The following is a 123,515-nucleotide window of genomic DNA, read 5'->3' as shown; positions in this document are numbered from 1 at the left end:
TACCAGTCAGTTATCCACACAGGCCTTATAGGATCAATAGTTGGCTCCTATAGTGAAGCAGTCAATGAGTCGTCATGTCCGATTTCATACTCTGCTGCTCCTCTCTGGGTGTAATTAAGTTCTCATGTACTTTACACATTATTTTATCCCCTTTACAAGAAATCTATCACAGTGGATTAGTGTGCTTGCCAACTTCACAGTCCAATTTTAAAAAACCTTTAAATGCCTCTGTGTTATAAATACACTTCTAACTTTTATCTGAGGCCAGTCATATTACAACTTCACACCCATGATATGAAATGTTTAGTAATTGTTATATTGTTCTTTAGCTTTACAGAACAAGATAAACTATCGTCAAGAATCTGAATATTTTTTATTAGTAGAGAAAAGCAAACTGCTCCCCAAAGATTCAACCCACCAGCTCAGTGCAAGATTATTTCCACCCGTCTGTCAATTTAATCCTAAACTGAACTTTTCCACTCTGACCTGAAATCTGTCATTCTGCACAGCAGAGAAGGATTGATTGAAACCAGTCTAGTACAAACACATTAGGGGTATGGAGGGTCACACTGGGGCAACATATTGGGAAAATCACAGTGCTGTTTCCCCCTTTTTTCCCCATCCAATCACTGTAATCAATTTTCATTTGTACTTCCGCCCTGGGACGTCCTCTGGCTTATTGCCTATCAACACAATTCATTGTTTCAAAAATAATAAAATTTTGGTAGAACTTTGTGCCTGAAATCTTTTATTTCAACACAGCATGTGAGTTGGACTGTTAATGGCAATTAATTATTACAATTTTAGGCAGTCATAAAAGATTCTGGACAAATATATTCCACTCAGTGTTTTGCTTTTCGTTACTTGACTTGGATGTTTGACCTTCACTGTGTAGAGGTTGGTATTAAAAGGCTGAAGGGAAAGTTTCTTACCTGGAATCTGAGTTTAACACATGTACCCACAAGCGTGATTTTGTGACACCACAACTAGTTTTGCATACAGTATATAATTGTGTCAGTACTCATTTTCATCCATATAAAATAAAGATTTTTTAGAATAGAACACTTGAACACAACTGATTAAGAAAAAGAAGTAAGGATAGAATAAATGCATACATACAAAATAAAAGAGAGAAAAATCTAAATCTAAGGAGCATAACTCAGATAAGATGGGAAACATATTTGTATAGTCATAGATTCAATATTTTTCAATGAAGGAAATAAAAAATAAATGCTGATAAGAATTTGAAATTAGATTATTGAATTTATTTTGTGGCAAAACCATATCAAATTATTTTTATGTCACGTTGGCACAAATCCAGTATTGCTGGTCTAAAAGAATACAATTATATTTTGTACAATTGTTCATTTTGCTTTATGAACTGCAACTTTTAATGAAGTGCAAGACCCCAAGCTGGTGCTGTATCTGTTTGTTTTTTTTTAGGACCTTTGGACATAACTAAACCAAATGAAGAAACCTACAGTGTTATTGTCAGTATTTTACAGCATGTTCCCCATTAACTCTTTAATATGATCATATGAATAATACATTATATAAATAAACACTACAGCAATAGCAGCAGATGTTTAATTCAATACACAAAAAGTGAAACCTTGCAGATGTTGAGGTTTCAGCAGTACCGTCTAATAACATCAGATGTTTTGACGGCTGTACTACATAAGGCAACATACCATTTCCCAATGTTTTACAGTCAAGGCAAACAAGCTCATGATAATTGAATATTGATGCCCTCAGTTATATTGATGAGCCAAGTTTAGAAACCATGGAACTTTCCATACTGTAAAATAACAAAAGGAACAGTCGCTTTCATGGAGTCCCCATCAAACAGCGGACTGCTGCACACAGTTTTATCTGTTATTGAAAATGAATTGGACAACCATTGGAAATGTACTCTTAACTCTGTATATATTCACCAGACAAAATCATTACTCTCATCCTGCTTCTGCAGAAGTTCAGATTTAAACAAAAAACATGAATTTCATAAAAAAAAAAACATCAAATTTTATTTAAAATACTTTAAACACTGATCTGTGAAAATGCAATAAAAACAAGTATATACAGTCTCTGTTTGGTCTTTGGTCATAGCTTACCTCTAATCTTAGATAAATTAAGTATTATTATATTATTTTCTACAATAAGATCTGTTTATGAATTACAGCCAAACAAACAGTGATATTACAGAGGTTTCATTTATAGACTTATTGAATAGAAAATGTACTGTTACTAAACCATAACCTACATCTAACATTCAAACTTTCCCTTCAGTATTCAGTAGGGGTATTGTATGATATCAACCACTATTTATTTTTACTAACAAATTAAAGTAGACTGTGTTTCCAAAAGATGGATGTTTGCAAAGTTTTGTTTTTCCAAGATTAATAAAACAATAAGTAGATTGAATCAACAGTTTTACAACATGTAATCAGTCACGTCCTATCAACAGGATGTGACTGAAACAATAATGGGGCATTAAGCCAAGGCCTGATGGTAAACCAGCTCTGTTGCTTACACAAGGAAGGGAAAACACCAACATTTTGGACATTCATCCCTTTTTTTCCTGAGAAGAGAAAACTCTGTAAGGGATTTCGCCGCCATTTTAAGGCACATTTCATGAATACTGAAAGTCCCTTTGAGTCCATAATAGCATAAAAATATTCAATCAAACAGTCAGCGCATTATTTTCTGTTGACAATGACATAAAATAGGACCAGTGTCTTCATTGATTTCCTGATACTCATGAAAAGTACAAAAAGATATAAAAACCTTATAAAACAAAACAGTCAAACACAGAATCATATCTGGGATAAGAGACATATAAGTTACAGTCAGTGTAAAGAAAATTAGTTTGATTCAGTTCAGTAAATTATTAATGGTTTTCCTCAACATTGTCTAAAAGTGAAAATGTGCCTTTTGCAATGCTACACATAAACAGCAGGAGGCGCGCTTCCACTTCAACTCACAAATTCAGCCCTAAATAGAAGAAGTAAAATAAAAACCTACATTCACAATGTTCCCAAAACTAAAAATTTGCTCTGAAACACATCAGTAAAAGTACAGCTTCCTGAGTGACATTAAGGCTTCTGGTGTTGACTTTTAAAAAGGTTGGTGAGTGCAGCTTTATTCCCTATGATACTGGGGTGAGGAAGATGTTGAAGAGCACAGCAAACAGCACAAACACTATATAGGCCACTATACACAACCAGAAACGTGGGTCTTTGAGTAGCTTCTTGTTGTAAGCGCTGAAGAAGACGTAACCGACGGTCATCCCGGCCGCAATTCCTCCAAAATGAGCCACAAAGGACACCTTTAGAGGAGAGAAGGTGAAGTCAGGTTTGGGGCTTAGCCTGTAGGCCTAATTACACATGTAAAACTGAGCACAGACCCTCAACTACTGTCATCCGACCTCACTGAAATGCTTTGAACAACAGCCAAAAAACTTGCAGGTCCAGTTTAACAGCCAAAAGAAGGGGGATAACATGGCGGGGGAGGGGATAAGGAGGTTTTTTAGAGTGTGTAGTAATCAGTTGGAAAGACAAACAAGCTTTGGTGAACGGAGGAAGATAATGTACGCTTTCAGTTTTATTTTTACTTGAAATTGAAACTACTGAGTCAAAGTACAAGGGCCGTAGCTCAAAAAAAAGATATAGCTCAATGTGGATTACTGATTCAAAAAAAGAAGCGGGTTGTATGGAAAGTGTATTGGTTTTCTTTGTCCATAAGTATGTGCCCTTACATGCAGGTATGTATGCGCATGAATAATCAAGTCCCAGCAAGAGCTGCTGATCTTGTCTGTAGTCACAAGCAAATTAAATCCATCACCAAACACTGTCCGCTTGGGGGAAGGTTAGCTGGATTAGCAGGATCCCTCCTTAGTCCCTTTATTTATCTGAAAAGGTTTAGCAAGACTAGCTTTGTTTGTTATTTTAAGTCATCTACTGTACAGGGGGAAGGAAAATCATACGTTCAAACCAGCCTCGTTGATGACAAATCTTCTGTAGAAGGCAAATCCAAAATCTGTGCCAACTGGAGAAAGAAATTAGTGTTAAATGTTAATATTTTAAAAGTATTAGCAGACAGAAAAATAACAAAATAGGTTCAAAAAACACACACATACCAAATATCACTATGGCGAGGATACGAAACACTCCAAGGAGAGGAATCATCTCTCGGAAATTCTGTGAATTGAAACAGCAACTGTAAAGAACAATCAACTAATACTTTAAAGTACAAGTGCAAGAAAATAATGAAATGGTACTCTCCTTGTGGTGCTGAAACTGCCAAAAAAGCGTTTTTCTTTCTAGGTATCATGGACAAGAGGCTCACGCTCGTGACAGCGCAGGTTGTAAACATTAATGACATCCACCTGAACAGCAAGGTTAAGTAGCTCACCTAGCACCACTAAGACAGCTAATGTTCAGCAGCTACGGTTGGTCGGTGTTGTTCGGTAGAAAGAAAATAGTTCCTACATGAAACTTCTCACAATAAGGTCTGTGGAGTTTATATAAGAGTAATTATTGCTGAGTTTCAAATCTTTTTTTTTTTTTTTTTTTGGCGCTTTGAACACCACAAGCCGAGTGCCTTCTGGTTCCATTATATTGGAGAGACGGCAGACATCTGTGTGGCTGATATCTCCAAAACTGACACCAAAACAAGATGGATAAATAGCACTACGGCTTTTGATTTTGAGGTGTACTGTTTACCTTTAAAATGTATGTAAACTTACCACCACTGCGTTCATAAAATAGCCTCCTATTAGGGCATAAACACCCCCAGAAGCTCCCACCAAGGCACTGAGAGGATCAAAGATGGAGCTGCACAAAGAGCCTGAGGGGAAACAGAAATGATCAGTTTTGCTATTAGTGGCAGCCCAGACGAGTTAACGTTAGATGCATGTAGAGTTTTGACAGGTGCTTTTGTAATGACAGAGCCTGTAACTGTGCCACATTAACTGTTTCTGGGGATGCTCACCTGCCAGGACGCCTGCCATGTAAACCATTCCCACCTCGAATCCTTTGTGGACCAGCTCCAGCGGGATGCCCAGCAGTAGCTGCACCACCAGGTTGCCCACAATGTGCTGCACACTAGGAAGGCAGAGGTGGGGAATGAGCAAAATAACAGAAACACCTTTAACCCTGCAGTAAATACCAGGTGTTGAATCAATTTGATGGGTAATATGAAAACAATGCAGGGACTTTTAAAGGGTAAGACCTGTGTTTTTCTATCATATGTATTATAAACAAATGCCATGATAAGACGACAACTACCAATAAATCAACACTTACCTACCCTTTCTGTGGCATGTAGCCCCAAATAGATATTTTTGTTAATAATAATGTTTGTTGTTGTTGTTGTTAAGGACTATTTTCAGCTACGAATTAAAACACATGGTGCACTAGTGAGTCCTGGCAGCAGGACGGTGTTTATGGCACTGACTCAAGATAAACTACAGTGAACGTGTTCATTGTAATAAAGGAACAAGGTGCAGCTAATTTGTGTTTTTAATAGTTTTTGGATATCTGGCTGCTCAGAACAATCAATTAATTGTTAGTTTTTGGTCTTTTTATGGGATTTATTGACAGACAGTAAGGAAAATACAGAATCACCAGCCTTATCCTTTAAGCAAATATCCTGTTGGGTGTCTTTCAGTTAGTGTTGGCGAGTGACTGTGACCACTGTTCCTCTTTACTAATCTAGTTTTCCTATGTGCTTCTGCGTAGTCATGATTTTTGGGACAGTTTGCTTGCCACACCATGTGACTTTGCAGTGTTTTGACAGATGTGCCAGCTATTCAAGCAACTCTTCCCAAGCAAAGAGTACCCAGCTTCATATGACTCACCTTTGTAACTGTGACTGCGGTGCATCCGTTAAAAAAACAGTAACACGGCAAAGGGGGAAGTTTCAAAATCATGACGACATATGCCAAACAAAGGAATGCTGTAATAAGCAAACCAGTGCAGCCTCGAAAATAACCACAGAACTGAATCAACAACTCTGACAGCCTCAAAAAAAACACAGAAGATTATGAGCTTCTGTAGGAATTGGTCCACTGACTCAAGCTTCCATCATGCAATTAAGGCATCTCAAAAAGCTCTGTCAATGCTTACCCGGCATGGACAAACATGTAGGAGATAAAGCGCCATGCTTCCTGCCTGCGCTCAGGCTTGTATGTGAGAGGACTGTTCCAGATGCCTTCATCCAGGGTCACCCACTGCTTCTGAGGCTTCCACACAGCGTAGTAGATAAACACTGCCAACTGATGAAGAGAAATTACACATAAAAGTTAGTTAAGAGGTTTAAAAATGTCAAATAATTTCCATCCACAAAACTGCCTGCCTTTAAGTTAGGAGCCGCAGGGATGGGGGTAGATAGATAGATATTCCTTTATTTGTCCCACAGTGGGGAAATTCTAAACTAAACAAGGAACAGCTGAGAAAATAAAGAATGGACGAATGATTTAGAAATACAGATGTGGAAGTATGCTTAACCAACCCCAGAAAATCCCCCAGTGTGATCGTGCGTTGCAGCTCAGATGTCTGAATGCCTGTATCTGTGGGAATATAAAGCAAGGCCACGCTGAGTAAGAACACTACGGCTCAGTCGATCTTCTCTGGGTAAATAAAGTGTCTCCTCTCGCCAATAACAAAGTATTGACAGACATTCAAATGCAGTGACGTTGGACATCTGTGAGCTACAAAGAGTGAGCTGTTCAACCCAGAGTATGAATAGGCAGTGTGCAAAACACTCAGTGATAAGAGAGTAAAGCAGCAGCCTTCAACTGGGTCTGACAGCAACATGGGGTCAACTGGCAAACTGACAGCAATTATGTACAGATTTAAAATTTTTACAATGTTTTAAGCCTAAATGTATCTAAAAATATAATATATATAATATAATATATTTGACATTTATAAGCATTTAATACATGGTTTCTAACACAATGTAATCTAGTTGTAAGCAGCTATAAGGTCCTTTGTGACTTTACAATAACGTTATTTATTCTCTGTTTATATACCATAGGGATGATTTACTGTTGTAGACAAATACATAAATAACGGTAATACTTAATATTAAAGGCACACATAATCTCCATCAACTAGTTGCTTATTAGCGTGCATAGTAGTGGCATACTGGTGCTTTATTTCATTATAAAGCACTTATTAATGCCTTATTCTGCATGACCATATTCTATATATACTACTAGGCCATTAACTAAGAGTTTTCCCTCAATGACCCCCTAATTACTGTGTATTAATAGTAAATAAGGAAGATGTTGTACATGAATTATGATATTTGCTCAGTATGTGCCTCATAAGGTAGTAGTATCTCAAGAAAATCCATTCTCCTGTAATAACGCTTACAAAAATACAAAGGTCTAATGGCAGCGAACAATCTGTAACTGGCCAACCATGTCCAACACAAAGAAGGCACATTAAAAATGCAGTTATCAACAGAAACTGACCATCTGCCAACAAGTATCTGTGTATTCTGGACTGAAACCAAGCTTCCTACAGTTTGTTTAACATACAGGCAATCGCACATTCCTGGTGGCATTAAGTTAAAGTCATAATAAAGGGCGTAATAAATAACATAGCCATGGTTTTAGGGGATCCCCCTACTTGCTTTTTCAACAAATTGCCCAGTTTCTCCAGACATTCCTCCAGATGTATTCACCTGAATCTAAAAGTCAAAGACCCGGTGGCTTTCTGTTTACACATTCAGGAAATGCATCTCTGAATCCCAGCTGTAAGGATCAACTGTACCCCGCTCTAACCAAAAGCTACTGCTCATGAAAACTACTGCTTTCATTGAAACTGTGCCTACTGCCTGCTAGCGAGGACTGCACTTAATGAATCAGGACATTCAGAGGAGGCGGTGCAGATGCCAAAAGAGACAGAAAAACAGAAACTAACGCTCACGGCTGCACAAGAGCTTCACAGTTTAAAAGCGTGCACTCATTTTCAAATACGGAAGCTATAAACAGACAAATTAGACCATTATTTCCCTTTAAGCCATGGTATAACTTTAATATCTGCTCTACTAAATACAGCTAATCTATAAAGTAATTAACAATGCGGCAGGATATTAGCTAAATGTAGGCTGCGTGTATTAATTAGATCCAATACTGATCATTGTGTGCTCATACAACATGTGTGTGCTGTGTACATTCAGGGCAGAGCTACCTCTGCCATACTGATGAGGATGATGAAGATGGGAGGTGGGCAGCAGTTGGCCCGTTCAAGGTACTTGCTGCGGTCGTGCTCTGGAAGCATCCATGTGGAGACAGACTGCTGGAACTTCTCACAACATCCCATCTTCCTGTCACCATCAGGCTGGTCCTCTTCGCCCCTGAACCGCCTCCCATCTCGGTCCACAGGAAACGGCTCCTGCTGCTCGAGGTCGATGTCATCCATCACTGCTTCGGTCCTACACAGCAGATTACATATTAATAATAGTAATAGTAATAGCTCTGGTGTATTTGGTCATTGTGGACATTGTTGCATGTTGTGGAAATATTGGATTTTAATAGGATTTTTGCATTAATGTAATAAAATACTTTGATTTTCATCCCTGTTTGGTTATTTTATCCATTAACAGTTGCATCATAGAGAGAGGTATTTCCAATATTTTGTCAACCCATTACTATCAATATTATAAACTTCCCTCTCAGTGTGATACAACACAGTTGAACAGAACAAGAATGTCTGCCCTACAAAGAGACAGAACTGGCAACTAGGATGAAAACTAACAATTATTTTCATTATCAATTCATCCTTAAGTCTATAAAATATCAGAAAATAGTGATAAATGTCAGTTATAATACCCAAAGGTTCACCTAAATGTCTAGTTTTGTCCGACCAACAGTCTAAAACTCAAAGATATTCCGTTTACTATCATGTATGACAAAGAAGCTCATCAAATTCTCACAGCAAACAGCTAAAGTGTAAACATTATTATTCATTCAGTTATAAAAAATAGTTGCGGGTTTTCTGTTGATCCAACAATTGTTCAAATACAGCCACACATCCACCTGTATTTTTAGAAACGTGCATAATTGTTTACAATTGTCAGAGCCTGCAGTACTACAGTGCTCTAGTGATTTAACTTTACCCTTGGAAATTATACTTAATATCACCTATATATCTAAAAATGTACTGATTTAAAACCAACTAGCTGACAAGGAATGACTCCTAACATTGAATTTGCACTCTTAAATAGAAGTGTTTAAGTCTAAATACCCTCTTTTAGTGAGCTCTTGCCAACAAAAAATGCACAAAAAGTAGAAGTTTTATACAAAACTACATTATACATGAATAGTATTACTTCCACTTTTAAGACTTTAGCTGAGATCTGACTGTTTTAATGTTTCCCTCACTGGATATAACCTGACAGAGAACACAGTTACAGTACAATGAAGGAGCCTCTTACAGTCTGAAGTTGCACTGAGATACAGTCGCCTGTTAATTAGGGTTTCCTGTTTACTGGGCGTTGCTGATGACAAATACCCTGATTTTCACTGACCCCTAGAATATTCAAATAAACTCTAGCTTGGTCTCCTCTCCATTGTAAAGTTACCTAATATCTGTTTCAGAGTTTAATGAATTCAGCCTTTGGCCTACTCACCTAAACCTTCAACAGGAAGAGTGCAGATGGCTCCCAGCGGTCCCGAAAGCATAAATATTGACCCGACTAATTCAAACAGTTCAGTGTCCGCGCAAGAAGAGTGCACAAGCTCACACACTTTACTAGACTACAACATGAAATACTGTACAAATAACGCTTTCAGCATCATTCTTCCATATTTCCAGACAACCCCGGAGGAGTCCCGTCTTCAACCCGACCGTCTCTGCGAAGTCGGAAGAAACAAAAAAAAAACAAAAAAAGAGAGCACTTAGAGATAATTATAGCCCTTTCATTGCTTTTTCCTGCGAGAAACTTCCTTCCTACGCCCCAAACAAATCACTCACGTCCCCCCTTTCTTCCACACAACTGTGGCAGTTCTACAGAAGAGCAGGAGAATAACGACGTCCGCAGCCCGCCGCACGAGAGCAACCTACCTGTTAGCCCGTGCCACACCTGGGACGAGTGACGTCACCGAGACAGTAGAGCCTATCAAAGGCTTCAGCTTCACACACACACATACACAAACAGAGCCCGGGGAAAAAACCCGCAATTAAAGCGACCATCTTGGATCCACGGTGTCATGTATTCAGAACGATTATAGCCTACAGTGTTTAATTCGGTAAAGTGCACCGAGGATAAAGTCCCACTTTAATGTGGGTGTTGCGTTACCTCACTTATACCACCAGGAGGCACCAGAGTCCACAAGTAGCAACAATGGGATGACTTTAAGTGTTTAGGAGGATGAAATACTGTGCATTTATTTGCAATATTCATCATAGATCATGCGTTTATCATTACACAGAATGGTTTAATCAAAATCATATTGCACTAATAAATTAGAAGATAGTTCTCTCACATGGCCCATAATATGTAGGCTAATTTATACTCACTATTAATTAATTTACTTTTCTTAGAATTATAAAATGTTAAAGAATTACAAAAAAAGTGCCACTGCAGTCTTCCAAAAGACAAAAAGGGGATTACTTCAAATATGTTTAATCAAAATTTCCAAAACCCCCAAAATATTAAAATTATGACTGAAAACAAGGAGAAATGGTGTTAATACTCCACACTGGAGAAGCAAGGTTTTGTGTTTTTGCCTGAATTCAAATAATTTAAACATGATCAAAATAGTATTTTCCAAATAATTTATTGCAACTTTTAAGCCAACAAAGTCCTTTAGGGGATCAGGGTTATTTAACCATCTTAAAATTTAAATATCTGTAATCTGAAATTGTGCCTATCACAACTGGACAAACTTAATGTGCTGATCATGTGATTCAAAGGCTCCAGAGCCACCACTTACACACTGACCTTGTAGTGAGATTTGTAAACGACCCACATTGCTAAAAATGCAAGAACAAACATCACAGACAGATTTTAATCACAGAACTTTTATTTTTTTCAAAAGGGAGAAAAATCCACATTCTCAGGTAAAGAGTTGTGAGGGGGAGAGGGGAGGGGAGGGGAGGAGGGAGGGCAAGAAAAGTGGGACAATGTGAGAAGCAGGAGCCTTTAAATACAGCTGCTGGAAGGTTATACAGGATGATCACATGAGCCAATAAGCTTTCTACAGCGCCGGCAAGAGATTTGACACAGATCTGCTTAAGTCAGGATTTCCAGAAAGTGTATATCAACAAGAAAAAGGGCAAAAAGAAAAAGAAAAAAAAAAGAAGAGTGGGTTTCATACATAGTTTGTCTTTTAGATTCTTCTAACTTTTGGCCAGCAGCAATAGTTTCGAAGTAAGAAATCAACTTTTCGATTAAAAAGAAGATAAACCATGGCACCCAAACAGTTTTGAGATTGGAGGGGGGAGGGAGGGGGGTTGGTAAATAAAATCCAAATCAAGTGGAAAGGGGAAGTAGAAGAGCAGCCATCTTGTGAGAGGAAGCTGGGAATCTCATCGATGTGAGTTCAGGAGACATCTGAAACACATATTCATTCACACTGTTAGAGGATCTGCCTTTTTAACTCTTAAAATATATATGATTAAACAAGAAATGTACACTTTGACACAGAATGTTTGTCTTTCTAAAAGAAAATGGTGGTTTGAGATACTTACAACTAGCAGGCCGGGCTCCGTATCTTCGCATGATCTGGTCTTGTGTGAATTTCACAAAAGATTCATATTGTTCTGGAGAGAGAGAAAGAGATGGTGGTGAGGGTGAGTGCTGTAGATTAGGACCAAGACTACGTCCACACTGTGTCACCTACTTTTTAAAACAGTTTTCATGTGGCATTGACGTGCATCCATGATACAGGACTTTTCGGGGATATTTCAGCCCACAAAGACATTCCTGCTAAATGTGTTCTTTGTCCTCTTTTCATTTGGCAAAATGCAAAAACAGTGCATTACAGTCAACATCTGGTGAGGCTGCTGGGTCTTACATATTAAAACTTTGTTCTCCTGCTCTCTGATCACTTAAGGCTGATTTATAGTTGTACTTTGGCTCTACGTCAACACTGTAACCTACGCCAAATATGAGCATTTATACTTGTGCAACGGTGTGTCTGTGTTGCTCTGTAAAAAAAAAAAAAAAACACTCCCAAAACACCATTTGGTGGTGGAGTTTCTGTGCCACTGTGTTAAGTTTCGACTGACACAGAAACTCTTTCGTATCTCTCCTCAATCTGTATTGTGTTTTCCTTGCTTCTTTTTCTTCCCCCCCATGCTGCCTGTGAAACGGAAGGATGAGGAAATACGTCAACAGACAATAGCATGTCATGCAGCGAGGCAGCGCCCCATGTGTGCCTGAGTGAACACGTGTGTTTGTGTTTGAAGAGGGCTTCTCAAACAGCATTAAGTTATCTAGGTTTTGCACCAGTTGCTTCCCATTGTCTCACACACACACACACGCACGCACGCACGCACACACACACGTGTTGTGGTCTGCGACGTCAGGTTACATTTCTAGGGAGGCATAAATTTGACACTGAAGTGTAAGATCAGGCTTTACACTGTGTTTAAATACGGCCAAACTCTAAATCTACAGTTTTCTGTTTCACAGTGAACACTCCCAAGCTGCTGTGCTGATCAAACCTGTATTTTACGACTGGGACGTCTGACAAAATCAACATAAATACAGCTTAATGACTGCAGCTGTACAGCGTGATTGGCTATATTGACATTCACAATAAGTCATCACAGAAAAAGAAAAAATTAAAGCCGATTTTATCATTTAGACTCTTGTAAACAAAAATGCCAGGTTAGTGGGTATTGTGGGCGAAAACAAAAAGAAAAGTACTAGACGAGAATACACTTTTGCCTCATCTTCTAAAAAAAATTGTATAATCTTTATGGCACTTGTTTCCTGTCCATTTACAGTCTTGGCATCCAGAAGCATATATAAATGCTGAGGGAAGAATGGATGCCAGCACTGCAGAAGTTATCAGTTATGGTATGAAAACATACACGTAAGGGAGAGAACAGGATGTTTCTCATTACACAGAGACAATTTCACTGTACTTCACTGCCAAAATGTTAAAAAAAAAAAAAAATCTGCTGTCCAGATGAATTGTGAGCACTGATATTAAAGCCCTGGGGTTTAGTGATGTATTTATATTCAAAGAGTCGTGTTTATTACCTGCGAGTTTTGTGTTAAGGATTTGTTCGTACTCCTCCCGGATCTTCTCCTCGTGGTCTTTAAGAAGTCGCTCGCACAGGAAGCTCACCTGCTTCAGCGTAAACGAGGGCTGATCCTTCCTTGAGGCACCTGAGCAACACAAAATCAGATCAGCTATGAAAAAAAAAGGCTGAGTCACTCACATCTGTGGTTGCAGTGATAAGTCACAGAGACAGAAATGTCCTCTCTCCAAAAATAGGTGCTCGTCCAGGTGCAAACTTACAGCTTTGCTTTTTTGCCGTCCCTCACCTCTGTGATCTTACATGGTCATGCAGCACTAATGTGGGCCATTTCTCTGAGTCTCCCCCAATGTCCCTGTCTCGGTGCAACTGGAGCCAGCTTTAGCTAGGTGTCTCTTTACCCAGTGGTCTTCGAGGTCCGCTATGAGTCATTTAGACTAAAATGTTTGTAAATCACCAACGAGGATGGCAGGGCATGAAGGTTTAATGGCCGTCTCAGAGACACAGAGAGGCCGGGTCAGTAACAGTGCAGTCAGTGTGATCTATGAGACCATCCTGCAGAGTGAGAGGGGGGAAAAACACTGGAGCCTGAAGGCCTGGGGCTTGGATTACATCTCGCACCCTAACTTCCAATTGTGCCTAACACATCAAACTGCACCACTATTGCTGCAGCACAAGTATGTTTCTAAGGAGGAGCAGAAGCAATAAAGGTCCCAATGATGAACAGTAATGTATGCACACATGTAAAACAAAAGATGAACTAAAACAAACAGTAAATCCACCACAATCTATGCACATTTCAGGTGCCAGCGCAGTAAGTAAACAATGATGTTTTTCCAGTATAAAACTATAAAGATATGCCTGTATGGACTGCCATTTTGAAAAGGAAAAGAAACTCTTGCTCTCTAACGATGAATCTGTGTCAACCACCAAGAATTCACATGAAATGTGGATTTATTATCTGGTTTACAGAGAAAAGACTATCATCCCTTTATTTTTAAGTTCTTTCACTTTTAAGTGATTCCACTTTTTGCACTCCATGCGAGTTTGGTTCGTTATCCCTTTAGATACGATGAAGCATTTAAACACCGTTTATTATGAGTTCCCTCTGAAACACATGTATTACATGTATCAGAAAATGATTTTCAGGAATTTCAAGAGGGTACAACTGAACTCGGATGAGAAAGGCATCTCCATTACAGAAGTGGGTTGGATTTGGCACAAACAACTACAAATCTTTCACACACTCACATCTGGAATCACAATCCCTCTGCCCATGTGATTGTTTTGATGAGCAGCAGTAGCCTGCCTCTTGAGACTTGTGTTGGTCATGCAGGTCCAGCCAAGGGTCTTTTGGCAGGCCTTGCAGAATGAATGACCTTATCATTCGTAACTGATGTTGGCGTGACTGCACAGACCTAAACATGGCTTACAAAAGATGTGATTCTGTTTTTGATGTCTGAGTTGGCTGTCACTTCAATGTTGTAGGACTTGCTAACCAGAACAAAACAAAGCAGACATGTTATTTGATCACCTGTATAGCAAAAGTACAATACCGTCCTACGGCTCTCAGAATAACCCAAACTGATCTAAACACGTCTAAATGCACTGAATAGAGAGAGGGGCAGTCAGACCTAAACAAATCAACCGCTGCCCTTATAGAACATGTTTTAACATGTGGTTCGATTGGGGGAAATCATGTTATACCCACATTAGAGCTGTGCATGACCAGAAGACATGGCCTTTGGAGTAAAAGCCATAAACAGTTTATTGTGTGTGCACGGCAAACAGTCAATTCTCCTACCTGGTGGGGAGCTGGGAGCGTTGAGGGAGGAACTGGGGCTGGGGGCATCACTGGAGCTACAGGCCTCGGTCTGGTTGAAGGCCCCTTCCAGCTGCCGCCGCCTCTGGATCCGGCTGTACTCCTGACGGAGGTTCTGGAAGATCTGCTCTGTAGGGAGAAAACAGAAACAAGGACAAAAACTGTGAAATCCAGGACAGAGAACACCCAAAAATGGCGATTCTCACACAGTGACGGGATGTGAAGATGCAACTCTGACGATGGTTGCATTCTACAGGACACATTTTTTAACCGTTTGGCCTGTGAGGGGCGTTCCCAAATGCATCCTCGACTTTCTTTCAATAACCTGAATTCTAATGACATCCAAGCAACATTTTTAAGACACTGCTGAAAAGTACAATGACAATAAAGAGCTATCTGGCAACAGTGTTCAGAACCTTTGCTTGTTATACTACAAAACCTTAAACTGGTTACAGAAAAAAAAAATTACAGGTTTTCAAAAGTATAATGGAAATCTATTCTCCCAGAATATTGCTGTATATTCAATGACTTGAACAGTGATTCATTATAGGAATGAAACAACCAGTTTATCATTACATTAGTCTTTGAAGTGTGTTCTTTCAGTACTACATACATAAAATATTGAATGTATTCCAGCATGAACAGGTACTATTACAGGATGGTGTAATCATCCAGTGTTCTTAAGAAACCACAGCTATGCTCTGTTCCATTTCCCACCGGACATGGGTTCCCAAAAATACATTAATCGACAGGAAGTAGAGGTGTGAAAGAAAGACTGACATTAGTCTACCAGCCATTTCATATTTGAACAGCATTTGCCTGGCACTACAGCTGTGCCGAACACACTCACAGCTGACTTAAGACACACTTTCTGATCCTGTGACTATCACTTTCACTTCTCTTCGAAAGTTTTAATGACGTCTAAACACGCTGAAGTTAAGGCTGTAACATAAAATCAGTTTTCTTTTACTAGGCTGTAACAAAATAAACCCTCTCATTCTTCTGAGAGCCTGTTAACTGGGTGAACAGATGTTTGGGGTTTTCGTGGATGTACAGTGTAAACTGACCCGTGACATACTATACTATACTATACTATATAAAATAGGCCATTACTTCTCTCACTATATGCTTAACCTGATTAACCGTGCCTCTGGCCTAACCGACAGGTGTTAAGTACAGCTAGTTGCCAGCTACGTATTGTATAGGTACTGCCTGGATAAAATCCTGCCAATTCATATGATAATCACCCATTCCCGTTTTCCTGAAAGGCCAAAAAGTATATGTGCTTAAGAAGATTATCTGCAGTTACATGAAGGGTGTACAAAAAACGTTGTTAATCTTTCTAATCTTGTTAATCTAACAGTTTTTGGTAGGTCATTGTTCATCCGGGGACGTAACTGAGAACGCTTTCTTCTTTTGTAAATAAGGGCAGAAATCAAACCAGAAATTGGCACCAACACACGCATGTAAAATGCAACAATTACACAACACTGTTAACCAATATCAGGTCACAGTATAGTGGGGGCAGTGAATGAGGTTCTCAGAAGATTTGGCTCTGTGCAACACAACAACAATCACCTGTTTTGGTGTCATATTGCCTGTGATAACACATTAAAATTCCAATTTCACTGTAAGTGTACAGTTGGCTCAACACTGACTTCTTATCAACCGTCCTTGATAGATGGAAAAACTGCTAGTTGTAACCCCACATTTTAAACTTAATTTTTAAATAAACATTTAAAATCACAAGTATGGACCTAAAAAGTCAAAACAGGTGCTGTAAATACACATGCATAAAACTAGTCCTGCAAAGTGGTTGTCGCCTTATCACTTCAAATGTTTCCTCCTTAGGATCAACCCTACGCTTCCCTGCTCTCCAGTGTCAAAACAGCTTAAACACAGTGAGCACACGCACATATCCAATTATAAGGTTAAAGTTCAAAAAAGGAGAAAAAAAACAAAGAGAAAAACACCATGGCCTCAACCAGAGTGGATAACCAAGTGTTGAGGAGGGACTTTATCTTGCTCGACTCATTCAGGTCTCTACACGTGTTGCACTTCTATCAGGGGAACCGTGCTTCATTTATCTTGGGTGGGGAAGAAGCAGGGGGCCATGTGGCCACCTCAGCCTGCTCATCGGTAAGCTTGTTCAGATGGTGAGGACACCAGGATCTTCTCTACAGAGCCATTTCAAGAAAGCACGTTACATGTGGTCATGCATTTTTGAACTGGTGCCTTCGTGGATACCCCTCCTCTTGCTATATGTGGCCTCAAGTATTAAGTACCTTAATCTGACAGGCTCTGTTTGTTTAGCTGCCACTGGGCTTTTCATTCTTAATAAAGCCTTTTCACTGCAGAAGAAACATCATTCCTACCCCACAAACAGGTTGTGACTAGCACTAAAACAACTATTAGATTGACAGAAAAGTGATCGACAAAGTAATTTATCAAGAACAAATGCAGAATACTCACAGATTCCAGTCTAAAGTCTGTATTTGCCCTTTTTTGCATGAAATAGCTGGGAAATATCTAGGTTTTTGAATGTAGGTCTGGCAAAGCAGACAATGTGAAGATGTAACCTTTAGCTCTGGGAAATTGTGATGGGTCATTTTCACTGTATTTTGATGTTATGTAGACTAAACAAGAGGTAGAAATAGTTTTTACAAGTTGGGAGACAGTTTAGTCTCAACAGTTTAGTTACAATTAGGTTATATTAGGACAGAAAAAAACTCACCATGCAATCATAAGAGCATAAGGAGTGGAGCTAAAAAAATTATTAATTTGAAGTTACTTAGATACAGAAAAGCAGGACTCATTTTAATCTTAGTAGGTCTATGTCAATTGCTTCAAGACTTTTGGATATTAGACACAGAATTCCCCGTGTGTGCAGGAGACAGAGGCAGTGTGTCTCTTTACTTTCATTTTGCATCTCGTTTTGTTATTCTTTGAAGGGTGGGGTGCAGGGTTACAGATCTCACCACCTCCGCTTACCAATTTCCTGGGGGAAACCCTGTATTAGAGATGGCAGCTCAACATGATTGTTGTTTAAACAGACTGTATGAGCAACAGAGAGCAAAATGCTGGCTCCAGAGATAACTAAAAACTAAACTAACTTTTTTTTTTTCTTTTTTACTATACTTCTGTGTAATCTGGTCATTTAAACTAGAGTTGTAGACTTTGGTCTCTGACTACAATGGATTAACCTCTGATTAAAGCGGTTTGAATGTGCATCTTCTGAATGCAGTTACGCCACTTTTCATTAAAACTAAATGCAGTCAATCCGAAACTCTGAAGGTAGTGGAAAATGTTGGACGTTCATTGTTGGTGGTCGATTACTATTCTTAGGTACAAAAGGACAAGGGAAAATCCTCTCCTGCTGTCTGTCACTTCCAGCCCTGCCAACTACTAGTAGCTCAACTGTGGGCGTTGCTTGGCAACAATGACCCTGCCACAACCAGGCCAAGCAATCAATCACAGAGACTTCCGGGAGCCAGGGGAACACAGCGGAGAAAGCCTCGGCTAAAAGGCTTAGGCACAGGCCAAATAGTGAATACGAAAGGGAGATCGGCCGGCTAGATTGGACATAGTGGTGGAGAGAAAACAAAGCTGACTCATTTCATTTCACCCTCCACCACTAAAGGATTGTGGGGGGAGGTGGGTTTTGAATGTCCCAACTGCCAGGAAGTAGCTTGTGATGTATTATGGGTCAGTTCAAGTTGCCCTTCTGCAGTAAAGTGACCAGTATTAGTCTGAGAATAGCAGAAATGGGAAATGGCAACTAAACACTATTAGATGACTATAAAGTAGCTGGTTAGTGAAGAATTAATCATTTCCGGGTGCGTTGGATTTTGTTTAATCAAATCTGGTGGGACACTGTTGCTGTGTGATCCAGCAGCCAATAGTCGTTGTCCTTCCCAAGACATGACGTTGAAATACACAGAAAGTTAACTAGCTGGGCAAATATGAGATAAGCAAGACTGGTTGACCAGTGGAGATTTGGCGACAGTACTATAGTAGCTATTCCTATATCCCCTATATTTTGCATAAATGTGATGAAATGCCTCGATTGATCAGGTATTCAATTCCCTAGATAAGTTCTTGAATTCTTAAGGACTAATATCACCATTTCTAGGGCTGCACACATTGAAGAATATAGAGTTCAATTTGAAAATAAACACACTGGCAACAGATCTGTAGTCAGTATCAAGAGAGGAAAAGTTGGATAGATTCATACTTAGTGATTGCTAAATTAAATTCCGTGTACAATGAAGGAAGATTTCTTTGTATTGCTCATTTCTAATTAGTGGTATGGGATCCATTGTTGCCCTTTCACCAAGAGCTTCCTGAACACACAACATGCAAAGTCTGGCCCATGATACTTCAACAATCCTGAAGCCCGACTCTGGTTTTAGGTCTGAACTATGACCTGCACACTTTTCTGCCCATGCTGCGAACTTGACAAAAGTCAGCCAACGCAGAATTTTAGGTAACGTCATGTGCCAGGAAAACACCAGACTGATCTGTACTGACTGGGAATTTTACCAAAGTGCAAGCCCAGACTGGCAGCACAAGAATGAGACTGAGGAGAACAGGGAGGGTGACCCTTCCCACATTGTGAAATAATTATCCAAAAGATACCATGACAGTGTGAGTTCTCTGTGTCTCGCCTGCACACACAGCCTTGCTCACCACAAGCAAACCTGACTAGCTGGAAAGCATGTGTGGGTACAGACAGGTGGGAGGGATGACAGCTGACCTTTCGCTAAATACAAAACTGCTTTCACTTGGCAAACCACAGCAGAAAGGCAGGCTTGCGGCACCAGTCCCATGAGGGGCCTCTTTCTGGGTGAAGGTGAGTATAATACCTTGTATGTGGACCTCATGTCTGCAGCAGACAAATCTACATTACTTCACCCGTGCAGCTGCTGTGTTGTAATTCAGCAAGGCAGACAGACTCTGAAAGAACCCACAAGGGGGACTGTTGGATTCTCAACATGAAGTTCAGCCTAGATAAGCAATGCCAAACCAGACAACCTGGGGAAAAAAAACAGATACTAAATGATTTATTTTGTGTACTAACAAACATAGCTGCACTATGAATACCACTCTGTAACAGTAAGCAAGTCAGATTGCAAAATGGTGTGAGCAATAACAGAGGCTAGAAAATGTGTCTTCACCTCCAGGCATCTGCAACTGCAAGGAAGTGTCTGCATCTTCGTAGAAACAAAACACTTCTAAAATCATTATAAATCTTTTGGTTAACCAGAATGAGAGTTACACAGTTAACCAGAAATAAATAAATTTCACTGGAAGCCAGCTGTGACGACGTCCCCACCGACACCTACATTTTTGGGTGTGCTAGTGGTCTCTGCTACTATGAGCTATGTAGCGCATGTTTTCTTACTGTGCAAAAAACAGGAACAACGAGGACCATGAGTCGTCCTGTGTCTTAATAAATGACGCAGCAGGCGTATATTGTGCAAATTGGAAGTATGTGGGCTTCATTATACATACATACGCTTTTATTTTTCAGTTAACACAGGTTATTCACCTCCTCTGCAGGTAAATCTTCCATGGAGAGAGAACCTACTGAAACATACTAAGGGAAGATGCTGCATTACGGTCATACAGCAATAACATATCATTTGCCCCAGCTTTGGTTGATTATGTTATGAAAAGAAGAACAATCTATGACATTAAAAAAAACGAGATCCAAGTCTCCTTTAATGGAGGAGACGGTTCAACACACAGCTAATATAGTAGATTTCTGACCTGGAATTAAAATACACCTTTTCCATGTGAATTGTACATCAATGACTATGCATAGGTATTCAAATCAAATATTAAAGTTAAGTATTCTTTAACATAGGTAGTGCACATGCGTCAACAGTGCATGCTGCCAGTTACAGTTGCTCCCGTCGTCGTCTTCTCACTACTCATTTCATTTCTGTCAGTCACATACTGTGGCTGACATTACGTTGTATATATTAGCATATATTGTATATATTTCATAACTATTACAATAAAAATATATATTTCCATTTTTAACTTATATGTATATACAACTATATATAAACACACACACACACACACACATATATTTCTATTGTATATATATTGTGTTAGATTGTAATATAATTATTATTTCTTTCATGGCAAAAAGTAATAACAAATTTCCGGTAAAAAAAATATTTTTGTTTTTAAATAATTTAACATACACATTGTCAACCAACTCTATTTTACATTGATGAGAGCTGCTTCTTCTTACTTTGTACTTCTTTTCACAGTATTTAAATGTGTTTTACTTACTGAATAAACCTTGCAGTGACACCAATGTATTACCAATTGCATTATTTATATATACATACATACATACATACATACATACATCACACACACACACAGGAAAAAACTTTTCATATTGACGCATATCGGATACATGCAGACACTACCAAAATGTCTGCGATAGGCCGATATCATTGGCCAAGCTCTGCTATGAAGGAAGGCTCACTCCCCAATTATAAACACATCTTCCCAAGCAGTTCCTTGCCAATAAAAACTGGTTACGAGGAATGCATGAGTGCATTTCTGATTTCTTCTCCACTGTTGGATGTGTAGTGGCAAGATGGAAGGCCGATACAGTCCAATACTGCTGGGCAGATAATGGCAACTAGGAGTTAACAGCATGGCTTAGCACAGGTAGTACAGCTTTCTCCATCTTGTAATCCTCTCACATTTCACAGCAATGAAGTGATCAAATAAATTCAAGGACGTCCAGCAATTTTTTAATTAGAATTCAAAAAGCGTAAGGATTAGGGCCTCTCTGCTATCATGCTGCCCAATCTCAGTGACTGGCACATACAATAAGCCTCGCTGGATCGCAGTGGAGACATCTAGGTAATTATCTTGTGGCTACTTGGGCGCCCCACACCCGTCCAACGCTCAACACGGAGCTTTCCAAGTCAATGGGAGAGTACAGACAGAAAGGAAATACACAATGCCCTCAAGGCCTGAAGAGGAAAAAGAAATGGTTGCGGTGCATAATGGTAACCCCCACCTCAATGCAAGACAATTGTGGCACTAAAGCCAAGGAACATTGCCCAGGCAGCTTCTAATTAACAGCCTGCAATGAGTTGCCTGCTGCTGGGATGCCATTTGTCTTCTCAGGGGAGCCAACAGACAAGACTATCACCCAGGTGTTAAATAAAGTAGGATCTTTTGTTTAATCCCATCAGTTTTTAATGTTTAATTAAACATATTAACATATGTAACAGCCGTGGTATACCATACTATAGCTGCAGGTTGTACAGACAGACAGTCTTGATAAGGGCAGCCACACAGCAACATTCAATGCTCTCAAAGCTAGAAATAGTGATTGATTAGCTCGCTATGCAAAGAACTTTGAATCCAATACCTCCATGAGCAAATCACCACCGGTCTATGTAACCTAACTCAAGCATAAGTAACAATACAATGAGCTGGCAAGATGCCACCGATGAATACCTATAGTTAAAAACAGCCGTGTTCTGCTTCTGTGCGCCTGCTGATCTATTTCGATTAGTATAAAACAAAAATGATCTGTATCGGTAGCTTAGCGACGACGTCTCCCCTTCCTGGCGTTAGCTTGTGCTAGGCTAAGTTAAACGTTTAGCCTCCAACCCCCATTCTGATTCTCTCAACTAGCTAGCTATCCCTTCCACTCCACCCAAACCCCCTCCCCCATGACACCCACCCTGAAACGCAGGGGAGAGAGAAAAACCGTCAAATCTGGCTTTAATTTCATACCTGGGGTGAGCCTGTGTTCGCCTCCTATGGCCGGAGGAGACATCGAATGCGTTGGGCTGTCGACTGGGGGACGGAGGTTGCATCTTTGCGGGGACGGAGTGCCAGGAGTCCCCGGTAGTGGATTGCACCTTCTCCGCTTGGGAGACTGGGGACTGAGGAGGGCCTCAAACTCCATCGACCGCTTTAACGTTGCTCCACAAGCCATGTTAAGCTAAACACAAAGGCGAAAACAAGTTGGAGGAAAACGACCCGCTTTTTTTAAAAAAAATAAAAAATAAAAAATAAGAAAAATAACGGTGTGTAACGCTCGTGGTTTTGTACGTTTAACGTTGCTCGAATTATCTGAGGCTTTCTTCCTCTCCACAACAACGGGTCTTCTTCACTGAGTGCTGAAGCCAACTGCCGACCCTGCCTGCTGAATTTTTTAAAACGTCACAATGGCGGATCCTACCATCGGAGGAAAGAGTGGGGGGGGTTCTCAATCCTTTACGATATATTGTTTTATACACATGACCGATTTGACTTGTAATTGTGGCCAGGGCTTTTTTTTTTTTGTGTAGTATTGAATAAATATCGGAATAACTCGTGATTTTGTTGTATGTTTTGTTGTTTTACGCCACCGTGTACCGCCGCTCAACCCTGGTGTTGTTGTTGATTGCTTTCCGTTGAACTCAAATTGAAGGGTTCACGAGACGTCTGGTGGTGGTGATCAGGTAAATCAAGCAGATTAAAAATGAACTCTGGAGTGATGTTACACTTAAATCTCGTACAGTAGAAAGCAGATTTATAGTTTTTACTTACCGTCTGTCAACAGCTAACGGGTTTCATACTGTATTTTCGCATTTTCTCTACAGGTAAATAAAAAAGTAATTACCAGATAAGCAGGCTATGTACCATCTTGCAATAGGCAATATCTCTGCCTGTCTGCACGGTGATAATAAACTGGAATAGAGTCTCGATCACACTAGTGTGACTGAAAATATGAATGTTTTTGTAAGCACTGCATGAACACATCTGTATACTAAAGCAGAGATACTTTACCTTCTGATCTTATCTTAGGATAGTTTGTTTTTATCAGCTATATGCATCAGTAACCAGCCACACACTCACTACTGTATGTTGTTTTGAAAATAGTAATGTCCATTAATGAATCGCCCATCAATTTATATTTGCTTCAGTCTCTACCAGGAGATGTTCATCTGGTTGTGGCAGTTTAATATGTGCAATTAAATGACCTCTGTAAATCCCTGATTTAAAGAAAATTCTTGGACCAAAACATTCTTTTTACTGGAATCCTGCCTTGTTAATGCGTAGCCTAATAATATTGTTCTTATTTGACTGTAGGCACATTAAAACAAAACAACATTGTATGCAGTCATTACTGTTAACAGATGGACCTGTGGAAAGAACAAAACATGCAGCCGGTTTTTATTGTAACTTGTGGTTTTTACTGTTGGGAAGTATTCAGCAATAATAGTTAAAGTGGCATTTTTCTCCTCATAAAAAAGTGATAAAAGCGATATGAGCAATCATTTTCTTGATTTTCCACTGGGTAGTTCCATTAGATAGGACATAAATGCACATTTTCCTCCTCACTGCATTCTTTAGCTGTTTCTGGTTATCTGATGTAGCATTTTGAAGAATAAAATACACTCATTTCCAATTTTATGATCATTCTGGAGGCTGTAGTTTGAGTCGCTGTTGAATTATACTGAGACGGGTTTCTAATATTTAGCCTACCCTTATTCATATAAACTGGGTAGGCCTATACAAAATAACACAAATGCCACCTCACAGTATAATTAAAATCGTTTAAACAAACATATAAACATTAGAACTTTTATGAAGGCAGAATTTATTGTAGGACTGTTTTATAAGACCCACTAATAAACTTACTCCTAGACAATTCTTATTTTCTGGCAGGGCAGACTCCCAGCAACCTCACTAAAAAAACATCCACCCAGAAGATTGATACAGAGATAAAGACTCATTGCAAACACCACCACCCAGTGCTGACTTGGTTTCTAACAATGACATAGCTTTACTTATGGAATTTGCTAAATACCAAAATAAAGACTCAAACTGGAGTATGGTCAAGTATTATTTTTTAATCAGTTGATATAGCAGTTTACACATGTTCTGTCTGGTATCCAATGGCACCTGTGAGTTTAAGTGCATGTCAATGTCTGTCAATATGTTCTTCACTGCAGCTGCCAGTTGTGACCATTGCAGAGAGTGTTCTAGCGTCCATGCTCGTTCTCTTCCTGGCGTGTGTCCCATTTACCTCGGCACACTGCTTGGGATTCATGTGGTGAACATTGTGTGAAATCCTCCCGTGCTAGGGGCCTTTGTGGAGTCCTGGCATTCATGTGCAGATAGGAAGGGCAACCCACAGGGTCCTCTTTTCCTGCACGCCGAGGGACAATCCTCAAACATAAACAAGGACACGAACAATAAATACACTTTTCTACTGTGTGGTGAACCCAGAAGTTAAGTCAGCACTTCAGTTCACAGGACACATGTAAAAGGAGAGAGAGAGAGAGAGAGAGAGAGAGAGAGAGAGAGAGTCACGGGGGGTGGAGAGGTTAAAGGTTATGGGTTGGATCGTCACATACACTAAAATGTTTGCCAAAGCCTATTTAGCATTGTTTCTACTGAAATCTGTTACTAGTGTCTTTCTTCCACTCATCACCAAAATGTAAAAACACTCCTAGCTGTAGATAGCAATATTTTGAAATCCTACCATACTTATATGATCAAATTAATAGCTCATGGTGACAAAATATTTGCCAAGGTTAATGGTTTCTTCTTACAAGCTGTCTTTTCCGTGTATCTTGTAACTGCAAGTAAAACTAAATTTGTAGCACGTTTCCCACATTATATACATTTCTGATCTTAGTTATCACCAGTTATTTTAGTTATGTTTAATAGTCTTTACTACAGCAGCCTTTACCACAGTAAATTCTATCAAAAAGACAAGTTTGAGTATGATGAATGAATGATAGATGAATCCTGCTCACAGATATTTTAGATATTAATCTGAATCTACAGTGAAGTTGTGAGTAATGTCTGTTTTTACACCCCAAGCACGCTGCCATAAACACAGACACTTCTCTATCTACAGCTACTCCTTAACTCATTTTCTGATTGTTCACCACTTCTGAGATCGAGTTAAGTCGGGTGGTTCTGTTCCTGGACTCTTCTGCAGAGGGTAACCCTGGTGGTACGCATTCTGCTGCTCTTTTACACTTCCCAACCTCACACAGCTTCTGTAGCAGCTGCAGTAGAGCGACTCTTAACTCTCGACAGCGCAGTGCATACAGCAGTGGGTTGACGGCAGAGTTGACCAGGCAGAGGGTGCTGCAAAAGGCGAAGGCTCTCTGTTGGGTGTGGGTAAGGATCACAGAGACATCAGCTAACATGAAGGAGAGTGCAGGAAGCCAGCAGCCCACAAGAATGAGTAGGATCAGACCAAAGGTACGTGCTAGCCTGATATCCATCCTCATGCGGGCCTGGCCTGTACCTGCTGCTCCCTGGAGGTTGGTCATGGAGGACTCATGGCGGTGGGCCTTCCACAGGATGAGAACGTAAGCCCCCAGAATGAGAGCCAGAAGCACAAGGATGAAGCTGGTCCAGCAGGCCAGATAACCCTGGTTGATGTAGGGAAAGAGGCGTGAACAGGGTGGAGTAAGCTCTGTGTGACACCTCCAGCCCATCAGAGGCAAGAAAGAGATGAAGATTGTGGCACTCCAGAGGATCAGCAGGCTCAGCAGGGCTCGCCGGCGGGTCAGCACTGTCTTATAGCTGGGGGCCTTTTGAATGCAGAGGTAGCGGTCCAAAGCAGTCAGCAGTAAACTCCCCACTGAGCTACTGAAGGCCATGGTGACACCACCTAATTTAAAGAGGTAGGCCGTGGGGCCATCACTGTGGTGAAAGAGGTGAAAGTCCAGGAAGCTGGTGGTGAAGAAGCAGCTGGCAAAGATATCAGCCAGAGCAAGGCTGGCAATGAACAGATATGAAGGCCGTCGCCGCAGGGTGGCTGTGGCAGCGATCACTCCCAACACAAGAGCGTTTTCCAGCAGTGTAATGGGACCTGCCAGGAAACAGATGGAGCCGATGGCTGTCCTTTCTGCCTTCATAAGGACCATGTAGCATTCCAGATTTTCACAAGAACTGTTAACTGTAAGATAAATACAGATATCAGGACACATTTTAGTGGGAAAGTGTGCTGAAACTACAACTGCAATTGTAAATGCATCCTTAAGTATTAGCATGAACTGCATTATCTTCATCAACCTCAAAATCTAAAGAAGTATATTTAAGGCTGCATACCTATTGGGGACGAGGCGTTCTCTTTGGCTTCTGTGGGTCCTAAAGAAGTGGGAACCTCCATTTCAACTGTTACAGTATGGGCCAGTGCTAAAATGTAATGAGCAAATAAGGTAAGTCATTTAAATGTTTGTTGTTTTATTAAGACAAATAAACATATCAGCAGCCAAAACACAGCAAAAATTGTTATTGGAATTCATCAGAATTTTATTTTGTTATAAGTGATTACAAGATTACTGTAATTAATGTGTAAGACAAGAGAACGAATACAACAAGATCAAAACCTCTAGAGGAAAAATAATACAAGAAAAAAAAACAATTATTATTCTTTAATTATGTGATTGATGACAAACATTCACCTCTTTTTTTTTTACAGTAAGTGGATGAGACAGGCAACAAATAAACTAGAAAATGACTTTTTCTCTCTTTGTCAATATTGAACTTAGTGCTAAAAAAGAACATTAACATGTGTGAGTCACGGCAGAAAGTCATTTAGAGGTCAGGGCAAACAGACAATGATCATTACAGTATCTGCTGATGCTGATATTGAAGAGATTGTTGCAAGGAGCCCGCTAGATCATGGTTTAAAGCAAGCCATAAACCAATTTTCTTTGAAAAGAAGAAAGAAAGAGCTTCATATCTGTCCGTGCTATGTAGAAACACTTAATGTGACCATGATCTTTTCGGTGTGATTCCTAAAATCCTCGGATCTTATCACTTTCAGCTGCATATATAAAACATTTATAACTATTATGACTTGAACATGATCAACATATATAATCCTTTATTGTATAATGATGAATACATTTCCTTGATTTCTTGATCCAGAGTGACAGCGGAGTGTCCAGTGAAACTCTATACCTCTCTCTTTTTCATTTTTATGATGTGAGCTTGTCCAGAGGATTAATATTTAATTCATTTTTCCACAGTGATTTTACTGTAAGTGCATTCAGTTACCTGCTGGGATGAACATAACAGCAGACTGGTGTTGCTGGTCTATTATCATATTTAACAGGATGAAGACTGCCCCCTTTTGGAATTAGAGGGGAATGTACTGTAACAAAACAGTAAATCAGTGGGTGAAGGTCACCACAGAGATGAACAACCTCCTGTAGAGTACATCACTTGTATTCAATCAATAGATTAAACTAAGTGTTGAAAGCTGATGTGAATGGATTTGATTAATGTAAACAATGCTGTAATAAACGAGAGCGACCACCTAGAATTTCTCACAATCGACTGGCTTAAATATTTTTGGGAGGCAACAATATGACAAATAAAATAATTCACACTAACTTTAAAGGAAAACTTGTTCATGACACCTGGGAAACACTGAGACAATTACATTTTAAAAAACATTAAAACAAATGAAAGAAAATAGGAGGCTTATATGACTCCTATATAGGATATCCTCAGGAGTAGACTTCACCCAGTCACTATGCCCTTTATTCCATTTTTATCCCTTTATTCTGTCTCCAGTGACCATTATTTTTCTTCAGAAATTTGGTACACCTTATGAAAGCATAGGAAATATATTTGGGCAGAAGTGATGGAAGTAAATTACTTTCCAGAAAGCCCCTTATTGACTTGAGGGACAATATTTCTCAATTGAACTGTGGGCCATATGGGTGCATGCACTGTGGATATTACACACCCTCAGGCTTGTCTTTCCTCCCTTGTGGTGAAAGATCTTGATTGGCTGAGTGCTGTGTTTTGACTATTAAGGATTCTTCAAAATGATTGCCTCTTCAATAAAGCAGCAGCATATAATAAAAAAACATACAGGCATCCAATCGAGTCTCACCACTGGTGACCTGCACGTTGAAATATGATGTGTCAATAACTCATTGAGTCACTGTTGCACGCCGCCACAATCTTACAAAATGTCACAAGTAGAAGCCAAAAACCGAAACATTTTAGGGCGAAAGTATACTGCACAAATACACAAACTGCTGAAGATTAATTCCTTATAACTTCAAAAAATATATGTACATCACATTTTCACAGAGCTTTCTTCACAAAGCAAGTTTAAATCCAATTTAGGAATTTATTACTATCTTCATTTGAACTTTTAACGGAATAACCTTTTAAGAGCTTACCCTTTTGTTGTTTCTGGTACCTGGTGGTTTCCTGTTTTCGATTTTATATTGCCTCTCAGCAGCAGAGCAGCTGCAGCATGGTCTCACAGACCTACAGACCTGACTGGTGGCAGACTGCGATTGTGAGGGGAGAAGATAAAGAAGCTGTGGCTGTGATGACATGAAGGCGGGGGGGAGGGACAGGGAAAGAGAGAGACACACACACACACACACACACACACACACACACACACACACAGAAAAAGATAGAAGGATGAGCCCAAATGATGTTCTTTTGAAGTATTACAAGTACATCTGGAGTCTTTAATGAAACTGAGAATAAAGTAATAGCAGAAGAGCCCATTTTTCTGTTTGATTATATATACTAGAGATTAAAGGGACTAGATGAAATGTTTCCATATGTATGCATTATATACATATACATATAATAGAGATCACACACATCTGGGTGTCCTTCTCAAGCGATGCCGTTCCAGCAGTCAGGATGGACTCATGGGAGGAGAGCACTTAAGCAAGGTGTTGGGTGCTAGGTGTGAAAAACATGTCGATAAAAAAAGGAGGAAAAACACACAGTGCAGCATTTACTTGAAAAATATAAATAAAGTGACTTTGTCATGGTTACATTATGCTTGGCTGTGAACCCATTACTCCCACTGAGAGTGTTTTTCCCCCCCAGTGCATTAATGACCTCCTAAGTGTACCTTGAGTAAAGATTACTTTGCCAAACTACTTTGCAAGGTCAAGATTAAACTTTCAAATTAACAACCTCCTTTTACCCAGCCAGGATAGCAGAAGACATCTTGCCATTGAATTATTCCTTTTTGTCCAGCTCTTTTGCTAATTACTTTCCACTCATCTTCATTTGAAAGACGGTATCTGGGATCACACATGCACGCTCTCACCCCTTCCTCGTAGGAATCACATGGTTTATGTTTTTTATAACATATTGCTTGAAGGATGACAAGAATAGCTTAATTGCTTGCCCTCTGTGGATTGGAAGGACTGGCAAGATGATAAAATAGGAGATTTTAATTATGTCTGCTTTGTTAATTTAAAGATACAAGTGTGCACATTATAAAAGACAATTGAATATGATTGTTTTGTTCTTGGTGTATAATAAAGAGTTCCTTTGAAAAAAATTGACTTAGTTGTTTGATTTTGTTTTACCTTTTATACCTTTCTATCAAACTGTTTAGCCCTGTTTTGTGCTCATTCATTTCAAATGGGGCTTATTAGGGTTTATTATTGAACATGTTTTCACTGGATCCACAGTATGTACTGAAGTGTCTCTATTGCAAATTCACACAGATTTTTTATCTTTTCTTTTACACTACTGACCAATAGCCATTGAAGTCAAGGTAAGTGGGTGGGTCAGGGTGTAATACTGCTTGCAGCACAGCAGGGGGCAATGCCAAGCAACCATGAACTAGTGGGCATGAGTCATGAGTCATGAGTGACTGGCAGTGAACATAATTAACATGGCTATGTGTTAAAAGGTTGTTCAGCCTTTTAATCTTTATTATCCTTCAAAGATACAAAATTGAACGCACCGAGCCGTTCCCTCATCAATTAAAGCCGTTTAATTTAGCTAATGTCCCTCTGGTGAAAATAAAAAAAAGTACATTAGTAGTTCAATAACAACTGAATCAGGTCATGAAATCACATTCCTGAGGCATTCTGAAAATGAATTAGCATCCTATTTTAGCCTCCCACTTTAGAGAAAAGTATGCTAAATAAAACAGTAACTGGGACTAACAAATATATTCAATAACAAGAAAACAGGTCAGAAAGTTTTGTGAAAAGTTGACGTTCAGACACCATTCAATAAAGTGACTTATGATTTGAAAAAGCTCTTGTAATAAGATGGTGATATCAGGTACACTGGTCGTGTCCTCTCCTCCTCTGACCTGAAAGATCCAGCAGACCAGAAGGCAGGAAATGTGATTATGAGCAGACAGCACAGCTCCAATAAGATTTCTTCTCAGTCACTGTCTGACCAGGTGCAGCACAGCAGAACAGGCCACAGGACAGAATAAAGCTGGAAATGTTCAATTATCAGCTGAATTACATCATCCTGTTACACAATCCCCTTTTTAGAAATCACCTTGGACACAAACATTAGGGCTCGCCTTGCGGTTTCAGATGGTTTCAGGCTGAATCCATTAATCAAATTTCCTCTCCTCATTTCCAGATTGCCAGACGTTCAGGCAGCAGTATCAGATCACTGATGTGAAAAACACAAGAAAAAATGAACACATCAAACAAAAATCCAATTACTTCATGCTAAATGCTTTAATAATGATTAATTATTTACAGGCTTGGGAAGTAATGGATTACATGTTACAGAGTTACCTAATCAGGACACAAAAAGGTTACTGTAATCCATTACAAATACAGTAAACAGAAAAAATATGAAATCAGATTAGTTACATTTAGTAGAAATGGGGATTATTATTATCAGGATTGCAGTTTTAAAATACATCACACAGTACAGAGTGAGTTCTGCCTTCCAGCTGTGCAAATGATCCCTAGACTACTGCCTGAATTTGCTTAATCTAAAGCTTTTCTTTAAAACTACACTAAGCAGAGAACACATTTTTTATGCTGAAAATCTTTCTATTTTATTTTAAGGTTACATTGATCGTATACACACAGAATAGACGCCATCTACTTTCTTTTCACTTGACTTTATCAGCACATTTGGTATTGAGGTAATCCAAAATTAGTATCAGATAGTAATCAAGTTAAATTACTTGGATTAGGTTACTGACATTACACACTTTTAACTAACTAATTAGTAATTTTTGAAGTAACCCTCTTAACACTGATTATTTACTTTGGTTCTTGGAATTATGTGGTTCAACTGTAAAATAAAAGGCTTAAATTATATATAAGGCAATCAAAGGGGGAATTTAAAACTACAAAAAACGTATTTATTATAAAATTTAAAACATTTCTTACATGTTCCTTATTGTTTTTGCATTTGCTATTTACAATACTCAAGACACACAAGTACAAGACTTGATCTTCTGTTCAGCATTCACCAATTAAATGTTAAAGTGGTATAAAGGACTTGTGTTGACTTGTAGTTGTACTCAGTGCCATAGGATTTGAAGAAATTCTAAGGTCATGAATCGAAGTCCCCAGTAATTACTAAATTATTTAACATTTTTTGATTATTACATCTTAATGGTCTCATTAAAATAACTGTCTCAGGGCATATTTCCACTGTAATTAGAACATGATAGTTCCTTCCAGAAAATGTCCTAGGAAATTGCACATACACGTCTGAATGTAGACATATTCTAAAATCTAAGATACCGGATACAACTGAACCAGAAATACCAAAGGCTTGACCTCAGTGTCGTCAGTGGTAGCTAGGGCCCTGCTTGTACTGATATCCAATGAGGAACAACATCAAGTTTTATTCTAGCCCTGTATTGTCTTCCATCACAGATTTGAAAAACACAGGAAGTGCATTGGACAGTTCTGTGCTGTTTTTGCTTAGAAAGACATCTGAAGGTCCGAACATCGGCACCTGAAAAACAATGTAGAGTCAATGACCCAACAACCTTATCAGTGCGCTGTGGGTCTTCAAAAATCTTGAAATATTGTGTTAAATGAGAGATTTTATGTGAAAACATGTATTCATAATACTCACAACTGTATTGTTTATATTGATTTGTCCATTTATTTATTCTTTGCCATGGGCTCATAAGTATATGGAATAAAGGGGTAGGTGGGTACTGACACTGGGTCTGTATTTGTGTTGCTAGGCCACATTGTCTTTTATTATCACTATATAGCTAAAACAGAGATGTGTGGACATGTGTGTGTCTTTGACTAGATTGTACACAGTGTATTTAATTACAGAGCGTGTGTCCCTTGAGTGCATTCGGGCTCCTTTGTGTTATGTCACAGTGCCCCCACCAACCTACGGGAAAAAAAACAAAAAGGGAAGACTGTGTGTTGTACGTGCTTATGGCTGTTATAAAAGATCTCTGATATGCGCTCAACATGTTGCTGAGTGTTGTGAAACTGTTTCTGCTTCTGTTCTTTCCCACTTCACTTTGTGTAGGGGGCGTTGCCTTTCAGTCTATTCAAATTCATGTGAAACCTAATTGATCGTTTACCTTCCGCCATTTGCACCCACTAACTACTGTAAAAGGCCTGTGAGCCAGAGAGAATTAGACTTGTTTGTTTGCAGCCTTTCCAGTATAGTCACCATACATTCACTGTGTCCAGACATGTTTATACTGCAAGCCTTTTGTGACCCGTCAAATATGGAGATTTGTTCACCTCCTGTGATCTGTACGACCTACAGAAGCCTCTCAGTGACCTACTTCCATACATAGACTCTTGATCGGCACCACCCCCTTCAAAGGTTGCTTTGCTTTTGGGGAGTGTCTTTCTACGGCCTTCAGCTGTGAGCGCTGGCTGACGCAGACTGTGTTACGCAACGTTTTTTAAAAACCCAGACACTTTAAACAAGGTGAAAATGACACTGATCGCGGACTTAGATATGAGTTAATCTATCACGCTAGTTGTTTTATATTCTTTAGACTTAGACCTGCAGACTCCCATAAAGCCAGCTGTAAGAGCACAGCAGGCTATCACACATGACCTTATAAAGACATGGGGGGGAAGTACAAAATGCATTTTTCAAAAGCAAATACTAAGTAGGCCTAAGTGCTGTAAGGTAGAAAACCCTGAGAACTAAAAAAATAACACAATACCTGAGTCTAACACAGGATACATGAAAGCTAAAAGCTGGGTGGCAAATGATAGAAGAGGGCAACAGAGGCCAAGTTCTAAGTGTTAAACAATGATTTTAAACCAGATTCAGCCACTGAATACAAAATTATTCAGCAGTAACACAACAGAAAATGATCAAAATACTCTTAACTTTAACTTTAAAAAGTAGTGTAAACAAGCCACATATGCCCTGTAATTTACATGTTATACTAATCTGTTTTTAGTATCCCCACACACCTCAACTCTCTGTGATACTGGAGTCCATTGTAAACCATTTGGTTCTAGGTTAAATCAACAAAACATCAGGGGGAAAGAAGATTCACACCTAAATAACCCCCAATAACATGTGCAGCTGTTGCAGATTAATGACAGTATTAGTTTATATGACACTATATAACTTGAACAGTAGTGTATTAACTCTGAATTGGGCTTTTGTAGCCTATCAAAGCTCACACTGACTGTATGAGTATGGCACCAAATGAGCCTATTGTAGCGTATACCCTGTGCAGTCAAACCTCACTCTCCCTTTCCTGTTTTCATTTCACTACCCAATAAGAGGGGCTGTTTCAATAAAATGGTCAATGTCTTGTTTTTAGCAGGACAGATAAGCTCGGGGGAGAGATATGTGTGTGTGTGTGTGTGTGGGGGGGGGGGATGGGCAGCTCACAGACAGAAGCTGTTGTGTTTCATTACAGCCTGTTGCAGCTGTTTCAACTCAGCACAACAGGTTTAACCACTAAACCGGAACCGTGGAACAACAAATCCGTTTTCTCAAAGCAGAAAATAAAATTACGTATGCCAGTAAATCTAAACTGGGTAGGCCTGGGTGTTTACCTTTTTTGAACTAGGGAGCGACATTACATAACACAAAACTACATCTAATGCCCCCCCCTCAATAAAAAGACGTCGAATGCGACCTTGTAGTTACTTCCTGTGTCGTTCAGCGTGAACTTTTTTTTTTTTTTTTTAATGCTAGGAAGTGGTTTGGCTTTCTGTTATTTTCTCACTTCTCTCAGGAAATACCCCGAGCTCCTCCAACAAAGGGGAAGGAGAGAGGAGGGTCGGTGATTGACGTCACCGGTCTGGCAACAGACGTGAACGCGTCTGGCCCGTCTCGTCGCTGATTGGTCGCTCGGTTTGTACTCGATACGTGATTGGTCGGATCTCGGTAAGAGGGAGCTACATATCTCTGCTGTAGATTCCATTTTGTTGCAATTCAGACGGAGTCGGGAGAGAGAGAGAGAAGTGGCGTCTATACGGCCACTTTTAACACCACATAAACTTCGAAAGTGACGGACTTGTCGGGGAATATAGCTTTGCTGTGCTTCCTACATAGTCCGCCGAGGGATTTCACTAAATTTTTTTTTTCTTTCTAACGAAGGGCTTCATCAACCAAGCCTGAAGAAGTCGGTAAGCAGAAGCCGTTTTGTGCCTCGTCGCCATATTGAGCTCATCGTTTCTTTGTTTTGGTTTTGTGCCAATGTAGTGTAGACCCCGAGACTACAAACGCGTTATTTACTCAACTATTAGTTCAGGGTTGTATTAATCAATACACCGCGATTTAGGTGTGTAATACAAACTTTTACTACGTTTTTTTGGTACACCGATAATCGTCAACACAAACAGCCACTAAGGACAAAGCGGACTGCACTGAAGCTAAGCTGGAGGCTCACAAACAAAGTGGAATAATAAACATGGCGCAGTTTTCTTATGTAATATTTTGTTGTGATCGACAGTAATGTGCATGTAATATTTTTTTTATCACTAAATGATGAGTAGTTGTCGTTTTTTGTCTGGTATTGATTTTTGTTTTGCAGTGCTAGATGTAATGACGCACTCTAATATACGTCCCCCCTCCTCCCCCTTCCTGGAAGAAAACAGTGCAGGCGGAATAACACATCTTGTATAATGTATAATGCCATCATAACACGTCCATTTGGCACTTGACTGAATTTTGTTTTCCCCTATTTAAGGTACTCGACTTCTTGGAGCATCGTGTGCCGAGGTGAGTTGATGTTCAGCTCGGCTCCACGTCAAAACAACGCTCATTGGCACATGAAAACCTTAGACCTTGCTGGACAAAAAAGTGCAGTGAGAAGTAGACTGAGAACTACTTCGAGGACCTGGGGCCCGATTGGAGGCGAAAGATTGAAGAGAGAGCTCTGCTTCGTCGACTTTCTAACAACAAAGAGGTGAGCTGGAGCTGTTTTGCTCTCGACAGTGTGTGGGGGAGGGGTGACGCGGGCCTGACTGTCTGGTGTTTCTGCACGTAGCCCCCGGGTGGTTGTTTTCATTGAGCGGTGGCGCGGTGGATGGATTAGATACTGTTTTACAATAAATAATAATAATTAAAACCCCGGAATTTCACAATATTAACAGGATTTTGGTGCAGCACTAAACATATATTCTATATCATGTAGGTGACACCTAGTGCTGAAGCATAATGGGAGGCGGAGAGAGGTACAACATTCCAGTTTCCCACCCGGAGCGCCCGTTCCCCAAGAAGAACCACCAACTTGGTCGGGCTAAGCAGAGAAGCCGTGATCAGAACGGGGCAGCAGCATCTGCAGGAGGGGTAGGGGGTCTTCACCATCATGGCCACCGCAGAAGCGAGAAAGGCGCAGCCTACCACAGGTCTCCAGAGGCACGGCAGGCCGTGTCTGCAGACAAGAATGCTTCTGTCCGTTTTGCCACCAACTATGATCAGAACTGGGAGGGTGCTGTGTCTCACCTCAATACGCTCCTGGCCACCCAGGGAAGTCCGAGCTACGCAGGGCCGAAGTTCAGCGAGCCACCCTCACCCAGCGTGTTGCCCAAACCCCCCAGCCACTGGGTGTCCTTCCCAATGGGCTCCTGTGACAACAGGGAGATGATGGCCTTCCAGCTCAAGAGCCTCCTAAAGGTGCAGGCCTGAGAGGGATACCCACATATGATCGAAAAAAAAAGCCAATGAACTGGGATTCTCTTGAGGGCACCCACCCACCAGGAACACCTCAGTGCTGTAATACTTTTAGATGTTTTTAGATTGACCCATTAGTGTGAAGTGTGAGGCACTTGCAGCAGTGTTTGCTGCGAATGTTTATTTTAACACACTTTTTTAAAACAAACAAATATTTCAAGATATTACAGCCCCTGAGCCTTGCTGGTCGGTGATGCTTTTAGTGGAGTCAGTTTCTATGACTATTGACAAACTGGATATCTTTTGTACTTGTTTTGTTCTTTTTAATGTTGGCTGTCAAAGCAGATTGAGTGCCTTTTTCCCTACCAAACAAGGGTTATAGTATAGGTCAGGTAAATTCCCAACACCTTTACGGTCCATTTCTGTTGGACACAATATTTCATTTACATAAGTTTAATGATGATTCTTTAGACTCTTCCTCTAAAGGTTCAGGTGCTAAAGCAAACTCACATTTGTAGCATTTTTTGACTAGGGCCCACTGTATTTTCTTATATGTATCTCTGTCCTTGTTTGGTATAGAAAATGGACACTCAACTGCAATTCTGCAGGGAAAAGGCTATCTTACTGGAGGTAATAAGCTGTAGTGAGTAAGTACAGGTCAAAAGTATAACCTCAAATTGAAGGGTAATAAGAGACCATGGCACACAGGCCTTGGACTGTCAACTCCTGTACCTTTTTTATTGCGCTGTGCGCACATGCACTATAGGAGTTGATTTTGTCCGGGGCCCACAACACTCTATCATAGCATTATTTTGTACAAGTCCTTTTTTGTTGTGGTTGAAAGATGTATGAAGTGCTGCGTGTAACCAAAGCAATGTTTTTTGCTGTATTCTTTTCCCTCCTTTTTTTTTTTCTATTTTGGACTTCTGTGTGGTCGGCAATGTTGCCATTGCCACTTTAACCTTGCCAGCCCGAGTGGTGAACAGGTTTGAGTCCCTTGGTCACTTCTAACTGTTCATCTGTTCCAATCAGTACTGTTATTGCTCCTCAGTCTCAGCCTATTCAGGACAGTGCAGCAGCCTAACATGCGGAAGAGGGCCCGGCTTATAAGTGGGACTGTTTGAGTTTCACTTTCTAAGTCTTGTGACATGGTCCTGTTAGCTGCTTGCATTTGTAAGCAAGGTATGGCAGAGCTGAGGAAAGTTTCTGAAGTGAAGTGGCCCAAGGGACTCTGAATGAGGCAGGAGGCCGGTGTTTATGTTTACAAAACAGGTCTTAATGGTTGACCATCCCATAATCAACAGACACTCTTTGCCTTTTGCCTCTGCTTCTTGTTTACCCTCTTGCACTGCAATCAGTTTTTAATAAGTTACAGGCCAGGATGCTATAGACATGATGGAGGCGTAATTGACTATCTCCCTATGGATTCTCTATTTTTGTGATTTCAATCCTCTATTGAGGCGCTCTTTGCTTTCCCTTTGCAGAATTGGAGCTGTTTATGGCCAGCCTAAAGATGACAAAACAAAGTATGAGAGCTTGTTAGTGTGTTCAAGAGCCATGTAAATAATGAAATGTATAAAGTACTTGTAGCATATGTACATTTGCAGGCCAAGTTTGATGCCTGTCTGACAAAAGTATTTTTAGTAATAACACTGAATGTATAAGACATGCTAAGGACATGTCTTGACTTCAATGTCTTGACTTCAATACTGAAGAATATTTTTGTTAAAAAAAAATTAAATCTGCCGATAGCATTTGCCAGTACCCCTGCACTGTTATCTTTCCAGAGATCTTGCACATGTTTTTTATTGTTTTGTATTATGCAGTGTAGGGTGAAAGACGCGAAATGCAAATTAAGCAAAACAGTAACTAATCAATTTGATCCCAGAGGAGACTTTCTTATGTATGGATTTGAGTTCCGAATGTGCTTACAGTATGCGTAAGCGTGATGCTTTTAATCTTGAGTTGACCTGTTTGTGCCTAAGTTGAAACCCATGCTGAAACTGACTAGTTTCATTAGGTGGCAATGCCACAAACTGACCAAATGTTTTAATCAGAACCACCTTCACTTCTCAGCTGTTCTTCCGCCAGCTGACAACTGAACTTGGTCCAATGCTGTATAACTATTACCTTCTATTGGTTGTTCATGTAAACATTTTCTTTCTTGCCCTGATTGAGTCGTGCATGGTAAAGTCTCCTTGTTCTAAATTTAAAACATGTAATGAATTGGCTGTTAATTTGTCCCACTGATAAAAAATGTCACCGAATATGAAAAGATCGAAATGCCCTGTTTTTAAGATTAGTATCAATTGGTGTTCAAAAAAAGAGCATATGTAAAAGAATGCACTGTTTAATTGATGACAAAATTTTGCCAAAAAAAGAAATAAATCCCTTCCCCTCCCCCCTATTTTTGTCTGTGCCTGAGTATCTTCGAATTGGTGTTTACACTTGATTTATTGTTGTATAGCTCAAGAACAGATCTGTTCTTGGCCAAAGTAACTTGTGCCATGAAATTGTAGTCAGTACAGCTCAGGTGTTCAAAAAAGAAGAATGGAGAGAATTTATTCATTTATTGATAAAGAAGTAAAACCATAAAACTAGGGTAGCAGTATGAAGGAACACTTAAAATATTCAACTGACTGTTCAGTGACTGAACGAAGGACATTAATATGAATGCAGCTCATCTCAAACATATTTTCACATGAAATTCTGGACAAAGTATTAGGTGGCAATGGCATTTCATGTCCACAGTAATTAACAGCTACTATAATAGACAGTTTGCCTGCTGTATAATTACAAATGCCACAAACCTGGCATTGACACTAACATACTTGATAAACACTGGTACGTCAGGGCCTGAAGTTATACTTTTTATTCATGTTTACATAATACACAAACAATGGAACCAAATAGAGAGGCATTTCAACAACGGTATGAACGGATGTGAATATTGCTAACGCAAAGTACAAAAATATTGGCAACGCCAAACCGTATCATTTTCCACCTACCGACATTACAAGTACAAAATATTTGCCCAAACTCATCCAGAATCTACTGTGCTTTCATCAATCACTTCAAAAAAAAAAAAAAACTTTTCACGATGCTAAAAAAATATGAGCTCCTGCTGCTCTCTTTCCTTTGGCAACAGACTCCTCCATTACATAATGATAAACAAATGCAAACGAGCATAACACTCCAGTTATAGTTGAAAGCTAAACAAAAACATCAAAGACAGATTATCAGGGCTTGCGAGGTCAGTGGCCTCCAGACTTGCGTCCAGCCCAGGACCTGGAGCGAGAGCGTGACCGGGACATGGATCTAGAGTAGGAGCGGGATGGAGAACGTCCCACAGACTGTTTCTGGGAGCTGGAGGTTGGGTGGAAGTCTTCAGCCGGGCTGTGGGACCTGGATTGGCTCTTTTTACCTTTGGGCCTGGCTCTGGAGGCTGAAGGGGAGTGAGATGCAGAACGGCTACGTGAGCCTGGTTCATGGTGTGTTCTCTGGTGCTCACGGGGAGGACCTCTGTACCTGGTGGAACCATTACTACTTATTAATGAGAAAATGTGTGCTTTGTATAGTTTAAGAATAGTACAATAGCCCTTGTTTACTGCAAGATGACAAATAAGCATACTTTTCATTTTCGTGGCTTCTGCTCCGTCTATGTCGACTGTAGGACCGAGAGCTGTAGAGGAAAATAAAAACAAACTAGTTTTTCAGGATGTAACTTTCAAGATGAGGTGCCACACATTTAATCCAGGTAAGAGAACAATGAGTTATTGTAATTAAGCAGTGTGTGGTTTCTTGCTGCTGCTTCTTTTTTTCCTTTTTTTTTTTTTAAAGAGACAGGACTGGTTTATAGCAGTTCCACTGAGGCAGAAAGTAAACAATAAAATAAGGATTAAATCCTCAGTCTTCTTTGATTTTGATGATCTTCTTTCTTAGTAATAGTGTGTTTGGGAATGAATAAAAAGAGGAACCTAAAAAATACCCAGATTAACCTAGATATTAGCTTAAGTCACAGTTGGGTCTGTTAAAACGTCTTAGGCTGGGGTACTGCAAATATAAGATATTGGAGTCAATATGATAACCATATACCAAAATTATACATTTCCATCTCTCTTAGTTTGGAGAACATACTGTATGTTGTGTTTTTCATTTAAAGCAATATGCCAAAGTGCTCAATGCACCAACAAAAACTTTGCATAAATTAAATAAAAAAGATCAGAAAAGTTCCTGATCAAGATCCGACTTGTATATTTATAGTCTGATCAGATATTTCACAAAATCGGACCAAGCATTCGACTCAGTATTAAGTATTTCAGTTAGATACCCAGCCCTAATTACTACACACATTGTAGGACAGGATTGTCACTGAGTGCTGATTAGATTATAAAACTTAGTTTGTTTTTTCTCCATAGGTTTTGAAGTCCCCCCCCCCCCCAAGTACAAATAAAGTTTGCCAAGAACTCACTCTCTGGGGCTCTCCGACCTCCGAGGACGGCGCTCATAGGAGGGGCTTCGGGACCTGTGTCGATCGTAGCTACGGCTCCGGGACCGTCTTCGGCGGCTGTCCCTATCCCGATCCCGGTCATCATCGTAGCGGGAGAAACTTCGGGGGGAGTGGCGCTCCTTGGTTTTCATCTGGTTAGGAGCTTGATGGACAAATTCACATCAGGACATTAGGTAATTACACACTCAATATTTCCAAACAATACTGAATGCGGCTTTACAAAAGGTAAATGCTGCTTAGATAGGAATGCTAATCGTTCTTACTCTTTCTGTCTCCTTGGGCAAACTGGATCTCGATCTGACGCCCACAAACCCATTTGCGGTCCAGGTTGTGAAGAGCGTCCTCTGCATCCCGTACATCTTCAAACGTGCTGTATTGTTAAGGCCTTTTTATTTTGAAATTTGGAAAGTTGGGACAGAGAAGGCTGCACACATGCACAACAATTACAAAAAAAGGCTGCAACACAGGTTGACAGCTGCAGTTTATGAAACACAGCTACTGGAGTTAGATCAGTGTGGTGAAAAATCAACTAGTTCAGGTAATGACTTAAAAGTGAAAATTAATGAAATTTTATTGTCTTCAGTCTGAAATTAAACATAAAACTGAACCAATAGACCCATTTGTGATTTCAAATTGTGAGGACAAGACAAATATTGATGATCAGATTCAGTAGGATACAAAAAGTTTGGCTTGTTACCTTTAACATGCTTGACCTTTGACCTTCAGCTTGATCTTTATTGTCTTGGCAGAAGAACTTGAGGTTTCCTGCTTGTCTTTGCCCAATAAACACTTTTCCTCCCTTTTGGTAGACAAATGGAAGCCTTGGTGCTCTCTTTTCTCCTCTTTGTATCTTCATGCTTTTGCTCTCTCTTTATTTTCCCAATTCCACTACTGCATGTTGCCTGGGTGTCTTTGGCTTGAATCTACTCTACAACCGCCTTTCAACTTTCTTTGGTGTGGAGTCTCCAGAACTGTATCTTTACCATTCTAAGGCAACAACAGAAGAAATATTGGTTAGGAATATGGTTAAATCTGTGTACAATATACTAGATAACATACAATTCTTAGAAAATAAAATTACATAAAAAAAAACATTCCCATGCAATGGGATAAACACTTGTGACATGAAAAGGTCAGGTGTTGCGGAACCCACTGCAACCAAAAAGTCAGACTTTTACAATCCCTCTGTGAAAACACCATTTTCAAATCAAAACTAAAAGAATAAAGGATATTGAATGTAAGCAAATCCTCTTGTCCGCCGTGTATAGAAGTCAAGTGGAATGTAGACATCTACAATAGGCCCATAACGACCAAACTCACGTCGTAAATCCTCTGGCCTAAAGTGTCATGAAATAAGCACATTTAATCTGCTGGCTACCATATGAATTTAGCTGGAGCCCAGTGTGCAACGTACACACAAGAGCTGGAGCCAGCCAAAACATATGACAATACTTATTTGAAGACAAATCCAATTACTGTTCCACTTCAAAAGGAAGTTTCCTCATTTAAAAAAGGTGCAACTGTACAAATGAAAACCCCGCCAGCCAACTTCACACATCCATAGCAGCTATAAATAAACAGAAATGGCATGCATTATCTATTAACAGAGGGAGTGAAGTCACAGGGGTTAGTAACCTGAAAATGTATTAGTGACATTTCAAAAATAGCACCACTGATGGAAAGAAAAAAAAAATGTAACAGAACTTCTCTCAGTAAATATGTTAACAACTTTGAGATCAGCACCAGACATTGGTGAAACTTTACAGTACAACCAGAATTATGTACATTGTTGGAATTAATTTCTTCAGGAGTAAAACTTTGAGTTATTCACATGCATTTTCATTCAGTGCCTTGACCACAAAGTTCAGTTTGCATCCACTGTATTGGGGTGGAAGTACGAGTTTCACATTCAGATATCTCAAAACCTTGGCACATAAATCCCCAAACTAGCTACATGGCTCGATAACTTCTGGGGTAATGGCGAGAGTATGTCTTGTGATAAACTGGCTAAAGGTTAAAAACAGCGTATAGTATCGGTTTCATTAATAACACAGCATGTCCTTTTTGAGAGGTCTATGCAACTCAAGGTAAAATGTAGAATCAAGGTTTCGATCGTGATGTCACATTCTGCGGGCTATTGTCAAGGCAACAGAACGTTTCTTAGAATATAGAATGAAACTGTAACAACTATGGGCTGTGGTTGCCTGGCAATTCCACACTACATTCCAAATCTAATAGTTAACTAACGTTACGTTCTTCCTGTAAAGATCGATGATTCAGTGCAATTCAAAAGATAACAGCATTGTGTAAATTGTATGTAGCATTTTGCCTCCTCAATAAAACGTTTCCAACATTTAACGTTACCATCCCTATTTCGTGCTAAGCTAACTGCTCTGTATAATAATGTGTTAATGTAACTAAGTAAACTGCCCTAACGGCTCCTAGTGCACCTCGTGTAGCTAAACGTATAATATTTATGTTAGCTTAAGCTGGTAGCCTGGAGGGGGGGTAACGTTAGCATTAGCATTAACTTAAGCTACAACAACACAGTCGTTCGGGCTCCTGTTTGCTAACCTACGCGTTAGCAAACCTCAAGCAGGGAAATTAGTTTAACGGCAGCTGTTAGGTTAAATTAATTACCAACACGGCTTTTTTTTTTCTGCCTCTCTGCTTCACTCGTCATCTATTGTGATAACATGTGTGCTAACTGATTAGCATTACGTTAGCTTAACCACGCTTCCAAACACGCCAGCGGGGTTAAAAATGACAACATACCTGGACTCGTCGGCGATGTTTCTAACGAAGAGAGATGTGTTAGGCGGCCTCAGGTACCTCGCCATTTTTTTAACGACGCCTTGCGACAATTTGGCGGCCACGAATTTGTGTTTTTTTATCGCTATTTTTTTTACAAACCCCGATGCTTTACCGCAGCTGACAGGAACTACGTGGTCAAAGTGTTCTCTCCGCACTGCGCATGCTCACAGCTGTACAGCCACGAAGGCACACATATACCGTCTATGGCACACACGCACCTTACCTAACCTTATCCACTTATTCTATTATTTCACTTCACATAATAATAATAATAATAATAATAATAATAATAATAATAATAATAACTAATACTACTAATAATACAACTACTAATAATAAGGATGTTGAGTAGGCTTTTACAAAGAGACCCATGCATGGGTATTTGCTCAAAAATAATGATGCAAACCACACTTATTAACCAACTTTTTTTTTATTTATTTAAATAGACATTGGTTTCTTTCACTGCCGAGGTTACATCTTTTTGCTCTTCCTGATGAGAGTTGTTGCGCCCATGCTCAAAGTCTGAAAAGGGATAAGGGAAAAAGAAGCGTAATTAATTTGTGGCCTGGAGATAAATGACACTATTTAAGATTATTACACACACATTTGAAGTGAGTACATTTAAATTGTATCTGGTCTTAGATAACTGGTGTGTGTAAGAAAGAGTGAGTTCTGGTAGGATGTACTGTACCTCAACCATCTCTCCTCCCTTGAGCTCTTGGATGTGGCAAAACTTGCCGGTTTTGCAGACCAGTTTGCCACCCTCCAGGTTGACGACGCACTGGGGGTCAGAGGAGGAGACAATACGTATCACAAAACAAAGCATGGACCCAAAAAGAAACTGAACAGAACACCAACATGCACATCTCCATCAACCCTGCAACAGATAATAGTGTAATAATAGTTCATTACACAGTATATTTCAGACTTTCTTGAAAAAAATAACACATATTTCTGCTTTAAGCGTATTCATACTTTATTAAATCAGGTAACACACCATCTAAAATCTTTCTATACTGTCTTACTGTAAATTACAGTTACAAACCTTGATCTTCTTGCCGTCCATGGTGGTGATTTCAGCCTCCTTGCCAACGGTAAAGGAGTTGGTCACAGTCTTTCCAGGGGTCTTGGAGGTGACAACAAAGTCATTGCCATTCTGTTTGATCTCAGTAATTGGCTTGATGTCCTTGGCCATCTTAATGACATCTGCTGGAAGTTCTGGTAAGCAAAGCACGTGTTTTTGTTAATTCCTGCAATTTACGAGTAAGGACTTTATGGACTGTAACGCTATGTGGTTATAATAAACATTACAACACATCAAAATAGCCACTTTATCTTCAGCTACCAAAGATAATATATTTATTTATATTCTGCCAACCCCTGCAGCTCTACCAGAGCCCCCGGTTTGTTTTTCTCACCCATTGCCCTGAGGAACTCCTCGTAGTTCTCCTGGGCGTAGACCTGCCATGTTCCGTTGAAGTCCATGTTTTCTAGAAGATCTGGATTCTCCTTTACCAAAGTGGGCTGGAGGCTGTGACAGCTGTGTGAAGCTCAACACAATGTAGAGGATGTGACTGTAGTCTTGCACCTTTTTATACAGTAAAGCAAAAAGGGGATCCCAATGCTATGTGTAATGAGTAACAAACCCCTCTGAAGTAATCACTGCTGTTTGAACAACCTGGAGTTCACTTACTCCTGTTTGGTCAAACCTCAGCTTCCACCAAAGATCCATTTAAATTTATTTTTGTTACATGCGTTCAAGAGCTTCATTGATAAGAAATATGTATAGATTTTTATATGTGCAACAATAAACAGGCAGTATATGAACAAAGAATAAATCATGTCCTTCAGTTACTGTAAAGTTCACAGGGCTCACTCGAAGTTGAGTTTGAGGATAATACTCTATTATAAATTATTTATTTAATACACTTGCATTCATTAAATATTAGCCATATTTATGTTTTTTATTAAAGAACTCATTTATTGAACATTAGATCTTAACTGAACTTACTGGACGTCTACGACCTTTCCACAGTGTGCCATTGAACCTCCTAACATGAATCTGCCTGTCGACTGGGGCCCAGCAGTAAGGTTAATGACACTACGGACTGTTGGTTTTTAAAGTGCAAGACATAATCTCTGCTTGCAAAATCATCCACAAAGAAATCTGCAGTCCACATTGTCTTGAATAGTTGATCATAAACCGTAATAAAAGTTTACTGACTATGAATATTAAGAGGAAATATAATATTTGTGAGCGCTCATAAAAACAATGCACTAGTGAAAATCACTTGAAATTGCTTTATTCACGACACACCAACACACAACTCATTCAGCTCTACAGCCTAATACGTGAGGGTTTTGGAGGTTTTGTTGTGACAGTTGCTTAGTGACCATTATTAAATACGGGTAAATGATAAAATATAATGTAACAGTAGCACAAATAGGGCAGAGTGAAAGTCAGCAAACTGGCTCCCTAATGTAAGTTATAATAAAGCAATAGCTAAGCTTACTAATAATAAACGCTTCTTTGCTTCCAGCTAATGCTAACATCCTAATGTTTGCTCATGATAGCTACCATAAGCAACTGGTCACTGTTAGTAGCTAATGACAGCTAACTTTATCTAATGACAGCTGTCATAAGTTGCATAACAAAAGTGTATTGAATTGAGCAATGGTGCATTTTACTGCTTATTAAGTCAGCTTTTCATTCATTCATAGTCTTACAGTAAAGAAACAATCTTTATGACTGACTAACGGGGAGTATGATAATTTTATTCCCTGCACTGTCTAGTATTTAAATTATACAGAGAGTTTGCAGACTATAGGGGATTACATTTTTGATTAACCTCAGTAGACATTTTTCTCATGATAAATAAAGTTTCCTCATGCTCAGTAAAGTTTTCTAATACATGAACAATCCACTATCTATCTCTCTATCTCTCTATCTTCTGACTCAGTTTGCAGTCTTAACCCATCTCCACCGCGTTTGCTGGAGGCTTCTCCCCACGCTTGTAAACGCTCACTGTCACATCAACTGTTTCAGAGCCGTACTGGTTGCGCACAAAGATGCTGTACTTTCCAGAATCTTCCATGTTGACATTGTTGATGGTGATGGTGCTGCACTTCGGTTCCTTAGTGATGGTGAACTGGTTCTGGCTCACAATCTCCCTGTCGTTCCTGAGCCAGAAGATCTCCGGGGCCGGTTCGCCGTCGATGAAGCATGTCAGACACAAAGACTGAAGAGAGGATGAGGAGTCAAAACATATCAAATAATTATAAATGAATGAATAAGAAACGATCAAATCTTGCACAGAACACCAATATGATTCTTGCAGACTTGCCTGACATAGGAAAATGACGATAATATCACAACATAGTATAATTGCGTATGAATGTGGGTCTAAGTAGCCTTAAATGCTTTCCTGACAATGTCATACCTTGCTCTCCATGATGGCTACCACATCGGGAAGACCCTTTGTCACTTTGGCCCGATCTGAAACAAAACAAGAGCAATAACTCCCAGATGACATTCACTGTAGGACCCTTTAATCTTTGCTGAGGACAGAAAAGACCTGTGACTCACGTTTCTCAGCAATGGCCACTTGCCTGAGGGATGAAAACAAAGGGTCAAATCAATATGACACTGCACAGTGTCAAACAACAATAATCTGTGCTGAGATCTTCTCAGGGAATAGTTGTTACCTTTGACTGTTCAGTGTTTTCTGTTAGTGTTACAGCAAGCCATGCTCTTAGCTACTGTAAAAGCCAGACATGTTTAATCTTTCATCACTTAAAAATAATGTCTTTTAATGGTGCACATTTGCTAATATGTTGCTAAATTCACAGCACTTACTTCAATCTCTGGTACTCCAGCAAGGCATCAGCAAAGGCTGTTGAAAACAACAATAAATGACATAAAAATGAAATCTTATCATATCCGCTCTGAAATATTCTCTCAATCTTAAATTTAGTTTCAGACCATTTCAATTCAAACATGTAATTTCGACCCACCTTGTCCAGACAGGTCAAGATGCCGTTTGTGTGTCTCTTTGCCGTCAAACATCTCCAAGGTGTATTTGCCTTTATCGTTCTCTGTTGGGTTAAAGATTTCAATCCAGACTTTCTGCATACTGTTGTCAGGCTTTGTCCTAGCCTCCTGGTCAATCCTCTTCTCCCTAAACGGAGGGGGGCATTAGACAGACACACACAAAGACCAGATACTTGCATGCATGTTAAGGACGTACCAGTGCTTTTTTGCCCTAGACGAAAGCACTGTCTCAGCTCTAGAGCTGCTCCTTTGGTCACTAGAGTTAGGCTGCCCACTGCTCTAAATACCAAGTCATGTGTACAAAATGTAGTTGGGAAAGAAAGTGCGGTTACAGTTCAGACAGGAATCATTTAAAACTATCCAGGACCAAGAACATTTGTTACCACACTGGTTAGATTTTCTTCAGTTCTTTTGTAAAGGCTATCCTTAAAGCCCCCAGCAGATGGAGCTAGTAGCCTTACAAAGAAGAAACTGGTTACACCCTTTGTCATGCAATAATTATGTTTCAGTATACATACAGTAGGTCCTTTGAATGATTGTTGTATGTTTATTCATGTCACAGAATCTTATAATTTGATGAAAAGTACGTGCATGTTTCAATATTAAAAAAAAAAAGCAGATTAGAAACAGTTCTTAAACAATTATTCCAGTGGAACAGCTTTCGCTTTCTTTCCTGTCTTTCTCTCTCTCTCTGTTATTTCCTGACTTTCAATGCGGCAAAATAGAAACTATTTTGGTTCCCACCTCAACATACAGCTTTTCCCATTTCCCCCTTAAATAACTTAACGGTTGGAAAAAAACATCTTATTCCACACTCTGACAGTATTTTCTATATTCTGTATCAGCTTGTTCCAAATCTATTTTGAGTTAAATATTCAAACTCAATTTTCCAATGTTTTTGGGGCTTTTCTTGCCTTTAATAGATAGTTACAACTGAAGAGTGACAGGAAAGGGGGGATTCAGAGAGGGGATGACTTGCAGCTAAGGACCACAGGTCAGACTCAAACCCATGGCCACTGCAGCAAGGACTCAGCCCCGGTACATGGGGTGCCGGCTCTACCAGCTGAGCTATCCGTGGGCCCCAATGTCCTATGTTTTTATTTATCTTGTATGTCTTGTTGGTCATATTATACACATTTAGCCAAAATTCTGACTGGTACATTTGGTATCTTTGAAAAGATAAGGCCTTAAATAAAGTAAAGTTAAATAAAAGTTTTGTGGGTCTCACCAATGTTTGGTTGCACAGAATTACACCGATCAGCCATAACAATATGACCACTAATTAGTGGGTGGGATATATGAGGCAGCAAGTGAACATTTTGTCCTCAAAGTTGATGTGTCAGAAGCAGGAAAAATGGGCAGCGTGAGGATTTGTGTGACTTTGACGAGGGCCACATTGTGATGGCTAGATGACTGGGTCAGAGCATCTCCAAAACTGCTGCTCTTGTGGGGTGTTCCTGGTCTGCAGTGGTCAGTACCTATCAAGAGTGGTCCAAGGAAGGAAAAGTGGTGAACCTGGGACAGGATCATGGGTGGCCAAGGCTCGTTGATGTACGTGGGGCCCCTGTGGTTCGATCCAACAGACGAGCTACTGTAGCTCAAACTGCTGGTTTTGATAGAGAGGTGTCAGAACACACAGTGCATCACAGTTTGTTGCGTATGGGGCTGCACACCATTATGACCACCAGGCTGCCCAGGTGATCATCATGGTATCAGTGTATGGTGTATACGGTGTCTTACTTAATCGATTATAAGTAAACCAGGTGTTTCAGTGTCGAGATGTTTCCCCGGCTGCCACATAAGAACATGCAAAATCCAGCTCTTCTGTCACATTTAGATCCTGAACCTTTTAAGTTGTTAGTAGTTGAACTTTAATAATATACCTCTTACCTCCATTGGGTTGTGTGCTTGTGCAGGAGTGAAGCCAGTATGTGTGGCTCTGTCTTATGGTCTGTGACGTGTACATGTGCACCTTACCAGCCAAAGAGACAGCTGCCATACAGTCATACAGCTTTACAGTATTGTATGCATGTTCTTATGCATCTTTAGCTTGACATTTACAGTGTTGCTCTTTTGTGGCTTGCAGTAAACACTGTGATCACACTGCTACATGATACTGAAGCCGAAATAAACTTTAAGCTATTTTTAATTTGCTTTCCTGTTCGTGTCTTTCTGCACATTATGGTTTTCAACAATGTTATTTGGGACTTACATAAATTTGGCGTTTTTACAGAATTTCAGTTTAGTTTGAAACACTTCCTCCTTGGCAGTAGCTGCATATAGGGTGTTAGGTCAGAGAGGTGCTCTGCATGCAGACTCACTTAAAGTGCCAGCTGGTCTTCAGGTAGTTTATGTAGTATTTGAGTGAGCAGTAGAGCTTGAAACCTTCAGCAGTGCACTGAATCTTCAGTGGGCTGGCTGACATTGCTGCAGAGAGAGAAGACAGAGCTCCTGAATATTTGCATTATTTCCTCGGTCATTTAAAACACCATATTTCTTATCTGCAGAGCTCAACGCATTAATATTCTGAAACAACAACACACCAAAATTAATTAACATGGCTTTCAGTTGTATTATCCTCCCCCCAACACAGCACATCTGTTGTAAAAAACAAGTCATTGGCACATTTCACAAAGGTTGTTCTCTAAAGAAGAGCTTCCAACTGTGAATAACTCACCACACTGTTTACTCAGCTGCTGGAGAAGCTTGTCATACTCTGTAAATAAAAAGAACAATTAAGCTTTCAGACAGTGTTTTGTATTGCTTTTGGAACTCAATAAATATTAAACGCAAGATTAGAGGTAGGTAGCTGAATGCTGAGGACGCATAATGAGATAAGAAGGCAAAAAATAAAAGACATTAATCGCCCCTCTTCCATTATGAATGGAACATTTGTGGTGACTGAAATGTGCACAGGAACAAAAAGGGGATTATTTTTTGTGGATACTTCTGGTGACAAGGTCACATCTCACCGTCATCCAGTAACTCTAAGGTGCTGACATCCTCTCCTCTCCCGTCTGACACCACAGCTCTGTATGAACCTGCCTCTTTCTTCGTAACCTGAGGGAAAAATATCCAGCGTATTAAAATTAAACATATTCATAACTTCTGAAATGAAATATTGAGTATATTGTAATAATAGATAAAAAAGACTGCCCATAAACATCAACTCTCTTTCAGTTTGTTTCTTTAAATAAGCTCTTTACTCCCCTCGCCAAGTCTAGTAGTCTGAAAACAGAGCAGAATCATTTTGGATACCTGTGAGATGGTGAGCGTGCTGGTCCCTGATGACTGGTCATACTCAACTTGGGTAACTGCCACACCTTCCTTAAACCACTTGAGAGACGTGTCCTTGTTTATATTTGTCACCTGTGTATGGAGAAATATACCATACCTGAAACAAAAGTGTCTAGCCCCTAAAAATGGATTAGTTAAAAATATATATATGTAATACATGCAACCTATCGTACCAATTAAAAAAGTCAGAATGACTGTAATCACTGGTTTAACATAATGTGTTACATAAATAATTTAAGTGGAATTATTTGCTTTCTTGTCAAGAGTAAGATGAAACGATAGATACTACTCTTAAGTCTGTCCACTCAATATGAAGTTGGGGCGAGCTGTCGGTTAGCTTAGCTTAGCATAAAGACTGAAAACAGGGGGAAACAACTCTGTCAAAGTTCACTAAATCTAAAAAGTCACCCAAAATGTTGAACCATGCTTTTAATAAGCATTAATAAAAGTAGAACATCATCTTGGCTCTGAATGACGTGTGACCTTAGCAACAAATTTGCAATTTTGCACGAGTAAAATAAATTACTTCCTAATGATGAAAGATGAAACATTTCTGGGCTCTCAATATGATGCTAGGGTAGTTATGGTATTCCAATTAGCAAATGTATTCTATAAAATGTAAAAATGTACCTTGCACTTAATGATCAGTTCGCAATCCTCATTTACACTCCAAGACAAGAAGTCCTGGAAATAGGGTCCTTGGAAAACAGAACACATCATTATCCATCTGTACTGAACAATAGAGACAGTGATTATCAAGCAACAATTCATTCAGAGCAACCAATCAAACACTAATGCATCATAATATGGCAATTTGTGGCAGCTATAGTGAGTTATGGCTGTGTGGTAAACCACAGAACTGACAGTGACAGCTGGCTGAAATAAGAGTGATGAGACTATTCAGAAACATGTGTCCCACTTGGTTTAATATCTTTTTGCATCATGGTTTTCTGCATGTAATAGACAAAACGTGTTACATGGACACTGACTGTGGATAGTGAACGTGGCGTGAGAGAGTCTATTTGCACAAGCGGGCACTGGCCCCTAAACACACAGAAGAGCTGTATAGCTTCTCCTTATCACCTCAGAGCTCAGGTGATAAAAACATGGAGTTCAGTAGCACAGGAAGCTACTCTCCTTTCTTTACGTAACTCTTTGGAGGTTCGGACAAGACAAAGCAGCAGTGTGACACAAAATGTAATCAAAAAGCTATTGCAACAATTGGATATTACATTTGGAATGAGATGAAAGGGAGTTTGTGTCTTACTAAGCAATGTTGTATCACTCATTGAATTTATAATGCACTGACACAACACAGGTATTGTTTCAGCAGTAGGTTAAACACTCACAGAAAATTTACTGCAATGGGTTAGGGTTAGACTGAGTGCTGTTGAGCCACGCTGGGCCCAGCAGCAAAGGCTCTCATTGTATTAAAGATGCAGTATTACACTGAGTCTCACCAGACTTTCTCTGATGGTCACGTCGGTTTGCATCTGCCAGGGCCAGTGTCTGACGAAACTCTGACAGAGACACAAACAATATCAGACACACAGGTCATATGGAGGGAAGTCATGATGACCTGTTGCTCCCAAAAGGTTCTTATTTTCCAAAATAAAACTGATGAGCCAATCCTAGGATCCTACAGTGAATGTGAGAATGTGGACTTTTAGGTGAAAGACAACAAAACTGGATATTTAATAAAAACCGACTGAGCACAGGTTGTTGATGTGCCATAAGACAACAGAACCCCAAAATGACTGGCTTTATATAGCGAGACAAGAAAAGATAATCCCAAATGAAATTTAAAAAAAAGATTATTTCCTGAAGTCATCGTGGCAACATTTTTATCCCCTGGCTGTTGTTGAAGGAATGAGGCAATTAAGTAGATCAGATATGTTTTGCCATCCATAAATAACTGCACCATGAAGGCAGAAAACTGTTATTTACAGGAAAGACTGTCTTTAATGTGAATGGTAACTGCAATCAGTCACACCTTTACATATTTTTAAACTCCTGCAACTCTACCGCTATAATCAAAAAAGGCTAATCATTTTACAAATTTTCCAAGGAAAAAAAAAATAAAAGTCAGCAAACTGACTTTTCACATGGATAATTTTAACTCTGGTGAGGAAACTAGTTATTTATTATAGACTAACATATTCTGCTGCTAGTGCTCAATTGCAGGTTGGTTCCTGAAGTGGCTAAAATTCCCAGAAAGAAATAGAGAGGACATGACCTCAGACTCTTATCTCTCTCGCCCTAATTTCAACCTAACACCTTGTTTCAAAGGAAAATACGTCACATTAAGGAAGTAAAGATAACATTTCTTCACCGTGTCAGTGTAAATTGAGCTGGTGTGATGTCACATTAACATTGATACCTGTTCTGTTCTATTGTTCCCTCCACATTTGTGCTTTGACTGTGGCCTGTAACAAAAAGCCGACACGACAACATAGCGGCGAGTGAGTGAGTGACTTACTTTGATCCACAAAGACCAAAGTAAACTGGTTTTTGGCGCGGCCGTCCCGCAGCTGAGCCGTGTACGAGCCCTCGTCCTCCTGAGAGAGCTGATCAAACAGTATCTCCACCAGACCTTTGGCCTTGTCGAAGTTGATCTTACGTTGCTGCAGAGGGGCAAACAAGCATTGCCACACATACAGTACACATCAGCTCATATGCAGACAGATGGTGCTAGAATGTAGACACGGCCACTTGCAATCTACTGTAAAGATGATGTGTGAATATAGGGTGAATCAATGCATGAAAACGTCTGAAATAACATATGCACACTTTAGATGAAATATTCCTTTTTTATGACACATGCACATACACCCACAGAGAGAGACACAAACAAACTGAGACGCACAGAAAACAGCCTTTGAGCTCATTTTCATGGCTTTTATGTTCATCAAGATAAGTGTATGCCCTGCATGTTGATAGGCCTCAGTGGTGGATGTGATTTGTGATGTATGGCAAGCCTAAGGGCCCTAATCAGCCAAATGGCTTTTGAATTTGCAAACCTCAGCTGTGATCATTTAGAAATAACGTGTAATCAGTACTGTTCAGATGGAGCTCCGATATTGAGAAATAATGGAATAAATGAAAATGAAATACAAGCGATGAATGGAGGCAGCTGAATATAAAGCAGTCGCCCGCCTCGCACAAACACAAGCAAACACACAAAATGTATCTGACAGAGTTGTGAAACCACAATAAATATACTGCGTTGTATTTGTTTTTCCCTCTGTGGACACATCACTGCATGGTTCAATAACCTTGACGGCAGAGCTGATTATTTTTAGCCTGGTGTCATAACATATACCAGTGCTGAGGAGGATTGTTCACATTCAGTTTATGCTCCTTGATGATTATACTGTTGCTTTGTTTGAGGTCTTTAAAATGGCTGGTGAAATCACTGTGTCGCTATGTTCCTTCTTGCTGTAGCATTACATTATTTTGTCAATAATAGGGTAAACATTTTTCATGAATTGCCTTTTGTTTTTGTTTGTGCAAATATCTATGGCTTTCACTGAGCTGTTTTATGAAAGTGAATGAACTTGGAGGATTTTTTACTAGACATTTGAACCACATATATTGCAACGGATATCCTAGGAAATACATATTAGGTAAAGGCATGTTTGCTTGAAGAAAAAGTCTTTCCTTCCACCTTTGCCTTTCTTTGCCATCTAACCAAAGCTGACACATGTACCAGATGTGAGCTCCCTCTCTACCTTTCAGCTCAGCTGATCCACCTGTCTCCCAGACTTTGTGAAATTAGCTCAGTTCCCAGACCTTTCTGCTGCCTGGCACACCTGCTCTTCATCTTTGTTGGCAGCCTCAATTTCCTGCCTTCCAGGATGTTTATTAAAACACTAACAGCTGTTTTGCGATTCATAGTGACTTGTCATAAACACAGATGCATGCAAATACACAATAATGTTATGTTAGCCTTGCAGAAGTCTGTTATTTGATGTTATAGATCTCAAAAAGAAAAGTCAATTTTGTAGTGGACATGCATGTCTTGACCAAAACACTGGTTTCCTTATGGATGACAGTAATGTAATTAGTGCTATTTGAAAATGTAATATAGTATATAGTCTCTTACACACTATATAGCAGTGGTTACCAAGCTGGGCAACAAGATAAGATAACTCGGTGGGGTCACGAGATGACTAAATGGACTTTTATAGAATATTATTGTATATGTTTCTTTTTCTCTAATTTTTGCTACTTTCGCCTCTTCAAACCTCCAAAAATAAGAACACTACTGGATAGTTTGACCTCCAACATCCTCAAATATTCTTCAAATCTAGAATCTAGGACAAATCTATGGAAAATTCATTACCAAGTGTGAACCTATCATGACGTCACCCATTGATTTGGATCACCCAAAATTTGATCATTTTGAAGCCTCGAGTCTGGCATTATGTCAGAGTTTCATGTGTTGAGCTGGAGAGACTCACTGAAAATGACTTGTCAATCAAAAGGTAGCTAAGCAATACATCATACACTGCTTTATTATCTATTTTATTCTGAACTGGACCATAATTTACAAAATGAACATCATGCTGTATGATAAAAACGACTTGAAACTACTGGTGGAAACTAGGAAAGGAGGAGGAAACTATTTACTAAACTAATAAATCAAGTGAGAAGTAGGGTTGTTTCTGCATAAGGCTCAATACTATTGGACCCCCTGCTGGCCATTAGAAGGAATGCAGGTTTAAGAAACTTCCCTTCACCTGCCTGTCGGTGGATATTTTTATCCAAAATATCAAAATATATCAGAATGATGTGGTTTTTTTTTTTTTTTAGCAACAGTGGGAATCAAATCCTCTAACCCTCCCAGGGCTTTTGGCATGCTTGTACTTTCTGAGCTGCAGTATCCTGCGCAGTGGTTCTTACCGGTGTGCTGGAGATTTCTCGGTCATTGAAGATGAGACGGAGTTCAGCAGAGTTACTCAAACTCTCTGTCTGAAGCCAAAGACGTATGGCACCTTTCTCAGAAACCTCCACCTGCCAGCCTGACTTCAGAGCTATCACTGCCAAAAAACACAGAGCATTTCAAGGGTATGTTGAATTAGATTAGACAATCATTTAATCAATGTAGAATACCAGATGAGTGTTTAAATTAACAATGATTTGTAAAAAATGTAATAGACTATAGACTACTGACCAGTACCAGAGTCTTATACCAATAATTCAGGATGAGCTATTCTTTTTTGTGTGATTTCACTAAATTTGAGCTGAGCACCTTTTTTCCAGCACAGATCAATGGCCTCGGTACGTACGTGGATTTCGGACTTGCCAGCTGAGTTCTTTGAGTCGTTCAAGGTCTGCAAAGAATTAAAACAGCACTTAATTAAACTTGTAATACCCACATATTGTCAAAGCACCGGTGAGTAGAACAATAGCTTCCATGGCTCTGTTTTTAAGCTGAAAGTTGATTGAGAGCATATGCTTAGTTGGACGAGTGACCTTGTAGAAGTGATTGTGAGGAGCATCATTATTTGCTTGAGAGAAGAGCTTGATGACCCTTAAAATTAAAAGTCCTGCTGTTCCTGCTGCTGTCAGCTTATTCAGTAACAACTGAGCTGAACTGTGTTTTTGTCATTGCGCCTGAGGTGAAGTTGTGACAATTTCCTAATCTTTTACTCTATTTTCAGTTTACCTTCAGCAGTGAAGTCGTAGCTGGACGACAGGTTAGGGTTGTCGCTCATCTCCACTGTGTAGAGACCCAGATCCTCCTCGGAGGGGTCTGTGAAGGTGAGGACTGACCTGATGGACAAAGTCAAAGTTTCAAATCAAATGATGAGGGAACAGGCACAGAAGCTTATAGAGAGGGAGAGTGATGCCTGGGCATTTTTCTCCCTCGTTCATGCAGACCCCCACAGATTTGATGGAATTCAAACGAGTAGAGACGCACTGATCATGTTGCACATGAACAACCGTACCCATTGTTCTTGGTTTGTGCCTGAGCTCTCCCGGCGTCAATGGGCTCTGTGTAATTTTTGCTCCAGAGGAACTTGCTGTCATCGCTCATCTCATGAGCCTCGTAGCCCAGAAATATGAAGCCATCATCGTCCACTCCAATCTCGATGTTTTTGGTGCCTGAGGATGAAAGAGTGGGTGAGTACGGCTCATATTTTATTCAGTTTAGTCTGTAATGTGCTGCAGCTGTCATCAGCAAATCCATAGAATTATAAATGAGGATTTTAAAGTTAAAAAATACTACCAGAATTAATTATATTTAGGCAACACATTGTTCACATACTGTATATGTTAATTCATCCAGACTTTCACTTATTTTATCATCATCATTTTGTCATATATCTTTAAATCTATCTATCTAAGTATGTTCCAGTATTGCATCGGTTGGTTGCATTTTCATTAAAACGAACATGTCCTGTATAATTTAAATGCCTTTGTGATTTCACCACTGGATAAACTGATGCTCTCAGTGCTTGGCGGGCATAAAAAGGTCATTTAAAGCTGTGGTACACTTTTACTATATCCTGACGGTAGTACACGAGACTGTGAAATCTGTGAAAACAAATTCAGGTTCCTTTGGCTCCTCCTAGTGCTCCTAATGGCATTTGCAAGCATCCACCGCATCTGAACGAAAACAACCAATCTGAGCCAAGAAAGATATTTAATCAGGATATAGTGAAAGTTTAGGCAAAGTTGACAAAATGTTATTTTTTATAAAAATTACCCACTGCAACTTTAAAGACAGAAGCCTTTGATAGAGCCAGGATTGCTGTTTCCACATTTTTCAGGTCTTTATACTAAGCTAAGCTAACTGTTTCCTGGCTTTGAATTTATCTCTTGACAAAAAAGCAAGCAAGCCTATTTCCCCAAATGCTGAACTATTCCTTTCAAGGGCACTTATATCCTGTTTTAATTGTATATTTAGGATGCTTAAAGAAGATTCCTAATCTTGATAAATAACTACTACACAGACTGGAGTGCGTGGGTGCTTTTCCTATGATTACTTGTTGTATCTTACATTACCTCGAACAAGCCTTGGCAGGGATTTTTTTAATATTACAGTATTCATAGTGTCTGGAGACAGGGTGGCTGACCTGGTTGGGTTTGAGCTGTCACTGGCTCCGTGGGCAGGGAAGCACAACCTACTCCAGCCTCATTGATAGCCGACACACGGAGACGGTAGGTCCGACCTGCCTGAAGACCTGACACCTGGATGTCATAAGAAACACATCAAATATTTACAGATCGTTGTCATAATTTATAATCATTATTTAAACATTTGGAGCCACAGAAAGACAAAGGAATGAAATACTGGAGCACTTAAAGTTTCTGTTGGGTGTGTTTTTAGAATAATGATGGCACTTAGGAGTTATTAAATGCACTTATACTTTATACAATGCAGAGATATCTGGCCTGGTTATATCAGGTTATGCACAAATCCTAATTAATTATTATTAAGAGTGTACTTTACGTCATTATCTTTTTGTTATCTTGAACTGAAGCTTGTAAACACTTCGACTCACCTTATAATGTGTGTCAGATACTGGCTCTTCATTCAAAGCAGTCCAGTCGTCTGATTGGTCACCCTGGCTGATTTCCAGGAAATAGCCAGTGACAGGGCTCCTTCCTACATACAACGGAGCTGCCCACAGCAGCACCAGGGAGCTGTTTCTCACCTCCCTGAACTCCAGGTCATATGGACAACCTGAGGGAGAGGAGTAAGGGCCATGGACACACTGTATATCAGGGTCAATATGTTTGTGCAGAACAGAGAGTGTGTGTTTGTGTTCAAAAATGCCAGAGGCAGAGAAACTGTAATAACAAAAAACTACAGCGACTTTCCTTAATCTACCCCTGCTGACTTCATGCCGGCACGTAGAAGTTCATTTGCTTAATGATTTTCAGTCACTTTTAAATTATTAACGGCATAGAGGAAAGCCCATTTGCCAAGATTAATGAGGTGCGCTTTAAAAGTGGCATTTGCGAGAGAGCCTCTATCCATTCTCAATATTAATGTCACAAGAAGCTGATATGAGTGGGGCCAGAACTGCTGGGCTGTCGACTCAGCCACCACGTACCAAAATTACTTTGTGGGTGAGTCTCTGTGTGTTTGTGTGTGTGTTTCTATAAACATAGATAATGTATGTAATAATAATGCAAGGGTATAATTTTCACTCGGGATGGGAGAGTATGTTAGACAGTTGTTGTTGTTCACTAGCTGTGTCCAGTACTGGATTCCACCTGTCCGGCTACATACAGGCAGTAATTATATGTTGGTGGAGGTTGTCCAGTCTGAAAGGAATACCTGCAGTGGGTTGAAAATGTACCTCTGATAACTCATCTGGTAGAGTGTGCCTCCCATGTACCAAGACTGAGTGCTTGCCGCAGGGGCCCGGGTTCAAAACCCACCCCCAAAAAGAAAAGAAAAAGTACTTCTATCTCTTTGTTTCTAAAAATATTCCATATAATCTATATTTTTATTTACAGTTAGTCTCCTGAAAAGGTGTTTGAATACAACATCTATCAAAGATAAGGAAGGACAGAGTTGTCCTTGTTGTAATGATGACAATAAAATATGATTATATCTATCAAGGAAACCAAATATGATTTAAAGGACCAGTGTGTAGGATTTAGCGGCACCTAGCAGCGTAGTTGCAGATTGCAACCCCTCGTTTTACCCTTCCCTTAAAAGCATTAAGGAGAAACTACAGTGACCACAAAGTGTGCAAAAACTTCTGGGCTACTGTAGAAACATGGCATTTGTACATAGTGGCCTCCGTGGCCCACGGCAACCAGCAGCATCTATAGATTAAAACAGCTCATTCTAAGATAACGAAAATACCAGTTCAGTTTCTGCCAATAGATCCTCCTAAATGTTGCACATTTGAGCTTTAAACTATTATTACTGTATTAATACTACAGCTGGGTTAACTGAGGTTAAGTGAAGATTTCCGCACACTTAGATCCATGTAACATATTGCTTTATTTAGCAACCTTTTAGTCTATCTGACTTTAGTTAAATTGTATGAATTTGGGGAAATTAGTTTTTGTTCACCACCTTTCAGAGCAGTTTCACACACAGTGACAAACTTTGGCTGATACTGGAGTCTTGCTCAAGGACACTTTAACAGCACAGATACTCGCCACCAGCTGGGGCAATATTAAAGGAAAAGTCATACATAACACATAATGAATTCCACCAACTACCTCAAACTCAAGGCTATTACTGTAGCTATTATTCAGACTGTATTATACACTTGACTGTTGACCTCTGTTGTGCACTTTAATGGCATAATATGCAAATAGTCTCTTTTTTATTCTGGTACTTCCTTTTGTCCTGATCTATTGTGTTGCGAGATGACTGTATGCACTTTTAATGGTATCATTAAAAAACATAAAATGGTAGTGCGTAGTAATGGGACCTTTAGTTGATGGATGGTCTTTATCTCACATCCCTTCCCAAGCCTGGGTGAATAAACTTTTTGTTGTGCAAGCCCACACTCTCTAGAAGAAACTGCAGGTCAGGGTGGTAATGGAGGCTCAAATTCTCAATGGTCTGAAAAAAAATTGGATAATTTGGAAGTGATTCATTTCTAAACATTAATCTGAAGAAGGGGGAAAGTTTCTCTGTTCTCGCCTTGACCCGCAGTTTAACACGTGTATGTACGAGCATGATTGATGATTTGTTGAACTAGTTTGGAAGCTAATCGTGGACCAGTATGCAACTTACACAGGTGTGACGTAGAAACACCGACAATTGACTTTTCAGTAGAAAGTGTAGTAGTTGAACTTTTACTATGAAAAATATTAGATTTTTTTTAAGGAGGCAGAAAGGTTCAATGTCATTTTCGAACCAGGACACAGAACTTTTTGCGGAAACATAATGATTAATATTTTAATGCATCTTAAAACATGTCTGGAAGGGACATTTAAATAATCATTCCAGCAGTAAGCAAGATAGTGTGAATGAATTGTTCCACTTCTATTCAAGTTGTGCCGCCCTCCGGTGCGGCTGTCACACATTCTGATGTGCAGAGATATGTTTTCAGTAGTTTCTGAAATAATATTAGGTTCTGAACAAAATCCACTTTCTAAATGAACTGATATGAAAGTGAACTGACATTTTCTCCTCACCTGGCTCTGGCATCGTCCACTTCTCACACAGGAAAGCCTCACTGGCCTCAGAAGGCTTCCCTACGCCAGCCATGTTGGCAGCAAACACACGGAATTGGTAGAAGTGTCCACTGGTCAGGTCGCACACCTATGGAAATATATCAGACATTACTCTCTTTTGGAGGTTGGTAGAGTCTAAAGTATTCAGGAAGAAAACTCAATGTACGATTGAAGAATGTCAACTTTCCATTAAATGGTTTGACAAAACCTGGAGATGTTCTGGTGTACAGCTGATCAAGGATCAGAATGGTTGTTTGATGTTGATGTGTTTAAGTTTTCTAAGCTATCTGGGAATTTTGCAGTAGACAATAAAGGTCTGACTTGAAATGGGTTTTTTATTTTTTTTGTAACATTGTTTAATGCAGCATAAAATCTTAACTCCTTCATATAAAACAAAATGACTGACTGGTTACCCACACTGTCTGTTTTTAAAGAAAACACACATCAGTTGGCACATTGTACAGGAGCAAAAGTTCCCAGGTTGTACAGTCTCCAGACTCAAGCAGGCATTTTACAACGTACTAGCTCTGCTGCTGCTGCCACAGCATTTTTTGCTGAGCTCCCGAGACGCTTTGGCTTTGGGAAGAGAGGGGATTCAGGCTTATTGATCTGTTCATTGATCTTCCTATTCACAGCCACTTAGACTTTAAGGCCCTTATCGCCTCCGTGAACAGTTGTGAACTTCTGCTGCAGCTCTCGGCTCCCTCCCGGCAACTAATTGACACAACCAGAGGGAGCTTATTTCACAGTAATAGCAAACGCTATCTAAAAACCAATTTCCCACCACCTACCACCCCCTTCATTATCTATAGATCCTTCTCTAACCACATTTAGGTAGAACGACAACCTTCTTATCAGATCGATATACAGTCCACCCCAAGAAATGCAAAGGTTGTCTACCAAAATGAGTGGAATAAAGTACAGCTTTCATCCACTAGATGGCAAACAGGCTGCATTTGATTAACTTGAGACATATTTTTCATCCTCCAATGGGCAATCAAACTTTGTCTGGGGTGCAGGGTCCACTTCTTTGTATAGTGTTTTCCTCAGGCAGACATCAGCAGGTTTGGTCATTGGGAGACTGACGCCATGACTTAGTTACCATAAAGTTATTCCAATACCCCATTTATATGTAAGTACAAGTTTGACTTTATTTGAGTATATCCATTTGATGCTTCTTTGTACCTCTGCTCCACCATTGCCGGTACTCACCAGTACTGAGTACGTGACTGTTTTCCACATGAGTACTCTTACTTCTTATTGATTTAATATGGAAAATATTGGACTTTTTACTCTACATTTAGCTATACTGTCACTAACTAGTTACATTGCAGATTAAGATTTTACATTAAATGTATATCTTTTCTTATTTTATATGATAAGATAAAAATCCAATCAATTGTTCAGATTAAAACAGTGCTTCCTTACAAATGATCAGTGTGCAGTTGGAGCCCCTTGTCATGTTTCAGCAGTTTCACCAAAGAGACATTTCTTATCTTAAACCATCTAAACTTTTTAGTATTTACTTACTTTTACTTTTTTACTTACTTTTGATACTTAAAGTAAATTTGGATGGCTGCTAATGCTCTTGTATTTCAATGTTTTCATTTCAATTTGTAATGTAGTATTTTGACAGTGTTTTATTGGTGCTTTTACTTCAGTAAACGATCTCTATACATCTAGACGATTTGTGGTGAAATTTAAAAAAGGTTCTGTTGTTGTTCTGAATGTTGTTATGAAGCAGGATCTTGTGTCTTTCTCACAGCTAAAGTTGTGGAAGCTTTCATGGCAAAGTCTTTTTCTGCACCGCTTCAACCTGGAAAATAAAATGGGCCCTGGGCACAAAAATCACAGCACAATCAATATTCCAATTACTGCAATTTGCATCCAGGATGCCAGCGATCTAATTTGAATAACAGCATAAAACAGCTTGTGTGGGAAGTGGAGATTGCACTTTTTGATGTGAGGTTGTTGAAATTGCTCATTTACCCCAAAAGGGGGAGCTGCATGTTCTCATCAGAGTGTTCCTTCAGGGGGAAGGGGTCTACAGTCCTCAAGACTCTGCACTTCGCAACATGTAGGGCTAATCCTGATCCAGTCATGTCTTTCTAATTAGCTTTGTCTTTGTTTTTTCTCTCCAGGAGCTAAAAACAAGCACTCTCACATAACACATTTGCACAATGTCTAATTACAGAGCACCTGTAATCTCTCTGAGACAGGTTAAAGATTTAACTTTACTCCAGGTCTCCATGGACACTGCTTGTTGCCTAGTGACACAGCTAATGTGGATGAGGGAGCTTTAGCCAATATTGCCATTATTTTGAGGCAACTGCTAAATGGAGAGATCATTTATATTGGTATAATTACATTTAAAGTAAGTTCTTATTGCTTTACCTGGGTCCAGACCTTTGAATCCAACCACTTCACCAAGTTCTGTCTGATATCAGGCAACTTATTGGTAGTAGTGATTAGAAATCTCTTTGTTGTGCTTACTGCAGGGATTTTTTTTATTGATTCTTTTCTCCTTGTTGTCAAGTTGAAAAATAAATTCTTTGTTCTCATGCTGTGTCAGTGAAGAGAAAAGACACGTTGTACATTATGGATACTGCAAGTTCACATGCACATAAAACCTCTTTCTGCATTGCTTCATGCATATGATGTGAAAGGAAAACAGGCTACACTTAGAAACAAGTCTAAGAGTCTGCAGCACACCAAGGCACAGCGGTGCTTTGAGCTAACAATGACAATGCTCAATCTCAACATTTTAATATTTAGCAACGTGCTAACTGGTGCTAATTAGCACATAAGTACAGCTGAGGATGATGGGAAGATCATCCTCAAGTTTTTTTGGTCAAACTAAAATGAAACTTTTGAGCTGATGGTGGCACTAGAGGACAAGCTATTAGATTGTCAAATTCATTAGGATTCATCAGGAAAGTTTGCAGAAAACTTTATGGCGATCACTCCAGCAACAAAGTGGTGGACGGACTGACAGACTGACACTGCCGTCTACCCTCGGGCATCACTGACCTTAAACTGCCTCTCTTTGGCAGGCTTGATGTTGACCTCTCTCCACGTTTTCATGCCCTTTTCCTTCTGGTCCAGGTAGTATCCCCGTACAGGGTCTCCCCCGTCACGAGCCGGGGCCCTCCATCCCAGCACCATTTCTGATCCAGTGCACAGCAGCAGGGCGATGGCAGAGGGAGCAGAAGGAACATCTGGAACAAGCAGAAGGAACGATAGGAACGAGGTGATGGGGAGAGAATCTCAGCAGGCACCCATTCTTGCTAAATAGACCGAGAAATGACAATAACTCCCCGGCCGACTACAATTCCTGTCTAGAGTTGAAAATTCATGACTCTAGGCCTATGTTAAGCATTCCTAAATGAGACTGAAAGAAATATTCAACTTATATTCTATTTCATAAAACTGTGTTCCTCACAAAGAACTGGACTTGAGCCATTTATCCTCAGGTAATGCCTGAGTGGCAGAATAGATGTGAGAGTATTCTGGCAGTGAGTGGCATGCAAAATGAGTCATCATTGTACTGTACTGCAGGCAGCAGAGAGCACATTATCTGAGATTGCAACACAGGAAGTAAGAAGGGTCAGCAGCACTTCAACAGGCACATCTCCACACAGCTACAATGAGAGAAAGCATTCATTTCATGTACAGTCAGTCATTGTTCATAGTCATATGGAGACATGTGGAAGGAGCACCATATGATACCAGTGCCATTGAACAATGTTGTGGTACAGCATTATAAGTCCTTGCCCACATGTACTTTTCCTCTTTGCGCAACTTGACCAAAACATTTTCAATTTAATGCTTTTGTGTTACCTGAAAGGCTGTAAACATGTGGAGGACACACTATGACAAAGGTTTCCATAATGTGAATGCTGAAAGTATTTTATAAGCCTTACACATTTTTTCACCTTTGAAGAAAACACATGCCTTCTCAGACAGAGCTCCTGAGGCTTTGAAAGAAAACTATAAACAAGAATAAATCTGTTTGGAAAGTACAAAGTATACTTTAAGATCCAGTCAAAACTGAAATTATTTTATCTCACAAGCCAAGAAAAGATATGTTTTGGTTTAAATCGAACCGAACACTTACACAGAAAATGTATCTGAAGTTAAAAACAACATTTATTTCTGTATTCGTCACTCTTGTGTTAGTGTTCAGTAGCTCTATGAATAACAAATCTTCACAAAACGTTTAACAAAAATCCACTGATTGATATATTCAACATTTAAATACTACATTTTAATGAATAAAATTCACCTCTGCAAGAGAAACCATCATTTAGAAAAAGCCTTCGGAAATATCTATAAAGTCATTGATGCTTGAGAAGTATCCTGAAATAAATTTTATGTCCACTATTTTAGGTCCTGGCTCGCAGGTGCACTTACTAATGGCTGATTTGACGAGGATGGGTTGAGACTCATTTGAATAGATGCTATTTCCCGCTCGGCTCACAGACTTCACCCTGAACACATATTCCTTTCGGGTTTTGAGGCCATGGACTGTGAATCTGAGGAGGAGAGATGAAGTTGAGGCATCTTTAGCTCAACTCAAACTCCAACATTACGCAGCAGAAACATGACAACTAAACGTGTTTTACTTTCTGTCCCCATTACCTGGTTTTGGTAAAAGGCTTGTTGTTGACAGTCTTCCAGTCTTGTTTTCCAGTCTCACTGTAGTACAGGTAGTAGCCCAGGATGTCGTCTTTGTCTTTGGGCTCCTGCCACTGGAGCAGCACCGAGGTGTCTGTGTCGCTGATGGCCATGACGGAGGGAGGTGGGGCTGGCACAGCTGATGGGAATCAGATGAAAAGCCATTAGATAAAACTTTTTCTTAAATAATGAAATTATAATTAACTACAAGACAAATTCAATCAACTCTTCCTTTAAATTAGGGAAATTCACATTATCAAAATATGAGCAAACAATCAATAATCTAATATATAATAATGTAAACACTTTAAAAGGAGCCATGCTGTATCATACTTTTGATACTTTCAACACATAAATACAACTATTTTATTAGTAAAAGCTGTATTTTTTTAATGTAATAGATACTAGACAGTACTTTTTCCAACTCTGCTGCTCAGGGAGTTGGGCATCGATCCATCAACATTTTATATTGACACAATGTTGACCTTTTGTACTTAAATAGGCCTCAACTGAGTAATGGGCTATGATATATACATCAAACATAAAATACTGTAGGTAGGTATCACTACACAAATCACTGTTCCTTCTACATTTGAGGCATAATTGTGCAAATCATGATATTACCGCAGTGTGATCTTACAGGATTTAAACAATCCCTGGAAGTACCTAACCTGTGATGATCATCTTTCAGAAACCTTTGTGTGCACAACTACAGCAGGTAGAGTATGATAGCAAAGAAGTGGACCAACAAAATCCAACTGACCTTTACAACAGGCAGAGTAATAAATGTGTGCAGTACAGTAACAGAGCACATTTTTTTCACCTTGCATCTTTCCCAAGGAGATCGGTTCACTCGGCTCGGAGGGGTCACTGACACCGTACTTGTTGATGGAGCGCACTCTGAAGCAGTATTGCTTGCCCTTGACCAGGTCAAACACTGGGAACCTGGGAGAGTTCACCATCATGTCCAGACTGGCCAGCTCCCAGCTGCTCTTCCCTGCCAGGGACTGGTCCAAGTACAGCATTAGAAAATCACAAAGATAATTTCCAAAAGCGCTATTTATCTCAAGGACATGTTCATTATTCGGTATTCTTCAAATATGCTGGAGGATTCAATCTGCACAAGAGTGAAGGACTGCTTAGACTGCCAAATACTCTTTAAAAAGTCCCATAATTCATTCCAATTTTGCACAATCACTTACTCTGTAGTTAAATGGCAATTCTCTACTTTTGGAGCAGACCACTTAGCATACAGGCAAGGACAAAAAAAAGAAGGTAGTTTGGTATAATAGGCAGAGAGACTTACAGGAAGAAATAGAAATAGATTTGAAGATTCGGAAAAAGAAATAAGGACCACCAATGACTCATCGTTTCTCCACTTTTGTCAATTAGTTATTTCAGCTAATGATATTCTGTGTTTACTAACTTTCTCTACTGCATAGTCTGCGTCTACTTGTCTGTTCTTTCCTCTGAGGTGCCAAAACTTACTTCTCTCTAATTCTCTGTTTGAGAAGGAAAACCTAACAATAGAAAGGGGCATGTCAGAGAGATCAGAGATTATAAAGTGCTTGCTAAAGGGCAAAAGGGATATTTGAATGTTCCCTTCATTATATAAGCGGAAGTGAAGCAGCAGACTTTTGTAATTTCAGATGCCTGTGACAGATTTGACAGTTTTATTAACTTATAAAAGTCCAATAAAAATCTACTTCCTGTGGCAGTTTTCTGATTATTGGAGCTAGACGCTGTTGGGTGTCTGGGTGGATATTGGTGAGCTGGGGCCCTTTTATTGTTGTCCAAAACAGGTCAGTTACCTCACTTTATTTTGGCATCCTTTTGAACTTTGAATCTTGTGTTGGGGGGAAAAAAATCTAAAAATGTAAACTGGATTTGAATGCATCATTTGAAACACTGCTACAGAAGGTAAAACTCAAATTAACTTTCGACTAACCTTCAGATCTCAGATCCAGGTACTTTTAAATCACCAGTTAGGTGGGAAAAAAAAGAAGTATGCAAACAAGAAAATCAAACCCTCAAAGAGCAACGTCAAGGTCTGTTTGCTTTTAATGAGTGCACAAATTCCCACTTAAACTGACGCCACAGTGGTATGGTTGTGTGTGTTTTCTCCTCCTCCTGTCTCTTTGATAAGCACTGTGGTCAGGAGCCTGCTGTTAATTTGGCTCACGTTCCAGCACCGGACTGCCTGAACCCAACAAGCGACTGGAGGAACCTTGTGTTGAGTGGCTGTGTAGGTATTACTAATTACAATGAGGGTTTGTGTTGGCATATATTTATACTTCTATGTGTTTTTAGTGTGGAGTAATATATGTGTATGTGGGTGAGGGTGTGTCTCGTTTTCTGTACTAATGAAGACCAAAATCTCCAAAGTTAGGCCATTTCCCTGCTCATTACTTTCTTAAGGGGCAACTAGGGACAAAGAGTTTTTACATTTAGCATATATGGAACAATATTAGCATTAACTTAAAGTTGTGTGTCTGGCAGCCTGACTAACAGCCTAACTAACAAAATTTTGAACTTTTAAGCAGCTAAATGCTCCATTAAGTTCACCTGCTAGTCAATAACTGTGTTTCTGTTTGTTGTTTGGTACACCGCAGTGGGTTTAAAAGAGCTTTTATGCAGAAAAATATCTGCCTGCTGTTGCTCGAAAAATACGCTGATGTGAGCAGTGAGACTGAACAGAACAGTTAATTTGCAGTAAAAGCAAAACAATGAGCGCCAAAGATGCTAAAATGCTTCATTAAGTTGAGGGGGAACTACAGAGTCAGGTAAGATTTATGTTGGCTTGTCAATCTAAGTGAGCTCTTTTCACATTACACATAATTACACACTTAATATAAAAACATTGATTTTTGCAGCTTAAACTAAAAATGATGTATATTTGACATAACTCCTGTCCATTTTTATCATAAATTCTAATTCCCACTCTTCAAGACAGCCATTAGTCTGTGTTTATATTAATGCAGTATGTAGATGGACTTGCACAGACCTAAAACTTGCTCGAGAGGGGTAATCAAACTGTCTGGTTTTGGTCAGAATTTTGCAGTAATGCAGTTGTGAACACTTCTGAACTGTCTCTGAAGGTTCATCTCAATCATTCAGCTAGTATGATGTCTGACAGACCTCAGTCCAAATCGTTGCAAGGGAGCTTTTGAAGAGCAACTGAAAATCAATTTTTGGATAAATGACAAAATGTCTTTGATGGTAAATGGACCTGTACTTGTATAGCGCCTTTCTAGTCTTCCAACCAGAAACACTACGTGCCACATTCACTCAGTGATGGCAAAGTCCATCGAACAGAAACTAACATTCACAGCATTGGGAGCAATTTGGGGTTCAGTATCTTGCTCAAGGATACTTCAACACGTGGCACCAGGGGCTGGGGATCGAACCCTCAACCTTCCGATTTAGGAACGACCCGCTCTGCCTCTGAGCCACAGCTGTTTTGATGAAGACAGGAGAAAAGTTCCCCTTTTTCCAGACATTGCCCTCATCCCTCGATGACTGAGATGTAGAGCTGCAACCCTTAGTCGATTCATCGATTAGTTGTCAACTATTAAATTGATTGGCAACTATTTTGACAATTTTGATAATTGTTTAAATTATTTTTGAGGAAAAAATTTCTGTTTTCAGCTTCTCAAATGAGAATATTTTCAGGTTTCTTTAGTCCTTTATGACAGTAAAATGAATATCTTTAGGCTGTGGACAAAAAAAGACATTTGAGGATGTCACCTTAAGCTTTGGGAAACACTGATCAACAGTTTTCACCATTTTCTGACATTTTATCGACCAAACAACTAATGGATTAATCGAGAAAATGATTGACGGATTAACTTGTAAACTTGTATGGGAAGTTTTGAAAAAATATATTGTTCATGTACAAAAACATCTTCCATGACAACATAGCTCCAGACAGCAGCCAACTCTGAAATGTCATATGTTAGAGCTTCCTTGAATGCAACAGCGTTGCATGCCAGCCCAAAATGAATTACAAGCAAACAATAATAAAAATTTTCACCCCACAAATTGGAATACTTGTGATGGATGACCTATTTCAAGCCAAGTCTCTGGAAGCTGATTTCTTACTGCACAGGCGTGATCTACAATTCTTCCTCTGAGACATCAATCTGAAAACTTACAGTTTGTGTTGGAAAATGGTCAGCAGTAAAGTGATTTGTAGATACATTGCTGAAACCTTGGACGTGGTCCTTTAGGACGACAGAGGTTAGGTTTTGGTAAAGGGGCAAGTGGATAACTGTAGTAGATCCCAAGTGTGACTGTAATATAAACATTTGTGCCTCTGTGTGTGTGTGTGTGTGTGTGTGTGTGTGTGTGTGTGTGTGTGTGTGTGTGTGTGTGTGTGTGTGTGGGAGTACAGACTGACCCGCTCCACGTAGAAGGTGAGCGGCTCCCTGCCTCTGGGTTCAGGCTCAGTCCAGCTCAGCACCACGTAGGTGTCGCTCACCTCGCAGGCGTGGACATTTGTGGGAGGGAAAGGAGCTTTGACCTGACCTGCAGAGCAAAAAGAGGAGGAGGAGGAGGAGGAGGAGGAAGAAAAAGTTAGTTGGGTCAGTGAGAATGAATAAGAGACATTGCTGTTTTTTATTCTGTTGTTGTTAAGATGTTTGCATCAGGAAATTTCATGCTTTGTCTGCTGAATTTGAGTCAAACACACAATGGGTGATGGGTGAGATTTACCTCGATTGCTAATACATATAACATACAGCCAAATGGCTTGAGTCAGCACACTTTCAATGACACTCCAAGTGATTCAAGGACTATGGAAGTGTTCAGAGCTGTGCCTGTCTGTCTCTCTATAAGTCATGTCTCACTGCTTGTATCCCCCCTGAAGAGTCGCAGAGCTGCAGCGTGGATCAGAAAGGAACTAGGATTTCAGTGCAGTGAAATGAGAGATACAGCAAGCCCGTGTGTGGGTGTGGGTGTATAGTGCAGTTTGTAAGTAGTGAAACATTTTTTGATTATTGTAGCTCCGTACTCAAGCACACTGGATTTGAAATGTGGGTCACGTCCATATTGGGTGAGCAGTGTAGGACTCATTTTTAGGACAATACAGCTGGTCAATGATCCTAAACATGCAGCTAAAGAATGAGTTGTTCATGACAAGACAAGTTATGTAAAATGATATGTTCAATTCAACTAATCATGACATGGAACCTGAAAGACCTTAAATAAGAAAACAAAACTCTCCAAAATGACAAAAAAAACTTCTTTGAAACAAGCAAGAAAGAAATTTTGGCAAGCACACTTATTCACTTCTTGCTGAGAGATGAGAAGATCAATGCTACTCTTATGTCCGTACATCAAGTATGGAGTTGGAGCCAGAAGGTGATTAGTGATTAGTTCCAGCATGTAGCTCCCCATAAACCCACAACTTGTCATTTTAAATTGCCTTTTAAGTACTGACTTAACAAGATAAACATGGTATAATGTATTTGCTTTAGAGGTTAAGGCGTTCTTTCACTTCAGATGGAGCCAGGTTAACTGTCTCCCCCTGCTTACAGTCTCTTGCTAAGCTACGCTAATAGCCTCCTGCCTTCTAGCTCCAAACTTAACTCACAGACACAAGAGTGGAATCAGTCTTCTTGTGTAATTCTTGGGTAAAAGCATATTTGCTTGTTAAATATTGATTTATTTGTTTGTTGTTATATTTGTGTTTCCAGTGGCTTTAAGGCAATAAACTAATTAACAAGCATACGGAAGAATGTCTGCTGATGTTTATGAGTCATAGATTTCACTGACAGCACACCATTTGCAACCAAATAATACATTTAATGACATTATTTAAGCTTGTTTTAATTAGCCCTGTAACTGTTGGTTCTCTAAATATGTTATTTACATATATTTCACCTAACTGAGGGACTTTCTACAAAAACAATTCCTTCTCTGTTCTGTTCTCTTCTGATATTGACCACAAATTAAAGCTGAAAGTTGGAATTTTAAAGTTATTGTTCAACTTCGTTGCCAATGTGCTGCAGTACAGAGCTAAAACAACTATGAAATGTGTCACTTTACTTATAAACCACACTATGTGTATGTGTAGAAATGTCACTTTAAACTCTTATTCAAGGGCGGCCTACAAACAACAACCGCAAAAATTTTTTTCATTGCAGCTGTAACAAGTGTATATTTGAATCCTTTTTACTTATAATGTAATTCAATTCAAATATAACATTTAAAATGTCTGTGTGAAGTACGTGTTTTGCAAAATAAGTCCATGTCTGCTTGGATGTATCTTTGTCATTTGACAACTTGGAAGAAAGCTGCACACAAACACACAGACACGTCTGTTCTAAACCTTGATTGAAGAACAGGATAAAGACAGCGTGAATGCACTATCTTTGCAACATTTAGCGTCTGGGCGCCTCCTCCTCTCCTCCCTTTATCTCTCTCTGTCTGTGAGTTACATTGCCAAGGTTATCAGCCCTCTTCACAGGCATTCACACTACCTCGGGCCATTATGTGCATTTACTAGGACACGATCAGGGACTGTTCATTCTTTTCACTTCTGTAAATGGAACAAATGCTCATTGCCTTAGCCATGCAATTACTGCAGCTCGTTGTTCAAAGTAATATGAAGACGCATTAAGCCACAAGCCTGTGGCAGCCTACAGGCGAAGAGGCAGCGCACTGTGTGCCAGTAAAACATAGATGCTGTTTGAAATCAGGCGTGAAAATGTTCAAATGCCATCTTTTTTTATGACAAAGTTATACACGGTGGAATAAAAATACCGTATCCTCACCTTCAAGTTCATCTTTTGTAATGGTGATCGTCCTTCCTCTGTCCACTTTGACCACTGAGACGGGGAGACAGAGAGAGAGGGGGGGGAAGGGGGCAGAGGGAATAAAGAAGGTAATGAAGTTATATGAGAGCCCATGATAACACTATTAGTGTTAATGTTAGAGGAGCAGCCACTGGTAAGAGATCCAGAGACACAAAGAGGTGAGAGAGTGCGACATGGAAGGATGGAGAGCAGGCTGGAGGCAAGTCAACCTTCTGTCTGTCCTTCATCTGTGTTTAATGATCCACAGCATCTGACCAGAGCCCATCTGTCCTCCCTCTAACACACACACACACACACACACACACACACACACACACACACACACACACACACACACACACACTTACTCATAGTCGCCCACACACTGAGTGATCTACTCTAAGTTTCCTCTCATTTGATCGTTCTCATACCTCCACTTTATAAAGTATTCAACAAAACGTAAATGCCGTACAAGTAATCTTTTAAGAAACAAAGTGTTCCACTCCAGGATGTCCTTAAGAAGCTGTTGCGGAAACGACTGCAGAATATGTAAAATTAGATCTACATCTACACACCCACTGCACATCTGTTTTCCCTGGTGGTGCTCAGGTGTAACACAGTAACCGAGGCAGAGGAGGTGAATTAGCAGCAGGAATGGGTTGCTCGCTCACATAACCGATGCTCTTTGTAGAAGCAGATACAAACAAACTGAAGGAAAAATTAGTGGAGAAACATAATGAATGCGGAATGCAAAGGAGTCACCGAATGGTTTGATGAGTGTGAAAATGATGTGTTAGACAGTGGTCTCCTAACCTTTTATTTTTACCTTTATTTATTAAGGGATTTATTTTGTTGCGGGAACGCCCTGATCACATTCACACCTGGAAGCTGCCCAGTACACCCACAGTCTGATCCACTGGAGCAGTTTGGTTCAAGGGCCTTGATCAAGGGCACCTCGTGGTGGTAATGAGGAAGGGGCAATCGTTGCTTCTTCATTTTCCCCAACCCAGATTTATCCTGCTGTACCTTGATGCTGATATGCATATGTGTTACCATGGTTACCAGATGACATTGCATGAAGTTACAGATTTCTTGAGAGATAATGACCAGCATGTGGATTTAATAGTGGAATCTCACCTGAATTCATTCAAAAATTACATCTAATCTCTATCACAAAATCCTGCGGTTAATCCCATTTTGCTTTCACACCACAAATGAACCAATTTGTGTTTCTCTAGCTGCGGTGATGTAACATTTCACACCTTTTTATTTGGCAATATGACTGTCAAAATGTGTTATGGGTTACCCGTGGTCCTGGTGTGTTCCAGGGGATCTGTAGTCAGGATGGGCTCAGTAGCCTTGGAGGGGCGTCCTGCTCCAGCCTTGTTAACAGCACGAACCCTGAACTGGTACAGAGTTCCTTCCTTTAGGCCAAACACCGGGTAGTGGCACATTTTCTGAATATGCACGTTGCAGCACACCCACTCACTCTGACCGACGTCATATCTGAGAGAGAGAGAGTGAAAAAGAAAGACAAAAAAAGAGGTAGACCAAGAACCCAATGCAAAAGTGAACCAGTATATGTGCAATCTACAGGGGATAATAGTGTAAAAACAATTGTTTCATTTTAGCCTGCATAACAACACATCTAAGTCAGTAAATACCCCACCTAGACCAATATTTTGTGACCAGAAACCATCATGTGAAAATAATGGGCCTCCGAGCACAATAAAGGGATTTTTAAAGTAGAATGCAAGCTCAGATTATACAACACAACAAACAACAAACACAAACAAAATAAAGACAGAAAAACAGTGCAGTTTTCTAAACATAAGGAGGTTGCTAGGTAACTGGAAGGTATCTTAAGTTTTCCTTACCTCACCCAATAACCAAACACATTCAAGAGTTGTATCTCCAAGACTGAATGAAGACAGTATGCAAAAACAGAAATGTACAATACATACTTGAACACATGAAAATGCCTGAACCAATGCACAAGTGCCTTCTCTCTCTCTCTCTCTCTCTCTACAAACACACATACACACACAAATGTACACACACGCGCACACACACACACACACACACACACACACACACACACACACACACACACACACACTGCGGGACAATCCGGATTGATTGGTGTTGGTGATAAGTGCGACACCTGTTCTCCTGCGGGAGTGTTTGACTCTGATGTTAACATAGTGTTGAGGGCTGATGATTACCAAGTATACCATCCATCTTGTGTGAACTCTGCCAAATGGATGTAGCACCACTGCTGGTTGCCACCGCCGCCATCTTTATCCAATTTCTTCACCAGCAGCACAAACAGCAAGACGAGGTTCAGCAGTATAGTCTTACTGTTGGCCTATTGCTGACTTACAGGAAATCACTGCAATCTAAAATAAGCCTTTTTATGGAGATTAAATCAATGTGAGTTCGCTGTAAGAGATCTAGTCTTGGTTGCGGAATATTCCTGGCAATGGAAAACCTACTGCAGTCCAAAAACTTTTTATCAATAGTCTCATTTGACATAATTCACCTTTAAATACTAAAGTTTCTACTGAAGCACAAATGCAAATTCGAAATAAATAAAAAATCCCTGTTTCAACATCTAGGGAACATTTTAATCAGTGATATATATAACGAATAACCGATTGTATTATTATTTGGAAAGATGGCCCACTTATCCAGCTCCATACCCAACTGATAAAATGAATCGACAAATCAAAAACCCAGTTATGAATCAATTAAAAGATTCGTATTGTTTGACGTCTTAATAATCTGCTGTTGCAAATTTTAAATTTAATTTAATAAAACAGATTTGCCAATTTTTTAATATTTTCTGACATTTTATACAGAAAACGAGTAGTCAGTTAATTGATATACTCTAAAGATTAATCAGTCAAAAAACTCATTATTTTCTACTGCCATTTTTAAACTGTTTTTATTAACAATTTATCTGTTGATCCAAACTCCTATCAATCATTTTCCAGATGTTACAGAAGTTGTCATTGGTAAAAAAAAAAAAAAAAAAAAAAAAAAGTTTGGTGGATAAGTGGATAAAATGGAAATGTCTGATATATATTTTTATCCTGAACTACATAATCAGCCTAGAAGTGCCTTAACATTTTCAGAGAAATGGAAATTCCCACACATCACACCATCATGACATTTGCACAGAAATCACACATTTCTGAGCAAATACCATGTGATAAACTCAAACACTCCATAAGAGCTACTAAAGGGACCTTGTGGTGAGATTATCTTATTTCCAATCGCAATAATGACTCTTCAATCTAATTTCTATTTTGTTTCACTTTCATTCCTCTGAATTTGATATTTGAATTGCTGTGGACGATGTTTTAGGCCAATCCTCACCTTTCCACATAATAACCCTCCACAGGTGAGGCTCCATCGGCACTGGGTGGCTGCCAGGTAAGGAAGACATAGTCCTTGTTGACGTCAGATACCTTGACGGCCAGAGGAGAGGCGGGGCCTCCCACAACTGCAGCTGATCCATCTGCCGCAGGAACAGGGAAAAAGTCAGTTAGAGGAAGACAAAGATGAGGAAGGACATGGAGTCATAGAAAATAAGAGGAGGAATTAGACTGATAGGATGTATATGAGTCTGAAATTGATGGTGGGCAAAAAGTAAAGAATGGCAGAGAATGAGAAACAGGGATGGGAAATAGAAAAAAGAAGATGAGATAGAAAAACAAGAGCAGATGATGTAAGGAAAATGTCACTGTGGAAGTATTTAAGGTATCCACATATCATTTGGGCCAGCAAGTAAAAAAATAATGACTTCAGGCTGGAGGAAGTAACAGATTGACACGTTACTCAGTGTATACTATACAATCACAGCCAGTGGATGTGATGAGACAGAGAGAAGGGAGAAAAGAAATGAGGAAATTATAGTAAATGGATTGAAGTAATCAGATGTGACATGTTCTCAAACCTTTTCCTGAAGCTCGGGATGGATGTTTTTTCAACAAAGACTACAAAAAAGAGGCCAACATCAAGCACCTCTTTCCTGTTTTAAAATTGCAACCTCACCCTCCCTTCTAACTCTCTTTCCTCCTTCTATCTCATTTGTTTTTGCTCTCCTGTACGGCCTATTTGTAATGCAAATATGACGGCTGAATGAAGGAGAAAACCCACATGCGGGGAAGTTTGCTAATTCACTAATTAGTACCTCCAGCACTGCTAAAGATCAAGTTCTTTAATAAGGGAGAGACAGACCTGAGCCAAGATTTTGAGGGACTTTTGCAAGAAGATTTATTTAGTATTCAAGCGTTTGCATACGTGTGTGTGTGTGTTTGGGCTACTGGGTGTTCATTTTTTGGTGTATGTGCACACCAAGTTCTTGAATTATTCAGTGCACATTATACTGTGTCTGTGGCAGTTAAGGTGCAATACATGCATGAGTAAGCTCTGATATTATATTGAAACACAGACACGTGACAAGACTCCTTGCAGAGCTGCCCAGACACATTTCAAATGTTCGATGAGTCAAGTGGGAGTTGTTCTCTGGTTTATTTGCATGCTACAAACAATGTACGAGAGAAAATAGCAGTCTGTGAAGAATATATAGTTTCATTGAACAAAGTTAACAAGCCACTCCACTGCAGAACAGCTTGATTGATGGTGCAATTTCCCCGTATGAATCAGCGTAGTTTGCTGACAGGAAATGAAAGTAGAACCCAAATCTGGTGAATACAAATAGTGTTTTGAGTGAATGTTTCAGTCGTAACACCATTTATCCACCTTGGGACAATAAATGATCATTCCATCCTCAAACACAAAACATATTTTTGCATGTGAGGCTCTTGTGGTCACTCCTAAACATTTGTCAGGTGTGATTATGAAAAAGCATACGCTTAAATTGCAGTGCGGCAGTTACAGGCACTATTCAGCATTTGAGGGGGAATTTGCTCAGTTGTCAACCAAGTAACTTAAGTATGGAACTTTGGTCTCATGACAATTGGCAAACTCCATCTCCCGATGAAGACTGCAAGATGGTTAAAAGCCCTGGAAAATGCTACGATTGTTTTGCCAAATAGCTTTTTCTGAGGTTCAAGATTAAACTTTATACTCAAAATCCTAAACATTTACTTGTAAAATGCAATGAACACATTTTGTTTTAAATAAAAACAACCTGATTACTGAGAAATTATTTAATAAATGCACCCTTTAAACTGCTTAGTAAAAAAAAAAAAAGATAGCTAGAGCATATATTCATGCTGGTTCTCACCCGTGACATAGACAAAGGCACTGTGTTCCTGGATTTCACTCCAGGTCCTCAGTCGTGCAGTGTAAACACCTTCGTGCTCCTTGTGTGCAGCCTTTAAAGTGATGGACGCCTTGTTGTCGACTGTCTTAATGTCCACAGTGCTCGACTGATACAGCTGGATGCCTAGAGAGAGAGAGAGAGAGAGAGAGAGAGAGAGAGAGAGAGAATGAACATGACCCACATAGCATGAATCTAAATAACCAAACATTTGTCTCATATGACTCATCTTTAACAGTGCTCACCATCTCTGAACCAGCTGATATCCTGCTGGAAGGGCAGCAGAGCTGAGGTGAAGGTACATTGCAGGGTGAGGCTGCTACCCTCCTTTACCCATGTTGGGGGGAAGGTGTTGCCAAACAGGGCTTCTTGCTCAAGCTTCAAGACTAGAGGAGAGTGGGTGAGCCATGTGGAGAAGAAGGATGAAGTTGGGAGGTGACGTGATAAGAGGGAAGGGTTAGGACGGGGAGGAAGATAAAGGGAAGAAGGGAGATGATGTAGAAGTAGAAAGAAAGAGGAAAACAAATCAGTAAGAAAAGTAAAAAGAAGATTACGAATGAAAAGGAGAGAAGCACTTTTCACCAATAAAAACACATTAGCTTTCCTCACTGGTGCTGGCCAAAGATAAAACTGATATTGAAAAGTATGTCCAGTCCACACTCGGCTTTACTGCAGCGAAGAAAATATTCCAGACGTGATCATTTTGGGTGGATGCTGCACTATAAAACTGCGCGACCTTCTTTTGACCGCCACAAAGAAAAGAAGGATGACAGGTAACGAGGAAAAGGTATCACGAAGCACAGGATGTGCTGGAGGTAAGTGGCAGGCTGGAAGGAATATGCTGATTCCATCATCTTTCCAGCTCTGTCACCAACCCTGGTCAAAGAAGCTCTGATGTCTCTACATCGAGTGCGTTTGTGCTATGACACCAGTTTTTCAGTATTCTCTACAAGATAGCACTAACAAGCTCTTCCTTCTTCAGTTTCACTCTCTTGTGAAACTGAACAAAGCAACCCAGAGGGTCTTAATTAACTAAAAAAGACCATCTTATGCGGACTTGAGTAGCCATAATAGACAAAGACCCTCTGCTTTATCCATGAGCACGCAGACAAAGGGCAGTCAGGAGCGGTATACCTTGGAGGAAACAACAGAAGACAGCAGAAAAGCTGCAGATGTGACAATTGTTTCTAAGTGAACGATTCCTGACAAGTTATTCCTTCGGCTACCATCCTCTCACTTGTCAAAGCACTGAAGCAATGCAATCTGGAAGTGGGAGATACGTGTGCCATGAGGTCTTGTCAAATCCCATTTTCAGGGATGAGTTTGAGAGACTGTGACATGTTTCCTATAATGATCTTGTTCTGCTTAGCAGTTCAGGCTATCACAGGAATGTGCATAGCTTTATTAAAACACACCGCTTAGATCTTTTGTTTCCCATCATTTGAACACTCAAACCCATGCTTCCCTCAGCGCAATGATGATTATGATAAATTCACCACAGTTGTGCTTTTGTTTATTGAGTGATTCATGTTGGAAAATATGATCTGCTCTATATGAGATAATCAAGGATCAGTTACATGAAAATGACAGCATGGAATTCTTAAGCACATCTACGCAGCAAGCAGGCCCTGATGTCATTACATGCTGATAAAGCTTTGTTCAAAATGAGTGCCACTTAATTTGTGAGTGTGTGGCGAATGTATTATGTTGTGTTGCACCTACGTAATACTTCTGCAGAAGCAATGGTGTAATCACAGGATACTGGTGAAAGTTAGCAGTAGAGTAAAGAAGACATCCCTGCATATGGAAAGATCTGTAAATATATTTGTCCTGATTACATTGGTTGACTTCACTTTGGCAGATTAAGCTCCTCTTTAAAATTATTTCAAAGTAAAGTAAAATTTAAAAAAGGACTTATTCTTAAGTCGGTCCACAAGAACTATGACTTTTATTTTCAAAGATTATTTGCATTTCTACTCATGACTTGAGGCCAAATCTCTCTTTAAAGGAAAGTTTTTTGTTTGCTTAAACAGCTTCACCCATCAGTACTTTATTTTAGGGTGATTAACTCAACAATGTCACTGCTGAGATCTGGGGACTTTAATTTAAAACAAGTGTATGTGACGTGAAAATGAGACAATGCACCCAAGATTTGCATTTGAAACATTTATTTCCTTGTAAAATTGCATGTTTACACAACTAGACCAACAATTAGAACTGTAAATTCAAGGTGAACCAGAATGTTTCTCTGCAAGATTAGAAAATGAAGTAAAGGTTCACCTTCGTTTTTTCTTCCATGAACCTGTAAGTGGTTTAGATTGTACGGTTGAACAGTGACTTTTTTAAAACTACATATACATACAAATTATTATATATAGACCCTGGTTGCAACACTAATGACTTTAAAAGCAAACTTTCCTTGCTTTATTAAGACTTGGACAATCTCACAGTTGTGGTCTGGTGAGGTAATTAAAATAACTTTTGCCTTCCAAACAACACATATTAGTGTTTTCCAAACTTGTGCCCCTATCAGCAGGACAACATCACGTAATGCCTTCCATAATGGATATGACATTTACAAAAATGATTCATATGCCTGTTTTCTGGTCTGCCATTATGGTTAGGTATAGATAGTAATTTGAGTTAAAAGTAGTAGTTTGTTTAAGAATAGGGAACAATTGTTGTCATGGTTGGAAATGGTTGATAATGGTCTCTACTGTCAAAGGTTACATTGCTGAACCATTTATCGACCCGGACCTCCTCCACTAAAACTTTATCATGCTACTTCTGCCTTCTGATAGAGTCAGAATATGCTTTGCCACAAGAAGCCCTTTTTTGGTAAACAGTTTTTGGGGTTTTTTTTTTTTCAAAAAATAGCCAAAGCTGTTGTTTTTCTAGTGAGAGAACTGACATGGTGGAGACTAATCTAGGCCAAAGAGTGCCACAGCCAATATGAGATGCTCAACAGCTTGGAGCAAAACGGAATAAATCCCCTGCTGTCCCTGAAATGAAATATACATGACCGTCATTCCTGCTGAATTTGAAGCAAGTCTTTCTATCCCTACAGCAACTACGCCGCAAAATAGTCTTACTTACACCCGTACGTCCATGGACACCCACACAGGGACATAAACTCCCATGACAAACAAACACTGCTAATGCACTGCTCCCTTTCAATCCATGTGTATCTTACTTTATGAGGTGCAGCATGCACAGCAGAGCAGAGTGTTGTGTCAGAGTCTTCAAAGCCACCCAGCCCTCCCTCGTTTACCGGTGGAGGGAAGAACTTCAAAGGGTGGCAGAGAAAATGAAAGGGGACACTTTTCATTACGTCCTGGCGTGAAACTTACCGGGGGTCTGCGAGTGCTCTGAACCAGCCACGGCTCCTTGATATGCTGAATTGCAGAGTGGCAGACCGGCAGAGCAGCACAGATTGAAGAAAAGGCAGGGTGGGTCAGAGATGGGGACAGAAACAGAAGAAGATACCATGAAACTGAAGAGGCACGACACAGAGAGACACAGCAGACAAATTAAACCTGGCAATGCCACATTTATGCAAGTCACATCTAATATTCCCTTTAACCTAGTTTTAACGACCGAAGAAAGCCTGTGAAAATGTAGATGGCGAAGGAGAAGCCTTGAAGTGTCTCATTAAAGATCTGACCGTCTAATTGATGTTCAACGTTAGAGGAACTTTACGGCCAGGCACCGAGCACTTTCAAGAAAGAGCGGGTCATTTAAAAGGTGCAGCACAACCATTATTGTGGATGTTTCTAGCATAGTGGCATAAGGCAATGATGCTCACTGTAGATGTTTGACTGCTAGTCACCACACACTGTCCTCATTATAATTCAGTGAGATCTGATCATTTTAGAGTCTCATCCAAAAATCTAATTTATATAGAAACCAGGGTAATAATAATGGGGGTAGAAAACTACACTGTGCACTGGGGGAAATTAGAAGAAAATCTGAACTAGACATTTCCTTTGGGCTTTCTTAATATATATATATATATATATATTACTTGAGCAGTGACAAGATTGGAGGCAGTAGGAGGATGGAGGTGTGGATGTGTGGTCAGATTTGGTCAGGACAATGTTAGCACCCTGAGGGCATTAAGGTCTGGGCCCCCGCAAAATGAAGTGAAATGAAGGACGGATATTGGATTTCTGAGGCCAACACCAATATTGATATTTGAAAGTTTTAAAAATGTGATAACAATACATCAGCTGATATTTACATTTCACATTCAAACACATTTGATTAGGATAATTTGATAATTAGATTTGAGATGCGCTCAACACTAACAAAATAATACATTTGTCACTTAAGTCAGTTCAAGTTAGTATTTAACAGCCTAAACAACTGGCTTCTGGTGTATGAAAAAGTACCACTGGTCTCTTTTGTCTCATGGTTAATGATTTAAATTTATAAAACTGTATTCATTTCTATTTTAGCGAGGTGTTTGAGCTCTTCAGGAGGAGAAAAACCCAAACATGTCACAACATTACATTTGACAGTAGCACAAGAGCAACATATGGCCATGTGTTCATCTCAGGAGGTAATGGGCAGAATGCTGAAAAGATGCTTTTAAAGTGGGATAATAATCAAATGTATTTACCAGAGCAGTTTAAATGGACTTATACATCTGAGTTTGTGACATTTACGCTAATTCTAGTGCAAACGCAAAAGGTACAAAACTGTTGCTTTGTTCGGTTGTTCGCTTGTTAAATGGCTAATTAAACTAAAGTTAGCCAGCAAACCAATGTTAGCTAGCCATTAATTTGAATAAATAAAAGATTTTTGTTTAATGTCTTCTCATGACTCAATGTCTACAATAGCAGCAGGGAGGTCAGACGTTGAGGGAGACCCGAGTGGAGTGCTTAAAAGTGAGGGAAACCAGGCTGATGTTATTAGTTTGTGCCCATCGAAGCAAACACTTACACACAGGTGCTGCCCGTTATCCACAATCCTCCGTTTCATGTCTTATTTACGGCGCATCCCAGACTTGTTATGGTTTAAGGACAAAGACTGGTTGGGATATACTGTCAAGACATATTGCTGCATTGTTTCTACAGTTTTGACTCAAGGACATTTTTCAGTGAACATCCAGCAGCCACGCTTCGCAGACAAAATGGCCTAACTTAAGCCGCTGGCCTTGGAGAAAGACCTTGCCTGCAGGAGCACGGAGGACTGACAGGTATCCTGAAGACACTGGCTGACAACTAATGGTGAGTAGGCTGTGTTTATATATATATTTAACCCTGGGGTTGGCATCTGCATCCCTGTGCTTTTGTTGCTGTCAGCGGTGTTGAACTGTGAATGACAGGCTGAAGGCTGTGTTGCTCCTGGGCTTGTTGTTGTGTATTCAGTTATTTGGTTGCTAGTTTCAGGACTCTTGATTGCTTTGCTGTTTGGTAATTCATCTTGTCACAGTCTTTTAAGCTTGTCTGTAAACCCTGCTGGTCTTTTTTATGCATGTTTTAACCTTTTTTTTTTTTTTTACTGACAGTTTTATTTAAATTTTTTTAATTATATATAAGTGTAGTGGTGCCTAAGTGGGTATACTCTCATATTTCCCCCCTTAAGCTGCCCATTCAGCAAAGGATAAACAGCCTGTGTCATAAACAGTGACATGTAAGACTACTCTTGCATATTGAGTTCACCCAAACATGGGCCAGTAGTATTTGCACATTGTCACTCAACTTCTGCTGCTGGATTTCTGACATTAAAGAACATGAAATAAAATTAATATAAGCCACAGAAGAGGAGCAGATTATGCAATCAATACGGGCCCACCTACATAACTAACTACATAATTATACATTTTGAGTGAAGTAGCCTATACCTTAACCTAAACCTCACTCCATCCTCTCCTGAAAACTATGTCAGGCCTTTGCCATTCTTGGAAAAATAAAATCAAACCCACAAAACATTACCAAATGATGAGCATCAGAGGGGATTAAGAAGTGGGTGTATGCCTAATGTTGACTGAAAAATTAGTGGCTATACTCTGTATACCTGCGTCTACACCAGTGTATATAATGCAATGTTAAGATTGCATGTGTAAAACAAAATTATTATTGAATATTGTTTAATTCAGGACATTTTGTAAGTATAGCAAGTATACAAACTTCACTCAAACATAATTAGTAGTCCCAGATTCTCTATTACTCTGAACTACAAATACTAAATTATTATTTGCAACATAAGCCATTAAAACTAATTGTGTACTAAATGTCTGTTTAGTCATTTATCAAGCCTATTCACAAATACCACTAGGGGGCAGTGTCATCAATATTAAATGTATAAGTATTGTGTGTGTAGAGTTTAAATGGACAAGTTGTGTCAAATACAGTTGATGCTGCTGTGTATGTTTTTGAGGAGTTGAGTAGTTTGTGCACCAGGTTTTAAGTGGGAATCCTGCAGTTTAAATGCTCTTTAGACTGGTTATATAGCCTTTAATCTCACAGCTCTGATTTCCTTTACTGATATCCCATTTCAGTGTCTCAGTTCCCATAATCAGTTTAGAGCCTGAGGCTGAACTCTTGCATTTCAGTCAACATATTATTACCCATCTTTGTATTATCCATAATAGTTTCTCAGCAAGGTGGAGCCGATATGAAACAGGAAACTACTCACAGTTGACCACAAGTGTTCCAAAAGTCATAGCTTCACCCAGGTGACTCTTGGCTACCACTTTATACTCGCCGGCATCATCAGGAGAGCACCTGAGAATATAGAAAGAGGAAATTGGAAGCAGTTGAAGAAGGAGCTGAAATAAAAATGTATCTGTAATATTACAAATCTGTGCTTTTATTGCACATTTGTTAGCCGTAGCCTACTTTACTCCATTGTGATGGCTGTTGAATGAATCCCAAATACAACATAAAAGCTAGAAAGAGACGTCATCAGGCCGCTCGACTTGATTGACTCTCTTCATTTTTTGAATTTAAGAAATGGAGCAGTCTTACTGCACAGCACCAGCATTAATTTCTCAGTTTGACAGATATATTTTAACTCATAACACCGGAGTGTCCAATTGTATTCTTAATTACTAAACGGCAAGGTCGTGCTGTATCTACATTAGCTGCATCTTACACACTCTGTGTCATATTCAACCCGTTTTCAGCTTTAATTTGGTAGTGCCAGTGACCCACCTTCTGATCTCCAGTGAGTTAAGACCATATGTTTGTTGAAGACTGTAATTCCATGATCTGTCAGTCATTCTCAGTGGCAGACCATCCTTATACCTGAGGTAGGAAATGAGAAACAGCGTGTGTTAAAAGTTTTGTTTTTTTGAATATCAAAGCAAAAGTGAACAACAGACTCCACTTGGGTGGTTTATGGTCCTGCCCACGGATTACTTAAGCACGTCTTTCACTGATCAAATGTTGGTTCGGCTGAATCCAGAGGGGGCCTTTGATCTCTCATTCTGTTTTGTGCTGGGCACTGTTGAGGGCAGATTTTTGCAGCTCATTGGGCTCGATGGGTCCCACATGGGATGGTGAGACCCACGAGCCTCAGGTTATCAAGATCTCAGCTTAGGTTCATGAATACTGAGCACACAGTGTATTCATCAGTCAGTCTCTCAGCAGCTCGAGTATCAAGGTCGACAATTTGGCACGTTGCCTGAATTAACACAGGTAATTTCATATTAATACAGAAGGCGATATTCAACTCAGGGTTCAGAATTGTAGCGCTATGACTCTTGTTTTTTTGCACGTAACTCGTGGGCTTTGAGACCTAACCCACCTCCTTACCTCTCAGACTGTTGTATATACCTCTAATGAGCACATGAAAAAATTAAACAGTATTTCACTGCATTATGGATGAGATATGAATTGATGATACAATGTAGGTGTTGCAACTCAGGACATTTCATTATGAATAGATACTTGTTTTTTTTCATCTTGTATACAAAAGGTTAGAAAATGGTGAAATATGTAAATTACTATTTCCCACTGCCAGAAATTTTTTATTATTCATCTGACAGTGGAAAAATCCAGATCTATTTAATTTGCATTGATATAAAACAGAGAAAAGCAGCAGTGACTTCAATGGTTATTTATCAAATTTGTAGTCAGTTAGACTTTTGTTATCTGATCGTTTAAGCTCTACTACAGTATAAAGATATATCAGGAGTGCACATTATTACACCCCTTGTGTAGTTGCTCCCTAAAGGTTCTAACTTTGGACAATTAGACTCTTTTTGGTGACACACTAAGGAATTTCTCATGTGGTGAATTTACCCTTGTTAAACTGAAACTCTGGCTGGTTGTGGGTTACAAACGCCACCGCAGTGGCAAATTGGGATTATTAGAGGACCAGTCTGCGTTTTCTTCTAGAGTAGGTAGGTAGTTCATTATTGCGGTTATCGCAGCAGATACTATAACCCTCTCCAACCAGTCAAGAAACTAAATTAAAATGTCACAAGTTTGCAGCACAAACTGAGGAACAGAATTTAATAGACACTTTTAGAGAATGCATTGGTGTAGGCAAACAGAGGCCAAAAGAATGGACCGAAGCAAGTTCTTACCATGTGACCTTTGGGGGTGGACAGCCTTGGACTGTACAGGAGAGTTTGACGGTCATGCCCTCCCAGACAGTGTGAGCCCTTAGAGGGATTGGAAAGTCTGGGGTCTTCTGACTCAGATGCTCCAGGTACTTCATGTGGGCAGATGCCTTATATTGTGCCTGGGGCATAGATAGAGAGATGCAGGAAAGGCAAAGTTTTTAAATAATAATCAGAGTTTGCAGATAACATGAAAAGTAATATGCTGATAAATACAGTACATTCTGTATTTCTTAAGCAAACTTGATTTATTTTCTACAGCAGAATAAAAGAAACAAATAGGCTAAGGAAACACAAACATTAAAAATAAGCAGTTAATTGTCTGGGTAATCTGGTGGTGGTTATGCACTGGAGAAACCTTTTGTTTGTCCTTGTTATAGGTCATTCCCAAGACCTAAACTTGACTTCTACCTGCTTGCGAAGGGACAGTTTGTCCACACGTGTGCGTAACACATGCTGGTTCCTGATCACGTCTAGCTCCACCCTCTCAGCCTCATTCCCAAACATGGTCCACTTGTCTCTGTGATACTCGTCATCAGCAGCCAGAGTTTCATTCAAGATTTCCCTGGTGGAGCACAGCACAAACTTTTTAATATATTCAGGAGTATTGTACTTACCAGAATGCAGAATAAATTGTTAGATATAACTTTACAGCGCCGTGGCCAATTCATAATACTGTTTTGAAGTGCACATTTAAGCTGCAAGAGTAGACATGAAGTAATTAGCTTCACTTGAAAATTTTGAGTAGGCTGTCAAAACAATTCAGAGCTCCATCAGAGGAAGTGACAGGAGTAGAGACGGCAATTCAGACAAAGGTTTGAACATGGTTTGTAAAAACAGGGGTCGAACTGTGACAAAAACAAAACAGCAATTTTACATTGATTCTTTTTTTTTGGCACGCAAAAATGTCTTTCTGTCCCAGTCCATTTGCAGACAAACGCTAGTTTTATGATATTTGGCAGTTTTTCGTTGAAAAGGCTCAGCGTTAATGTCGGTGGTTTGCTGCTCCATTTATACCTATGTGTCATTTCACATGAGCACCATTCTGACACACATTCAAAGGTTTTGACAAGTTGGAATATCAAGGCTCGCTGCCACTGTTGATTCACATCACTGTGAAGAGACGTGGCGCTGGTACTCTAAAATCTCTCACATGTTGATGTGCAACTCTCCAGGACTCCTTCAGGTGTGGACAGTTCAAATTGTTGCTGTGTCAACGCCTCTGTGACATCCTTTTCTTCCCTTTCATCAAGTTTGTTGTCATGGAGATGGCAGGCAGTTGTGTCCAGTTACTCAGAAGAAACAGATTTGTATTTTTCTTTATCAGCGCAGCATGTTGGCATAGTAAGTAGGGCAACTGTCTTAACTGGGGACTGGGGTTAAAGGCTTGTGTTTTATTTACATCCTTGGTATATAGGGGCTATTAGGCAACACAGTGAATCTCATTGCTCTGTGGCTGCTGAACCTGCGCTCTGAGCTCATTGTAAAGGCTGTTAAACAAGACCACAGGTCCCTTACAGACGTCAGCGAAGCCCTCTGGTAGTCTATAATACATGTGTATGGTAGGTTGTAGATGTGAATATATCCACATACATAGCATTGCACATTCACTTGTGTACATACACTTCATCCATATGCATGGAAGTATACGCTCTCCCAACACGCACATCATCATCATGAATTTGCCTGCTTTTTAAATGCAGCGTTTTAATACTCCTCTCTCTCATCGCCAGAGGGGTGTGTATCCTGAACCATCTTGTGATTGACAGTCCCCGGGGCTTAATTAATTGAAAACATACTTCACACACACATTGCCACAACAAACAGAGAAGGCAGAATCTTAAATATTCACAAACACTTCTCTGAGCTTTGATGGCCACTAGAGCATGAATGGCCCTACAAATGCCTGCGATAATTCAGTGAAATGCACAAACGGCATGAATAAATATGCAAATAAACGTGTGCATGCACAGATGCATATGCAGACAAGTGTGTACCCACAGACTCTCACTTTTTCTGCCACAGGCTCATTTAGTAAAGTTTGTGCCTGTCAGTGTTTAATCTCTGTGGGCTCAGAGATTTTAAGCCTTGAGGGAATGAACCACTGGAACACACCGAGTCAGTGGGTATGAGAGGGTTTATAGCTAAATTATTACTACAAATGGAAATTTTAATATTGCTTATTGGTGCGAAGAACAGCTAACCCCTCCTGCCTAGGCAAGCCAGGCATGTATGAGTCAGCTTTATAATTTACATGTTATCCCTTACCACGAGGAAAAGATAATAGAGAAACCATTATGTGAATCGGATAGTAATGTGTAACTGGAGGCACACTTGGCAACACACAGAGATCTAGCACATTCATTTCCACCCAAATCAAAACAAATGTCATGCTCCCCCATCTTGCAACACTGAGGCCTTCCAGAAATAGTCTGCCAATCCTTGAGAGCTTTCAACTTCATCCTTCCGTCCTTCCTCTCTTATCCTGGGAGGAGTCAACCATCTCCAGCAGTAAAAGATTTCTAGCCTCCATCCTAAAATATCCATCCACACCTTATTCGTCTCAGCGCTTCAGCCGGGGATAAAATGTGTGAGGAATTTAGGTTTGAAGGAGAAATTGCGCTTCAGAGGAAATCAACCTTGCTAATTCAAGAGGCAGAGGGCTTTAACAGGTGGGAAAAATCTGAAGGTGAGACAAGACCAATGAATCGGAGCTAAACGCTTTAGTGAATAGGATAGACGCTCGTTGATGAGATGAGGGTTGTCGTGGTGGCATGGGACAGGGCACCTAATGAGATGCCAAGTTGGCAGGGCCACACCGCCGCAGCTGAGGCTCATTACTGTCAGATGTCTTTTGTCTTTCAAAAGGGTGTGATTGCACCCTCAGTAACTTCCCCTCCCCTCTTTTCACTCTCCCTCCTTTCACTCTCCCTCCTTGGAAACTCTGTGTTCTAGTATTACCCATCTTTTCCTTCAATACTCATTGTGACCTCTGTTCGTCCATCTGTTTACCATTGCCAGCCAAAGCTTCCCGCCTTGACTTAAAGAAGAAACTTCTGTGTTATTTTTAGCATCGATGAAAAAGTCTACGTACAGATATGTCAAATCCTTTTTGACACAACCAGACACTAATCAATTTCTGTATGGATTGGAGAACAGAAAAGAGGCTTCCACTAAGCCTCCAAATGTGAAAGTGCTATTGAGCCCCAACACAAATACTACGTGACCCAGACACAGTAAGTTGCCCCTACAGTAGAATAGGGATTTTGGTAGAGCAAATCACGTCACAAGAGGCAACAATCCCCTTGCTTCCTGTTCTTGGTGACCTAAACCTCTCTACTCTGGGACTTATTTTTAGATATATGACATCCTCTCCATGACAGCTGAGCAGTAATCCTGTCCTGGCAACATGATCATAAGACACTTAAAAAGTAAAAGATGGCTCACACATGCCATCAACAAAATCCTCTCGCATAATGATTCACTAATAGAGACTTTATGTACTGGCAGAAAATCAACCAGCTACCAGCCACGTGCTGGCTTTTTCTAGTCAGTAAATTGTTCAGTTGGGAATAAAATCAAATTTAAATGTCCTTAGTTATCAAATCATTTTGAGGGTCATACCTTAAAGTCTTGAGTTTGATGTTTGTGATTAGAGTTGATCATCTTTACAACTCTCTTTGGGGGCTGCAGCTATCGATTATTCCACTAGTAACCGCTGAGCAGCAGTTCAGAACCCTAATATATTCAGTTTAGAATAAAAGGACCCAAAAATCGAATTCATTGAGTAACCTTTCCAACTCTACTTTCTTCCAGTAGGATGTGACGCTCCTTCCTCTTCCTCAACACCAAAAAATGCACTGTATGACCTAGTTGAATGGTTATTGCTTATTGACTTCCTTGAGACAGCAAATCATGGGAGAAGCCCCCAGCTGGCCTTTTACAGACAGATAAGTGAAAGAGCCCTGATTTCCATTGTTTATTGAGACTCTCTGTTGGCATAGAAGCTCTTGTACTGTCAATGGCTTGGCAGGGCAAAGAACCAATGAAACTTGACCCACTCCACATTCTCAAATAAAATGAAGAGAGAGAGAGTGTTGACTACTGACGGAGAGGCAGAATTTTTTGACAAGCACCAGGAAGGAAGTCCTCTGGGGAAAAGTGGAGGCTTGCTCAGTCTTTTTGGTTCAGCGCGAGAAGAAGACACTGATCCACAGTTGCTGCCATTTTTTACCCACAAAAGACTGCCGTCCAAAATGAGAAATAAAGAATGTGCCCAAGCGGAGAGCTGCAGATGGACAAGATTGGAATTTTCCCTGTGGTGTCATTGATTTGTTGTTGTTATAGTGTGGGTATTAGAAGTAGGGCTGCAACTTATTTTCTTATCAACTAATCTGCAGATTATTTTCCTGATTTATCAGTTGTTTGGTTTATAAAATGTCATAAAATTTTGTGAGCTGTGCGTGAAAGCTGCAAATAGAGAAGATCTGAATTTGCCCCATGCATTGTTTTTATTAGAACACTCGCATTTGAACTGTTTTTGCTTAAACAGGCTAAAAATGCCTCTTCAGCATGAAAATTTGTTACCTATGAACAATATTGTGTCCCACAATTGGGAGTTACCAGCTAGAAATGTCCTGCCACGATGTTAAGAATCAATATCAGGACCAATCCAGGCACATTTTAATGGATTTGTATCAGCAAAAATAAAGCTGATCAAATGCTGACACTTTCTTTACTGTAGTCTACTGCATTTTGTTCACCTCAGCTTGTTAATGTGTCGAAGCTGCTCTCCTTTACGTCGGCCTACAGTGCAGCATTTTACTGCATATAGTAGAGGTTTTTATCATCCACCCCAAACTGTGCTGATGATCAAGCATCTGCCATATATTCTGCTGGATATCTCACCATGTACTGTGGCGGGGGAGGTTATCCATATTCAGGATCTCCTTGACGGACATCAGGTCAGCAGGGATGATGGGATAGAAATCCGAGTAGGAGGCTTCCTCATCACTGTCGCATTCAGAGAACGTTGGGAAAAATAAAACAAAGCCTGATTAGGATATCTTGCATATCATCAAATGACACAGGTGAAAGATTATAAAATAGATATTTTCCCTTGTCATCCTTCACAGTCATTTATTCTGTTGATGGAAGGATTGAGTGTTCAATATTAGCATGCCTATTCATTTTGCCATGGTCTATGGCACATTATCCAATCTCAAGTTCATCAGATCATTATTCTCCGCTGCCACTAGAAAGCAGCAGTGTCTCTCCTATTCTCTATCTGAACAGCAGGGGCAGCCATACATCAGAGAGAGCTCTAGTAATGTAGGCAAACATTATATACATGAGGTTTCGTTTATTCAAGCGCTCCAGGGATTCATTTCATAACAGGCAACTCTTATCTCCAGCTTGAAAAAACTGCTTTAATGGATATTGTTTGTTTCCTCCTCCTTCCTGTTGTGAAGAACAAGGAAGGTAAACAATGACAGACAACAAAACAACATAAACTACAAAGAAGTAAGAACCCAACCATGAAGAACAGACCCTCTTTGAAATACAATTTCAATATTGTTTGTTGCACTAATACCCTCTATCATCTGTGCAGCTTGGAGGTATAAGCCACCAAGTGTGGTTCATTGTGTGGCACAGCAGATTTGTTACCGATCGGTGTAAACACACCCTGCAGTTTTTTCTAAAATATTATAGTGGTATTTGCAGATTCAGATTCAGCTTGTATTCAAATAAGAAATACAATCATTTTTTTCCTGTGAATTTACTGTCATTTTGACCATCTTCCCCTCACAAACCAGATGAGGGATAAGAACAAGATATCAGCTTCAGAATCAGAGTCATTGGCCAAGCATTTGTACAAGGAAGTCAACCCCAGTTTTAAGCTCACAATGTACTTGCACACTGTTATCAGTTACAATTTGTACGCGTATGTAGTCAGTTTGTTTTCTTGTTTCTCATGGTGCCGTGTTTTAGAACTCTTTACTGAACCCTAACCTGGTATTTTATCTGATTAATCTACTGGTTGCATCTCATGTGTGGGACGCCTAATCCGGCTACCCAAGCAGGGCGGTGTGTGACCTGTTTGACCTCAAATGCGAGAAATGTTATGACCGTCAATCTGCTTCTGCTCTGCCAGTGTTCCCCTTTTACTCACTGTTATTGTCTATAGGGAGCTTATATAATCAGGAGGAACACAGGGGCTGCTGATGTGAATGCAAGCAAATGGTGACAGTGTGGTGTTTATGAGCCAAAGGGTATTTGGATCTGAGCCAATAGGTTCTTCATGGTACAATGGAAATTTTAATTATTCATCATCATAGCATACAATCATCTGCAGTGTTCAGTTTTTAATCCACAATGTGACTGGTAGTGTTTGTGTTCCAGCTGATGAACTGGAACACAAACTGAACATGATGAACCAAACATTCAGAGCAGTCACTTGACAAATACAGTAAAGTGAAACACTGCCAGTTGCTGTCTCTTCCTGTAGGGACTTAAAGTAGTCCCTTCATCATGGGCACATAGTCATGCAGACACACACACACACACACGCACACACACATACTGTACTTAGACAATAGGCACACACGTGTAAGCCTACACTAAAGCATGAGCTCTCAATTTTAAACCACCAACAATAAACTGAGCTGACCTTTGCTATGTGCACCCCCATAAACAGGAGAGGGGCGTTTGTTGTTAGCAACAAGGTCACTTGAGGCAATGAAGCTGAGAGGTATTTTTGTAACAAGAGAAGCATTCATTTTTGATCTGCTCTCTGATCTACAGAGTAATTACAACAACAGTGAGAGGATATTATAACTTTTAATACTTTCCTTGTTTTTTTTTATTAAATCTATAGTTCAGTATGATTATATGTAATGTTGAAGTAAAGTGAAGTACAGTGCAACACAGCACCATGGAAAAGGATAACTGTAAAAATAAAAATCTTGAAGTTTGTCTGCCAGAACTGTATATTTACCCAGGTGTGTATTACACAACCCCCAACTACCGTTGCTGCTAACATCTAGCCTCAGGCATTACTTTCAGCAAGCCATCTTATAAATGGCAATGCAAATTGACATGACTTCTCGTTTTCTTTTGTTTGCAAGCTGGGAAATTTCCCCATTTCACAGCGTTCAGTGGACAACTTCTGCTTTTGCTGTCTTATTTTTCTCTTTTCCTTTGTTCAGGTTCCCTTTGAGTGTGTGCTTGGGCCGTTGAATAATGTAATGCTGAGCCTGCGGCTGGGCAGTATCGCTCAAATACAGCCCACAGGTATATACACACGGAGACACAAACACTCATGGCATGCAAAGAGGAACATGCACACACATGTGCACCCACGCATGCCAGCAAACACACAAGCTGATAGTGCTGCGGTGTGCAAGAGAATGAGGTTGTGCGTTTATGTGTTTATAAACAGGCTTCCTCAAAATATTTACTTTGTGCAACTAGAAAATAAAAAAAAGAGGAAAACCTGTGAGACTGAGAAGCACTGGATGATCTGCCCTCATTGTGTAATGCATGTCAACAACTTGTACTCAAAATAGTGCCATACCTCATGTACAAACAAGGATAACTAAAAACATACACAAAGGACACATTGTTCAATCTAACAGGAAGATAAATTTGAGTTTGCTCCCACTGAAGATGTTCTAAGTATAAATTTCACAATGCACCTGTTTTGTCTCTCTCGCTCCTTTTAATAAAGAGCGAGATGAAATCTAAGTTTGGCTGAACTAAGCTTGATGGGATAATTGCTTATTTTCATCATCCCTAAGGAGAAAATGGGCCGGATTCCCTTTATTTTGCAATGGAGATTGCAGACCCACAGGTTAGCCTAATTTAATAACTCACTGCAGCAGGGGGGCTGCGTAAATGAGGGCAAATTTGACTTGAGACTATTAGGGCAGGACCAGAAGTGATTTCTATTAGATTTCACTGGAGTCATCTGGGAGCACTGGTGTGCCTGCTGTGTGATTTCTTTTTTTATTTCTTTTTTTAAATTTTTATTTCATAGTATAATGGAATAGACTTCTATTACATTGCTGATATTTTACTTGAGTAATAATACTTAAATCATCTGAAAGGTAGTGAAGTTGGTTGATTTTAAGCTAGATTGAAGAAACAGAATACGTCTTTGGTGAAACCCCATCTCAACGTTCATTTAGCACCTGTCTGGAGTCTTCAGTCATACCACATACTCTTCATCAGCAGGTAGAGTTTGCCTAGTTATTATGGAATTATACAATTAGTTAAAATTTCCATTTTTTTTAGCACTTTTAGTACCTCTCAGCCATTTTTGCTTAAAAGTTGAACTTCAAAGTTTATTCTTGACCTTGATATTGTCCAAAGTCCAGAATTAACTTTGAAGCATACCATCATATTCTTAGTCTGGGACAAAATGGAGCCAGTTCATGCATCACGCTAGTTAAAAGTAAACTAATGCTGCTGCCTGTTTTCTTTTGTTTCAACCTGACAGGTCATTGTGTTATAGCCTATTTTTGAGAGCTTTTGTGGCTCAAAATGTTTGCATTGTTGCATTCCCATTTGCGGCTGTTCATGTTTTTCTTTCAAGCCACTGGTTACCTGGCTGATATCCATGCTGCAATAACACTGCTAAGCACAAAATAACTGACCTGCAACTGCACACAAGGTTGTGTAAGCTTGAGGTGTTTTGTGAATGTGTCTGTGTGCGTTGCTATGTAGTGAATCAGGACTTCATCCAACCAGAGGCAACTTAATACAAGAGACAGAGAGTGGTGGAGGTGGTCTCAGCGACATGTGTTTGTGAATACTGTATGTGAAGTTGTTGTGCTAGCAGTTAGCACTAGTGGCCCACAGGGCATACTTGAGTGATTGTAACGTCTCATTGAGCTCTAGCCAATAAACTGCCTGCCATAAGTTTCTCTTTAACAAATACATGATGTCATCCTACAACTGAAAAATCTGATCAGCTGTGATCAATCAGGACAGCTTTGTGATACACACAGTTGAAGAACATAATACAATATGATATGGCTGAAAAAGTAATTAAAATAATATTTAATTTCAGGTGATACTGGTGGAGTTCACCCACCCTTTCACGAGGCACACATGTAATAATTTGAATGTTAATGTTCTGTCACACTGTATTGTTGCTGAGTACCTCTCATTGTGGACTGCCTGTGGATTGTTTCTTGAGATCTAACAGATGTAGGTCATGACTGAGGTCATGTTGCACACTCCAAAGGGAAGCGACCTTGGTGATGCACTCATAGCACGCTCCATCGTCAAGAGATGATGGGCTGTTTATGAGTCAGTATTTGTTAATTGTTTTCATGGTGGTTTGCATTTGAGTGAAACTATATTTACTATATATATACTATATTCTATTGAACAATTTCTATTGTTTTATTGCGCAAGATCTACATAATAATAATACAATTTACCTACTTTACTTTACTCTACTTACCTCATTACAAGTACTTACAAATTATATATTTAGGGCAGAAACTTTAAAAACCTTTTTCTGGTACATGTAAATGTTCTCTGATATTAGAGAAATGTAGGTTTAGTGCAGAACAATCTCAGTCTTAATGCTACACCATACATTTAAATTATGAGGGTGAGATGATCTAACTTGGTTCCAATATTAATGTTTTTTCATGAATTTTGTAGCCTTAGGTGCTGTACTCCTGATATTAGTGTGTATATTTCCCATATTTTGTCTCATTTCAAGAAGCTAATTTATGAAAAATGCCCGAAACAAGAGATACTGCCCTGGAATAAAACTGAATTATCTCAACTCAATTATCCTCTTGTTTTTAATTAAAATCAGGGTTAAAGGCTGAATATGAGACTTGATGACTTGTCAAGATGAACATTATATTTTTCAGTGTTGTAATGTTACAGGTGGAACCTCTCAAGCTACAGCTTAATAATACTGATTATACAGCTTATTTTTAACCAGAAAATACAGCAGCAGTGTTTTCCCAAAGGTGGGGGAGCTTTGTTCAGTAGGTTCTCAGTTCAGATTTCTAAACCAAGAAAACTATCATGTAGGTGGTAAAAATAAATGCCGGTTAGCCGTGCAGCTAACTTAACCATCCTGTTAGGTGACTCTGGCCGCACTGGGAGCTCAGAGCACCGGGGCTGTGTTGGTGTTTAATATTGGATCTCTAATACAGGAGCTTCCTTCCAGCCCAGGAGCACCAGTGCCTCGAGCCCCCAGTCCATTAGCTAATCGCTACAGCTAAAAGTGTCCATCTATAAACTCTGTAAATCCCCCAATAGTTGAGGCAGAGAAGGGGCGCCTGGAGCAGATGAATTCTCAAACTCAAATGCTGGTATTGTCGGCTCATAGGAGGGCCACTTCAGCGTTAAAGTACGACAAGAAAGTGCACTATTCCTAAAATATCTCCATTACTAACATCATACTTAACAACAAAATGCAAAGAGCAGTTTCTATATATTTTTATATCATCATATCATCTTTGTTGTTTGTAGCCAAACAACAAATGAGGGCCTGAGACCTGCTCTCTTCTTATCAACTATTTTAAACTACTATTGTGTGTTTATTTTAGTGTGTGTGTGTGTGTGTGTGTGTTTGTGTTTGTGTGTGTGTGTGTGTGTGTGAATATAAAAGGGTAGTTTAAATTTATTTGAAACAAGCTGGATTATATTATATTTTTGACATCATATTATGGGCTGAAGGGTCGTAAATGGCCCCTGGCCAGCAGTTTGAGATCCCTGAAAGATATCCATGACAATCTCACATCGGCTGGTCATATAATGTAGAAAGTAAGTAAGAATTTGAATGCAGGACTTTTACTTGTGTATTTGTACATTGTTGTATAGGCACCGTTACATGTACAGTACATGATCTGAATACTTCCACACTTCCATTTATCCTTTCTAACTTCCACCACTGATGTCAGGAGAGCATGTTAGCACCTGGAAGTGAAGGTCTTCTTCTTGATCTGGGAGGACAGTTTCATGCTGTGAGACATCTGCGACGACTGCTCCTCCTGCTCTCGCCGCATCACTGTCCTGGTTTCCATGGTAACCCCCCCCCAACTGGCACCTGTGGAGGGAGGGGAAGCAAGGAGTGAGGAGGCAGAGGGTGTGTAGGAGGCAGTGCCATACAGAGTCAATGGGAGTCAGTGAGACAATAAAGGTGCTGGAGCCTCAGCCAGAAACATATTCGTAAGCAGTCAACAGAGACTCGTATCTGGAGCAACTCAAAGCTCTATGTTTCATATTGAGTGCAGATGATTTACCAAATGGCCACTTTACACGGCAGACACTCTCTCTTGGCAAGAGACACAACTGTTAATATTGTGTTTTGTATTCTGACTGGACCTTGCCTTAGTTAAATTTCTAGTAGTTTTCTCAGTAAAGGTGGTAAGGTAATGAATATTCCATATCATGGTGCAGAATTGGGAATCGGTCTCTTTCCTAGAGAATTGTAATTGAACCCAGAAGGTGTGCAAAGTGTATGCAGAATGCTAACTCCACCATTCAACTCTGATAGATTTGTGCTATTTAAAGTGGCACAAGTCTTCTGATATCTTGAAGTTTATTGGGATTATCAACCCAAAGACACAACAGGGTGCTGCTAATAACATAATGTTTCTGAATCAGTATCAACTGCTTTTACATCCCGGATCAAAAGAATCATGCGTCAAAAAGGAGAACCAAACACACCTATCATTAGTGGGTTTTTAATGTCATTTATGCACACTTCAATAATCAGCAGTTTAAAAAAGATGCAGTCTTTGAATTTGTTGCTTTTTTTTTTTTTTAAAACACTGAACCTTTAAAATAACTGTTGTAAGGCTGCAACTTATGATTGTTTTCATTGATTATTGGGCTGCTCATCTTTTAAAATAGTGGTTTGGTCTCTAAAACGTCAGAAAATGATGGAAAATGAAATCCCATTGTTGTTGAAAGTGACGTCTTCACATATTCAGTTTGCTATCAGAGAGGACCATGAGAACAGTCAACAATTTTTCTCCATATAGACTGACAGCAGCCATATTTTATGCACATGGGTTTGTTTTTCCCATTTTTGTCTTTTGTCTCTAGTTTTGTTGAAACTGAATTAAATCATATAAACTGTATAACTGTGGAGTCCAGTGTGGTTGTAGACATACATGTGGAGAAAAGGTACGTTTCAGTCCCACGTGGAATGAATCACCCTTTTGTGGGTCGCTGAGCCACTAATAATTCATCAGTTGAGGTCCGCCATGCTGCTGCCCACACCCTACCCATCATTAATCATGCGGCGGCTCTGGGGAAGTGAATGCAGAAACGCACCCAACAAACAGAATCAGGTCGCGCCTGAGTGATAGCTTCATTCACCCACTCCCAATAGCAACCACCTGTGTTAGCGCAATAAACAAGTGTAATGTGTTATTTCTTCTCATCTCCTTCAATTACATTGTGGAAACAGCAGCGAGTTAGCTAATAGGCTAGCGGGCCAGCTGATTCCCCTGTTGCTCTTTTTGTGGCTCACTGTTGTGCAAGGAGGCAGCGTTGTTTGAACACTGTTAATGGAAGGTCGACCTCTGGCACATTAAAATTGATCAGTCTCCACGGGTAGGCCTGGATCTTGGGCCCCTGGAGAGAGGGCAGCAAAAGCAAAGCACTGCTCATTTCAACACACAGTGCGGTTTTGAGTCTCTGGAGTGAATTGAGAGCTCAGTTTCCAAGTCTGACAATAAAAAAAAAAGTATCAACAGAGGAATAAGGGGACCAATGATTTATGATTCTACTCGTTGAAGGAGAAAGCGTTGTCTGAACACTACAGGATCTTGCTTTGTGCCCCCCAGAGAGTAATTAGAAGCTACATCCACTGAGGCCATCAAAGACGGGACCATTAAGAAGTTCAACTAGCTGGAGAAATAAGAAAATACTCTCAAGAGAAACAACAAGAGAAAAGAAACCCATTCTGACAATACAAAGGTAAAAAGAATAACTGACAGCATTATGCAGCTGTAATATAGAAGCACAGTGTGCGTTTTAATCCTGATTAGGGTTGTGGTTTTATATTTCATTAAGGGTTATCACATACACTAATGCGTCAGTAACCTGTCTTACAAAAAAAAAAAGCTGTATGCCATTGGTGCTAGATTTAGATGATGGCTGAGTAAAGGAAATCCCACTCACACTTTCTTTAAAGAAACAGGTGAAGTCCTCTGGGTGTCAAAGATCTGAAGGACGGATATATCCCACTTCCTTTTATGTCTGCCTGTCTGTCTCTCTCTCCTTGAAGATCTTGTTCAATCTTGCTGTCTCACCTCTCAGTATAACCTCTCTCTGTCTGTCTGCTTATACCTCACTCTCGTCTCTCTCTGTGCCTCTCTGGATGAAGCGGTGAGGGTGACCCCCGAACACAAAGTGTCCTTCGGTGCCAAGAATGTGGACAACACAATGCTCTCTCATTCTTAAGTTGGTAAATATAGACCACTGACACCTCCCCTGTACACACATACTCAACCTTACACCACATTCGGTCCTAAATGGACACACAAAACCACCACAGACAGACACACACACACACACACACGGACGCAGATAATTTCCATCAGTCAGATCGATTTACAGATGGCTCTGAGGACAAGCAGCTAAGAGATGACACAGTAGCTCCCTGTACAATAAGAGAGGCTGGACCAAATGACCTGAGCAGCTGAAAGGAACAGCTGGAACGGCCTCAGGAGAACAACTGGCTGCAGTGGAACTACAAATGTCTGCTCAATAACTGTCACTAAAAAGAAATATATATTTATTTCAGCCCTTTCAGCACTATCCCACCTGGGTATAAAGCATCTAAAATTAAAGGCTGGGAAATGACAAGCGGAAAGACAGTTGGGACAGAAGACTGTGCGCAGAGAGGGAAGACGCAGAGAGAAAAGGAGAGAGGAAGGAGAAAGGGAAAGGAGCAAGTCAGCTGTTAACTAGAGATAGTCTGACAGTCGGACTCAACCCATTTGGTTCCTCCTTATTAAAAATCTGACCTTGGAGTCTGTTTTTAAAAAGCAAGAGGTTAATAATGGTGGAGGCAACACCTGAGCCCCCCGATTCTGCTGTTATACTCCACCTTTATTTCTTTATTTCCTTATTTCCTCCTTTCTCTGCTCTTCCACGTCTCCTCCTGTATTGCTCCCACATATGTGTTTTTTGGTATGAACGGATTTTGTATATAACTAAGAACAGCATCAATATACAGTAGTATAGTTCTTGGGATGGCAGTATTGGTCAGTCCACCTCTGTGGAATAAAACGTCTCTATAACTGTTGGATGGATTGCCATTAAATTGTGTACAGATATTCATGGTTCCCAGAGGATGAATCCCTCTGACTGAGGTCAAAGTTGTTTTTACTAGACTGTGCTCAATTGTATGCTAACAGACATCCATGTCCCCCTAAAGATCAATTGTAATAGTTTTGCTGATCCCAAGTTGCCGCCATCATCTGGTCATACTTTATGATGAGCTAATGACATTACCCTCGGCCTCAGCTATGCCTATACTGTTGTGCTAAGGAAGAAATGCGAGCCTGCTAAAAGGCTAAACTAAGTTTTTTTGCCTGATTAATAATACCTAATAAACATATAAGCATTAAACTAAAAGCACCACCAGTAGTCTTGTTTTTATACATTTTGTATATAATGCTGCTGTGTGTGTATGTATAATATATATTTATATTCTGTACTATACATACTGCTTAATTACTGTACATTGGCTCAATGGTTTCTCAGTGACCAGTATCATTAGTTGTTGTTATAAGCAGTTGTTGCCACACTTGATTTGAGTTGAACTGATCCATGCACAATCACCCTTTTCGGTATTCTCCTTGTTCTTGCTTCTCATCTGATTTTACAGTGATCTTTGATTAGTTCCTGGAACGTATCTACTGTCTCATTAAACAGGGTACTCTGTCTGGCAGAGTTCATTAGAACTGTGTGTGTTTGGGTGGTATCCATTTAGTGCCTCTGAAAAGTTTTTCTTTTATTTTCTCTGCAAACAATAAACTTGAAGGAAGCCCACTTTGTTTTATTAAAATTATCTGCTTTGTTTTGGTCGTATGCTTGTGTGTATGTGTAGTGAAAAGTTTGTCCTCCTCTACAGATAATTTTAAGGAAGTCCACATTTTATTATATCTGTGTTGTCATGGTTATTTGGTTTTATGTGTGTGTTTGTGTGTCCATTGGTGCTGACTGACTGGGACTAAAAGCACACAGGGGCCGCTAAGAAAAAAGGCATCACTCATGGCCACAGCATTGTATGGAAGGATGGGGGGGTTATTTATAAGCTTTTAGTGGTCACACCTGCCTCTCGAATATCACCACACAATACAAGTTACAGTTGCCAGGCCTTCTCTTCTCATCATACATCGGCAGTGACTGTCAGACTAAGAATAACTACGGGGATAAAGCAGCTGAGGGCCACCAGCCACCTTTATTAGTTGCTCTTCTTTTGGAAGACTCCTCAGCTTCCAGGTTCTCCAGTCAGTGTTGTCTACTATGACTTATAGTGCTTATCATAGAAAGGGAGGGCGCTGCTGTTTTCATGAAAGCTCTGAGACAGTACAACATTTTTAATACTTTTTACTAAGAAGTTTCTGAAATACTGCCAGGCTTAAAAACCAGTGCAGCTTCTGTCTGTTTAGCGCCTGATTTATTTAGATCACTTATGCAAATCACTGTGGTCGCACTTTCCCAGAGCACCTGAAGCACAAAATATGTAATGAGTTTGTACGTGTACCAGGTGAAACATGTATGGCAGGCCAACAAGGAATAAATATTTGCAGCGCTCTCAGAACGACTTATCGTGTTTTATTAATCATTAATGCTTATTCACTATTTATGTTCGCTCTGTGCTTTTACTTGCATAAATTATGAATAAGAGCCAGAGTCAGTGTGACTGTGTGGCAAACATTTATTCCCCTGTTGGATGTTCTTGCATTTTATCTGAACCTCACAGATGCAAGAGGATATCATACCCTTAATGTATGGGTCGCTGTGGAGAGAACAGACTGTGATATCCCAGCTGTATTTGATTCCACATTCAGGTCACTTTGCAGGAAACAAGTGAAAGATGTGCAGGACGCTAGAACAACTGCTCACATCTGAAATATTTTATTTATGAACTTAAAAAGTCAACCGTAAAAGAACTGTAGCCTCTGAGTTGATTGCATTGTATTCAGATTGCCATGTCTTTGTTTAATGCAGTGTTTGCAGCCAGAATTGTCAGTTTTGTGATAAGTTGTGATATAAAGTCTGAAATCTCATAGCACAGAAAATACCCACACAATGGAATTGGAATAACAACTTGGAGGAAAATGTTCATGGTTTTCTTTCCTCAGTTTGCAGCTCATGTTTACAGTAAATCTGGCATGACATGAGCCAGAGGCCAGATCAGACATTTTAATTTTGTAGGCATGGCAAGGCTTTCTTTGATGTGGGGTTGTTCTTCATGTTTTGACAAGTGATAATGTGATAATATAATTTTTTGATATAATAATGAAAAGGACTTAATGAATCTGCCATAGCTATTATCCTTAGACATTTGAGTTACTCTCAGCAGCTTTTTATTATTTTGACATCTTCCACCTGTCGTGCCTTTGAGCCAGTAGCCTAGCAGCCATGGAGGTCTTATATTGTGAAGTCCGGACATGCTGCCTTTTGCCACTGTAGTGTGTATATATATATATATAACACGTGTGAAAATACAATTTTGGCTTAGTAAAAAAGAAAAGAAAGTGAGTTATCTATCAACACAATATTGGCATGCTCAGACTTGACTCTTCTTGTTGTTCAACAGCCACCTGTCACTTTGAAGACTGAAGTGATCATTGTTCCACAGGGTATTGTCTTGGTAGAAACTAAATATAATGAAAGTTTCTTTTCATCTTCTCACCTACCAGTGATTGGGCCCAGAATAGACCTTAATGGACACCAAAGTCTCCCGGATGATCCATCATTTCCTGGCCAGCCTTGACAGCTGTTTTCGTGCCTTTTTCTAATCAAAGACCCATTAAGAGCTCATTAGAATGCGAGAGAGGAAAGGGAGGGGGCGAAATGATTGCATCCAATTACATGCAGACTTCAATTCATCAAGTGATTTGGTCTGGGAGAGAGGTTGGTGTCCTTTCAATGTGGGATGGCAGGAAAAGGGCTGCTTGTTGTGATTCACTTAAGCCACATCAAAGTGGAAAATTACAATGGAGTTTTTTTCTGTTGGATGCTTCTAAACTTTATATTGCCTGTCATCGGTGTTCAAAGAACCAAAGGAATATACCCTCCTTAGTGTATACAGCATATACTGTATATATTAATCCTCATTTTATATGCTGTATCACCTCAGTGGCATGACAGAAACAAATAAACGATGATAAATTAAGCTTTTATTGCCCTGGTTACACCTTCAGAATAGGAGCCTAGTGATTTAAATGTAGGCCTGCACGATATGAGGAAAATCTGCGATGTGCAATAACGCTATTGCTATGACGATATGACTTGCGATAAATAAACAAATATTGAAGATATATATTAGCTGTACAGTTCCTATGTCAGCCTGGTTGTCTTTAAATTCAGAACTTGATATGAATTTAATTTTTTAAATAAAACTAGATCTTGTCACTATAAAATCTCAATTACATCTCATTGTAAACAAATCTAAAATGCCAAAAGAAATAATATTCCTGACACCAATACTGAGTATCAGTCATTCCTCTTTCCTCTGTTCTCCTCTGATGTGATGTGCTTGTAGAGGGAGGAGAGGCTGGTTTGTCTCAGTCAGCAGCTCAGTGTAAAACAGTATTTTATATAATAAGATACGTGGCAATTCGTCAGTTGTAGATGTTGTAGTTGTTGTCATCTCAAGTAATTTTTGAGTTTTCACTTTGTTCACTAAAGTGCAGGGCCGTAATTAACTCTCTGGTCTTTAACTCCAGGGTCCGTTTAATACCGGATTCCTGTTCTCATCCCTACATAAAAGGATTTTTCTTATTTCAGGCAGTCTTTTGCGATGTGTTCATTGCGCATGTAAAGCATGTAACTCTAGTCCCTAATGTGCTAACTGATGCTCGACCAGTTGGAGAAACCGTTGACCAATCAGATATTAGTTTTAGAGATTAAGAATGGGTACCTCATGTAGGGACACAGCAAGCTACCTGCTGGCTAATGTGCTGTACAGATTGTAAAGCACTTGGAGGGCAATGTGTGATTTTGGGTTATTTAAATTGACTTGATTTGACAACCTAGATACATTCATGAATGAGACAAAAAATGGCTGAGATTGATGCAGCTGTACAAGCTGTTATCAGTCCACATACAGAAATAACTCTTAATATGAATGTGGTAGTGTGGGTATGGTCTAGCATCAGCTGTGTGAAAACTGTGCACAAAAAGATAAGTACCTTCCCCAACTAGACAACGCCATACCGGCCTGCATGGCAGCTTTGCAGTTGTTATAATCTGCTGTTGACCTGCCAGTCTGTGTCCACACCACTCATCTGAAACATGCTGAAGATGCATCACATTAAAGTTGAGCCTTAAAGTTTTTTCGTGTTCCATATATTTCCTCAACTGTACCTGAACCAAATGTTTGTTCTTACTCTTACGCTAGTGACATTGCCTAGTATTTTTGCAACACACTCCTAACTAGCAACTCATCCTAGCCCTCTTCCTGTGGAAACATAGGACAGGCTGTTCTTTGGCAATCTTTCAATAGTCACCCTTTTTACATTATCTCGCAAGAGTAAATGAGAAACGATCATAAAGTAACTTCAACAGTCTTCGAGATCAGAGTACAGGATCATTAGCAGTGAGGCAAGAATACATTTCAATAGACCCAGTTAACTATATGCATCTTATCAGTAAAGATACATTTATAAAAAAAAAGATGGTTACTGTCCAAGATTGGGTAAATGTTGGTGGATAGTTTTATGACACCCAAACTTGTCCTTGTTAAGTTCTCTCAGCATCTTCAAACATTTTCTGACGGGGTATAATTTCTTCAAAGGAGCTTTTTATCTCTCCATGTTGGAACTTTGCCTTCAATGTGGATAGCGAATATAATAAATTAGGCAATCAAATACCTACGTATACCCCCCTCCCCCCCCAAAAAACCCTTCTGAAAGAATGCTTTAGACTTTAAACCTTAAAGGAGACATTAAATGTTAATGTAGATCTCTTCAAAATACACTGTATCAAAAAAATTCAAGGGCATATACAATATATGATTTAAAGACAAATTGGCTTTGTGCTTTTTTTATATTCTGAGGGGAGAATAAAATGCATAACTGGATTTTGACCAATCCTAACTTTTCTGGCAGTGACTGAAATAAGCATTTCCTTGAACAAGAGTCAAAGCTGGTTGCCTCCCATGTGCTCTCAGTCCTAGAAATGACTTAAGTAGCCATCAATATATCCATTGATCCAGGGCAGTTACACACCCTCTGCTGTGATTGAAATTCTATTTGTGCAGAAGAATTGGGTTGATCCGAACTACTATTCTCCCCTTCAAAGTTCGATCATGCCTGTGGCACTCAGGAGGGTTTGCCCTGCAATCTCCCATTCGATCTTCTCGGGACTTTGAGAGTGGAAAGAGGAGAAAGACAGCTTTCTGGCAGACAGAAAGAAAAGAACCTGTCAGTGTAAAGACTGTTTTTTTTTTTTAGACACCTGTCCAAAGAAGAACCAGATGAGAAGATAGAGGGAAAAGAGCAGGTGAGTATGTGGACTACATGCCCTGTGCCAGGCCTTTCCAAACCCACCAGAAATCCCTCTCACCATTAAAACACCCTTTCCTTCTCCCCACAGTGGATAATTGGCTGTGAGTTAGAATCCCCTTTGTTTCCCAGGTCCACTCATCTTTGTGGTTTCACGTCCTCTTTTATTCACCTGGAGGTAAATTTCTTCTTGACTGGATCCAACCTAATTCCTGTGTCTCTCTACCTCCCACTTACTCCCACTAACATGAGCCATATCACATATTCATCACAGTTTTTTCTTGTGTTAGCTGCAACAGTGAACTTTTCTGGTGCGTTGCCAGTTCCAGCTCTCTGCTCGTGTTAAATCATCATTTATAATGCCTATTTTTTCCTCTGCACTTATATCAGCACTGTTTTAACTACAAGCACAGAGCCCACTCATATGTCAAGGCATCAGCATAGCTGACCTGATCTCAAATAGCAGAACAGAAGCATCATTTTCATTGACATGCTGGAGCTTTGACGAAGAGAGGGTCACAGAAAGCCTAACGGCTATAAAATATTACGCACAGCATACTTGTACTGGTTTACCCAGAACAACATCGGAAAATTTAGTTGCAGCCCCCCAACAACATCCACCTCTGCTGTAGCTGTTTTCAAATTTGTGCAAAAATGTCTCTGCTGTCTCCCTGGTTCTGTAAAAGAGACAGAGCAATTACCGAACGAAGAACCCCTCGTAAGGTGGCTGTCTAAATCTTGTAGACCTGGCTTTATCTTCGACGTGGCAGCAGAATGTGTAGATTAAAAAGATAATTTGTTTTTTATCCAAGCATTAACCTGTGAAGGCTGAATCACCAGACATTATTAATTATTTGCGTTCGTGCAGTGGTCTGGGTTATGTGCTCCTGTTCTATGCATGTGCAATGGTCTTTGATAAAGCAATTTTTACAAGGCAACCTGGCTATAAATCTTGGTTTTCGTGACAACTGATATAATTAGCGTTGGAGAAAGGAAAAAACTGATCTTGATTGGCTTTATTTTACCTGATATGATCAATCAAAATATGCTCACATTGGCCCTGACAAGGTTGTTTCCACTGTAATTGTGATTAAATTGAGGTATATCTGTTACTACTTCCCTGTTACCAGTATATGTGTCAGTCTTGTACAGTAAAATATTCCATTAGGGTATCTGGTAGCAGTTACATAACAAAGCATACAATGGGTATTAAACTAGAGATCCACCCAAGGCTTATATTATTCCTTGGAATATGTCCCCTGGATGCAGATAACTACACTGCTTCCCTCTTTCTGTTGGACAGTTAAATGGGGGGGGGTGTCAGTTCCCCATTCAGCTGCTCGGAAAGGAAAGCAAAATAAAGGAAAGGTAAATCCCCTTTCAGGATATAAAAGCTGCTCTGAATTTTTACTTTTATCCTTCCTTGAAAATCTGCAAACACACCTAGTAGACCTTTTTTAATGGTCTTACTAATTATTTAAAAAAACACCGGTACACACTGTTAATTTAAAGAACTAATTGATTCAGTTCACCAGATTTGTTCAGTGTCGACATGTGGTCAGATTCACAAAAAACAAGGCTTTTTTGTTGTCTTCATTCCTAGATTAAAAACATACACTACCTAACAACAGCAGGCTGTTAAGGTTGAGTTGTACTTTGGATCCTTTTGCACAATCCACCTTAACTCTTTATTGTCTGAGACAGCCAATGTGTGCAGTATGTACCGAGGATCATTAATTTTTTTAATACAGCAGTGGGTATAGTTACTAAAATGTTATACAAGTTCAAGTTTATTGTTCTGGCATATTCTGTTCACCTCACCTGGAGAAAGAATGACAGATGTATTACTCAAAAGACAAAGAGTTCAAAATACTTTTACAACGTTCTTCAACCACGCCAATGAATACACACAAAGTCTTTAAATTTTTTATTGCGGGAGTTACAGAATATCAGTTTTTAAAAAATGGTTCTTTAATAATATTTTTTCTGAATTTCAGTAATATAACCCAAAAGTGACTATGTTGGTATCAAATACATGTTTAATATACTATCTTGGAATGCAACTCAACCTTTCCAACATAAATATTTAGTTTCACAATCTGTAATTTAAGATGAAACAAAGTTGCTAATTTATATTACATTCATTTGGCAGGTACTACAATAAAGTAAAATACGTCTGTATTGTGCTGTACAGTGTGTCCATATGTGACTCACATTGCACTGTTTCAACACACATGACATCATTACTTTACAACTGTGTATGAAAGATTTTGCCCAGGCTTTTAAATAACTAGCTGTTATCAGTGTGGCTTAGGTTGCACCATGACCCCACCTAATATATTTTTACAGACTGTATTTTCTTCCCCAGGAAGAACAGCAAACAATGAGGAGAACCAAATGAGTTCATAAACTTTGTGAGTCAGAATAATATAAAACCTCACATTTCTTTTTATGTGCAGATGCAATCGTTCTCACGTATTTCAGACAACACAGATGATGCAGAAATATCTTGGTGAGATCAAAAAATAGGATTTTTTCTCCCTAAAAGAAATAGAAGAAATTCAGTCATTTTTGTCCCATTTCAAGCAGCTCACTCACAATGTGACAGTAAACTGTGTCTAATGCTTTGTTCAGCCACAAGGTTTTCATATCTAATCTTTAAGGCTGACTGTCCACATAGTAATTTGAAAATGACCAGATTGGGTCTGTGTATTTACAGAGTGTAATAAGTTGTAATAACGTGTTGTCATAGCGATGGCACGCAAATGCACTTGCTGACAATCTGTGGCTGTTTCGGTTGTTGTTTGTTCTGCTTGTTTTGTACAGAAAGGATGAAGACCCTTTATTTGTCCAGCTGCAGGTATGCAGACTTAAAACTAAGTATAAGTGGACTTAGAAAGTAATGTAAACTGTATTTCAAACCACTAACAATATAAATATGATATCTGTGATCATGTTTTTTTTTTTTCAGATCAGATTTTAGCTGTCCAAACATAGCTTTACACAATCATAACAATGTAAAAAATATTATTGTTGATGTGGAATATACTGAGATATACTGAAGTATTATGATTAACGGACAGTTTGAACTTAAACGTAAAATAGTTGCTATATTCCTTTTGCTGCCTATCATACATTTGGGCACAAAATCATTCATTTACACCATAAACGCACCAAGTCCAGAATAGATTATATCAGTTGTGAAAGAGGTTCCCCATGGGTTCAGCTTTCACATTTGATCCTATTTGAAATACATTCTGTTTGTAAAAATTTAGATATTTTCTTAAACAATAACTTGACAAAGTAAACAAGGACTTCACAAATATATTTCTTCAAATGTACGAGTTGACACAAATAACTTTTTACAATTGTGGATTAATAAATATAAACAGATTTACAAGCAAAGCATCGTATATATTACATCTAGGAATGAAATGTGGTTATTAAATAAGACTCAGAATAAATTTGGATGTTTAAGGTGAGTTTAAACACCTCGCTGCATCATCAACCACACAGCAGACAGCAAAGCCATTCATCTACCTGAGTATTGTCACTTAAGCACCTGGTAGTGGTAGTTTTAGGTCTTAAAGAGAGAATTATTCTTGAATTTGAACCCCCCATCTTCCCAGAAGTATTTCCCTTGAGCTCTCCTCTCCTCCTCTGTCCTCACCTTCCTCCTTTTTGGGACCAGACCAGGTCCAAGGATAGTTTGTCCTTCTGTATTCACAACTGTCTTTGGATGCAGTGCCAAGATGGATTTCAGGCATCCAGTTTTGTTTGTAACCTGATTCAAATATTGCATCACTAGATGGTATCTGACATCCCTTGTCGAAATCAGGAACAACTGATTGGGTTGGGGAATAACTGGTGTTGCAGTACGGATGGGTTGGGGTGCTATCATCACACCCAGAGTCTGAGCACTCTGAGCCATCTAAGCTCTGCAAGGATACTAACGATGGCCTTTCCCTCTTGGAGTCTCTGAGGTCAGATAAAAGGGGTCTTCTCTGTGTGTAACTTGTGTCGTTCTCTAACTGAAAAGTGAGTGAAGGCAACATAAGTTGTCCGTTGGGATCGCGCACTGTGTGCAACTGCAGTGGCCTGTCACATGGGTCCACATCATGTAATGGTTGTACTCCATTTGAGGTCAGCTTTGGACTCATTCCACCTTCATCCCAGCTTTCTCCACTGGGAGACAATGGAAGGTTGCAGGTTTCTCTGTCTTTAGTGGTAGCCTGCTGGAAATATTTCTCTGTAACAGGGACTTGGACAGCCACTACACTGTAGCTCGTGTCCTCGGCATTTGGTGTTGGACTGTGTGCACCTGTGCCCACAGAGGAGCCAGTGCTGCCTTGCCAGGATTGGCAGGGGATGTCCTGGGGAGAATAACCTCCAACCCCAACTGAGGGCGCATTTGGCTTCATTTGGATCTTTGCGTAAACTGTTGGTTGGTCATCTTGAGTGCAGAATACCAGTTTGGAAATTATGAGATTTCCATCTGGAAGCTGCAGTACTCCGGGTGAGGTGCTGGAAGTGGGTATGTGCTTTGAAGATAAGGAAGAAAGACCCATCAAAGTCAAATAAGTGCTCATTTCTGTAGATGAATCAATAGCTTGTCAGGCCATTATAATAATGGAGATATATATATGTAATGTGTGGGAATGCACCACATGTTTAAAGATCAATTGAAAAACTAAATATGCTGGCTTTTTATAATATCTATCAAAAAAGGGCAAAGTCAAATGGAACCACACAAGACTTTAACATTTGTCATCACTGAAAGAACCACGAGTCACTAAAACCCTCTGTCACTTTACACAACAACATCCACAATGTTTCACTGTCTTTAATTACTTTTAATTACTTTGTCACATAAGTACCCTGAACATGTGTACAGTAAATAATGTGTCAAAGGGCTTGACTTTCCAGTAAGGCAACATTTCCTCGTCATAACCCAGACACACCAAAGGGCACTGCAGAAAGACTAGTCTTACCAATGGCTGCGGCATGCTCTTGTCCTTTCCACCCTTCACATAGTTGCATATATACAATGCTGACATTATGACTATGGCCACCAGAAGTGCAGCACTTATCAGAATCCATGGCAAAAGCATCAGAGGATCACCTGAGGGAGAAGACAATTGGTGTCATTGACTGACATGGGAAAAATTACACATTTGTAAAATCAGATACCATCAAGCGTTACAGAAATTCCCATTGTGACACACCTGCTTAGGCATGTCTGTGACGTAGGGCTGTTGAATGCATTATATTCCTGGATGTACCAGTATATATAACTACTGTTACTTCCCAGAAATATTGGTTAACAGGAACTTACCTGAGCAGAAATCTACACAAGACCCTATAGAAGTGGATTTCCCCCGCATCATAACATAACATAACAATGAGTGCAGTAGCAGTTATGTAATTTTAGCAGTAGAGAATAAACAGTAAGGCAAGCTAAGGTGAGAAGAACGCCATCTTTGCAATCAGACTGTGTAATCTAATCTCCCGTTTCATCAGTATGACAGTGAGAGGAGCCCAAACATTTTTCATGGGAAAGCTCATCATTTCATTTTCTCTATCATTCAACAGTTAACATGAGGATTTTAAGAGGCATGGATTCACAGTAAGAACAATGCTGCGAGTACCAATATGTATCTAATATGACAGTAAAGCTAGATGCAGATGCAGGCATGTAAAAAGGGACTGATTTATAACAAACCAACTTGATATATTACTAAACACTACATTGTTGTTGCTGCAATCACCTGTGGAGATGGGTACAAACTACTTCAAGTAAAATGTAGAAAACGCAACACTTCAAGTATCTTAATTTTTGCATTTCCTCCACAGCAGGTGGGTCCTTGAAAGATTCCCAGTAAGATGTTGAGTGTCACTATTGCCTCAAGTGAAATAAAGTATTTGTAAATATTGTAAAGGTAAATATGCTCATTTCAGTCAAGTTGTTAGACATGCAAATGAAGTTATTGATTAACTGAATCGATTCAAAATTGGGACCTGATTTTGAAATGGAGTGTATGAGAAAAAACGTTTGTTACCAAATAATTAATTTACACGTGGAATGTGTCTTAAATATTGAGCATATCATACGCTGCTAACATATTTTTTTAACTTTAATGTGCTGATTAACATATTGTGCACTTCTGCTAAGTGCGAGAAGAGAAGTTGTATTCAGCATTGTCCTCACCTGGCAGTGTGGCACAGAAGGTGGCTTTCTCACTCTCTGAGCGACCCCAACGAGAAAAAGGCTTGTAGACCACGTAGCCACAGTACTCTGTTTGGTTGTTTTTCAAGTTGATGACGAACCGGCCAGTTGTGCTTTCATTGTGCTAGACACACAGTTGGTAATATGGATGACAATAGATCGGTTTTAATCCATTGCAAAGAAAACTTTGGAACATCCAGAAACATTGCAGCTTAATGAGAACATAGAAATCACTTTAAGACCACATAAAAATCTGGAGGCAGGTGGATGACTCATTTACTTGACAGTTAAAAGGTCAAATCCTTGAATATTTTACCATTTAAATGAGCTCACATATGCAGATTAATGTTTTTTTTACATTATTAAATCAAACTGAATTATCTGTTTGTCAGCATCTGAAAACCAGACCTTACGTGCAGTTGTTTTTTGTGAATGAATATGAATATGGAAGCAGTACCTGGCTCCTATCGTGTGTGCGTTTTGGTGGTGATACAAAAATGTCTTCTAGTCTTATACCTGACTACAGAAACCCAATCAGTTCATAGCTTTGATTTTACTTGTTCTGTTATGTCATATGTCAGGGTTTGTATAATTCTATGACTGAATATTTATACAATCCATTGCATTATTTTAAATGGAGACTGACCTGTACGGCCCACTTTGGTTGTGTGATTTTTAAGGTGTAAACAATGACGGTTGTGGAGGGCCCATGTTTGCTTTTGTTAATGATGTCCTCAACTGCGACTCCGTTTGGCCCCAAGGGTAGAGTGGCATCCACATGCAAGGATGAAACTGTTGCGTATGTAGACAAGATAGGTGGACCAAAAATAGCTATGGAGACAAAGAAAGATGAATGAATAAGTGTTGCAACATAATACATTTGGCTTGAAGGAAACAAAGAAATGCATGAATAAGTGGGAAGATTCTTACTTTCTGCTAAAGGGTTAAATCTGATGGTTTTGCCATAAATGCTTCCATTAACGAACACCTGAGCAATGTAGTTAACGTCATGGGCTGATGGGGTTTCTGCAGTCAGGTCACAGGACAGAGCTGTAATGTTCTGACACTCCTCTTTTATCTGGAATGGCTGGTCCTTAGCATCACTGTAAAAAGTGCAATACAATGTGATCAAACTGTGATACTGGAAGCACATGAACAAGGCAGTGTATTATTGTTCACTGGTACTGTATGAAAACCAAAAATGTGCTGTGTGTTTAATTCCCTGAACATATTAACCATTTGATAAAGTTGTCCATTCACTAGTTTGAGTCATGGACTTCTAAAAATAAACATTATTAAGCAGAAACTTGAAATTCTGACAAGGTACATTCAGGCACTGAGACAGTTTTGTGCAGTAGATGGATACGGCGAAATTACCACAAAAAGATCACCTTAACCCGTTCATTCATTCATCATTTGAACACACAGTGCCTTTTTTGAAGGAGACGGATGACAGCAGTTCGCTTTAACAACGAACTCATATTGAGCGGGCATAGTTAAACCTTTCTTCCTTTGCAGCTGATTTGATGCTGGAAGTCACTCCAGCAATTTCAGGTGACACTGGCGGGGGGAAAAAGTCAATAGGATAGGGGTTGCACTTGACATTTGTCTGGGAGACTGCGTCATGAGTAATTAGACGAGATGACATTTCCATTTGTAGAAACTGAGTGAAAAGAAATTCTTCTTGTACGCCATGAAAGTAGACTATGAGCATCCCCTCTCCTTTCAATGAGGAGAGCAGGGAGCAGTCCATGCTAATGACTGGAGAATGGGCCCTACAGCCTTTCTTTAGTGTTGCTTCTAAGCCGTTTGCAGTAGAATTGAATCCAAGCAACAGCGTGGTACACTTCAATAGCTGCATGGTAAGTTTTGAGCAAAACATTTATAAAGCCGCTAGCCATTTCTAGAAGAGAGAGGGACAATAGGCTGCAAAGAGAAGCCAGGGAAGAAATTAGTTGCTACCACATGAAATATAATTCCTAAATCCTAAAGGATAAGGCTGCCTATTTTCTCTGTTTTTCTCTGTCATTTTAAACATATCTCATTGAAAGAACAAAGCCAACAATGCACTAAGTAGGGAAAGTCAGTATTGAGATATGTGGCTGTCAACCCCAAATCTACTTGTTCCTACTGAAGCAAAATCTCAATCTAAGATCACAACAGTTTGTAAATATATGTTTTCTTTTTTTTTTAAAGGCTCAGTAATTTCTTTAAACAGCTGAGCACCCAGTTACACTGGCAGCAAGTGTCCATGTTCATTATATTCAAGGAACATGTCAAACGGTGCAACAATGTGGTTCATTTATGTTTCTCATAGTTTTATGATGATAATGGAGTAAGTCAGTACTTGTTAATAATTGTCTTTCCATAGAATTTGTTGACAATAAGAAAACTAAAGAATATCACCAGACTTATCATTTCCCTTAAATAATAATATTTGTGAGCAGGAGATTTCATTATAATTTGATAGTGTTGATTTTTTTTATTGTAGTTACATCCAATGTGTCCGAATACTGTATTCTCCACACATAGATCAGCACAGACCATCTGGTGACCAGGGTTGTACTCAATGTACTAATTTGTTACCAATCTACATACACTGACATTATGAGTGTTTACTCTGCGCACACACTCCTTTTCTGCTTTGACCTACCTCTCCTTATGGATCTGTACATAGAGACACAAAGGTGTGCAATTGAAGTAAAGGTGTAATTATAATCACTCATGTGGGTCTTACCTCAAGTACTGGACGCTATAGGTGACATTTGCCCCAGACTCCACAGCATCCCAGTGGAGTACGTTGTTAAAGTTCTTGGAGACAAAATATACTTTACTGTTGCCAGTTGAAAGAGAAGCTGTTGGGCAAAAGAGAAAAGTCGGTGTAACGTAGATTCTAATGCTGTGTTCAACCTGGTTCAAAAATCCAAATGCTAATGTAATATCACTTTTATAATATAGTATATCTGCTTTTTTTTAATTTTGTAGCTACTTTGTGTTAAATTGCAGGTAAGTAAGGACACTATTCTCTACCGTAGCACAAGCTGTAGACAGCATTTAGTACTCAGATTACATCTCTTTTATCTATGTTGCAGCCCAACTTTTCAATCACAGCACATGCTGTAAAGCCGTTCAAGCCCTAGCATCCTTACTCAATACAGCTCCCCCTTATATGAAGAAGATAGAGGCACAGGCACTCAATTTTTATAGCATAGCTGCTAAGGCCTGAGTGACACAGCAGATATACACTGGATCCAAGACCACAGGAAGATTGTGTAAGATGGACTTTGTTTCTGCTGGTGACTGAAACTAAAAGCTATGCGGCCTTTCACCATTTTGACACAAGAAAATGATCTCATCTTTCATACAGGAAAAGGATACAGAACACGTTCTTTTAGTGTGAGCATTATGGTTTTGTATATTGTAATAGCTTGAACAGTCACAGACCAAATTTTCCTACTGTTGATCCATATACGCCTCAGTGATTTACCATATAGTATGTTACTGTTTAATATTATAGCCCATGTAGTTTATTGAAAATGTGAAAGACACGAGGTTGAAAATTACACACAGAGTAGGTCATTCAAAATTAGCATTTTTATAAGCTGTACAATGATATAGTCAATATTACATCAGCCAGACGCTAAAATGGAATAGCATTTCCCATCGATCACTATCATTTAAAACGACTTGTGTTATGGGACTCTCCATTTCAAACGAGAAGGAATCACTCTCTGTCAAATATACATGACGAGGCTTTATTGAATTGGTGTTATTATTTATTTCTCCTATTAGTACTACTTTGTCGAAAAAATGGTCCAATAAATGTTTGACTGCCTGTTATCAACAAAAAAAGAGATCCATGTTAGCTCCCCTGTACTCACCGTAGCAGAACAGGAGGAGGATGATGACCTTCATAGACCACATCGTCATTGGATATGTGGGTCACCAAAAATACGTCGAGTCCTAACGGGAAGTTGCTGCCACCAGTTGTGAATTCTGAACAAAAAGAAAAGTATAATACACACCACAAAAAAACAAAACAAAACAACACTGTCTAATCTCTGAAATCCTTCCGAACAAAACCAGAGTCAATGTCGAAAGGGCAGTTAAATATTAAAGTGTTGGGTTTCATTGAGTGTCCCTGCCTCCACTCCTTAACCATCTCTGCTGTGCCCTGGGAAAGGAGTGGCATTACTCAGGTGTGCAGGTGTACTTTGGCATATGTTATCACCTTGTTCCTGTTTTTCTGCTTTCTGTATGTTCCGCCCACTTGCATTCTCACTCTAGACTCTTAACTTCCCTTTTCCTCCTCCCTTTTACACCTTGAGTCTCTCTCTCTCTCTTTCTCTCTCTCTCTCTCTCTCTCTCTCTCTCTCTCTCTCTCTCTTTCTCTCCGCTTGTCTTTCTGGTTTCTGCAGTTACTGGAAATTGCCAAGACCGCATAAGACAGAAAGTGAAAGAATATGATTATATACACTTGATGTCTGAGATGTGTTTATCTAGTTTAGAACATTTTTTTATGTAGAGGCTGAAACAACTTAATGTCGGCTCCTGCATTATCACAGTTTATGAAACAAGCAGCTGAATGAATAAAAGTATGAATAGCTATGTAATCTGTGTTCTGATTGCAGTTATATTAGTATTAGTAGTGATTAAAAATTAGCTGAGAGACGTCCCTTGTTGTGCCTTGATATAAACCTCACATGCAGACACAGTATCTGTATTTTTAAAAAATGCAGAATTGATGAACAAATAGTTTATTGATATGGTTTTGTACAATTGCCAGTGAAGAAGACAGTACAGTAATGGTCTAAAAGGTAGGATATTCCACTGTTAAAAAAGTAAGTAACCAAGGCTTGAGTTGAACTGGTGGAATTTTCGTATAGGTTTTCGTATGAACAAATAGGACAGGCACTTGTTAAAGCAAGCATCAGCATTGAGTCTTTGAAGAATGCATAATAATAATAATAGACGTTTCTCACGACAGATCTGATTTGGCCTTCCAGGAAATACACAGGTTGTTACTGATGAATCAAAAAATAAATAACTAGTGACTGTTTCATTGAAATATTTTTCATTGTTTTCTAGCACACAACCCACAGCTTGGGCACAGTGACACACTGTGAATAGAATGCAGCTATTATTAATCTATAAGATATCAGGTGTCTGTAACCCTAAAACACAAGCTGTGATAATAAAAAGATCAACTTTATTGTTTTAGGTATGTGTTTTGGCTTGTGGCCTTGATCAGGGTCAGCATGAAACACATCACGAACAACCTTTACATAGGGTACATTATTGGTTCATTTTAATATTTGTTTTACACTTTTTAAATTGCTTTCTGCTTCATGTCTACTGTATTTAAATGTCGTTTGTAAAGTGTTCCACAAGCTGAAATGCGTTGGTCTAACAGTAAAGTTGATCTATTTACTACAAGTGTTGCTGGAATGGACTTTTTCTGAAGTTATAGACAATTATACACTGTTGGTAACAGACATTTATGTTTTTATGGCATAAAGATATGAAAAAATACTTATTTTAATTAGACACCTACCAGCTCACTTGTTGCATGCTGCTTTGGATAAGAAAGTAAAGCTAAATCCATGAAATGTAGATGATTAAATTAAATGTTTAATTGGTTTACCCCTGAACACTGTAAACAAACTAATGCTTTTAAATTGTTTTGTGCCTCCATAACTTTTGAGTTATACAACCTCATTTTCCCAATTGCTTACTTATGTAGCAAAGGGCAAATCAAAATCAAATTTAACAAAGCAGAAAGTTCACACAGATTAAATTTTGTAGAATTAGATTAACTCTGGGTGTTTAAAATGACCTGCTTCCCCTTAGATAGACAGGGCTTTTTTGTCTTTGAAAAGGCAATACTTAAATGAGTTTAACTTAACCTGTAACCCTAATCCTTTCTCTGCTTTAATATAATTAATTGCAAATTATATTTTGTTAGGGCAGTTTGCTTAGAAATTATGCATGCTCTTGGAATCTAATCATTTGTAAAATCGGGACTTGGCAAAGTGAATGAGACTGTTTTTTCTCTTCCTTTTTTGCACTCTCTTATTGCAGTTTGAATTGTTTTAATCAAAAATCTAGTTCTCCTAGAGTCAATAAACTGTGCCCGGTGAATTTAGACAGATTCCTACGCATGGCAGAATCACGGGTTTCTCTGTTCACATACAGAAATCCCACCAAAATACACTCTGTGCTTCTGCATCAAAGCTGGATTTGATTGTAACTGAGCTTTGAAGGTGTCCTAAAAATAACCTTAGATTTATGCCTTTACAACTTTAATGTTTCTTGCGAGGAAATGTTCAAATTTGTTCTTAATATTCTTTAATTGGGATTGTCCTTTGAACATTTAAAACCACTGGTACCCAACTGGCTCATTTCCTCTAAAATGAAGCAACTTCCATGCGACTCCTTGTCTCTAATATCTATGAGTTGTGAGCAGTTCAACTAAAGTGTTTTCCCCTCCCCTTCTTGCATAAATGAGAAGTTCCATGTCATACAGTAGGAATTGTTCAAAATATATGTAGTAAAGAAAGTGGTTTTCTGCAAGTCATAATTAAAGTGCTGTGGCGATGAAATACAGTGTGGCCGTAATTCCCCCTCTACAGTCAGATCCTTTAAAACGTCACCAGATTCAAACGATTAAGAACACAAAAGAAGCGATAAATCCTATTTAGAATATACTTTAAATGGACAAAGTCCCAAATAAATATGTCTAATAAAAGTAGCTTTTACTGAAATTGCCTTTGCAAGAATAACATGTAAAGCACGGATTGATTTGTTCCACCAAAGCAAAGATAATCTACCTTTACTAATTACTAATCTCATTTAAATCCTTATTGATTTGAGTCTTTTCCTTATATTGCATGTACTGACCTTTTGTGTACACAATCTGTCTATCATCAAGCACTGGGTTATGGTCAGTGACACCTTATTATAGGCGAAAACATCCTGGCAGTGATTTGCTTCGATGGTTGATTTTAATTAGGCTGTTGTTTGACTACTCTGCTGTAACCGGTGTCATTACAATATACCACCTGGCTGCAAATAATAAAGGCCTTTCCTCATATATAAACCTTAGAGATCATGCTGGCTTGAAATGGGACTTGCTGAACTGCTTTTGATATGGATAGTTGAGTATGTGATGTGCCTGTCCTTCAAGTGGACACTGCAAGAGTTCACTTCATTGTCTATTGAAAATTTGTGAACCATGCTGAGGAATATGAAAAGAGTAGGGCTCTGCCAATTTAGAAACATCAGAAAATATTAACTTAAGAGCTATCAGAAAATCTCTGGTTCATCTCATTTGAAATTAATGACTACCGAGTTGGACATTCATTTGGACTCATTAGCACTGTAATAATGGCTCCATTTGGAGGCACCATCAGTCTGGATAAAATTAAAATGGCACCTAGTACAACTGAGCAACCACAGCCTGGCACACCAACACATGACAACCTTATAACCCTGTCTCACATGTAGGTGTTGCAAAGTATACTAATATTATCTCACCACACCATTTGTCAGTGCACAGTGGATCCATTTGTGTTTTTTTTTAGAGATATTAATAAAAAATCATTTTTTGTTTTGTTGGTGGCGAACAACCTGTAAGCAAATGTACTCTCACCACGACTTCTCAGTTCCTAAATTTTCCCAATTCCCTTTGAAATTCTAACTTCGGTTGCAAGCAAAAACACAATCAATGAAATGTGTGTTTTGCAGCACAGTTTGACACCGTTTCCAGTATGGCACCTTGTTTTCACATTACGCTTCAGTGAATTTTATTGTGAGAGAACCTTTCCTTTTCCCCTTGTCGCTAAATTAATTCACAGTTGAGGCATCCCTGTGAGGAGGAAAAGGCTTTGATGTTGTTGGACACAAACTGAGGAGATGTGATGTACCTCTGTGGGCTCTTGCACTTCAAGAACATCATCAATGAATCATCCTTTGCGCTGTCACAGCAAATCAAATGTATCTTGCATCTCTCACCTTGCCAGCTTGTTTGAGTCACAAAGACTGAGCAAAACCTTTGATCTTATTCAGTAAACACAGGTTGGACTGGGCAGATTCTGGCTTTTGGATCAGGTTTCTGGCTCTGGATCAGGTCTCAGAGTGAGGAGAACCCCGATTTGTATTTGAAATCTGGTGCAGCAGAGACATTTTGCACTCATCTCCACTAATCCATCTTTTTTAAATATCTGTAGCACACATATTTTGTCTCTAGTGTTCTCTATGGAAATCTTTAACACCCAAAGAAAAACAGCTTTTTATTAAAAGGGGAAAAGGGGGAAAAGAGAGGCTGATTAAAAACAGATGGAGAAGGAAATGTTAATGCATTGGGCTGAGGCATCCTCTGTCAATCAGTAGTTTCCTTTGTGTATTGTGTGACAAACCGAAGAGATGCTGAACACATTTACTGTTCGGAAAATGTCACTGTCAAGTACAGAAACACAGGACAAAAGACAGTCCAATTTACCTTCTTTTCTGATTTTGAAACTGGTACCTGAAGGTGTGCTTATTACAGGGATTGACTGAGGGGAGGTTGGTGATCACAATGCCTCTACTTCCTGCCACAAGTCCTTGTCTCCCCATTTGAAACCCCTTGTTGTCACCTCCACCACCAACAGCCGTCACTTTCCCCTTAACCTGCCCTCAAGTGAAATTAATAAAAGCTCCTGAAAACCTGACAGACGAGCGTTCTTTTGAGCAACAATGAAAAAGCTGTGTTTCATGCAGTGTTTAATGGAAGTCATTGCTGTGAGGCGGATGGGTCACAAACAGACAAGTTGACAAATAGAGAGACGGGCAAACAGATGAGCTGTTTAGTTTACAGACGTGCAGAATAAGAACAAGATAAGAATACAGTTCTAAAGATAGGCAGAAAACAGACCTGCCCTACACAGACAGGTAAACAGATCACTCCCTTAAAGACAAGCCAGGGAATTGAAATAAAGGTGATAGTCCTTGACAACATGGACAGGTACGCTCCCATTAAAAGCCCACCAGAGACTTTTCCTAAACCAAATTAAATACAATTGCGTTGTTTTAGTTTCAGCATTAATGGGCATTTAAATACATAAGCTCCTACACCATATGACAGATAAATCAAAACAATTCAATTAACTACAACAGAAAGGTGGGGGAAGTATTTTTAATGAGGCAAGAATGTATATGTTCTGAACAAGTATAGTTCAAAATAGATTAATTCTTTTGAACAACACGCACGCTAATGGCAACTTAATGGGGCTGTAAGATGTGCCCTTTTCATAAGTTAATGAGGAATGATTTTTTTTATGTAAAACTCATCTACAGTGTGTCTTGAGGCTAAGACCCTTGGTTTGATCAGTAATGTGATTTGTGTGGCGCATGCCTGGCCTTATGCCATGACATTATCCAAACCCATCAATTAACACCAGGTCATTATAATTTTAGCAGGGGGTGGAGGTGTTTGTGAGGGCAGTTAGTCAAAAGGGGAAACTGACTGATGGAACAGCATTAGTACTTGGATGAGGAAGGAATGCATTGATGAAATGTATAGGGTTTCACAGCTTTTCATTGTAGGCACACTAATAACATTCAGCCTTTCAGAACTCCTTCTTCCAACATGGGTATTATTGATGTACCTAGTTCTTGATATGAATTATTCCTGTTGAATAATGCATTACGGCCTCACACACATGATCAGTAGCGAAAGGATCAGACAGCTGGTTCTGCAATTAAAGAATAATAATGGTTGTACTAAAGCAATAGCAAATACTTTTTTATTAAGTCACTGCAGATGGAAGCCTAGCCACATTTTATCACCATACAACTAAACAAGTTGTTCCCAACTTTACTTTGACCACTTAAAATTAAAGCAATGTCTATTTGTGACCCTCCATTTTGTTTTCTTTTCGTTGGTGACTGGCCTTGGTGGAAGTCTCTGCAACTATCACGAGATACAGTAAGTTATAAAACTTGTTGGGGTAGCACCATTATGGTTTAGATTTAGAAAACTAACAATTTGTTCACTGGTACATCCGAGAACCACCAATGTTTTTCTAGATATATTTTGCTCTGGCAAAATGTTGTTAAACTGGTCTCATAGAAAGAGTACTGACCTCAGAGCATGTCACAAGCATCCTGCTACCAAAATTAAACAGTGACTTGAAAAAAAAGTCTGTCTGGCCATGCTTGGCTTACCAAAGTGGCTATATTTTTGTAGAATACAGAGATGAAAAGCAACTCACAGAAAGTGGGGGTGAGCTCTGCCCATAGGTGTGACTGTCAGCAATGCAGGGTGTATGACTACACAGAGAAACTGGGCATCTAGGGGACCAACTAATACCTCCTGTCCATTCAGTCACGGGATAGAATTATTGCATCAGAGCTAGAATTCTCAAATGATATCCTGTGTTTGATTTGTTGCCAATACACCAACCCTTTCAGCTTCTGTA

At 39.5% G+C, this 123,515-nt stretch overlaps 8 protein-coding genes across 9 annotated transcripts; 1 reads left to right on the top strand and 7 right to left on the bottom strand.

Moving 5' to 3' along the window:
- Nucleotides 1-1,243: 1,243 nt before the first annotated feature.
- Nucleotides 1,244-10,105, bottom strand: rhbdl2 (rhomboid, veinlet-like 2 (Drosophila)). Its single transcript, XM_051405903.1, has 8 exons — nucleotides 9,643-10,105; nucleotides 8,202-8,445; nucleotides 6,126-6,274; nucleotides 4,990-5,102; nucleotides 4,745-4,845; nucleotides 4,136-4,196; nucleotides 3,983-4,044; nucleotides 1,244-3,325 (listed from the first exon to the last, which is right to left on the bottom strand). The coding sequence occupies exons 2-8, from the start codon at nucleotides 8,430-8,432 to the stop codon at nucleotides 3,146-3,148; spliced, it is 897 nt and encodes a 298-aa protein (XP_051261863.1). The 5' UTR covers nucleotides 8,433-8,445; nucleotides 9,643-10,105; the 3' UTR covers nucleotides 1,244-3,145.
- A 915-nt stretch (nucleotides 10,106-11,020) lies between these two features.
- akirin1 (akirin 1) lies at nucleotides 11,021-23,241 on the bottom strand. Of its 2 annotated transcripts, XM_051407833.1 has the most exons (6): nucleotides 22,834-23,241; nucleotides 15,031-15,177; nucleotides 14,478-14,654; nucleotides 13,228-13,356; nucleotides 11,706-11,777; nucleotides 11,021-11,568 (listed from the first exon to the last, which is right to left on the bottom strand). In XM_051407833.1, exons 1-6 carry the CDS (start codon nucleotides 23,036-23,038, stop codon nucleotides 11,558-11,560), a joined length of 741 nt encoding a protein of 246 aa, XP_051263793.1. In that variant the 5' UTR covers nucleotides 23,039-23,241; the 3' UTR covers nucleotides 11,021-11,557. The 2 variants fall into 2 exon arrangements, with proteins under 2 accessions (XP_051263793.1, XP_051263794.1); XM_051407834.1 differs by lacking the exon at nucleotides 14,478-14,654.
- Nucleotides 23,242-24,921: 1,680 nt separating this feature from the next.
- Nucleotides 24,922-29,737, bottom strand: cnr2 (cannabinoid receptor 2). The gene is made up of 4 exons (XM_051407832.1): nucleotides 29,704-29,737; nucleotides 29,262-29,411; nucleotides 27,166-27,252; nucleotides 24,922-27,013 (listed from the first exon to the last, which is right to left on the bottom strand). The coding sequence occupies exons 3-4, from the start codon at nucleotides 27,224-27,226 to the stop codon at nucleotides 25,965-25,967; spliced, it is 1,110 nt and encodes a 369-aa protein (XP_051263792.1). The 5' UTR covers nucleotides 27,227-27,252; nucleotides 29,262-29,411; nucleotides 29,704-29,737; the 3' UTR covers nucleotides 24,922-25,964.
- Nucleotides 29,738-35,218: 5,481 nt separating this feature from the next.
- On the top strand, nucleotides 35,219-39,322 carry pnrc2 (proline-rich nuclear receptor coactivator 2). The gene is made up of 3 exons (XM_051407830.1): nucleotides 35,219-35,426; nucleotides 35,990-36,208; nucleotides 36,437-39,322. Exon 3 carries the CDS (start codon nucleotides 36,460-36,462, stop codon nucleotides 36,928-36,930), a length of 471 nt encoding a protein of 156 aa, XP_051263790.1. The 5' UTR covers nucleotides 35,219-35,426; nucleotides 35,990-36,208; nucleotides 36,437-36,459; the 3' UTR covers nucleotides 36,931-39,322.
- A 148-nt stretch (nucleotides 39,323-39,470) lies between these two features.
- srsf10a (serine and arginine rich splicing factor 10a) lies at nucleotides 39,471-44,395 on the bottom strand. Its single transcript, XM_051407829.1, has 6 exons — nucleotides 44,201-44,395; nucleotides 42,658-42,762; nucleotides 41,689-41,792; nucleotides 41,387-41,567; nucleotides 40,547-40,597; nucleotides 39,471-40,443 (listed from the first exon to the last, which is right to left on the bottom strand). Exons 1-6 carry the CDS (start codon nucleotides 44,263-44,265, stop codon nucleotides 40,170-40,172), a joined length of 780 nt encoding a protein of 259 aa, XP_051263789.1. The 5' UTR covers nucleotides 44,266-44,395; the 3' UTR covers nucleotides 39,471-40,169.
- A 255-nt stretch (nucleotides 44,396-44,650) lies between these two features.
- On the bottom strand, nucleotides 44,651-45,826 carry fabp10a (fatty acid binding protein 10a, liver basic). Its single transcript, XM_051407831.1, has 4 exons — nucleotides 45,658-45,826; nucleotides 45,285-45,457; nucleotides 44,931-45,020; nucleotides 44,651-44,761 (listed from the first exon to the last, which is right to left on the bottom strand). Exons 1-4 carry the CDS (start codon nucleotides 45,722-45,724, stop codon nucleotides 44,711-44,713), a joined length of 381 nt encoding a protein of 126 aa, XP_051263791.1. The 5' UTR covers nucleotides 45,725-45,826; the 3' UTR covers nucleotides 44,651-44,710.
- Nucleotides 45,827-46,525: 699 nt separating this feature from the next.
- On the bottom strand, nucleotides 46,526-100,478 carry myom3 (myomesin 3). Its single transcript, XM_051407828.1, has 37 exons — nucleotides 100,264-100,478; nucleotides 98,047-98,176; nucleotides 92,002-92,106; nucleotides 87,505-87,658; nucleotides 87,058-87,215; nucleotides 85,679-85,771; nucleotides 85,161-85,249; nucleotides 81,869-81,913; nucleotides 78,764-78,904; nucleotides 78,483-78,644; nucleotides 76,607-76,748; nucleotides 74,532-74,731; nucleotides 73,205-73,258; nucleotides 70,828-70,955; nucleotides 67,252-67,435; nucleotides 66,393-66,567; nucleotides 66,165-66,286; nucleotides 64,782-64,969; nucleotides 61,713-61,839; nucleotides 59,102-59,283; nucleotides 58,673-58,787; nucleotides 57,542-57,698; nucleotides 57,259-57,365; nucleotides 56,879-56,923; nucleotides 56,493-56,629; nucleotides 54,067-54,211; nucleotides 53,048-53,107; nucleotides 52,218-52,285; nucleotides 51,549-51,659; nucleotides 51,263-51,350; nucleotides 50,968-51,006; nucleotides 50,612-50,717; nucleotides 48,254-48,417; nucleotides 48,096-48,132; nucleotides 47,826-47,848; nucleotides 47,680-47,735; nucleotides 46,526-47,478 (listed from the first exon to the last, which is right to left on the bottom strand). The coding sequence occupies exons 2-37, from the start codon at nucleotides 98,151-98,153 to the stop codon at nucleotides 47,209-47,211; spliced, it is 4,284 nt and encodes a 1,427-aa protein (XP_051263788.1). The 5' UTR covers nucleotides 98,154-98,176; nucleotides 100,264-100,478; the 3' UTR covers nucleotides 46,526-47,208.
- An 8,265-nt stretch (nucleotides 100,479-108,743) lies between these two features.
- Nucleotides 108,744-117,270, bottom strand: ifnlr1 (interferon lambda receptor 1). The gene is made up of 7 exons (XM_051407011.1): nucleotides 116,937-117,270; nucleotides 115,793-115,910; nucleotides 113,986-114,158; nucleotides 113,702-113,886; nucleotides 113,038-113,179; nucleotides 111,821-111,951; nucleotides 108,744-111,370 (listed from the first exon to the last, which is right to left on the bottom strand). The coding sequence occupies exons 1-7, from the start codon at nucleotides 116,983-116,985 to the stop codon at nucleotides 110,426-110,428; spliced, it is 1,743 nt and encodes a 580-aa protein (XP_051262971.1). The 5' UTR covers nucleotides 116,986-117,270; the 3' UTR covers nucleotides 108,744-110,425.
- Between the last annotated feature and the right edge of the window lie 6,245 nt (nucleotides 117,271-123,515).

The sequence above is a fragment of the Dicentrarchus labrax genome, unplaced genomic scaffold (assembly GCF_905237075.1).
Source record: "Dicentrarchus labrax unplaced genomic scaffold, dlabrax2021, whole genome shotgun sequence".
Lineage (NCBI taxonomy): Eukaryota > Metazoa > Chordata > Actinopteri > Moronidae > Dicentrarchus > Dicentrarchus labrax.
This window is presented reverse-complemented; position numbering and strand designations above follow the sequence as displayed.

What these genes read in the sequence shown, in the direction of transcription:
- rhbdl2 (XM_051405903.1), bottom strand. Translation starts at nt 8,432, where the DNA reads ATGGATGACATCGACCTCGAGCAGCAGGAGCCGTTTCCTGTGGACCGA. An exon ending in TCCTCATCAGTATGGCAGAG is followed by an intron (nt 6,275 to 8,201) that starts GTAGCTCTGCCC and finishes TCTCTTCATCAG; the next exon opens with TTGGCAGTGTTTATCTACTA. An exon ending in CCTCGCCATAGTGATATTTG is followed by an intron (nt 4,045 to 4,135) that starts GTATGTGTGTGT and finishes TTCTTTCTCCAG; the next exon opens with TTGGCACAGATTTTGGATTT.
- akirin1 (XM_051407833.1), bottom strand. Translation starts at nt 23,038, where the DNA reads ATGGCTTGTGGAGCAACGTTAAAGCGGTCGATGGAGTTTGAGGCCCTC. An exon ending in CGAACACAGGCTCACCCCAG is followed by an intron (nt 15,178 to 22,833) that starts GTATGAAATTAA and finishes TTCTCCCTACAG; the next exon opens with AGCAGATCTTCCAGAACCTC. An exon ending in GAGGGATTGTGATTCCAGAT is followed by an intron (nt 13,357 to 14,477) that starts GTGAGTGTGTGA and finishes TGTGTTGCTCAG; the next exon opens with GTGCCTCAAGGAAGGATCAG.
- cnr2 (XM_051407832.1), bottom strand. Translation starts at nt 27,226, where the DNA reads ATGGAGGTTCCCACTTCTTTAGGACCCACAGAAGCCAAAGAGAACGCC. An exon ending in GAACGCCTCGTCCCCAATAG is followed by an intron (nt 27,014 to 27,165) that starts GTATGCAGCCTT and finishes TTTATCTTACAG; the next exon opens with TTAACAGTTCTTGTGAAAAT.
- pnrc2 (XM_051407830.1), top strand. Translation starts at nt 36,460, where the DNA reads ATGGGAGGCGGAGAGAGGTACAACATTCCAGTTTCCCACCCGGAGCGC.
- srsf10a (XM_051407829.1), bottom strand. Translation starts at nt 44,265, where the DNA reads ATGGCGAGGTACCTGAGGCCGCCTAACACATCTCTCTTCGTTAGAAAC. An exon ending in AGAGGATTTGCTTACATTCA is followed by an intron (nt 41,793 to 42,657) that starts ATATCCTTTATT and finishes ACAATACAGCAC; the next exon opens with GTTTGAAGATGTACGGGATG. An exon ending in TGCCCAAGGAGACAGAAAGA is followed by an intron (nt 41,568 to 41,688) that starts GTAAGAACGATT and finishes TTGTCCATCAAG; the next exon opens with CTCCTAACCAGATGAAAACC.
- fabp10a (XM_051407831.1), bottom strand. Translation starts at nt 45,724, where the DNA reads ATGGACTTCAACGGAACATGGCAGGTCTACGCCCAGGAGAACTACGAG. An exon ending in GGAGTTCCTCAGGGCAATGG is followed by an intron (nt 45,458 to 45,657) that starts GTGAGAAAAACA and finishes TTTGCTTACCAG; the next exon opens with AACTTCCAGCAGATGTCATT. An exon ending in TGGACGGCAAGAAGATCAAG is followed by an intron (nt 45,021 to 45,284) that starts GTTTGTAACTGT and finishes TCTGACCCCCAG; the next exon opens with TGCGTCGTCAACCTGGAGGG.
- myom3 (XM_051407828.1), bottom strand. Translation starts at nt 98,153, where the DNA reads ATGGAAACCAGGACAGTGATGCGGCGAGAGCAGGAGGAGCAGTCGTCG. An exon ending in TATCAGCTGGTTCAGAGATG is followed by an intron (nt 78,645 to 78,763) that starts GTGAGCACTGTT and finishes CTCTCTCTCTAG; the next exon opens with GCATCCAGCTGTATCAGTCG. An exon ending in CCTCGTCAAATCAGCCATTA is followed by an intron (nt 64,970 to 66,164) that starts GTAAGTGCACCT and finishes TGCTTGTTCCAG; the next exon opens with ATGTTCCTTCTGCTCCCTCT.
- ifnlr1 (XM_051407011.1), bottom strand. Translation starts at nt 116,985, where the DNA reads ATGACGATGTGGTCTATGAAGGTCATCATCCTCCTCCTGTTCTGCTAC. An exon ending in TATAGCGTCCAGTACTTGAG is followed by an intron (nt 114,159 to 115,792) that starts GTAAGACCCACA and finishes CACTTTTTACAG; the next exon opens with TGATGCTAAGGACCAGCCAT. An exon ending in AACCAAAGTGGGCCGTACAG is followed by an intron (nt 113,180 to 113,701) that starts GTCAGTCTCCAT and finishes CTGTGTGTCTAG; the next exon opens with CACAATGAAAGCACAACTGG.